A 144,179-nucleotide genomic window follows, 5' to 3' on the forward strand; every position below is an offset into this window, starting at 1 on the left:
TGCCCCACGCACTACACACACATCCCCACTCAGCAGCTGTGCGTGCTCCCAAGTGTGGTGGCCAAGGCGAGTCCAGTAAAAGGGGTGCTTTCAGAGAAACAGACCAGGATCCGCGGGCAAGGACGAAACCACAAATATGAGCTATAGTACCACCTTCTGAAAAAGGAAGGAGGTTTCCAGTGGCCAGCTGCTGAGTGTAAGAACCAGAGAAGACATAAAAGCCTCAGGGTGCTGCCACGGGAGGGAGCAAGAGGCGTGGAACAGGGGGACCCATCCAGAGTCAGAGAGAGCACCCCAGATGGAACAGTCTATACCCCGTCTGGAGGCAACTGGGAAAGATCTGAGGAGGTGCCTGCCGCCTCAAATGCGAAAGCAGCCGCACAAAACCGTAAGCAGCAGGAAGCATCAAGGCAGCGTGTCCTCATCAGCAGCCCAAGGCACGGAATCTTGCGGTCTAGCTGACAAAGGATCAAAATGAGCTCTTTTGAGGAAATCCCATGAGCTACAAGAAAACAGAAAGATAACGCAGTGGTAGCAGGAAAAAAAAAAATACAAACCAAAAGAGAAATGTAACTAAGAAATATAAATCATAAGAGAAGAACCAAACAGAAATTCTGGAGCTGAAGAATTCAGCGAAGGAAATACAAAGTGCCTTAGGGAGCACCTGCTCCAGGGTAGATCGGGTGGAAGACAGAAAAAGTTATCCAGAGGGCAGGAACTTTGAAATAGCCCAGTCAGAGGAGTACAAAGGAAAAAGAATAAAAAAGAGTGAAGAAAGCTTACATGATATAAGGGACCCAGTGAAATGTACAGATGGGATAATTGGGTTTCCAGAAGGAGAAGAGAGGGAGAAGGGGGCAGAAAGTGAATTTAAAGAAATAATAGCTGAGAAGCTCCTTATTACTCTTATCATACAGGTAACCCAGGTCTCTGCAACTTTTTTGAAAGTTAATTAATTAATTAATTAATTAATGTATTAGAGAGAGGGGGGGGGAACGCACACTAGTGGGGGAGGGGCAGAGAGAAGGACAGACAGAATCCCAGGCAGTCTCTGAGCCAAAAGCGTGGAGCCTAATGCGGGGCTTGAACTCATGAAGTTCGACCTGAGCCGAGATCAAGAGCTGGACACTTAACTGACTGAGCCACCCAGGTGCCCCTAGGGCTCTGTAACTTAACTCAGGTTAAGGGGAGAAAAGGGCAATCAACCATGATAAGACATGGAGGCAACTTAAATGCATATTAATTACTAAGTGAAAGAAGTCAATCTGAAAAGACGACATACTACATGATTCCTACCATATGACGCTCTGGAAAAGGCAAACTGTGGAGACAATAAGGAGATCAGTGCTTGCCGGGGTGTGGGGAGGAGCGGGAGGGATGACTCCCTGGCACACAGAGGACTTTTAGGGCAGTGAAAATACATGTGACATTTTAATGATTGACACACGTCATTATGGGTTTGTCCAAACCCATAGAATGTACAACACAAAGAGGGAAGCCTAATGTAAATCATGGCCTTTTGTTAATAACAACGCATCAGGGACGCCTGGGTGGCTCAGTCGGTTAAGCATCTGACTTCGGCTCAGGTCGTGACCTCATGGTTCACGAGTTTGAGCCCCGCATGGGGCTCTGTGCTGACAGCTCAGAGCCTGGAGCCTGCTTTGGAGTCTGGGTCTCCCTCTCTCTCTCTCCCCCTCCCCCACTTGTGTTCTGTCCCTCTTTCTCAAAAAATGAATAAACATTTAAAAAATTAAAAAAAAATAATAATGCATCGATATTTTCTGTAAACCTAATACCACGCAAACAATTAAAGCCTATTAATGAATAAAAGAGGAGAAGGCTGAGAAGTCATAGGAGAAGGCTGGGGCTATCATTCACATCTGGAAACGGGCCTGCAGGGCCCATCTACTCATGGAAGCCCAGTGGGTACAGCATCTACAACCTGTGAAACTTTCAGAGAGCCACAGAAGTGTTTTAATCTCTTTCAAACTCAGAAGAAAAACCTGCACATGTTAATGAATACACAATCATAAGTTCAGTCTTTATACCAATGCAGTCATAAATTACACTTTCAAAAACGTTTATGGAAGAAGGAGTTCATGAAGGCAAAAGTGGCTAGGGCCTCAAGCGTCAAAATGCCGCCCCTTCCGAATGGATGAGACCTAACACCTGGTGAAACTTGGGTGTGGGCTTGCTCCAAGGTGGGGTTGAGTTGGAAAGGACCTAGAGGGTAGATACAGAGCTGCTATGTTAAGAAGAGAGGAGGACTCGGGCAAGTTGTTCCAGACAGAGCCTGGGCAATCAGACTGCTGTTGGAAAAGAATTAAACAGCAAATTAAAAACTGCAAGGCAGGAGCTATACTGGGATGGGGGTGGGGGTAGCCAGAATCTCTTCTAATTTGAGTAAGAAGATGGGCTCAGAGGCATCGGGGACCAGGGACACAGGGAACAACTAGTCAGGGGGGCTGGATTCTTGTAGGCAGGGACCACGTGAGAGAGAAGAGTCTCGTTCTCAGGCTGTGGGGACCCCAGAGGGATAGACACCGTCCTGGCTGGGTAGAGACTGAACAGGCCTGGAAATCACTTCTGGTGTTTGTGTCTCACAAACAAGCAGTCAGAAAGGCTTTCCTGGCAGAAAGCCTGTGTGTGCTCTTTATCCCTTACTGATAAGAAGCTATGGCCTTGACTTAGCCCCAGTGATAAGCAATCCAACAACAGAATGTTTTCTTGAGTTACAACATTTTATAAAAATAATATACATCCCCATGGGTATCTTTGGGTGGATGTGTGTTCACATTTCTGGTGTGTATTTACATGGGCGTGGAAGGTTAAGAGTTTGTAAAAATCTTGAATTAAACAGTCCCCGTTCTTGTACCAAAGCTTTCAAAACTAGTAATGCTTGAGAGGAGTGCGTCTTACACAGAAGCCCTCACTGAAAGCAAAACCCCATCCTTGCCTTTGGTGTCTGCATTTCATCAGTTTCAAAATATCTTGGATTGAGAAATATTATCGCGCGTAGATTGACTTCTTTGCATTATGGCCTAATGCAGTAGTCCTACAGCTCCGGCGTAAGAATCACCTCGGTGCAGGGTTTGGGGGCGGTTTGTGAACAGGATAGACTCCCAAAGACCACTCCCCCCATCCCCAACCAATTCTGGTTTAGTAGATGCAGAAATCTGCATTGTAAACAGGTATCTGAGCTGGGTTGGGTGTCTGCTCATGGTAGACGGTACTATAAGAAACATCTACATGGTGCTTAGGGTATACTCTCTAGTTTAGAGAAGAGTTTCTCGACCTTGGAGCTATGGAATCCCCAGGGAGCTTTTTTACAAGGCCAGTGTCTTATCCTCGGACTCCGCAATTCCACTCCCATGTAAATACCCACCAGAAATGTGAATATACATTCACCAAAAAATCCGTAGGAGAATGTATAAAGGAACACTGCTTCATAATAGCCCCACGCTGGAAAGATCCCTAAGGCTTGCTCATCAATAGTTGACTAAAAATATTATAGTCTTTTCATACAGTGGAATGCTATACATTCCTACAGCAGTAGGAATTAAAAAAAAAACAAAACTACAACTGCGTTCAGGAACGCGGATGGGCCTTACAAGACTACTCCTCCGCGAAAGGAGCCAGACACGAAAGAATGCTCGATGTATGGTTCCATGAAAACTTTGAAATAAAGCTCAAAACCAGGCACAACTGCTCGGTGGTGTTAGCAGTCAGGAGACTGAGTTTTCTTAAGGGTCTGGGGAGTGACCAGGAAGGGGCATGAGGGGGCTCCTCTGTCTGGAGTGTTGGGTTTCTCCTTCCGGGTGTGGTTAGGAGGGAGAGCTCCCTGAAATTCATCAACCTATGCCTGGGTTCTGAGCCCTCGTCTGGGTGTATGTTACGCTTTAACAAAACATCAACTTGAGACTAAAAAAGAAAAAAAAAAGTCAGCATTTGGACCCTAGCCCAGTCCAAATAAATCCGAATCTCTTGTGTGAGTGTGAGTGGGGGTAGGCGGGAGGTCCCCGGCTAACACAGTCAACAGTTTCCCCGCGATGCTGATGTGCAGCTAAGGCTGGGAACCACTGCTCTAGAAAACGCCTAGTCTGCTCCATCACAGCTCTTTCCCTGATTGGTTATGTGACGTTGAGGTGATCAGCTGCCTCAGTTTGCCCCGGACTGACCTGAACAATTTATCTAACCGCTCTGAGCTTCCTCATCTCCAATGTAAGATTAATGATGTCTACTGAGAAAAGTTACTTTGGATGTTAAAATGGGTACATCGCAAGAAAGCACTTAGCATGACACCTGACGTCACCCTTTTCATCCCCCTTCCCCAGTGTGTTTCCTCTTCTGCCCTGTCTCACAGACTGATCCTTGGGCCTCACACTCCCTCAGGGGACCCTCTGCTCTTTGGACTGTCTTCCTCCTTGAGAACAAAGGGTGGCTTCATGTGTATCAAAACGGAGATTGCCAGCAGGACGTGGTGGTGAATGCACAGCACGGAGCTCCAGGTAGAGCACGGCTGCTAGAAGTTACGTGCTTCGTGTGTGTAACAGGACGCTTTCAGTCGGTTAAAAACACATGCACATTTGGGGCGCCTGGGTGGCTCAGTCCGCTGAACGTCCGACTTCGGCTCAGGTCATGTTTTTGCAGTTTGTGAGTTCGAGACCCGCGTCAGGCTCTGTGCTGACAGCTCAGGGCCTGGAGGCTGCTTGGGATTCTCGCTCTCTGCCCCTCCCCCACTTGTGCTCTGTCTCCCTCACTCTCAAAAATAAATAAACATTTAAAAAAAACACAGGCATGCTTAACACCAATCAACATTATGAAAGAATGTGCTGAACATGTTAGGATGATGGTCTGAGCATGAGAAGTGAAGGATAATACAGGATAAATACATAAATCCACACATCAGAGAGAAAGGGCTCCGTATGAAGTGATAATGGACATATGCCATCAGTCAGTTCATGCACCTGACCCCAAATAAATACATGAATGAATAAATATAGAAATTGATATTTAGACTTTTTTTTTTTTTTTTTTTTTTTAGAGAGAGAGAGTGTGTGCACATGCAAGCGGGGGTGGGAGGAGAGGGGCAGAGAGAGGGAGAGAGAGAATCTCAAGCAGGGTCCAAGCTTAGTGCAGAATTTGACTTGTGGCTTGATCTCATCACCCTAAGATCATGACCTGAGCCAAAATCAAAGAGTCGGATGCTCAACTGTCTGAGCCACCCAGGCACCCTGAGAAATGTCTATTTTTGAAGGAAACAAAGATAAAAGCTCAGGAATCCGATGTATATTCTTTCGCCCTCTACTTCAGGGACCTCATTCCTGAGGACCCTCTCTCATGAGAACATGGTTTTCTGGGCAGCAGAAGTGAAGCTTCAAAGCCTTCTCCTGTTCTGGTCGTCTTTCCCCCAAATGTTCTTTTCTCTTACACTCTAGATGACTCACTTTCCCTGAATTACAAGTTTGATATATTATCAGTTTGGAGACTCAGATTGCTGGCCAAAAGCCATTGTGAGTCATCAATCCACAACTTTCTCAGCGAAAATAGAATAATCAATGCATGCCTTCTGGAGCGAGGTGCATTGAAATCGGCAGAATAATCAGATTAGACAGTTCTGCCTCAGCATGTCTGGGCTTAATACTGAGATCGCTCCGATCTATAGTAAACACGTTTTCGTTGAGATGAAACTCACATAAACTTGACCATTTTAAAGCATACAGTTTAATGGCATTTGGTCCATTCACCATGTTATGCAACCATCACCTCCAGCTAGTTGCAGACACTTTCACTACCCCAACAGGAAGTCCCCAAACCGTCATTTTGCCTTTTCCTCAGACCCTGCTAACCTGCTCTGTCTCTGGGGATTTACTTCTGGATATTCCACACAAACGGAACTGTACATAATTTTCCTTTTGTGACTGGCTTATTTCACTTAGTACAACGTTTTCAATGTCTCTTGTACCATACATCAAAATGTTCTTCCTTTTCAAGGCTGAATAATATTCCATTGCACGCATACACCACCTTTTGTCTATTCATTCATCCCTTGATGAGCACTGAAGTTGTTTCTACCTCTCCGCTACTGGGAGCTTGGGTGCACGATGCTACGGTTTTCATGAAGTGTATGGGAGAATGTCTACAAAAGGCAACCCCCAAGTTTCCTGATGATGGTGATGCTACCTGCCTTCAAGTAGTGAAATGTCAGCTGGTGTGGGGAACCTGCAGAAGATCTTGCCCCGCTTTGTGACAGGGTGCAAGGGTGGCCAGTGGGCTTCCACGACCCATTTCAAATGAACTCATTTGGAGAAAAGTGGGTGACGGCTGATGGTCACAAAAAGATGCCCGGCTACGGATGGGATGACTGGCAGTTGGACAAGAGGCCGACGAGGGCTCTCTCCGAACCACGTGGGGCATGTTCATCTTGGCGACAGTAGGAAGTATTTCCTCGACAATAAGCTCAAACGTTAAGAAGAAATCAAGGGTGATCCCAAGGACTGTTGAGGACAGTTGAAAGAATTTTGTTGAAAAGTTCTAAGATTCTGTCTTCTCTCTCTCGCTGTTCTTTCGTCATCCTCCTACCAAAAGAGCAACCCCAACAACAACAAATCTCTATAATAAAATAACTGGAATAAAACATGGAAGCAAGAGTGAAAGGCTTGTCCATATACCAGGAATAGTCACTGGAAATGGGAACAAGACAGGATCCTCTTTCACCACTGCGACAAAAGATGAAAAGTACCTAGTGGTAAGCTTAACACACCCTGTGTCACAACTATATGAGGGAAACTGTTACGTGAGGACATAAAACAATACTTCAGTAAATAAAAAGGCATATTCTGTTTCTTGTTAGGAAGGCTAGATGTTAAAAACCCCAAATCTACTAAAATTATAACACAGTTGCATCTAAAATCTCAGTACATTCTTTTGAAACTTGACAAAAATGGTGTTAAAATGTAGCCACAAGAATGAACATGAGAGAATATGTCTAAAAGTATTCTAAGGGAGTGTGATTGGGCTTTTTGCATACTCTAAATGCTACCGCTGAAACAGAGTGGTTGAGGTACAAGAAGATAAAAGGATTAATGGGTAGAGAGTTCACAGTCATCCTGGTATATGTAGGAACTTAATGTATAAAGTGCTGGGTTTTGCCTGCCAAAATGGTAAAAAAAAAAAAAAATTTTAATATGAAATTTATTGTCAAATTGGTTTCCATACAACACCCAGTGCTCATTCCAACAGGTGCCCTCCTCAGTACCCCTCACCCACCCTTCCCTCCCTCCCACCCCCCATCAACCTTCAGTTTGTTTTTAAGAGTCTCTTATGGTTTGGCTCCCTCCCTCTCTAATTTTTTTTTTCCTTCCCTTCCCCCATGGTCTTCTGTTAAGTTTCTCAGGATCCACATAGGAGTGAAAACATGTGGTATCTGTCTTTCTCTGTAGGACTTATTTCACTTAGCATCACACTCTCCAGTTCCATCCACGTTGCTACAAAGGGCCATATTTCATTCTTTCTCATTGCCAAGTAGTACTCTGTTGTGTATATAAACCACAATTTCTTTATCCATTCATCAGTTGATGGACAATTAGTCTCTCTCTCTAATCTGGCTACTGTTGAAAGTGCTGCTATAAACATTGGGGTACAAGTGCCCCTAGGCATCAGCACCCCTGTCTCCCTTGGGTAAATTCCTAGCAGTGCTATTGCTGGGTCATAGGGTGGATCTACTTTTAATTTTTTGAGGAACCTCCACACTGTTTTCCAGAGTGGCTGCACCAGTTTGCATTCCCACCAACAGTGCAAGAGGGTTCCCGTTTCTCCACATCCTCTCCAGCATCTATAGTCTCCTGATTTGTTCATTTTAGCCACTCTGACTGGCATGAGGTGGTACCTGAGTGTGGTTTTGATTTGTATTTCCCTGATGAGGAGCGACATTGAGCATCTTTTCGTGTGCCTGTTGGCCATCTGGATGTCTTCTTTAGAGAAGTGTCTATTCATGTTTTCTGCCCATTTCTTCATGGATTATTTGTTTTTTGGGTGTGGAGTTTGGTGAGTTCTTTATAGATTTTAGATACTAGCTCTTTGTCTGATATGTCATTTGCAAATATCTTTTCCCATTCCGTTGGTTGCCTTTTAGTTTTGTTGATTGTTTCCTTTGCAGTGCAGAAGCTTTTTATCTTCATGAGGTCCCGATAGTTCATTTTTGCTTTTAATTCCCATTGCTTTTGGGGATGTGTCAAGTAAGAAATTGCTGCGGCTGAGGTCAGAGAGGTTTTTTCCTGCTTTCTCCTCTAGGGTTTTGATGGTTTCCTGTCTCACATTCAGGTCCTTTATCCATTTTGAGTTTACTTTTGTGAATGATGTAAGAAAGTGGTCTGGTTTCATCCTTCTGCATGTTGCTGTCCAGTTCTCCCAGCACCATTTGTTAAAGAGACTGTCTTTTTTCCACTGGATATTCTTTCCTGCTTTGTCAAAGATTAGTTGGCCATACGTTTGTGGGTCCACTTCTGGAGTCTCTATTCTATTCCATTGGTCTGTGTGTCTGTTTTTGTGCCAATACCATGCTGTCTTGGTGATTACAGCTTTGTAGTAGAGGCTAAAGTCTGGGATTGTGATGCCTCCTGCTTTGGTCTTCTTCTTCAAAATTGCTTTGGCTATTCTGGGTCTTTTGTGGTTCCATACAAATTTTAGGACTGCTTCTTCTAGCTTCAAGAAGAATGCTGATGCAATTTTGATTGGGATTGCATTGAATGTGTAGATAGCTTTGGGTAGTATTGACATTTTAACAATATTTATTCTTCTAATCCATGAGCACGGAATGTTTTTCCATTTCTTTATATCTTCTTCAATGTCCTTCATAAGCTTTCTATAGTTTTCAGCATACAGATCTTTTACATCTTTGGTTAGGTTTATTCCTAGGTATTTTATGATTCTTGGTGCAATTGCGAATGGGATCAGTTTCTTTATTTGTCTTTCTGTTGCTTCCTTATTAGTGTATAAGAATGCAACTGATTTCTGTACACTGATTTTGTATCCTGCGACTTTGCTGAATTCATGTATCAGTTCTAGCAGACTTTTGGTGGACTCTGTCGGGTTTTCCATGTATAATATCATGTCATCTGCAAAACGTGAAAGCTTGACTTCATCTTTGCCAATTTGGATGCCTTTGATTTCCTTTTGTTGTCTGATTGCTGATGCTAGCACTTCCAACACTATGTTAAACAACAGTGGTGAGAGTGGACATCCCTGTCATGTTCCTGATCTCAGGGGAAAGCTCTCAGTTTTTCCCCATTGAGGATGATGTTAGCTGTGGGCTTTTCATGAATGGCTTTTATGATGTTTAAGTATGTTCCTTCTATCCCGACTTTCTCGAGGGTTTTTATTAAGCAAGGATGCTGAATTTTGTCAAATGCTTTTTCTGCATCGATTGACAGGATCATATGGTTCTTATCTTTTCTTTTATTAATGTGATGTATCACATTGATTGATTTGCGAATGCTGAACCAGCCCTGCAGCCCAGGAATGAATCCCACTTGATCATGGTGAATAATTCTTTTTATATGCTGTTGAATTCGATTTGCTAGTATCTTATTGAGAATTTTTGCATCCATATTCATCAGGGATATTGGCCTGCAGTTCTCTTAAAAATTTTTTTTAATTTATTTATTTAAATTCGGGTTGGTTAATAATGGTGTAGTAATGGTTTCGAGAGTAGAACCCAGTGATTCATAACTTATGTACAATACCCAGTGCTCATCCCAACAAGTGCCCTCCTTAATGCCCATCACCCATTTAGCCCACTCTCCACTCACTTGCCCTCCAGCAACCCTCAGTTTGTTCTCTGGATTTCAGAATCTTTTATGGTTTGCCCCCTCTTTCTTTTTATCTTATTTTTCTTTCCCTTCCCCTCTGTTCATCTGTTTTGGTTTTTAAATTCCACAGATGAGTGAAATCATATGATATTTGTCTTTCTCTGCCTTATTTTGCTTAGCATAACACACTCTAGTTCCATCCATGTTGTTACAAATGGCAAGATTTCACTCTTTTTGAACACTAAGTAATAGTCCATTGTGTGTGTGTGTGTGTACACATATATACATATGTATATATATTATATCTTCTTTATCCAGTCATCAGTCGATGGACATTCGGGCTTTCCATCATTGTTCACAGTGCTGCTATAAACACTGTAGTGCATGTGCTCCTTTAAATCAACACTTTTGTATCCTTTGTATAAATACCTAGTAGTGCAATTGCTGGGCCCTAGAAGACCTGTTTGTAACCTTTGATCACTTGACCTTTACCCCTTTTTTTCTCAATTTTCTCCTCTGAAAATGAAACTAATAATTGTATCTGCCTTATAGCACTGTGACAATTGAATTGGGGAATGCCTATAGGCCATATAGCACAGTGTCTAATTATAAACAAAGAGACAAGTGCATGGCTCTGGAGAGATATAGCCTGTATCAAATCTCAGCACCACCATTTACCTCGAACAAACTGCTTACCATCTCTATGTGTCAGTTCCTCATTTGTGAAGGGGGGCAATAATAATAGCACTGACCTTATGAGGTTGTTTGAAGAGTAAATGAGAAAATGTGTTAATCTTTTTTTTAAAGTTTATTTATTTTGAGAGAGAGAGAGAGAGAGAGAGAAAGAGAGAGAGAGAATCCCAAGCAGGCTCCACACTGTCAGCGTAGAGCCCGACACAGGGCTCTATCCCAGGAACCGTGAGATCATGACCTGAGCCAAAATCAAGAGTCAGACACTTAACCAACTGAGCCACTCAGGCACCCCAAGAAATGTGTTAATCTATATAATAGTACGTAGCACAGGGCCTGTTAATAATAGTACTAATCAACCATAAAGAGAATGTGCTGGACTCAGGATCAACCCTCTCCTCATTTGATAATGAAGGCCTTTTTTGTTTGTTTTAAATTAGTTAATTTTTGTCTGGATCATTCTTCCTATGAGGTAAATTCTGAGCCAGATAGTCCTCAGCTGATCATGGAACTGGAACTTAATGTTTTTAAACAAAGTTAATTTTTGGTACTATAAAGGAAAAATAATGGCTGGGAACAATGGCTCCTGGCGGATGGTATCCGCTTCTGAAAATGTTCTGTTACTCTCCCAGCTCACACTTGCTTTTGCCTTCATTCCACTTTGACTTCCATTTATTTCAGGATTAAAATCCATTATGTTAGGATGTTTCGTCTGGAGGTATCATCTGGGCTTAGGAGTTTAGGGGAGATGTGAGATGTCAAGGTGGGGGGTGGTGCCTGTGTGGGTTGCCCTCTGTATGTTGGCTTCCCCTGAGACGTGGCTCATATGTCTGGTCCTTAGGTGTGACCAGCCCTGCAGTTACCCGAGATGTCCATATCCCCATCAGATCCCTAGGCACTCAACCCCTCTGTAATCTCCCCAGATTGGGCTGCCCTGAATATGATGTGGAGGTTGAAGAGGTACATTTCACAACCTTCACACTCCCAGCTCGGGGACATTTAGAGACTCTCCAGAAGCTTTCTGCCAGGCAGCTTTGCCCTCACGTGAACACAAGAAACTGGTCTGTTCTCTCAAGCACTGAGCTGGGACTCCTGGACACCCCGAGGCTGCCATTGAACCCACTCAGATGGACACCTGCCATCACCGTGACTCTACAGCTTAGGGACCTGGGAGCTTCCTTGACCGGGTGTCTTCTTCCCAACCTCACCCTGGGAAACAGGGCACAGTTCTCTGCTTTGAGACTTCCCGACTCAACTGGGTATCCCCAGACGTTGACAATAATAATCCCCCAAGCGTTGATAATAATCATCTCGAAATGTGGAAATATGGATGGATTTTATTTTCTTATATAATCTTTCCTGTGCTCTCTAACGATTTTTCTGATGGTTGTCAGAAGGGTTTTGTGTGGGCATGGGTAATTGATAATGGGGATGAAGGAGTGCACTTGTGATGAGCACTGAGTGATGTATGGAAGTGTTGGGTCACTATATTGTACACCCGAAACTAGTATTACGCTGCATGTTAACTAGCTGGAATTTAAATAAAAACTTAAAAAAAAAAAAGAATGAAATGCCATTGACTTGCTGACCCCCTGGTGTCTTACATCCCTGGATCATGTATCTGTACCAACTCTGCTATAAATGGCCTGTCCCCTGTCAGGGCGTAAGTCAAAAAGCAGGAAGAATGAGTATGATACGGCACTTCCTTTACCCAGTACTGATGTCTCACTCTTGGTTCCTCGAAGCTATGGTCCACCTTCTTTGGGAGACCCTTAGTGAAGGAAGCCGGTCAGAATACCCTTAGGGATCTGAAACAGGACTGTCAGGACCTATCTTATTCACTGGCCACAAGGATTACAGGTTAAAGCTACTCTCTGTCCCAATCTCCAGTTCCCGAGCAGGGAACTAGAGTGGGGTACTAGAAAACAGCAGCTGTGCAGGGCTGGGGGCTGGGGTGGGCTGCAGCATGGGGTCTTGCTCTTCATGACCTGAACTGCAGGTTTTCAGGAGGAGACAATGAAACAGAAAGGCACTGGCCCAGAAAGGAGGCTGAGTCCACGTGTAGCTGCTGAGATGACCAAGCGCCTAGGTCTTCTTACAGTTACGTCCAAGAGAATCATGATTTCTGGCAGCCCCAGCAAGCAATTGCCACATCATCTTTGTCCTCCTTCTGTGCCAAGGGTTCCCCTCCCAGGGGAGCTCTTACATACTGCAATTGCAGGGTTCAACCCTCTGGCTAATCAAAGCACACCTTTGGGTGCCATCTTGGAGAAATGCCCAAGCATGGCCATGCTGGAAGACAGCCAGCCCTCATTGAAGAAACAGAAGAATGCATTGTCTGGGGCTCCCCTCCAGCCTGCTTCGGAGAGGTGAGAGGAACACGAGTTCCTGGCTGTCTCACCTCATGTCCAGCTAGGGTGATGACAGTGTGCCATCCCTAGCGGCTGGCTTCTTGAGGCTGCTAGAATACAAGTTGGCCAATATCTTCCCCCAGGAAGCCACTCCTTTGGAAGTTAACCCTTGTCTGGTGATTTTGAAACTGAAGGTTGCCTCCAAGTGTATATGGGGTCTGGTTATATGAAGTTAATGTCCCTGATGATAATGGTGGCTTTGGGGATGCGTTAATGACAGATTTTAAATCAATCCAGCGGTTCCTAAAATATAAAAACTTACTTACCCCAGTAGACTGGTTTAGAGGTTTCATTTCAAATCGCAAAGTTCAGAGTTTGTACAAACTACACGTTCTGATTGTTGGACTCTGGAGCATTTCTGAGGGAAAAAAATGGCACACAGATGTGGATGTTGAACACAGGTTAGGATCTTGAACCGCATTTAACAGAGCTGAGTGTTCAGGTGCGCATTGCACTAAGCTTTTTGTGCTGCAGTTATAGCCTGGGAAGATCCTTCTCCCCACAGATGGTAAAAACAAAGTCCTCAACAGTAAAGGAACATTCTTGGATGCCTGGGAGGTAGGCTCCATCTTGTTCTACGTGTGCTGGGAGTGAAAACTTGCCTGTAGCTATCCACAAGGGTCTACACTGGTGTGAAGGAGCCTATGTACTTGATGCTGTTTAATTCCATCATCATTATCCTCTAATCTAGCTTTTTCAACTTCTTCCTGATCACCTCTGGCTTTGGGGTTCATCTGACAATATGTATATTTTCAAAGGCTAAGGACTGGATCATCAAAGGAGATAGGAATATAATGTACCTCAATATAGAGGATATACATGCTGTTCTGAAACCAGGGGGAAGGATCTGGAAGAGAGGGTTTGCCCTGGGGTTGCATGCCTTGGCTGAGTAACCTGGCGTTATGTTACCTGATTCCTCTAAGCCTCAGTTTCTGCCTCTTAAAACAAAAACAAAAACAAAAACAAAAACAAAAACAAAAACAAAAACAACTTTATAAAAATATATCTTTTAAGATCTGGTAATTTAAAGATTAAGATAGCCAACATCTGTTGAGTGCCAGGAACTTTAATCACAGAGCTTGTTTAATTATCTAACTTAATGGGGCAGGTACTATTATCATCCCCATTTATAAAAGAGGAAATTGAGACCTAGAGAGGTGGGTGACTTTTTCAGACCACGTTGCAAAAGTGTGGCAAAGCTGGGATCAGACCCAGGTCTATCTGTCTCCAGAGTCCAACCGTTTGAAGCCCTGCACATGGTGTTTGGCACACAGTGAATACACACGTTTGCACATCAGGGGACACAAGCGCTTGGTTTCTGAGATCAAGTAATCACCTGTTCCATGTAATTCTTATTCAAAATCGAATTAAGGAGTGAAAGTCTTTTTCTGGCATTTTTTCCCCCTGAAAACATTGTTTCTTTCTCAAATGCTAACAGAGAACAGAGGGAATGAACAAACTGCAAATGACTGGTGACAACACCACCAAGAGTTAACTGCGTCATTTTATCGTCTTGTGGTGTGGGGGCACACGTCCTTTTAAGTTTATATTGTGTTTTACTGCTTAAAACCGGATTAGGACTCACCTTTCTGAGGAGCTTAGAATTGACATGACTTAATTAAATGTAACTTTTCTGTGGGTGGTTTGTTCAAAAGTATCCGGAAGCACGGGCTTTCTTGCTACTTTGAACTTTAGCAGCTAATAGTAAGAACATTTAGAGAGAAAAATTGATTTGATAAGGAAAGCGTGATGAAGCAGAAAAGTGATCATTTCATAACGGCAAGGTTAGCAATCATGTAAATGTATTTGAAGGGAATTATCTTTGGCAAGTAAGTCATTAAATTTGCTGGCTAGGAATAGAAAGGATGGAGGAAATGGTCTGGATTTCTATGGGTGGGTTTTTGAGACTGTTATGAAAGCTCTCTAGGTTGTATATAAAGCATATCTACCAGCTGTGATAAAGATCTTCAGTATCACCACTGAATTTGCTTGACAGGATATGTCATTTGCAGTTAGGTGCTACGAGCCTAAATTCGCAATAGTAAAAGAGCAATGATTTATGTCATTAAGAACCATACTAAATAATAAATTACTGAAAATATATCTCACGAGCAAGACACTATCCATCGAAGTAAAATCAAATAAATACTCTCATGAAGCCATCAATTTGTCATGCCTTCTGCTATTTTGATTATGTAATTAAATACAAACCCACAGTCAATGTGACAAAATGTCACTGCTATACAAGCCATCAGCTGGGCAAGCCCACATACTAGAAAGATGGTTCAAACTACAAGTTGAAACATGCCGTTTTTTTTTTTTTTTTTCGGACTTACATATTCTTATTTGCCTTAATGACCACACAAGTCATTATCCAACTACCTAGTCTTAAATACTTGTTTGATGTATTTACTGAAATAAATTTATTAAGCCTGAATCTTGGAGATGAGATATTAATTTCTCTTTGCTAGTGACAAAATCGTAGCCATCAAAACATAAAAAGAAACTCAAATTCTGGTGCTTAACTGTAAAAAAAAAAAAGTCAACATATTTCTTCTGCTACCACAAACAACCTTCCATTAGGGAAATGTTTCAGGTTTGATGATTTATTGAGCAACATAGTGGTTTATGTGCATGGACTCAACTCAATGAATGTTTTATTCCCAGGAATGAAAACTGTGGCAAGACCTACAACAAAGCCTAAAATTTCAGCAGACTCAGACTTTGCATTAAATCTGATAAGAGGGCTCTATGATATATATTACCCAGGTAAAATACGACGTCTTCTACCCTTAGGAATTATTCTTTGTGAAATGTGGAGACCAGCACACCTCTAAGGTTGGTTCTGTGAGACTTTTTGCCCTAGTTCTTACGACGATATTCAATGTGGCAATTATGTCATTGTTCTCTGCAAGAAGTACCCCAGTTTCACAGTGCCATGCCCTTGGAATGGATTTCAGAATAACCACTAACTAAAAGATTTGGGGGCATGAAAAGATTTTGATGATCAAAGTCCATGATGAAACAGACAGCACTGAACACATAAGCGATAGATTTTTATGTGGATCCAAGACCAGTTCAATAGAAACCTAACTGACCACCCTGAACCACATGGGAGAAAAAAGTATAAAGGAGTCCACGTGGGTCCTATACCCCCTTACACCTGATCTATGACACACAGAAACTTTTATAGTATCTCATTGCTCAACTCAGGCATGTCGTGGACCTTGTGATCTCATCAATTCTAAACTCCTTTGCCCAGTTTGAAGACCTACATCATCTACCCTAGTGGCCCTCAGCCTTGGCTGTACCTTGAAATCACCGGGGGAGTTTGAAGAAATTCCAGGGCTGAGGCTACATCCCAGACCAATTTGGTAAGAAACTCTGGGAGTGGATCCTAAGATCGGTATATTGTAAAGTCCTCAGGGGATTCCAAATGGCTGTCAGATTTAAGAACCACCGCATGAAGTGTCCCTTGAGCACCTCAAGTTTGTCCCTGCCACAAAGCTCCTGCTTTCTTCCCTCCACCCCTGCTCTTGTTCTTTCTCTCTTTCCTCCAAGTCATTTTTCAAGTCCCAGTTTAAACTCCACCCGGAGTCCGCCCTGACTCTACGGCCCTTCCTTCTCTGACCTCCCTGATTCCCAGTGCTATGCTGTCAAGCGACTGGAGGCAGCCTCAGCATCTGGCAGACTGATGGGTCCCCAGAGGGGAACCCTAGCACTTTAATTGGACTGTGAGAGTCTTGGCAGAAAGAGGTACACGGTATACTTTTATATCCCGACAACTCCTGGACAGGTTCTGGATGCGTAATAAATGCATAATAAATACATGTTGAATCTGGACTGCTGTTAACATATAGGGTATCTTTGGGCAATTTCGGAAAAGTATCCTTCACAGGCTAAGAATCATGGGAAGATACCTTTCCTCAAGTTCAATGTAGTTTCTGTACCTGGGAACATGTCTTGGTAAGTGGCTAAGTGGTAAGTGGTAAGTGGCCAGATTGGGGCCCCATTCAATCACTTGGCCCTGTGCCCCTGCCAGGGCACAACCTGCATGACCCTCTCCAGTGGCCCTGATATTACTGCCAGCCAAACTGATGTCAGCGTGGGAGAGGGTGACTCCGGATGCAGACAAGAGGTGCTTCCCCACATGCTGCAGCCTCTTCCAGGGCCAACTCGTGTCACCCAGATGTAGGCAAGAGGAGGGGAGCAAGTATATCCAAGCTTTACCTTTTCCTCCTTGTTTCACTGGGGCTGGTAAAGGGCAGTAGGGCTGAAACCAATGAGCTTTGTGGCACACATGAGCTGGACAACTGGACTGAAATTTCCTTTTCATACTTCAGCTAACGTTGCCATGATGGCTCCTTTACCAGCTTCTCCTGCCCCGGAGAAGACGAAGACAAGCCAGGGCCCCTGCAGTCTCTCTAGGACTGATCCAAAGGTGTTCCTTTCTGTGATAGGCCATGGAGGAGCTGGTGGACCAGGGGCTGGTGAAAGCCATTGGCATTTCCAACTTCAACCACTTCCAGATTCAAAGGCTCTTGAACAAACCTGGACTGAAATATAAACCAGTGACTGGCCAGGTAAACTGTTTAGGGAAGGGTAAGAGTCCTGCCCTTTTCCTTCTCAAACATTTGGGGCAAGTTCAATGCTGTGTACTCAGTCTTTGGGGAGGGGCGAGACAGGTCTCAGGGTCTGGTTTAGGCAGTCCAGCAGTGGGAAGGGTTTGACCTCTGCTTGGCAGTCTTTTTTTACGTGGGGGGCTCCCTCTGTGCAGCTCAAAATGCAGGCCACCTTCCCTAGTGATGGCAGGTTGGGTGTCATCCTTACCTCATACAGGAGAAACAGATCCAGTACTGTCACTCCAAGCACATCACTGTCACATGGTGGTATTTGAAGCCATGTGTTGGGGTAAATGAGTTTCCTGGAAAGCAAGTTTCCATAGAATAGAGAGGTTAAACAATGCCTTCCTCCAATTTACTTTGTCAACCATAGGTTTCATTCTTCATTGAATGCTTATTAAAGGAAGTGGGAGTAACTTCACCTTAAATCTCTTATAAGCATCCAAGATGAATTTTTTACTCTTGCTAGGTGATCCTTCTAAATGATCTATTAATCTTTCGCCAATGCTTTCTGATTATTAGATCCCATTAAAGATATCAAAGATATTTGTCCTTGGGAAGATGGCTTGTGACATTTGATATTGCCAGGTGCCCAGTTTAATGACAATCTGAATCTCTTCTATGGTTTTTAAAGCCAAAACAACAAATCAGTTTTTCAAGAGCATTTCAGTGTCTCAAGCATCAGTTTGCATGGCATGATGTTCCAAATCCACCCTGCCCACCCCGGGTATCATAGAGCTGCCTTTCCCCATCTTACAACTGCTCGTTTTTGTTAGAGGGCAGCAAAGCAGCAGCTACTTAGAATGACAAGGAATGTCAAATGTCAAATGTGACCTGCCCCAGGATGAAACTACCTCTCCTCCTACCAGCACCATTTCCGATGGAGGCAATAGAGGGGTGGGCTCACGAGTGAGAGTCCACATCCCAGCTCCACCATTTATTTCTTAGCCTTGTCACCTTGGGTAGATTTCCTGCTTCCCAAGTTGGTTTCTTTATCCACAAATTTGGGATGATTGTACTAAGTGCAGCTAACATCTACTGAGTGTTCGCTCAGAAAGGGGTAGGCATCCTAAGCTCTTTGCATGTATTATTAACTCACCGAATGCTCACAGCATCCCCCAAACCATTCTCTTGTTCTCTACTCACACGGTTGTGAGAATAAGTGGGGGTGATACTGGGAGGGCACTCAGCTCCATGCTGGGCACCAAGCTTATTATTAGCTACCCATTAGGGTTTACTCTGGCGCCCCGATCCCTGCTTCCTGCCCTCCTTCCTAGCACACCATTTGGGGCAGTTGGATGGAAGGTCAAGGCAGGGCCCCTTCTTGTGTCCTTACAGCATCTTGTGGGGAGGGGTCTGAGGGAGCACAAAACCATAGGGCACACCACAGGAGAATGCCTTCTCAGCTAGTTAATGCTCACATACTCTCCTTTGGCCTCGTTTTCTCTGCAGGTTGTCTCATTTGGAGGATTACCCCTTCCAGAATCCAGAATCAGAATAAGAAAGCTGAATCTCCTGATAAGATGACCCCGCAGATTCTCTCTCTTCACTTTATTGAAGTGTAACTCTTTCTGCCAGAGTCTGGCTTTTGCCAAACTTGTCTGAAATCATACTGACACTGGCCTCATAGGCCAGGATCTAGGCGGTGTTGTATCGAGATTGGTATGCTCAACCAGGAGCAGATTATCACAGGGAGACCTGAATTAGATAAGCAAATTACAGGGTGTCCTCTTTTGCTACCCCCACTCATTTGATCTGACGATCATCACAGGGGAACTCTGCTAACACTGAGGATCCAAAGATAAAGAGAATAAAGAATGATAATAATAACCAAAATGGATGGAGAGATTGCTATGCGCCAGCACTATTCAAAGTGCTTTTTGTATCTGTTCTCATTGAATCTTGCAACAACCACACTTTTACAGAAAAGCAAATGCAAGGATGGAGAGCCCAAGGGACTTGCTCAAGGGCATCCATGTTGTGAGTTGCTGAACCAAGTGTCAAAGACAAAAAGACTGGGAGAGCTCACCATGATTGGTCATCCTCTCCCTCCCAAGCTTCTGGAACCTTCCCTCTTTGCCTTTCCTTCTTCTTTTCCTTCCTCATCTTCCTACTCTGCCTTTAACATGACCTCATGCCCAAGAGTCAACCCTGGTGATTAGCAGAGCCTGTAAGACCCACCCACTTGCCACCCTCCTTTGAAGAAGAGCCATGGCGAATCATCAGGAGTGGGGTTGGAAAGGGAGGTGAGTCTAAACAAGGAGAATGTTCCCTATTCCATTAACCTAGAACATTTCCCTTTTTTCTACAATAATTTCTTCTTTGAAGTATTCCAATTATGCAGAAATGCAAGAGACTAATATAATGAGCATCTGGCCACCTACTTTATACATTTAACAGATGCTGACTTTTTGCCATATTGGCTTCAAACCTTAAAAAAAATTATCAATGAAATAAGTGGTTACCAATACAGTTGAGGACTACTCTGTACCCTCCCCTCCCCATTCTCTGGACTCCCTTTCCAGGAAGAAGGTCTTGCCCATCCACAGGTTGGTGAGGCGCCTGCCCCCTTTTCTGCCACTCACTTGCCTGCTTGCTCCCAGCCATTACCCTCCTCTATTCTCAATGGGAGGGAGAAGAGAAGTCCACGGACTACATTTCCCAGGATTCCCAGCCACTTCCGCTGGGTTTGGTCAATGGGAGGTACAGTCAGGCGATTGGAGGGCAGGAGGAAGAGAGAAGCCAGGTGTTTCTCCCTCTCTCTCAGCCTTGAGTGGCATCTCCAAAAGCAGTTACATTTCCTGTGTGGTCCCAGCTCTTGCCAGACAGCCTCCACTTGAATTTCTCTCTCTCATCAGGGAACATGGCTTCTGGGATTAGAGGTATCACTTCCTCCTAGGTGCTCCATCTAGGACCATAGTTCTTCCCTGCTGCTGTTAACCCCTGAGTCACCTCACTGGCTCTTCTCCCTTCTTATATCCCAGCTCTTCCATCACCTGGGTAACCAAGTCTTTGAATTAAATATCCAATGTTCAACAGTCTTAGAGTGCATTCTGTTCTCCCAGCTGGACCCTGACTGATACACTTCCCATCCATATTTTTATATTTTTACTATTTATCTACACATCCATAAATAATCTATGGGAGTGTTTTGTGTGTGTGTGTGTGCTTTCAAAATGTTATAATTTTTTTCCTTCATGTGATTATGATTTCCTTGATTAAAAAGCTTAGATTATAAGATAAAAATATTTCTATTAATAAATTACATGACATTTTTGTTTCACTTAAATTTAACAAACCAGAGGTAAATAAATAAGCTAATAGAGAGAAAGGCTGTATTCTACAAAAAACAACTTCTTATTTATTGCTGATTTTATTTTATACATTTGCATCTCAAGGAACGAGAACTTTGCCAACCTTGGGGTCCCTAATATCACAGTTCTAACAGATACAATGAATCCATCCTAAAATTTGTTCACTGTTTTTGAATTGCTGGGAATAAAGCCACTCTAGGCATCAACTGAATCTGCATCCACCGTCATAGAGAGTCTAAGGTATACATTACAGGGGTGTGTTAAGTGAATGCTTTCTACTCCATGAGTGTGTAGGAAACTTGCTTTATCTTATGGAGAGAGAGAAGGGGAGTAGCTGGGGAGGAAGGGATCCAAGGCAGGATGTGGAAAAGAAGGGAGCTTATCATGGAAAGTTGTGGGCCCTCGTGTCCCTAGTACGTCTCTTCCACCCATTGTCCTGGATTGGTCTGGAAAACAGGGTACTAGCTAACCTGGAGATCCAGGAGTCACTGCTGCTGTCCTGCAGGTCCCAAGAAGTCTTGGGACTTGATTTGACCCCTCAGTATGTAAGTGAGATCTAGCAAATGCCCACCAGCAGATGTCAAACTACAGCTGGGACCTGGAGGGATTGGAATTGCTCAGCCAGATGCCATAATGCCCAACTGCCCAGGCCTGCTTTAGTCAATCATTAAACCTACAGTAATTGCATTTTATGTAATTAAATTTTTGGACCCTACCTATTGCATTATTGTGGGATTTCACTGTACATTATAGAGCAAAAGCAGTACCATAATTTTCAGTAAAATTTGAAAAGACTCTTTTAGTGAACATTGTTGGAAATAAATATTTTTTGGCTTTAATATTGAGTATGCATGACTATAAAAATGCAAAATTTGGACATAAAAACTATGCAAAAATAATGGGCAGTAAAGAATCTTGGAAAAAACCATTTACCATGAATGTGACAGAAAATGGATTCATGGTTTTCTTATGATTAAAAAGCTTTTTCAGATCGGTAAGAAAAATTTAACAGAAAGCAAAGTTGATACATGAAACCTGGCCAGTAAACCATGTGAAAAGTTGTTCACACTAGTACCCAAAAATGCAAATTAAAACAAGCTATTTTCACTATCAAATCAACAAAGTTTAAAATAAAAGGGAAATCTATCTAGAAAGATAGAAATGTAAATAGTTTTTTTTTTTCCTATGTAGTCACAAGCGAATTTTGTTCTTGTTATTTCACATAATTTTCAAGTTTTTTACAATGGGAAATTCATTTTTACAATCAGAGAAGTATTAAGCCTTTTAAAAAATAACAAATAAGGATCCAACTCAATTAAATATTTCATACACCTACACTGTTACATGAAATTATTTTCATTCAATTGGCCTTTCAACTTTAGAAAACAAATATTCTGAATGTACTACACAGTGGAATTTGATTACATTTTACTTTTAAATTCTACCCAGCTTGTTGCTCCTCATTTGTTGTCAGTAGGGTAAATGTTTTCCCAGAAATTTCAGGGAAGGGCTTAACCCTTCAACTTGATAGTGCTGCCTACAGGCACTTTCATTGTTTATTTTTTTAAAAAAAATTTTTAAATGTTTATTTATTTTTGAGACAGAGAGAGACAGAGCATGAACGGGGGAGGGGCAGAGAGAGAGGGAGACACAGAACCGGAAGCAGGCTCCAGGCTCTGAGCCATCAGCCCAGAGCCCGACGCAGGGCTCGAACTCACGGACCGCGAGATCGTGACCTGAGCTGAAGTCGGACGCTTAACCACCTGAGCCACCCAGGCGCCCCCACTTTCATTGTTTCAAAAAGGTCAGCCCTTGGGTAAGTTGGGGAGTATTGGTGGGGATCAAGAAGAGGAACTTGACCATCATTAAAATATAACAGAAGACAGGTAGTTTGGGGTTACCACTGTGTTTGTGCCCCAGGACCTTTGCCATTGCTATTCTCATTGCCTGGGATGTGCCACCCTCATATATGGGAGTGTTTCTCTGCCTGATATTCTTCTGGTCTTTGCTCACTAACCATCTTCTCAGGCCTCAGTGAGGACTTCCTTCACCGCCCTATTTAAAATTAATCCATCTCCTATGGTAATCTCTTTCCTTTCTTTGTTTTCTTTTCCACCATATGATATATATATAATTTATAGTTTGTTGGCTTGCTTGCTCTGTTTCTACCCAAAAGAATGTAAGCTCTATGAGAGCAGGACTTCTGGTCTGTTCTGTTTGTTGTTGTATTCTCTGTTCCTCAATCCTATATTTTGAATAAATGGACGAATGGATGGGTAGGTGGGTGGGTAGGCGGATGCAAGGTGTGCTTATTGTTTTTTTTTAAATTTTTTTTTCAACGTTTTTTATTTATTTTTGGGACAGAGAGAGACAGAGCATGAACGGGGGAGGGGCAGAGAGAGAGGGAGACACAGAATCGGAAACAGGCTCCAGGCTCCGAGCCATCAGCCCAGAGCCTGACGCGGGGCTCGAACTCACGGACCGCGAGATCGTGACCTGGCTGAAGTCGGACGCTTAACCGACTGCGCCATCCAGGCGCCCCGAGGTGTGCTTATTGTTATTTTACACATGAGAAAACTGGAACCAAGCCTCTTCATTCTTACACTTCCTGGCACCTACCCACATAATCTGAAATGATTCTACAAGTGACTCAACAACTAATTATATATATTTCTTATTTGAGAGAGAGAGAGAGTAAGGTGCATAAGTGGGGGACAGGGGCAGAGGGAGAGAGAGAGAATCGTAAGCAGGCTCCATGCTTAGTGCAGAGCCTGACACACGGCTCTATCCCATGACCGCAAGATCATGACCAAAGCCAAGATCAAGAGTTGGTTGCTCAACCGACTGAGCCACCCAGGCACCCCTACAACTAATTATAAACTTCAGGGACTATATGACATTCTTAAACGGGAATTGAATTGACCATTTTGGAGTCAGGGGTGATACATGGAGAATGTCAGTTAACTCATGATCAATTTTTTACTCCTGTCCTCACTTGGGTATAATTGTAAGGGCTAAAATAATCATTGAAAAACAATTCATATTCTCCTCCTTCAGTTCTGTTTGTTTGATTCCATACCAGAAACAAGTGAATTCCTTTTATTAGCAATTCCTTCCTAAATGCGATTTGAACAGGGCTTGGTGATAAGCCATAGTCCCAGGATCTTTTCTACCAGTGCACACCTTCAGAAGGCCAGGCCAGGGAGGCAGTGAGTGGAGGAGAATGGCCGTGGTCCTATTCTCCATGAGTCAAGTGATGCTAGCAGCTCAGGAAAGCAGCAGGGCCAATCACAGCCTATTTGTCAGCCTTCCAGGGGTCTTAAGCTGTCATAATTGGAAAAACTGTATTCCACTGCCTCAACCTTGGACGAATCCTGGAAATTAAGGAAAGATAGTGGCTGTCTCATGTTGATCGATAAGTGGAATTCATAACCCTTGCTATCTTCCTATGAACAGAAATATTCTGATTTTTCCAGTTTTGATTTCTTCCTTAGTGCCTGTTCTAATTTTCCCAGGGTGGCTGTAACAAATTACCACAAAGTTGGTGCCTTAAAACAGCATAAACTTATTCTCTCACAGTCCTGTAAGTCCAAAATCAAGGCCATACTCCTTTTGACAGCTCTAGGGGAGAATCCTTCCCTACCTTTTCTGGCTTCTGGTAGCTGCTAGCAATGCTTGAGGCTCCTTTGCTTATCAGAAAGGGGACAGGATTCCAATGTCAGCCTCTGCTTCTATAACCTTCTTATAAAGACACTAGTCATTGGATTTATGGCCCAATGTACTCCAGTATTACCTCATCTTAACTTATTATATCTGCAAAGACCTCATGGTCAGATAAGGCCACATTCTGAGACCCTGGGTGGACACAGACTTTTGAAGGACACTATTCAACTCAGTACACTGGCAACTCAGCGTCAGTTACCATGACCATAGTTGAAGGCCCAATACTTGTGAGAATGTATTTATGGACTTTCTTGAACAGGACTTCCCTTTAGCATTAGTTTGTTACCCAAATAGCTAAAAGAGCATCTGAACGCCATCCGAATCATATTTAGGCCCATTGTTTCCCAACAGCCTGTTTGCTTCTGTACGTATCCATTCTCTCCGCTTTCTGCCTGTATTACCTTACCCAAGGCGAAGCATTGTCAGCTGTGTTTGCAAATGTTGGCAGCTCCCCTGGCACCATGCCTTTGCATTTGCCAGTCTCTGTTCTCTGACATGAGAATTGCGCCTTAGGAAAACAGACACCTGTTGCCTCTGCAGAAGAGCCCAAATTGCCTGACATGACTGAAGAAGTTTCCGGATCTTTATCCACCTGGCCTACGGGTAGTTTCCTCTTCAGATCCAGGCCCAGCGGGGGCCAAGATAACACACTTAACGTGATCACAAATGAACTTAACCATTTCCTTGGGGTCACTAGCCATTATCTATCTTACGGTAGATGTAGAAGGCAGAATTAAGACAGCCTTCAATGACCCTCACTCTTGTATAATCTCCTTCCCTGGAGTGTGGAGCTTATGCATATGATAAGATAGTACCCAAACATTGATGTGATATTGTATGGTAAAGGGGATTTTACAGATGTAACTAAGGTCCCAAATCAGCTGACCTTATGACAGGGAGATCGCTGGGGTGGGCCTGACCTAATCATGTGAATCCTTACTTGTGTTACTTCTGCTTATTAGACAATCCGTTGCACTGAAAATGACAGAGAAGAAAGGAAATATAGGGCAAACCATCGTTCCTTTTCTTTTCAGTACATCCTCAATCATCTGTAAGCCAAATGTAGAACCAAATGTGGGAAAATGCATGCATATCCAGAAATGAAATAAAAACAATTGAGTTAGTTTTATGCAATCTTTCTACTATTGTGGTAAGAATGACATATATACATGTGTATGAGCTCCAAAATATAGCTGTAACATTGATGATTTTGCATATGAGTTAAATGCTCTCCTATTTGCATTTGAAACTGATATTGCAGAATATAAAGATAAATAGTAAAATTCATGCTAATAATTTTCAACTTAAAATTTTCTTTACTTAAAATGACATTAAATAGCAAATTAAAAAACACTATGGTGGAGAGCGACTACGAGCAAAAATTAAAAGCTTTATATTTTAGTACCTTTAATAGCATTTTTTTCCTCCCGGGGATAAGGGCTCTGCATTTTCATTCTCCATTTAGTTCTGCAAATTATGTAGTCAGCCATGGACTCAGATTTCTTGTTTTAAGCAGTTACAACTACAGAAAGACACAAAACTAGAATGAACTCTGTGGAATTGGATTAGGGTTGGTGTGAACTCATGAGTTTCCATATGGATGGGGTGGCATAGAAGTAGAGATGTAAAGATCCATATAGCTATAGATATGTATGTACTATTCTCCATTAAAAGAAACTAGGTTACTTGGAAAGCTAGATGACTCCAGGATTGAATCAGGGAACAGATTTTTCCACCGGGAAGTGAGGGAGTGCTCAGTGACTGATGGGCTTCTGCCTAAAGGCACAGAGACCAGCTCAATTAGAGCATAAAATTAATAATGACACTAATGGATTATGACCCATTGAATAAAAGAGGAATTCATGGAACCACTCTGAAATGAATAAATAAGGACAGAAGACTCTCCCTCACCGTATACTGTCAACTAATATGCAGGAGAAATAATGGAATCAGAGGACCATGATTTTAGCCACCATATTAATAATTAACCCATCCAAGAAACATCAATTGATACTTAAACTAATAAGTGGGTAAACATTTGATAAGGGATAAGATATTTGTCTAGTCTTAAAGTACCTCTTTACAAAATGCTTATTAATTGCTATTATGTACTGAGTGTGTCTCCCCAAATTCATATGTTGAAATTCTAACCCCCCAATGTGATGGTATTAGGAGGTGGGACCTTTGGGAGGTAATTAAATCATGAAGGTAGAAGCTTTATGAATAGGCCCTCATAAGAAGGGCCTCATAAGAAGTATATTAACATATACTTGAAAGCTCGAAACACACCCACTTATGATCTCACAGTTCTGTAAGTCAGTAGTGTGGGTGGCTTCAATGGGGTTCTCTGCTCTGAGTCCACCAAGATTGAAATCAAGCTGTCAGCCAGGCTAGACTCTTACCTGGAGTCCTCTGGGGAGGAATCTACCCTCTAAGCTGGTTCAGGTTGACAGGACTCCATTTACTTTTTTTCTTTGTTAATTTTTTAATGTTTACTTATTTTTGAGAGAGAGACAGACAGACAGAGCACGAGCAGGGGGAGGGGCAGGACTCTGTTTCTGGAAGCTGTAAGACCGAGGTCCCTATTTCCTTGTTGGCTGTCAGCTAGGGTCCAAGAAAAGCCCCCTGAACCTACAGGCTGATCTTGGGTCTTTGCCTTGGGTCTTCTTCATCTCCTTGAGGTAGACCTTCCTAGAGTTGAATCCCTGTGACACTTCAAATCTCTCTGACCTCTGCCTCTGTTAACAGCCAGTGAAAACTCTACTTTTAAAGTACTGATATGATTGTGTCCACTAGATAATCTCCCTTTTGCCATATCATGATCATAAGAGTAACACCACCGGCCAAAGTCATAGAGCCATCCTAAGTTTCTGCCTATTAGCCCACCTTAATCAAGGGCTCAATTTAATATTACCAGTAATATGACAAATCGAAATTGTATACCACTAGGATGCAATGAGAAGAACTCAGCATCACATCTGTGATATTCCTGCCAAAGTATAATTTAAATACAAACTTGAAAAACATCAAACAATCCCATCATAAGACACATTTGACGAAATTAGTGGTCTGTAATCTTCAAAATAGTCAAAGTCCTGAAAGTCAGAAAAAAATTGGGGGAACTGATTGAGATCAAGAAACACAAAAATACACAAGAAACAAATGTGATGTGTGATTCTGAACTGGATTCTTTTGCTATAAAGACGTTATTGGGACAACTGCTATACCTTGGATGGGATCTAAAATTAAATGCCATCAATGAATTACAGTTAATGTTCTCGTGTTGAGGGTTGCAATGTAATTATACGGGAAGCCCTTGTATGTAAGAATTGCACACTAAAGTATTCAAGGGTGATGGAGCATCATGTCAGCAAATCACTCAGAAAGAAAAGCTCTTCCTACTATTTCTGCAGTTATTATTTAAATCATTTCAAAAGAAAAAAAAAGGAAATCATTAGTCAAGAAAACAAGAAAAATAGGCTAGATTCCCAACAGAATTTAAAATAAATGATTTTAAAATAAATTCTTTTTTCTTTTTAAATTTTTTTAAATGTTTACTTATCTTTGAGAAAGAGAGAGAGAGAGAGAGACAGAGCACAAGTGGGGGGTGTGCAGAGAGAGAGAGGGAGACACAGAATCTAAAGCAGCTCTCTGAGCTATCAGCACGGAGCCTGATGCGGGGCTCAAACCCACAAAGTCTGAGATCAAGACCTGAGCTGAAATCAAGACGCCCAACCAACTGAGCCACCCAGGTGCCCCTTGTTTTGAGTATACAAGAAATTAAATGAAAACCAAAGAAAAGGATCTGTTCCCTTTAGGATGTCAGTTTGTAAAAATGGAGAATTTGCTAACTGGAAGAAAGTGGAATTGAATCAGAGTGAGTTAGAAAACTGGTCTGAGTAGTTGTCAGACTAATGATGTATCACAATGGAAAAGCTGAAGCTCAGAGGGACAGAAAAATAGAGTATTTGTTTCTCCAGTGTGTTGGGAAAGTAATTCACATTTTTTATAATACAATTGACTCCTGACCAAGCCAGGTTTGGACAGTGTGGGTCCACTTACACATGGGTTTTTTACAGTACGGCCTTGTAAATGTATTTTCTCTTCCTTATGGTTTTCCTAAGAACATTTTCTTTCCTCTAGCTTGCTTTGTTAGAATACGCTATATAATACACATAACGTGAAATATGTGTTAATTGACTGATTATGTTATCAGTAAGGCTTTCCATCAACAGTAGTTAAATTTTTGAAAAGTCAAAAGCTGTATGTGGATTTTCAGCTGCTCGGGGCAGAGGGTGGGGGGTCGATGCCCCTAACCCCTGCACAACTGTCTAGGGGTCAACTGTATACAGAAGTACAAGAGTTTTGTCAGGGTCCCAGACCACTCCTTGTGGTTACAGAAAGAATGGCCTTCCTTTATAAAGCAATAAGCAGGGTTTACGCTAGTTATGTTTAAAATAATTAATACTGATGGATTATTTTTACACATTTCTCCTAGAATTCAGCATTTAATAAATACATAGGGACTACTCTTTGGTTCGGTAAAAGAAAGAAAGAAAGAAAGAAAGAAAGAAAGAAAGAAAGAAAGAAAGAAAGAAGGAAGGAAAGAAGGAAAGAAAGAAGAAAGAGAAAGAAAGAAAGAAAGAAAGAAAGAAAGAAAGAAAGAAAGAAAGAAAGAAAGAAAGAAAGAGAAAAAGAACACTGGCTTTTTTTTTTTTTTTTTTTTTTTTTTTTTTTTTTTTTTTTTTTAGAGCTCTGTTGGTTTCTGCACTTTGCACGACCCGTATCCAAATACAATCTTATCTTTTGTTAAGCTGTTGGCTGACTTCCCCAGCACCATGACTCTGCATATACATCTTCCTCACTCTGTCTTTAGATTTAGGGCTTTGGCCTTCGTGGGCATAAGCCCTAGGATTGTCACTCTTTCTCCCACCAAGGCAAGGGCTGTGGAGTCTCGGAGCGGGTAGGCTTCTGAAGATCCAAAATACCCATAAGCTCTAGCTCATGCTTTCTAGTGACAACCTCTTTTCCTGCTGTTAGTTACTGTAATAAAGCAACATATACGTGACCCATACATACTCCAGTATAAATCAAATACCAAGTATTTTCTTAAAAGTCCCGAAATAGAAATAGGTTCGTAAAGTGGTGAATTGGAACCGACAACTCTTGCTAAAGTATTATCTCCATATCCACCAAAGTGAAGTTCCCTCTCTGCTGCCTGCCTCAGATTAGTCGCTCCAGAAAAGGCTCTTCCTGGACCCCACACTCTCCACTTCCTGGCAACAATATGAATTTAGTTCTAAGGCCCTAGAACTCCTGAATAAATTTCCTTAATTTTTGCTTGGGCTTTCAGAAGGGGGAAAAAATGATTTCGGGAAAATAAATCTCTCTACTCGTTTCTTCTTTGATTCCAGCACTTTAAGACTGCAGCTTCTATCTTTCAGCATTGCTTGATTTATTTCTAAGCCAAACGGGTAATATTCTAAAGTGGAAAATCCTGCTGTAATTGTGTTCTAATGGCTTATAACTCTATTCAGCTCCACCTGTAAGCTAGACGCCAAGAATCCGGACCAGGATTTTAAACACTTGCTTCCTCATAATGATCAGCCTTGCAACATCGTGCATTACGAATCTACGAGATGAGAGGCAGCACTCTCATCGCTACAAGCTCGGATAAAGATGCAGGTGTGTGTCCCTAGAGCCACATCCTGCTTCCTTGTAGGAGCTGAGTGAGAGCTGGCAGCAAAAGGGGCCTCGGTTTCCGTACAGTTGCGCACTCGGGGTTGCAGCAGAAATGACCGGGCTGATTTAGGAGATCACAGACTCTCAGAGCTGGTGGGATCTTAGAGGCACTGGAGGTCTTCCAGATCTTCAACACCACAGGCTGGCAAATCCCCAACCCCCTCAGGTGACCAACAATTCACTTTTCCCAATGAATAGTTAGAGAAATCTTGTTGTTTAGAGGGGTCTTTGTGATGCTAAGCTAAAACGGGCTTTCCCACATCTTCTACCTGTTGATCTTCATTCTGTACATGCTTTGACCACACAGGACAGGTTTTACCCTATTCGAAAATCTTCTGAATATTTGATGTAGCTGTTATATCCCTATGTTATACCCAATTGTTTGTGGTAAATACCGCCAATCAATTGATACAGTTTAAATGAATTAAATGCATCTTGAATAATTTAATTTGTTAACAAATTTATTATCCAATAAATTAATTTGTTAATATTAAAGCTCATGGCATTAATTAATATACTAATTCATTAATTCAATGAATACAGATTAAAATGGACGTGCCTTTAGGTTGATAGTGGTAGCTTTAAGAGAAGGAGGATCAGGCTGAACTTTAGAGGATTCCAGCCCGCAAATTAGTGAGCTCATTCTGAGGCCAAGGTCACATCTACAGCATTGTAGATTTCAAAATTCTTTCTTGTTTGTTCACTCAGGAGTGATCAGGGTGGGGGGGGGGGGTTGATGATCCATAATAATCTACTTCATAAAAAACTGATGAAGATGATGGAATTCTCATTTACATCACTGTTCTCAGAGATGTGCCCATCAAGCAGACTAGAACATGCGTGTATCTGCTGGCCACACATTATCTTTCCATTAGATAAAAAGCCTTTGAGCACTACTTGAATATCAGCAGTGATTATAATAAAAAAAGTTAAGCCCGAGGCACTTACTCTTTGTCTGAACTCACAGCTGAGCACACTGGCATATGCCTGCTGGCCAGAGAGCGGACTCTCTTTCCACAGTGCTGGAGGGAGAGTCTGACAAATTCTGGATGAATGATTCTTCTTTTAAAATATTCTTTATCTGCCACAAAAGTGCTGCATCAGCACATTTGTGTATATGGCAGCATGTCGTGGTTAGGAGTCTCGGCTCAAGTCAGTAAGTATTTATTAACTGAATGAGTGAACAAATGAATCAGAAATCATTGGATAGGACAAGCTCAGTGGAAATCTGCCAGAATAGAATATATTTTACGTAAGTTTGTTACTTCTTAGGGAATAGTTTGAAATCACTGTCTTTGCAGATGAGGTTTATAAAAGCTGCCGCCCAGGGCTTCTTCCTGTAAGTCAGGAAGCACTCCAGTCACTAACATTTGTAACTGGACTGGACTAAACACTTGTGCACCCCCAAAATTCATATGCTGAGACCCTAACCCCCAACATGATGGCATTTGGAGGTGGGGTTTAGGTTAGTTGACAGGGTGAGGGCCTCCTGATGGGATAAGGGGCCTAACAAGAAGAGAGAGAGATCTCTTTCTCTTTCTCTTTCTCTTTCTCTTTCTCTTTCTCTTTCTCTTTCTGTATACATGCCTGCCAAGGAAAGACCTTGAAAAGATGTAATGAGAAGGTGGCAGGTGCTCACCAGCAACCGAATTGGCTGGTGCCTCCATCTTGAACCTCCCAGGCTCCAGAATTGTGAGAAATAAATGTTAATTGTTGAAGCCTCCCAGGCTGCAGTGTTTTATTATAGCAGCCCGAGCTGATGCAGAGCATAAAGTATCTTTCAGAGAAGCAAATTGGTTCTGAGATGAGATGCAGGGTATTGCTTTATTACTTTGTATTGAAGAGGGTGGCATTCCTGACGTCTTCCCCCACAAACTCTAGGAAGGTCCCACGGAGGACTCTGTAGGTCCTGTGCTCAGTCTGCAGTGGACTGCAGGGGTTGCAGGGAAGGACTGGATGGATGGTCCCAGTCCTTAGATAAAGGAGGATGTGAGACTGGGGAGCTGAAATGTGGAAAGGGACTTCAGGGAGTGGAGCAGGATTAGAATTGTGTCTATGAGCGATGCCCCAAGGAGTTAACTAAGGACAAAAAGAAAGGTGAACAGCCTTGAGGTCACCACTGAGGTTACAAATTATGGATGCAGAGTTGAGTAATGTGTAGATCGTTTTAACTTCCTGTAGGAGAACCTGGCTACCCAGAAGGAGAGAGGCAAGAGAGTTGGCTACTTAGCAGTGGGGATCAGCAAGGCAGTTAAGAGCAAAAGATTCCAGGAGGCTTACTGGTATTGAGTCACTAACCCTGAAATAGAAAGTGCTTCAGAGAAGTTAGGCAGTGAGTGTTTCAAAGCAGAGGGAGACTGCCCACATGAATAGGTACGAAATGGTTACAGTCAATGAACCTGGGAGTGTCCCGCTACCCCTCTCCCCCGTTGCTTAGGTTCAGCCACTTCTCTGGTTTACCTTTATGTGGAGGCTCAAGATCTTCTTGTCCCCAGCCAACGTATCTCTCTGTGTTCTCTCCCATTTGTTTAATTCCATTTCTTCCTTGCCCCTTCAAACTTGAGGCTCCAGTGATTAATAACAATTATCTTGGGGCCCAAGCTGGGGGAGAGTTTAGTTAAGACTCTGCTGCCACCTAGTGGTCCTTGGTCGCTTTACATGCCTGTGGCATTGAGGCTAGGAAAGAGGCAAGTGAAAACCAAGAGAGCTGACTATATGGATATGAATATCCAACGGGTCTGGGGTTCACGCTGAGAATAAAGGGGAAAAAATTAATTGGTGTGATAATGACAGAAGAATAAGGACTTGTAGTCTAAGAGAATTTCAGAGTTTGAAATCTTGACCGTGAAGGAATATCAAGTGAGGATTGATTCCAAAGGCATGGCTATGGTTTTGTGTACCTGAAAATGTCCTGAAGAGAGAGGTTCAAGTTGAAGGTCAAAGAATCCAGGGCCAGGTTTTTTCAAGGGCCATTTACATTCTCCATTTAGAAATGAGTTCTCCTGTGTTAGAGTCCATGTTTCAATAATATTTTTCCTCTTCCACACTTCCTGACACATGGTTTATAAAAGGTTATTTGAATGGATTTGAAGTTTGACACATCATTAACGGTGATTATAGAGGATGGACTGGAGATTACAACCGTGAACTGGTTGGCCTATATTTTAAATATGATAGAGTTTCAAATATTTGGTCTTCTCAAGCCAAGCAGCTATTTTCTTTTTCTTTCTTTTTTAAGTTTATTTTATTTATTTTGAGAGAGAGAGTGAAAGCAGGGGAGAGGCAAAGAGAAAGGGAGAGACAGAACTCCAAGCAGGCTCCACACTGTCAGTGCAGAGCCCGACGCGGGGCTCGAACTCACTAAATGTGAGATCGTGACCTTAGTGGAGATCAAGAGTCAAACACTTAACAGATTGAACCACCCAGGCGCCCCCAAGCAGCTATTTCCAACCTTCCAGTGATTTCCCCTACGCATCTCTACTAGGCAGATGATGTCCACATACCTGCTACTTTCCAGCTTCACGTGTATCTTCCTAGGGCAGGAAAACATCCTGGATGTTGCTACTCCTTGCCTGAAGCGGACGCACCATATTCCGCAATTCCCCTCTTGCCTTCCCTGCCACTTACTCTCCACTGTGAACTTTCTATAAGATTTTCATCGAGGGATTCTTAATCTGGGGTTCATGGATCCCAGGCTTTGGGGAAGCCCCTGAAATCAAATGCAAAAATTTATTTTGTGCACACTTGTTTATTTTCTCTCATTAAAAAAATTTTAATTCTTAAAGGAATGTGTGGCTCATGAAAGAACAGCCCTTGCTTCAGGCAATTTGACTTCCTTTGATCTCAGGCAAGTTTCTGAACCACTGAACTCCATCACCTTTCCCTCCTTTCTGCGTTTGTAAAAGTTTTTCAAAGTTAACTCACTCAACTTTTCCATGCTTGTCCAAGGAAGTCTGGAAACCCTGCATATCTACCCACTGGGTTATCTATCTTTTGTGCATACTATCCTCAGTCAGCTGAGTCTTTGGCTGAGCCAGAGGGTTTCCCTTCTCCACTCCCCAATGGGCAGAGGATTTCTAGACATTTTTTCCATTCCTTACCGAGTGGATTCTACATTTCTTCCAACTGAGAGCTCAACCAAATCATATGCTTGACTCATTCTTGCTGACCTTCGGATTCTCCCTGGGGCCCATTAATTCTAGGGCTGAAGCTGGCAGTGGTTCCCCAAACATCCAGGGCCTGAAGGACCGACTGCTGTCCGGTCCTTTGAACACTTTGATGAATACTCTGGTTACCTCGTGATTCTTTTTTGAAGTTTATTTATTTATTTTGAGAGAGAGAGAGAGAGAGAACAGGGGAGGGGCACAGAGAGAATCCCAAGCAGGCTCTGTGCTGTCAGTGCAGAGCCCGGGGCTCAAATCATGAACTGTGAGGTCATGACCTGAGCCAAAATCAAGAGTCAGATGCTTAACCGACTGAGCCACCCAGGCAGCCCTGGTTACCTCTTGATTCTTAAGACAGCTTTATAGGCCAACTTATCTATCATGTAGCTTCCTTGTCAGTTGTGATAACAGACATTATTTTTTTGTAACTTCTTACTATGGAAAATTTCAAACATATACAAAATTAGAGAGAATAGTATACTGACTGTAATGTACAGTTTACTCAGCCTTCATCATTTTATGACCAATATTATTTCATCTGTACCCCCTTGCTTTCCACTCCTGCCCCTGATTATTTTGAAGCAAATCCCAACATCATGCCCTCTCATCTATAAATATATCAGTAGATATCTTTAAAAGATAAGAATCCTTAATACCACATCACATCTAAAAATTAGCAAAAACTTTCTGAAGTTCATTGAGCCTTAAATAATAGTGGTTGAAGGTGGCTCTTGTTCAGAAAGAAAACCTCAATTTCAGTCTTGAGCTAAAAACAAAGAATCACAATTAAATTTTACAACTACTAAGACACCAAGTCAGGATATTTTGCCTCTATTTCTTTTTCTTGTTTTTTTTTTTTTTTAGTTTAGTTATTTATTGAGAGATAGCAAGCTAGTGCAAATGGAGGGGCAGAGAGAGAGAGAGATGGAGAGAGAATCCCAAGCAGGCTCTGCACTGGCAGTGCAGAGCCCAACACGGGAGCTCAAACCCACAAACCACAAGCCACGAGCCACAAGATCATGACCTGTGCTGAAGTCAGACACTCAGTCGACTGAGCCACCCAGGCTCCCTGCTTCTATTTCTGACAAAAATTCATAGAATTGAAGATGCTTAAGTCCGTAAGAGTGAATAAAGTTCATTTTTTACACTATTGGTTCCACAACACAAAGATTCAAAAATTTTCTGCAAAGGATATACTGATGAATAATACAGTAAATAATCACAGGCGTTAACATCTTATTGTTTTACAAGCTTTGTAAATTTGTCCAATTAAGCCTTTTTCTGTTCCACGGAAGTTTTTACCACCAGCGGTTGTAATACCGTTTAGGGGATTCTACCTCGGTTTGTACTGCATTATAGAGCTTCTCAACTTGTCACTGTTCTTTACACACCATTTGTAGGAGCCAATTCTTCAGCCATTTCAAACTTGACATTGACACATCAAGTAAACAGCAATAACTGAGCATTATCTGGGACACCTGTCAACTCATCAAGATACAAGGAAAGATACTCAGCCATTAGCCTTGTTTTTTTATGTTTTGTTTGTTTCTTTGTTTTAACTAACTGTTGATGTTATTCCCAATGTCTTCAGCACTTGGACCAGCTGTTCTTACCAAAAGACTGGTTACCTTAAACAAGTTTCTTTTCTCTGGACACATTTTTTTCAGCTTCTGCAGTCAAACATGTTTTAATGAACTTACTAATGGTCAATGGCTTTTCTTGTTTGCTACCAAATGAGCCACTTGAAAACGTTAGCTGTGGCCTCATTTACATGTTTAATTTTTGCGAAGAAATTCTGCTATATTGAGATATTCCATTTTAAATTTCTTAATATTTCTGACTATCGCTTTTCTGTGAGTTGGAAATATTGTGATGGCCGCTTAATCTGGTAAGGTTGTTTTAGCACAATTATAGTGTCATTACATAATGAGTATAATCTAATAAAAAGGAAATCACACTGCAGTGATGAAAAAGTGCGGCATTTGAAGTCCCCTTTTCTTGCTTTGACATGAAGGATATGCATTGGTGAAATGAAATGAAATGAAATGAAATGAAATGAAATGAAATGAAATGAAATGAAATAAAATATCATGGTACAACAATATGCTTAGCACCCATAATACTGTGTTGATTGAGTTATGCTCCCCTGAGAATCAGTATGAAGTGAATAGAGTTCCACATATAGTCTCTGTTGCAACTTTTCAGCTCTACTGTTGAAGCTTGAATGTGGCTGCACATAAATGAATGAGTGTGGCTGTGTGGCAATAAAATGTCATTCACAGACGCTAATCTTTAATTTCAAGTATTTTTCACATGTCACAAAATACTATTCTCCTTCTGATTTTTTCCCCCCAACCATTTAAAAATGTAAAACCATTCTCAGTTTGCAGGCCATATAAAAATAGGCAGTGGACCAGATCTGACCCATAGGCCATAGCTTGTCAACCCGTGGTCTAGACCACCGTGTCTCTAAAAATTCCACAGATGTGTCAGTTTCTTGAATCATCTCCTATTATCTCTTACTTACACATTCAAAGTTCTAGCCCACTTTCTGATACCAGGCCCAACTGGCATGGTGTCATCAGGGTAATAGAACAGTGACCAGAATGTCCAGATAACCAAAGTCCATCCATCCACGATCTATATACTTTCAGCAAGGACCAGACTGTGAATTGAATGGGTTACCGTGAAGAGCATCACTCCTGTATCCTTTGAGTGGCTGAGGGTGACCTCAATTGCTGCAGGATTCTCTGTTGGCATCAACTTACTATTTTTGCCTAAGGATAGGGATCAGGGAGGATTTTTAGGAATTTCCACTTAGCCTTTCCTACGATGAAGACTTAACTCCACAGAGAACCAACATGAGAGTTCTTCCAGCTGCTAAGAATACCACAGCCCTCTGACTTGGGCTAGGATGACATCTATTACCTGGCCTCTAAACATCCCTCTCTAATAAGGATTTTGATGCTATTTTGGGTCCCTTGGTGTCCATGTCAGCCTATCCATGGCCCTCAAAATACCCGAATATTCACTTTCCCCTGTATATGATGAATCTGGTTAAAGTCTATAGACTCCTTTCGGGAAGGATTGTTAATAGCCACTGTAACTACTTGCTATGGTGCTTCAAAGTCCTTCCTCAAGGGGGCATGGCCCTTCAATCAATGGATTCTGAGACTGAAAACTGCCTAAACTCTTGAAACTAGACAGGAGACCATGATTTTCCACTGTGGTAACGACTGACTCAAGAGGAGGTTTTCTTGCATATATAAATCAAGCAATGCCTTCATTGCTTGCCCATATATCTCACTCCTAGGTGACCTGGCTTTGCCACAATTTCTAAGGGTCAAGTCCTCTTGGTTGTCACTGTTTCCCATTAGGATCATTGCATCTACCTGGCTTATTGTGGCAATTAACACAGCCAATTAATTCCACCAACCCCACCTTCACTCTGCCACTTTTGTGTTATCAGCTGGCTTCTGCTATTCCAGAATCCTATTATCCCCATTAAATCCAGGGAGACCACTTTCCCGGAAGATCTTCTGTCAGCTTTGGCCTGCAGAAACAAACAACACTGAGTTTGTCAAGGTGTTGGTGTCTCCCTTTTGAAGCATTTCTTTCTACTTTAGTGAAGAGTGTTCTCTGGGTTTTGCTGAGAACCACCGGCATCTGATAGTTCTCTGGTGTTGGCACAGTAAGTCAGTTCTAACATGCCCACCTTTCTGAGCCTTTCACCCCTTCCTCAGCCAAGGAACCTCCAGCATCTCTACCTCATTTATTATAATTATCATTTTTTCCAAGCCTTATTTAAGAGGCATTCTGGCAGTGTATTAGGAGTGGCTCCAGGTATGCTTACCAGGCAAGCTGGGGGAAGAGAAAGCAAAAAGAAAGGGAAGCAAAAGAATAGGCCACATATCTTTTTTCGCACTGGTAAGTCCTCAAACCAAAAATCAGTTCTGAGCTAAGGGAAGGGAAACACTCTGACCTGGATGACAGTTTGAAGTTTTTGACTGGATAATACCTTCTAATACTTGAAAAGCCAAGCTGTTTCAGTACTCAAGAGCAAATGGAAAGTGAATGGAGAGACTTTGGTTCTGCCCATGATATCACCAAGGGAGAGAGAGGGAAGGGAGAACCAGCAGAGTATTTCAAGGCAGAGGCAGAAGAAAAATAGAGCTGTTTCCTCATTGTACCCTATCAATCATAGATGGTTTAAATATCCAGTTGCACAAGTGTCGAAGTACAAAATGGTGTTGCTGCCTTTTAGTTTTCTGAGTTGTTTTTCCCATTTAGGAAATGGGTTACAATGAGCTATTATGCAACGTGAAACCACTAGACATTCCATTTTTATAAACAGAGGGAACAAAATGAATAAGCTGTCCATGTCATAATATGTAAACTGGTCTCAGAGACTGGCAAGTAGCAACATAGGTGCCATACAAAAGTTTTAGTTATGTACTATGGAGCTCAATGAAGGAGACATTTCATCTATGGGTCAGTGGTTGCAGGGTCAAAAAGGAGATGATATTTAAAAGGAATTTGAACTACTGAGTATGATTTTCAAAGGTGTAGAGAAAGAAGTCCTTCCAAGTGCAGGAAACAACAGGGAGAGGCCTGGCAGAGTGATACTAGGGACGAGAACTTCAATTTAGATGAAACAGAGAACCTATGTAGAGATGTAATAGGACAAAGATTGAAAAACACATTCCATTTGTATCTGGAGAGTCCTGGGTACCAGGGAGCGGGATTTATATTTCATAGGGAGGAATAGGAGTGATTGATTGTAATGCTAATGCTTTCCTTAGTATTTTTCAAATAATTTCTTGGACAGTATGTTCAAGTTGTTGTTTGAAAAATAACCCAAAGATAGAGTAAGTGGGAGTAAGGCTCTGCTAAGGAGCCAGTGGGCAGGGACTTGCTGATGCAGAGCAGTGACTGGGGGTGGCTATACCATACTGTTCCATAGCAGTGACCTAGAGAACAGGCAGAGCTCTAGAGTTCTTGTCCTGCCTACCAGCCAGCAGTAGCTGAGGTGGAAGGAGGCAGGTGCCATTTCTAGGTTTGACAGCTTTCAGTAAATCCCCCTTTCCACTGCCCTCCTCCAGTCTTGTCCTGGTCTGAGTACAGGAAGTGAGTGGTGAACACTGTGTTGGACCCTATGAGCAAAGGACCTTTTTCCTCTAAAGTTGATTGCCTAGTCTTCAAGGTGAATATTGGAGCCCAGTGTCAGCACACTGTATTTATATGAACAAGCTTATGCTTTCCCCTCGCTGGATCTTCAAAGGGAAGAGAGTTATTAGAACACTCCTAAGGTGCTAGACATGCATCAGTGGCTATCTCAGAGAGTTTGTGCGGGGACGTAGTGCAACAACACACGTAAAATGGTTATCATTTCCTGGCACAGAGTTGACACAATATTAAGTTCCCTTTCTGTCACTTTTCTATGTCAGGGAGCAGCACAGAGTAAGTCATCTCTTATCTCCTTGAACCCCTGCCCCCCACCCAGGTAACTGAAAACATATTACATCCTTCATCAATTATATTCCCCATTCCTGCAGACATTTTCCATAGGAGATGGTTTCAGAGTTGCCTCTTCCCAGCCACTTCTTCTGGACCTCTATGGATTGATGTTGTCTCTCAATGACACAATACCTGGAAGACCACTCAGTTCTCCAGGTAAGGGCTGACCAGCAAAGGAGGAACAAAAGGGTTCCCACACCTCGCCCTAGATACTAAAATTCTGTTTTTCCAGGTTAAGATTTCTTTAGGGTTTTATTTTATTTTGTTTTGTTAAGCAGCAACAACTTGCTGTTGACTCATATTTAGCTTCCAGCCAACAGAAACTGGAGTCTTTTCTTTTTCCCCATGTGGTGCCATTAAGCCATCTCAACCCCACCCAGGTCTTGGACAGTTGTTTGTTTTTATAGATCTGAATAAAGGACTTCTCATGTCTGTTAAATTCCATCTTGTTAGGTTCATTTTCTCTATTCTAGCTTCTAGCACATTAACTATCCTGTCCCAGCCCTATCCCATAAGAACCAGATACCAATCTTCTTTAAAATAGATTGAGTTTTAATGATATCCTTTACTGAAATTTATTAAAAATTTTAAAAGGAGCAGCAGCCCCCAAAAAAAGGCAGCCCAAAGCTCTGGGGCCTGCCACAAGAGGCCTCTTAACAGAGTGAAAGGAAATTCAGTAAGTGCCCCTCTTTGGGTATGGTCATTCAACTGGACATGAATTCACCTAATTGATCTAGAATCCAGTTCCCATTATTACACCCTTTCTAAAATAAATTATGAGGGGACTTGCCAAATGCCTTGCCCACGTAGACAATTTATGCTGTATTCACTCCATCTTCCAGTCTAGAAACTCTACCAAAAATGAAATGAATCTAGAGTGAAGTGGCTTCCTTTTTGTGAATACTACATTTATCACGACCTGGGGCATTGCCCTTCCATCCCTCTTCTCTACACAACAGTGGTATCCAAAACATACTCCCTTTTTCACAAAGGCAGCAATGTGAGTAAGACCATGAAGAGCATGAGTCTGGGCTTGGATCCTGGCGCCTCCAATAACTGGCTGTGTGAACTTGAGCAATTTGTCTCACCAATCTGTGCCTCAGGGTTTTCATCAGTAAAATGGGGATAAGAATAGAGGCCACATCATCAGGTTGGTAGGAGAATTGAATAACTCAATATTTGTTTAAAGCATGTAGAACTATGTCTGGCCCGTTCGTAAGGAATATAAAAATTCTTGTTAAATAACTAAGTGAAAAAAATAATAAACCCAGTGTGCTGGTATACAGGTGTCAGAATGAGGCCTAAAACATCAAATCATGGACACCCCTCTAGCGGCCGAGTATAAATAGCAACAAAACACACCACAACAAACATATAAACTGTAGTTTTCTTAAAAGGAAACCCACAAGCCTTGTAACTGACCAGAGGTAGACTCTCTGTTAACTTCTCAATACTTTAGAGTAAAAAAAAAATTATTAGGGGAATACATTACGTCTCCAGAACTTATGATTTCTTATTACTGTCTAGTAGTCGTATGTGTATTTTGTATTAATGAGCATATGCTTTCCTCTTCCAAATCATTTTAAATACTCTAATTGGTACTAAATAATTGAATAGCACAACACTTTCTATTACTTTTACTTTTACCAGAAAAAAAGTCTATATAAAATCGGGATATCTCTTAAGTTCCTGTGCATTTTATACTCTACTTCAGATTGAGGGGAAATTCACATAACATTAAATTCACCATGTTAAGGTGAACCATTCAGTGGCATTTAGTACATTCACAATTTTATACAACCCTCACCTACCTCCATGTAGTTCCAACACATTTTCATTACCCCAGAAGTTCTGTGACCATTAAACAGCTAATTAAACTCCCCATTCTCCTCTCTCTCAGCACTGCCCTGACAATGACCAACCTGTCTTGTTTCTATCGATCTGCTTATTCTGGACATTTCAAATAAATGGAATCATTCAGTATGTAGCCTTTTTTGTCCGACTTCTTTCACTTAACATAATGTTTGTGAGGTACATTCATGCTGTAGCATATATCAGCACTCCATTCCTTTTTATGGTTGAATAATATTCCATTATATATGTATACCACCTTTGTTTATCGATTCATCCACTGATGGATATTTGGATTATGTCCACCTTTTAACTATTGTGAATAGTGCTGCTATAAACATCCAGCACATGTATTTGTTTGAATATTGATTTTCCATTCTCTTGAGTGTATACCTAAAAGTGAAATTGCCAGTGCATATGGTAATTCTCAGTTCGATTTTTTGAGTACCCGCCAAACTGTTCTCCATAGTGGCTGCACCATTTTACGTTCCCACCAGTATTGTAAGGAGTTCCAATGTCTCTATACCCTCACGTGTTTTATTTTATTTTTTTAATTAATGTTTTTTTTTCATGAAATTTATTGTCAAATTGGTTTCCATACAACACCCAGTGCTCATCCCAAAAGGTGCCCTCCTCAATACCCATCACCCACCCGCCCCTCCCTCCCACCCCCCCCATCAACCCTCAGTTTGTTCTCAGTTTTTAACAGTCTCTTATGCTTTGGCTCTCTTCCACTCTAACCTCTTTTTTTTTTTTCCTTCCCCTCCCCCATGGTTTTCTGTTAAGTTTCTCAGGATCCACATGAGTGAAACCATATGGTATCTGTCTTTCTCTGTATGGCTTATCTCACTTAGCTTAACACTCTCCAGTTCCATCCATGTTGCTACAAAGGGCCATATTTCATTCTTTCTCATTGCCACGTAGTACTCCATTGTGTATATAAACCACAATTTCTTTATCCATTCATCAGTTGATGGACATTTAGGCTCTTTCCATAATTTGGCTATTGTTGAGAGCGCTGCTATAAACATTGGGGTACAAGTGCCCCTATGTATCAGCACTCCTGTATCCCTTGGGTAAATTCCTAGCAGTGCTATTTCTGGGTCATAGGGTAGATCTATTTTTAATTTTTTGAGGAACCTCCACACTGTTTTCCAGAGCGGTTGCACCAGTTTGCATTCCCACCAACAGTGCAAGTGGGTTCCCATTTCTCCACATCCTCTCCAGCATCTATAGTCTCCTGATTTGTTTATTTTGGCCACTCTGACTGGCATACCCTCACGTGTTTTAAAGTAGTCCCTCATCATCCTTTCTATTTCTGTAAAATCAGTAGTAATGTCTCCACTTTCATTTCTGATTTTAGTTATTTGTGTCTCCTCCTTTTCTTCTTTGCCATATATGCTAAAGGTTTTTCAGTTTTGTTGATCTTTTCAGAGAAACAACATGTGGTTTAATTGGTCCTCTTTATTGTTTTTATATCATCTATTTCATTTGTTTCTGCTCTAATCTTCATTCGTCCCTTCCTTTTGCTAGCTTTGGGTTAACTTTGCTTGTCTTTTTCCAAGGTACAAAGTTGGGTCATTGGTTTGAGATCTTTCTTCCTTCTTAATGTGTTCAGCTATAAACTTCCCTCTGAGCATTGCTGTCACCGCCTCCCATGGGTTTTAGTATGTTATGTCTTCACTTTCAAAGTATTTATTAATTTCCATTGCAATTTCTTTTTTTAAGTTTGTTTGTTTATTTATTTTGAGAGAGAGGAGAGAGACAGAGAGGCAGAGAGACAGAGACAGAGAGAGGAGAGAGACAGAGACAGGAGACAGCGAGAGCGGGAGAAAGAGAACCCCAAGCAGGCTCTACACTGTCAATGCAGAGCCTGACATGGGGCTTGAACTCATGAACCACGAGATCATGACCTCAGCTGAAACCAAGAGGTGGCCACTTAACTGAGCCACCCAGACACCCCTGTTGCAATTTCTTATTTGAGCCATTGGTTGTTTATGAGGGTGTTGTTTAATTTCCATATATTTGTGATTATATGTTACTTTAAATCACACTTCATAGTCAATGTTAAATTCTATATATTCTACCTTAAGGATCTTATTTGAATCCTTACTAAACCTCATTTTCTTGTATTTATCATACCATTTAGACAAATTGCTTTTGGACTCCGATTTCATCATTCAATATATTTGGCCTAGAAGACTTTTATCAAATAAATGATAAAAATGTAGAACAGGATTAGTTAAGATACACCTGTCTTCATAATTAGTACATAATTATACATAAGTTAACAGTAGCAGTTCACTTTATTCTTTTTTTACCTTTTGAAAAAGTAAAAGGTTAGGATTGAAGATCCCAGCCTACTTTCTTCAGACTATAAATCCTTAATATAATTTATATGCTACAAATATAATTTAATACGCTATAATCTTGCTGTGACGGTTCATTTTATGTATCAACTCAACTGGGCCACAGTGCCCAAATATTTGGTCAAACATTATTCTGGAGGTTTCTATGAAACTGTTTTTTGGATATGATTAACATTTAAATTGGTGGACTTTGAGTAAAGCATATTACCCTTCACAAAGTGGGTGGGCCTCATCCAATCAGTTGAAGGCCTTCTGGGAAAAGACTGACCTCCCCCTTGCAAGAAGGACTCAAACTGTACCACTTCCCTGAGTCTCCAGCCTGATGGTCTACTCCATCAGATATTTGATTTGCCAAGCCTCCACAATCGTGTAAGCCAACTCTTCAAAGGAAATCTCTCTTTATACACATACATGTTGTTGCTTCTGTTTCTTTGGAAGAGTGACTAATAAACTTGTTATGTAGTATTATTCTGAAACTAAATATTTCCCTTTTGCCCTCTGATTTATACTTTGTTTCCAGAGTAAAACCTATCCAGAACTTAATTTCTCATGTTGGATTCCATCATGCATTCATTGATTCATTCATTTGGCAAACATTTACTGAACATCTACAATGCACCAGGCACTGAACACAAGGCAGTGGACAAATAAGGAAATATATAGCATGTCAAATGGTGGTAAGTGTTATGGAAAGCAACAAAGGGCAGGATGCAGGGGTGTTTACGAGGATACAGGAGTGTCACCATACACCTTCTGTCTTCTTCTCTAGATCTGTTCCCGACCTTTCTCCACTCCATTATCTGTCATCAGAGGGTGATATGTATAGACTACACAATATACTCTTTTGTACTTCGGCATCCAGGTTGGTTTGGCTGGTTGGAGCGCTGGCAAAGGATTACAGAAAAAGAAAAGAGTTGATTTTGGATATTTCTTCTTCTGGCTCCTTTCCTATCACATTACCATGTTTCGGCTATATCTTTCTACTGAAGCTTTTGCGAGTGGGATGTCCATCTCACACACCTGTCTCTCTTAGGGTTCTAGTAAGCTGCCCTTGCCTGGTACGTTTCAACCTCGGGCACTTCTTTCCCCTAGGGGACATTTAGTGATGTGTGGAGATCATCTTCATTGTCCCGATGGGGGGAATGCTACTGGCATCTAGTGGGCAGAAGACAGGGACGCTGTTATACATCTTTAAAATGTGCAGAACAGCCCTCCCCCAACCACATAAAATTATCTAGCCCCAAATGTTGCTAGTGCTGAGGTTGAGAATCCCTGCCTTGCCCCCTTGGGCCTGGGAGTTGGTAAGTAATGGCTCCAAGCCGTTCCTGGCCCAGAGTTACTGTACCATCCTCGCTATTTCTCCAAAACCAAACCAACACCTGTGTAAACAGTTCCTTTTATTAAACTTTCCTCTAATTACACGTTTCCTTCTGGGACTGAAACTGATACAAGTTGTCAGTCAGATTCAGTGACTAACAGAAATAGGCCTGGAGAATCAAAAGAGAGGAATTTATTGGGAAGAATTGATTGCATGGGTATTGGAATACCTGGGAGGCCAAATAATTCACATTAAAGAAACCTGGAAATCAACAATGGCTGGAAGCCACTAGCATTCCTAGGCTGGAGGAACAAAGGGTTGGACAAGAGAATGATAGGAGAACATGTAGGCTCGTACCTAACAACGAAAGTCCCTTCTAAGTAAGATGACATTTCAGTAAGAACTTGAACGAATGAATAGGCAAACCATGTAGATATTTGGAATAAGAATTTTCTGGGTTGCAGGGAAAAGTGCAAAGGTCCTAGGAAGTAGCATGCTTAGTGTGTTAAGAGGAAAGTATTGCTAATGATCCCACAACAGAAAGAATGAGTGGGAAAGTGGTGGGAGGTAAGATCAGAGGTTAAGACAGGCAGCAGACAATATGGGACTTTATGTGCCATACTGTGGACTTGGGTTCTGGCTCTGAGATGAAGTCATTGACAAGTTTTGAGCAGAGGAGTAACATAACGTGATTATGGTTTAGAAGGATCCTTGTGACTGCTGTGAGGAGAATAGACTTTTTAAAAAAAATTTTTTATTATTATGTTTATTTTTTGAGAGAGAGAGAAACAGAGCATGAGTGGGGGAGGGGCAGAGAGAGAGGGAGACACAGATTCCGAAGCAGACTCCAGGCTCTGAGCTGTCAGCACAAAGCCCAACGCGGGGCTCAAACCCATGAGTGTGAGATCATGACCTGAGTTGAGGTCAGACGCTCAACTGACTGAGCCACCCAGGTGGCCCGGGAAAATAGACTTTAATGGAGCAAGAGATGAAGAGAGAGAAAGAGAGCAGTTGGGAAATTATCTCAATAATCTAGGGAAGGCAGCTTGAGTGAGGGCCCAAGGGGTAGATGAGAAGAGGTAGGTTTTTGCAGATATGTTGAAGGTAAACCCAACAGATTTGGTTGGGTGATACATAAGTGTGAAAGAGTAAAAAATGGCTTCAACTTGAGAAGTGCAGTTTGGAGAGAAAATCAGGAGCTCACTTGTGGACACGTTAAGTTTGAGATGGAGACTAGATATCCATTCAGAGCTGTGGGGGAGGGCCATTGGATATATGATTCTGGAATTTGGGGATGTTTAGATGAGAGATATAAATATGGGAGTCATTGGCATAGAAGGAGCATTTGTCTTAGTTTGGGTTCCCCTAGAAGCAGACCCTGACAAGAATTTGAGTGCAAGCAGTTTGTTTGGGAGGAAGGTCCAGGAATTACCAGCAGAGAAGTGAAAGCAAAAGAGGAAGGAAGTAAAAGGTACACTATGAAGTAAGTTATCCCTTTCAGCAACTTAACTCTATTCCCATTGTGGAATTCTAGGAAAGAGTGTAGAATAGGCCTCAAAGGCATCCTGAGAGATCAGAAAGCTAGGTTTATTACCCACCAAATTGCCATCCATCTTTGGTTGAGGGCTTGCTCTTGGGGACATTTACTCTCTAGGACTTCCAGGTTTCTCCATAGGAGAGTCCAGTACTGCCTGGGCCAATAAAAGCCCCCTTGATAGAACATCAGAAGTGAGGATCCAAGTAAGCAGTGCTCTGTGTGCACAGGTCTTGAAGAACATAGGTGGGGGTTCCAGTCATGAGATGGTCCAGCGTCACCCCCAGAGTGAGTGAGGTTAGAGAGAGAAGATGTCTGGTCACCAAAGCTCTATAAGCATTCCATCATTTAGAGATCAAGGTAATAAGAAGGAACCAGCAAAGGAGACTGAGGAGAGGCCAATGAAAAAGAGAGAATGGAGTCCTAGAAGCCAAGTTCAGAAAGTGCTCCTAAAGGTTGGAAGAGATTAGCTACCAAATGCTGCAGAAGGTTCAAGTAAGGTGAGGATTGATGATTGACCATTGGATTTAGCAATTTGGAGGTCACTGGTGACCTTGAGAAGATCCAAGGAGCAGTGGTTCAAGACAGGGAGTGAGTTCAACAGAAAAAAGAAATCAGAGACAGTCTGTAGAGACAACTTTTTCAAATAGTTTTGTTGTAGAGAAATTGTATGCTAGCTGGAAGGAGATGTGGGGGTCAAAAGAGGTGTGTGTGTGTGTGTGTGTGTGTGTGTGTGTGTGTGTGCGCGCGCGCACACACACACACACACATGTATGTTTAAGATGGGAAGTGTTGCAGCATGTTTGTGTGTTGATAAGAGTAATCCAGGCAAAAGGGAAAAACTGATAATGCAGGAAAGAGAGGAAAAGTCACAGAAGTGATATTCTTGGTACACAAGAGGGAAGGGGGTCTGTACACAGCTAGACAGAACTGCCTTAGGAGCACAGATATGTATCAGTAGTGACAGAGGGAAGGCAGAGGGTAGCTGTGGAGGTGGTGGAGTGTGTGGAAATGCTCTTCTGAATTGCAGTATTTTTCATAGAAGCAAGGAAGTCAGCTAACATTTGAGGGTGGAGGAGGAATTGTTGAAGGGTTGGGGAGAGAGAAGAGGTATGAAATAGTCGTTCAGGATTGGGAATAGTGGAGAGAAATAGAGAAGGATGGCCAAGAAGCAACTGGCCTTAGTGATCATGACTTTGAAGTGAGTGCAGTCAGCGTGGTTGAGTCTGTCTCCAACCATGTTCAGCTGCTTGGGTGTGGCCATGGGGTAAGACAACCAGGCTGACTGCTCTCACTTTAAATTAGACTTGACCAAAGGTTGGGTGTGCTTTGTTTACAATGCCCAGCATTTCATTTCGCTCCAGAAATGAGGTTTCTTGGGGAAATCATCCTAAATTCTCAGATTCTAGAGAATACGTTTATAAGCAAAGGGAGAAAAAAGAGATTTGTGGGAAGATCAAAGCAGAACTTGCTTTATTGAACACATTTTGAAAGTGTTGCTCTGCCAAAATCGATCTGGGACTCAGCAGGAAACAATAGGTCAACCCCTTTACCTTCGATAAATGTAGTGAGCTGGATTTCCTCTCTGAGTTTCTTGACTCTGGTGAACTCTATAGCCACTGATTAAGGAATTGGAACCCAACATGCCATTTAACTGTTAGAGTTCTAAATGATTTATTCCATTTTACAAGAGGCTGAGTGTACTACAACCACAGGGAATGTAAAAAGCAAGAAAGGTGTTTTTGAAGTTGCCCCACCTTCCTCTAGTAAAATTGTCTTACTACTTTTGCAGATAGAGCTCACATCTTTGATGAGCCTCTGGTCAAAGATTCCAGTAAGAAAACCCTTGAGACAGGGAGCTGTATACTTTGGACTTTCGTTTTACCCCGGCCAAAGAGAATTAACATACTGAGGCTTTGTGTCCCAGTAGCTAGTTTCTGAACAAGGTCAAACAGCCCATTTACGAGTGCTCAGAAGACATCCATAGCATTAAGCCACCAGATAAAGGCAATGAAAGGGCAGGCACAGTGGTTGAATATTGTGCCCCCAAAAGATATGCCCAAGTCCTAACTCCTGGAAACTGTGACTGTGACCTTGTTTGAAAACAGGATCTTTGCAGACATAATTAAGTTAGGGATCTTGGGATGAGATCATCCTGGATTTAGGGTGGGCCACAAATCTAACGCCTGGCATCCTTACAAGAGAGGGGATGAGACACATAGAGACGCATGGCGCCCATGAGAGGCAAGGAAGTGATGGGACGGGCACATAACAGTCACCCTCCGCTTCTCCCGAAGGAACCAGCCCTGCTCACCCCTTGATTTCAGACTTCTGGCCCTACTGAACAGAAAGAGGATAAATTTCTGTTGTTCAGGTTTGTGGCGACTTGTTATGGCAGCTGTACAAAACTGATGCAGGGAATGAACTCACATTTTAATAAAGTGAAAAGTGCATAGTCAGGAAAATGGTACTGAATGAAACGTTCTTGGGACTAGGGAAAGAGGCTGGGACCACTTGCGTTTCCTAAAACCTTGGGGTGTTTCCCTTAGTTTCCCTCTAGAAGAACATAGCTAGCTAGCTTCTCCTCCTGAAATCATGCCTCCTGACAGTCTGGAAAACATGCCCGTGAGTCCATCGCTTCATTTCCATGAAGGTGTTTGCAAGTATCTGGCTCCCCAACAAGTCCTACCCTCATGAGTTCATCAGCCTGATTCTGCAGTCCTGAAATTTCTGCTTGTAACAGGTCCGAGCTAAGAAGTCTGTACTTTAGAGAACAGCCTCCCAGACACCTGTCTCCCCCTGGATTCCTGTCTCATCTGGAGTGAAAAGAAGTAACAGCTAGCACCACACTTTGATGTGCTTTTTTTTTCATTCTGATCTCTACTTTAATGCTCACACTCCACTTAGGGAACTCTTGACTCTCCTTCAAGACTTGCCCAAATGCCTTCTGCTCTGTGATGGTCTCCCTGGAACCGTGGAATCAATTATGTTTTCTTCTACATTCCCACAGAACTAAAGGGCATAATTAAATTTTATTACAGCCTATTTTTACCTATCTATCTTACCTGAAACACTCCAGAGGAAGTGTTATTCATGTCTGAATCACCAGCAGTTGGTCTAGCTCAATAAATACTTTTTGTATAAATTAAGGAAAGCAGTATCTTAGAAAAGTCCACAATAACCAAATTCAAAGGTTCTCAAAAATATACAACTGCTGTTAATTAACTTCATTTATTTTGGATTTCAAGCCATTAGCACTTGGCAAAGAAACAAAGCAACATAGAAATTAGTATGTCCTGGGGCGCCTGGGTGGCTCAGTCGGTTGAGCGTCCGACTTCGGCTCAGGTCATGATCTCACTGTCTGTGAGTTCGAGGCCCGCGTCCGGCTCTGTGCTGACAGCTCAGAGCCTGGAGCCTGGTTCAGATTCTGTGTCTCCCTCTCTCTCTGACCCTCCCCCGTTCATGCTCTGTCTCTGTCTCAAAAATAAATAAACATTAAAAAAAAAAAAGAAAAGAAAAGAAAAAAAGAAATTAGTATGTCCTATATGAGTAAAGAGTTCAGGGCAGAAGTTTGGAGGTAAGTGTTGACTGCTTTGCCATTAGCAAGAGGGAAACTTCTTTCCCGGAGATAAAAAGGGCAATGTTACCCCCAGGATGGCAACATTCTTCAACACATGGGAGATAAGTTCTTCCTATTTTGGATGAAAGTTTAGCAAAAGCTTTCTAGAATTAACCACTGAAGAAGCACAATGAGCCACATTTCCTTCATCTGGTCACTGCAGAAAGCTGAAGTGTTCACAGCAGATGGTGTTCAGTGTGATGTTATCATACCACGGCTTATCCAAATGTCTCCTTTCATCATGTTTTGTTTGGAGTTATACCTGGAGTTTTATGTATTTGAAAATATTCAAAATGAATCCTCAGTTGTTGAAGAAACATGGATTATCCTCTAAGCTTATATGTGAACATGTTCTATAGAAAAGATGAAAACATCCAAGTGAACAGAGGCCCAGAGCATAAATTTAAGAGGAGGGTTTGAGTAGGTAAGTATGTATGTTCTCATGGGAACACACAGCTGCTGCCAACAAAAACCATGGGAAAAGGCCGCAGACTCTTTCTATGATTCAGGCTAAAATCAAATTTGTAAAGGAGTCAAAATACCCATGAATCATCTCCTCTTTCAACCACCATGATCATTACTATCTCCAAGTCAAAAGCGGGCCAAGAGTTACAATGAAAACCAGCCTGTTGTGACAACTGGAGATGTTTGTACTAAGTAATCTCCCTGCCAAGAAATTCTGGCAGCTTCTAACATCCCCCAAATACCCTTTAAGTTCCTTTGCTTATTAAGACCCCCATAATCTGGTACTATAATTGCTATCTCATCTAATTTGTGACCACTTCCCCATTTTGGTCAAGATGGTCTTTTCACTACCCGGTACACTTTCATGTTCATTCATGCCAAAACTTGACTCACTCTTTGTCCCCCAGTTCATGTTCCTTCTTCTTCAGCTATTCAAACCAATTTGTTCTTAAATTCCAGTCCCAGTACCATCTGATCAGTGGGGTCTGTCATGACTGCCAACCATATTTGCATTACCCTGCTCTTAATTCCCATACTGACACTTGAGAGCTAGAATCACAAGCTAATGTTTCTTTCTGTTTGTTTATTAGAGAGAGAGAGAGTGCAAGTCAGGGAGGGAGGGGGAGAGAGAGAGAGGGAGGGGGAGAGAGAGAGAGAGAGAGAGAGAGAGAGAGAGAGAGAGAGAGAGAATCCCAAACAGGCTCTGCACACAGTGAAGCCCCAATGTGGGGCTCGAACTCACAAACCATGAGATCATGACCTGCACCGAAGTTGTATGCTTAACCGACTGAGCCATCCAGGTGCCCCCCAAGCTAATGTTTCTTTTGAAATCAGTCTATCATCTATGGACACTCATTGGATTCACACACTGCTAGGAGCGTAATGGAGATTTCTGGTTGACCTTCTAGCTATTGTCTTTGCTGCTCACCATTGTAAACACTTCTTTCCTTCCCAAAGATGACCAAGATAAGTAAGGGCTCTTGTTCCTTTTTAATCCTATGCAAGGGAAACATCTCTCCCCCTTGTCAGGCAAAAAAGAATCAGTTCGTACTAAACTGGTGAAAGCTATTGGAATCTTGACTTTTAACCCCTTCCAAATTGCATAAACCTCAGCTAAACTACAAATCAGTTACTAGTTGAGAAAACCCTATGCAGATAAAGGAATACTGGTTTGGGGTACCACTTGGAATAAGTGGTCTGGATCCCAGATTTTGGATATCCAGACTGTGGAGTCACTAATAGGCATATTCCATAGTCAGGATTCATAATGAGAGTAATTCTTTTGGAATCTGAATCTTGCGGGGAAAAATAAATGAACAGGGCTAGATTCAGGTCTCAGAGTCTGGCAATCACAGTTTAGTCACGAACAGATAATGGAATCTCTGTAACATTTGCTTAACATCTAAAACCTCAAAATGCCTCCATTTCTAGGGCAATGTCATCTTTGTATCAAGAAACCATTTCTGGGCATGGAGACATTTAGCCTGGTATTTTATTTTATTTTATTTTATTTTATTTTATTTTATTTTAGCCTGGTATTTTAAAAAGTCACACTAGTTCATCTGTGCTGAATGAGAGGAAAACTGAAAGAAATTTTTTTTCACCTCTCTAACTGAACAAACTGTAGCTGCCCTTGAATGACCTTTCTGTAGCTTACTCACTGCATAAGTCACTGTCAAAAATGTTTACACCTTTCCTCTCCATGAAAGGGACATCCTTCTCCCACTCCTTTACTTTGGTTTGGCCATGTGACCTGCAGCTATGTAAGATTAAATGACTGTTATTCTACTGAGTTTGGGGGAAAGTTTGTTACACAGAGTTCTTGTGGCAACAGCTAACTGATGTACATACCATTACCTTCATAGGTAGGTAGTTTCCAAAGTTTCCAGATTTTCCGAAGTTCTGTTTCAGCTCCCAGAAAATGCCATTCGTGACCCTGAAAGATGCAAATATAATATTTTCCTATGGGCTTCTAGATCAAATGGCGTAGTTGCTTCAGACACATGCTTCTTTTTTTTTTTTTTTTTTTTTCAATTTCCGACATCGTGTTTCCTGCGGAATATTGCAAGTAGTCACAGGGAAATGTGATGTCTCTGTGTGCACAGGTTACTTGATTCCAGGCCCAGAGGGATCTGGTTGTGATCCCTAAATCTGTCACTGTGTCATGGACCGCTGAAAAGTTGAAGGTAGGAGAATACATCAGTCAGGGGCTCAACAAGAAACAGAGGGCACACTCAGTTTTGTTGTGTAGAGGCTTTTTATTTAAGGAACTATTTATAGAGATACCGGTAGGATTACAGGAACCCGCGGGGGAGGAACAAGAGACTAAGGACAGCGGAGATCATTTGCAATCCCCAGCCTGAACAGCAGGGGGAGACAACCCTATTACCAAGACCCTGGTTGAGAGCTAAAGTCAGAGAGGGACTGCCCCATGGTAGCTGCGGTTTGGTGATAAGGCCATAGACCTCAGGGAAGCAGAGTGTTTGGGAGGGAATAAATGCCCTGGCATCTCTCTCCATCCACATTCTGACCTCCTGCTGGTGCCTCCTACTTGCTAGAGGGTGACATAGCCCATAGAGGTCAGCTTCCCAGGGCAAAGAACACAGAAGAGGAAAACAGAACAGATCTGGGGAGAACCAAAGAATAATCAGAATACAGGATACCTCAGAGATATCGTGGACTCAATTCCAGACCACCACAATAAAGTGAATATTGCAATAAAGTGAGTCCAATGAAGTTTTTGGTTTCCTAGTACATACAAAAGTTATGTTTAAACTATAGTCTAGTAAGTGTGCAATAGCACGATGTACATACCTTAATTAAAAATTCTTTATTGCTAAAAAGTGCTAACCACCATCTGAGTTTTAAGTGAGTTGCCACCATCTTTTTGCTGGTGGAGGGGCTTGCCTCAATGGTGATGGTTGCTGAGTGATCAGGGTGGTGGTTGCTGGAGACTGGGGTGGCTGTGGCAATTTCTTAAAATAACACAACAATACATACACCGTATTGATTGATTTCCTTTTTTGCAAATGATTTCTCTGTAGCATGTGGTGCTGTTTGATAACATTTTACCTACAGTAGAACTTTCAAAATTGGAGTCAATCCTCTGAAACTCTGCCACTGCTTTATCAACTCAGTTTATGTCATATTCTAAATCCTTTCAACAAACTTTGCAGCATCTTCACCAGGAGTAAATTCCATCTCAAGAAACCATTTCCTTTGCTCAGCCATGAGAAGCAACTCCTCGTCTGCTAAAGTTTTCTCATGAGATTGCAGCAATTCAAATATAATAATAATGAAAACATTTGAAAAATATTGCAAAGAATTATCAAAATGTGAGGCAGAGACCCAAAATGAGCAAACATGGGGAAAATGGTGCCAATAAACTTGCTTGACTCAAGGTTGCCACAAACCTTCAATTTGTAAAAAATACAGTACCTGCGAAGCACAATAAAACAAAGTATGACTGTAGATGTTCATTAACGCTTGACCCAGTTCCCTCTGGAAAAAAAAAAAAAAAAAAAAAAAAAACATGGCAGGAAGGGAGGCCAAAAATGGTGTTATGATCAGGGAAAGTGCATGGTCTTTCATTGTTAATTGATTAGCAAAAAGATGGAGATTTAGATAACCTGTAATTGGACCAGTAGGTTGCTTTGCATTGCACCTATGTTGCCTTCAAGAATTTCTCTAAAAGCATCATGACATAAGCCAGTGGCACTAGAAGGCATCAGTGAAATTAACACTAAAGTATCTGGAAGATAATATTTTGAGGAGGGCAATGAAACTAAGGCTCAGACCTGAATTTATGGATTTGGAATTGTGATTTAAGAAGAGATATGTTAATGGATAATGAGGCAAAACCTATCTTGGTGCCAGAAGATTTCTAGCATCTGAACCACGAAACCCTAATGCTATTTCAATTTTGTGATATTCTTCAGATTCTTGACCTATAAAAATATTATGTGGAGATATTTACCAAACTTAACTCATGACACATCCATAAACCCAAACTTTCCAAAATATTTTAGGTGAGGGTGTGGAGGGCAAGGGATACTGAGGACTCCTGGGTCCATATACACGCATGCCTATACATACACCAGCATCAGCTGTCTTTCTTCAGCAAAATTACACTTCCTTTCCATTTTTGGAAACAAAAATATGCTCAAGTGAGTAAAACTAAAATATCAATATGTTGAGGGTACCTTTTATTACACACAGAAGTATCTTAATATGCTGGGAAACAGTATTACACATTATACCAATTTGCTTTGAGAAATCAATTAGCTGACTATTCATCTGAACTCAAATATGTGAGACACACTTCCATGGTTTTGAGATCATTCCTTAAACTGGATCTTTATCTCAGGAGAATTCTCGAACAGTAATATTTCAGGGATAATGCTAGGTAAACTCAGAGGAAATGAATTCTAGGTCCTTAGGAATGCTGGATGTGAACCATCTGAAGCATCAGAAGATTTACTACCAATATCTTCATCCTAATATTTTATTAGTGCGTTTGCTTGATTTAAAGCTAGCCTAGATCGGGTTTCTCCAGAACAGACCCTGACTAGGACCAAGGCTACAAGTTTATTTGGGAGGTGATCTCAGGAAACATTGGGCTGGGGAAGGGGCAGTGAGCCAGGAGATGAATCTATGAGTATGCTACAGCTGTGGGAAACTTGGGCTCATTCCAAATGTGTTCCTCTAGGAGGTGGTGTAGAGCATACCTGGTCATTGTTGCACTCCAGGGATGAAAAACCTGGAGGACTTAGCCACCGAACCCCCACCTGTCATTAGTTTGAGGCTGTTCCCATGGATGTTAATGTGCTGGCACTTCCTGCCCGCCTGGCACCCAGAATGCTCCTGTGGTCAAAGAAAGCTCTCAGCCTAAGGGGTGCAGGTATTGGCAATAGAAAGCTTATCGGCACGTATAGGAATGTTGGGTTACAAGGGGATAAAAATGGTGTGCCAAAAGTACCTACTCAGAGGCATAACCAATTATAAACACATGACTAAATCTTTCTCTCAGTGGGAGGAAACCAAAAGGCCAGCAACCGAGGGTGGCAAGATCTGGAAAGCATAGACTGTAATCCTTCTGATAGCAGTCCTACTCTCTTCCCACACAGGATCCTTGCAAGCTTCTCCTCAACCCCCAGTCAGTCACTGGAGGTCAGACTAAGGGAGGCCTGAGAACATTGTTTGCTTATCTCCTTGGAAGACATTGGGAACAGGTCAAGGAAGAAGCTATACAGAACACAGCAGGAGAATGCCATGCTTTTCTAATCAATGGTAACTTAGAGTCCATATTCCAAAGAAATAGTATTTCTCATGCTGTAAATTGTAATCATCCTATTTCTCTACAGGCTTGAAAGCCACAGGATTATCTCTTCAAAGGGAAATATTGAAGCTGAGGTGCTTACTGTTCTTCAATAAAATTTCCACATAGTACTTTCCTTTTAGGTTTTATGGTATCTTACGTCCCAGCCGTACAAGCTTCTTGTACCTCTTAACATCAAATTGAATGAGTAACTATGACTTGGGCTGTTGGTATTTCCTAAGTTGGGAATTGGAGGAGGGTTGAGGAAAGGGGAGTTTCCCCTGCCCTAAGCTTTCAGTGCGCTTTGAAAAGACAGTGGTTGGTGCTGAGTCTACAAAACTGGTTCTTATGTAGCTTTTAGGCTTATTTCCTCATCTCCTAACTTTATGGGAGGAAGGATTTCTTTCAATAAAGTAAGGACTAGATAAGGAGTAAGTAGTTAATCAGAAAAGCGTGGTAGCAAATGTTCTGGGCAAGGGAACCACGTGTGAAAAACATATTAAGCCAAAGGGTGCGCTCATGAAAACATGTTCAATATCTAGCCATTAGAGAAATGCAAATTAACACCAAATGGACGTACTACTTCACACCCACTAGAATGGCTAAAATTTAAGACTGACAAATACCAAGTGTTGATGGGGATGTAAAACAATTAGAACTCACACATACTGCTGGTGGGAGTGTAAAAGTGTGGTAAAGGGCGTGGTAGTTTCTTATAAAGTTAAACATATACTTACCTTATGATCCAGCAATTGTAGATCCAGGTCATTGCCCAAGATAAGTGAAACTATATGTTCACAAAAGGAGTTGTATAAAGAGTGTTCACAGCAGTTTAATTCACAGTAGCCAAGAACTGAAAACAACCCAAAGGTCCATCAACAAGACAATGAGTAAGCAAGCTGTGGTCTATTACCACTCAGAAATAGAAAGGATGAATTAGTAATGTTCTGATACCTGCAACACCATGACTGAATCTCACAAACCTGATGCTGAGAAAAGCAGCCAGACACAGAGGGTATATAATTAATGTTTCCACTTACATGAAGTTCTAGAACAGGCGAAACTCATCTAAAGTGAAAAAAAGAAGCAGTGGTGGCTTTTGGGGGACTTGGGGGATCAGCTGGGAAGGGCAGAGGACTTTTCTCACAAGATGGAATGCTGGTAAGATTGTAGGTACACGAGTGTAACTAGTTATTAAAACTGTTCAATTAAGATCTGTGCATTTCAATGTATGTAAATTTTACCTTAAAACCTCTAAAAATAATGATAATTAAATAGTCAGGCTGGGGAGTGGGTGGAATAGATAAAACAAGAGTGGTAGAATATTCACAGTTAAAGTTAAGTGGGGCTCATTATACTATTCTGTTTATGAAATCTTCCACACACACGTAAAAAAAAAAAAAAAACAATAAACAAGCATCATCAAAAGGCTTTAAGGGAACTGAAAATAGTTGAGAATGATTGAAGTGGAGAGTGTCTTTTCCACTCTTTCATCTCGTAGGAATCTTACCAGACAGTGCTGGACTGAAGATACCAAATCTCTTAGTCACATCTCACTTTACAGCACGGATGGTTACAATGACGAGCTAACATAAACAAGTAACTGTGGCAAAAATAGACATTTATATCTCGTGTATAAACATAACTTACCAAATATTGTTCCTTGAGGTACCTTGCAGCAATTGGAACAAGAACTTAAACATGAGCCATTTGGCTACCATGTAATATGGACATGTTTACTGGTACAGGCTCAGACCAGTATAATCCCCTTTCTTAACCTGGTAGAGCTCCTGAAGTTGCAGTAACTAAACTATACCACACCTAGTCAACAACTGATTTTTAAAAAGCCATAAATGTCTTATAAATCAAAAGTCATGTCTGAAAATATATAAGAAATACACTCAATAAATCATCACCTCTCATCACTTCCTGCTTTAAAACAGATTGATGCCAATGCTGTGAATGTTTCATACGAGTTTACATTAAAATTCCTTCATCTTAATGTAATGCAGTTGTGTGTGTGTGAGTGTTTGTGTGTGTGTGAGAGAGAGAGAGAGAGAGAGAGAGAGAGAGAGAGAGAGAGAGAGAAATCACAGGTCTATGTAGACTTGTTAGAGTGAATTACAGATTTCCTTTTTAGGAAAAACTTAAAGCTCCCTTTAATTTTGCAGATGAGGGAACTGAAACCAGGAGAAATGAGATCGCTGTCCAAGATAACAAGAGTAAGAACGTCACTCAGATCTTATTTCTTCAAGTTGAGATGGATCATTCTGCAATGTTCATAAATATGAAATCCTTTCCATTAGCTGAATCCACATTGACAAACTCAAGAGAACTTTATCTTGGCAGTTTACAGAACACTACACAAATTCAGAATTGTTCAAAATGTTTCCAGTGCATTAGCAGAAATACACTTTTGAGCCATGGAGATTACTATACTGGAACATGGTGACTCCTTCAAAAGACCTTGGAAAATACCGCCAATTTGCCATTTGCATATGCTTGCTGACCCAGCATTAGAGTAGATAATTGAACTACTCAAGATCTTTTCCTCTCTTTATTTCTTTTTGCTTGTCCACATTTTTACTTGGGTGATATCACACACTACACCTTTTTTAAGTAGTGTGTTATAGTCCCTTAGTGAGTTATGAGATCAACTTAATGGTACACAATTAGTATTTTTTAAAAAAAGAAATTAATTAGATTAGAAAATAGTGTACAATATACATACTTGCTTGTATGACCCAGCATTATAAGGGACTATAGTCCCTTAGTGAGTTATGAGATCAACTTAATGGTACACAATTAGCATTTTTTAAAAAAAGAAATTAATTAGATTAGAAAATAGTGTACAATATACATACTTGCTTGCTGACCCAGCATTAGAGTAGATAATTGAACTACTCAAGATCTTTTCCTCTCTTTATTTCTTTTTGCTTGTCCACATTTTACTTGGGTGATATCACACACTACACTTTTTTTAAGTAGTGTGTTATAGTCCCTTAGTGAGTTATGAGATCAACTTAATGGTACACAATTAGCATTTTTTAAAAAAAGAAATTAATTAGATTAGAAAATAGTGTACAATATACATACTTAGGGCAAGGATTATTTTGTGAAATTTTTGTTTCATATACCTATGTGTGGACACTGGGTGACAATATAAAACATTTATTATTATAGATCACAAGTAAAAGCACTCGAGAGCCATCGGCTCTCAAAACTTAAAATTCCCACAAGCAATGTTCGAGGGTCTCCTAAGGACTTTAATGCTATAACTCTTGATTACTCCTTTCTCAACTCATTTGTTTGTGTTGCCTACTATTTTAACTCTCACTCTTAGAACCACACGAATGAGACATTATTATCATCATCAGTAATATCATGCAATTTCTGAATTTACCTATATGTTTGTTAATTTCTTTGCACCTGTCAACTTTATCGTGGTAAAATTCACATCACATAAAATTCAGTTTTAACCACTGTAATGTGTATAATTCAGATGTACATTTAGAACATCACCTCTATCTGGTTCCAGAGCATTTTTATTATCCCAAAAGGAAAACTCTACAGCTGTTAAGCAGTCACTTCCCATTCCTCCCTCTCCTCAGACACTGGCAACCAGTAATCTGCTGTCTCTATGGATCTGCCTATTCTGAATATTTCAAACAGAGTCATACAGTATGTGACCTTCTGTGTCTGGCTTCTTTCACTCAGCATAATGTGGTTATTGTGAATAGTGCTGCTATGAACATTTGTGTACAAGTATCTGTTTTCAATTTGGGGGGGTGGTATATAACTAGAGGTGGGTTTGCTAGTTCATATGGTAATTCTATGTTTAACTTTTTGAGGAACCATCAAAGTTTTTTCCATGGCAGCTGCACCATCTAAAATTCCCGCAAGCAATGTACAAGGGTTCTAATTTCTCCATATCCTCCCCAACACTTGTTGTTTTCCATTTAAAAAACTATAGCCATTCTACTGAGCATGAAGTGGGTATCTCACTGCAGTCTTGATGTGAATTTCTCTAATGACTAATGATGTTGGACATCTTTTCGTGTGTTTGTTGGCCATTTGTGTATCTTCTTTGGAAAAATGTCTATTCAAGTGTTTGCCCCACTTTTCAACTGGGTTGTTTGTCTTTTTGTTGTTAAGTTATACAAGTTCTTTATAACTTCTGGATGCTAGACACATGATTTTTATGATTTACAAATAGCTTCCATTCTGTAGGTTCATTTTTTATAATGTCCTTTGATACACAAAATTTTTAATTTTGAAGTCCAATTTTTGTTGTTGTTGTTGTTTCTTGTGCTCTTGGTGCCCTAAGAAACCATTGCTAAATCCAAGATAATGGAGATTTACCCCTATGTTTTCTTCCAAGGGTATTGTGGTTTCAGGTCTTTGATCCAATTTGAGCTAATTTTTTGTAGACTTCATTCTTTTGCATGTGGGTATCCTGGAACTTGTTTTTAGAATCATCTTTCTTCTTTTTAAAGTACATTCTTTACAAATTCCTTTACAGAAGGTTTCTTGGTTGTAAATGCAATCTCTATTTATCTGAAAGTGTCTTTTATTGCCTTTGTCCTAGAAAAATAGTTTTGCTAAATCCACAAATCTAGGTTGACAGTTATTTTCTCTCCAGGACTTTGAAGATATTATTCCACTCTGTTCTGGTTTCCATTGTTGCTGCTCAGATATTGATATCTACTTATCCTCCTTTGTAAATTATCTACCTTTTTTCTCTGCCTGCTTTTAAGATCTTCTATTTGTCTTTGGTATTCTTTGGTTTTCCTAACATATATCTGGGTGTGGCTTTCTTTTTATTTCTCTATTTTGGACTCTTGTTTCCCGTTATCTCTGGATTCATGTCCTTTTGTCAGTTTTGGGAGAATATCAGCCTTTATGTTTTCAAATATTGCCTCTTCTCTATTTTCTCCTTCTGGAATTCCAATTAGATGTGTTATACATATTCATTATATCCTCCATGTAGCTTAATCTCTCTTCCATATTTACTGCCTTGTCTCTATGTATTATAGTCTGAGTATTTCCTTCAGATTTAACTCTCTTCAGCTGCATATATTCTGCTGTGTAATTCATCCACTAAGACATTAATTATAATAATTATATTTTATTTATAAATGTCCTAAGTGGTTTTTTTTCAAACATGCCTGTTATTTTCATTAGATTTATATTTTGACACTTTTTCAGTTTTTATTGCATCTTTAATTTCTGGAAACATTTGATCCACAATTATTTTATACTCTCTATCCGATCATTTCAATATCTTATTATATTTGATTTCTATGTTATGTTTTATTGTATTTAATTTTAACAAATCAGAAGTATTCACTGGGGATTTCTGTTTGTTTCTTCATGGATCGGTGGGGGTTGGGGGGAGAGGGAGGAGATTGACCTGGGACCACTCTAGCCTCCTTCAAAGACTCTTGGTTAAGGGAAGAGTTTCGCTCTCCACTTTGCAGAAAGCCCAAAGCTTTAAAGTTTCTATAGTTAAATAGTATCTTAAATTTACAGACAAATAACTTAGACTACAGTTTTAAGCAATTTATCCTAAAGTCACACAACTAGTATAATAAATCGTGGGAGTAAAGTCAAAGTCTCCTGACTCCAAGCCATGCTTATATATTACACCACATTCTACCATTGAATTGACTTGATACTAATTGTTCAAATATGTGGCATTGCATACCAAAAAGAAGGGGGGAAAATGCTCTCTTTGAACTAGTTGTTTTCTTCCCTTTCTTTTTACAGAACTGATGACTTCACTCATAACCTTGTTTACTGAAAGAAGCACATAGTTTTGATGAGTATAAATCCTCTATTGTGTATTTTTTTTAACTTTTTAAATTTTTTTAACTTTTTTTTTTTTTATTTATTTTTGAGACAGAGAGAGACAGAGCATGAACGGGGGAGGGGCAGAAAGAGAGGGAGACACAGAATCGGAAGCAGGCTCCAGGCTCTGAGCCATCAGCCGAGAGCCCAACGTGGGATGAGAACTCACAGACCGCGAGATTGTGACCTGAGCTGAAGTCGGACCCTTAACCGACTGAGCCACCCAGGCGCCCCCTCTATTGTGTATTTTTTTTTAAAAAAAAATTTTGCACCATAAGAACAAAAATCTTTTCTTTCCTCCTTCTTTTTCTTCCCCCCTTTGGTAATTGTTCAACTCCTAACTTCAGTAGATAAGGATGGATACTGCCCAAAAGTAAACAAGAAACACAGTTCTAGTTAAAGACCAGGAAAAAGCTGATTGGTGCATCAGAATCAAGATGTCTCAGAGATATACATAGAAAATGAGTGATGGATGAGGTTAAGGAAAGGTAGAGCTTGCATGCGTGTGAAATGGGGCAGGTCGAGATTTGAAATTCCCAGAGATATATAGGCTTAGCTGTTGCTGACTTTGGGGTAGGTTGTAAAGGGGTAAAGGCTCAATACACATTAACTTTGTCTACTTTTCTATCTCCCTTCAGGGTGAGGCCTAGTAGAACTGGACTGGAGGTTCTTTAGTGATTTAACAGAAGGTTACTAGATGGTCGAGCCTGGCTTGTAGCGCTTAAAGACTCCCATTTGGTAATCAGGTGCTGCGGCTGTTTTCCATAATGCCGGGAATCCAGGATAACATTTCCAGTCCAAATTTCCTTCCTCAATAGCAGAGGTGGACTATGGAGGCAGAGTGGGGAGGCAGAGTGTACAGGATAGATGTAGCTAGGCTGGGTGGGTCAGGGGACAGTGGAGGACAGGTGTATGTAAACATACAGGTGAGGAGGGATGGAGACGGAAGTCACATACAGTGACAACCTTGCACACCCAAGAATAGCACAAGTCTCTGCCTCACAGCTGGGATTAGTACCAGATTGGCTAGGAAGATACTACACATGTTTCACTGCTTAAATAGACTTCTCTGGTGTGTGTCACTTGTTTAAGATCTGATAGCTCTTTTTTTGCCTACTGGTGGGTAGAGCAGGAAATGATACAATAGGGGGTAGATACACATAGAGTGGATACGAGAGACTGGTCAGCAGGTTATGCAGTCAGAGAGAAATGATGGCCACTTGAATAACAAAAGGATTATTCGTACAGTCAAAAAAGATATTTGAACTGTATAAGAGAACACTACATAAAATTTTGCCCCAAACTGGAAAATCTAGATGCAATAGATGATTATATAGAAAATACAAATGACCACAAGCAACTAAAGAAGAGAGAGAAAAACTTAGGTAGACCAAGTAGCACCAGGGGTGGGAGGTGGGGTTGAAGGTGTAAAAAGCAGGTAAAATGTCTACCCTCTAAAAAGTCCCCAAGCTAGGATGATTTACAGAGAGCACTCTACCAAACATTCAGAGTCCAGGTATTATCTGTGACAGTCACATTATTCCAAAGTATCAGAAAAGAAGGAATTTTCCCAACTCATCTTATAAGGATAGAATAACCCAGGACAAAAATCCTTCCCAAGAATCATTCAAAACTGTAGACTAGTCTCTCAAAAAAAAATATGAATAAAATATATAACAATTGATTCTAATGGCATATTTATAAAATGCGCTGTGCCAAAATAGGTCTTATTTCAGAAATTCAAAGACAGCTAAATACTTGAATATCTATAAAGTGATCCATTAATGAATTTTATTAATAGAACACATGACTTAAAAAGCAAAAGATCAAGAGCCAGTAGCTACAGAAGAAGGCAGAGGCCGAAAAATCAGCCTACTTGGAGTGCAGTCAAAATGCAGCAAAGATGATTATTCTAAGCAAAGAAGAGGGACAAAGAGAAAATTTAAGCATAGGGGCTGAGTCTCTAAACTAGATATGGTTGGTGATGTCTCCTGTTGTTTATTTCCCCTTTGGGGCCATTCTACTACGGTAGGAAGATCCTTTCTGGCACAAATAATTCAAGCCATTTAGTATATATTTATATATATATACTTATATATATAATATAATATATATAAAATATAGTATAATATAGTATAATAGTAGATATTTAATATATATAATATTTAAGATATTTAATATATATCTTGACTTACGTGTGAAGTTGGCTGGCGACGAGGAGCTCTATCAGCCTACAGACGATACCTGTGAGCCATTAAGACCTGTGAGGAGATTTCAGTCCGTCAAAAGACATTTGGGGTAGATGCAGAGTAGGGGCTATGGCTGCAGACAGCCATGAGGAGGACCTCTGCTCTTGTCACTCACTTGGTGACCTGGGGTCATTTACTTCAATTCCCTGGGGCCCTATATTCTCATCTGTAAAATGGGGATAATATGACGTGTGTCACGGGGCTGTCGTGAGAACAAAAGGAGATCATGAAGAGGACGAAGCCCAGAGCCTGGCAGACGGCGAGGCCCGGGAGCCCTGCCCTGAAAGTGCTTACTATTGTGTTCTTTCAGAAAAGCCCCTTCACACGTGTGATCTCCTCTGAGCACCAGGCAGCACACCGACACTGCCCGTCCCCAGGGACCACCGCTCGTAAGTGGTGCAGCCTGAGACCTCAGATTATACTGCCCTGCTATGAATTTTGGTGGAGCAAACCAACCTTCTTGAAAGGCATATGCACAGTATCTGCTTTCCTCCTCACGTTAGTTGAGCAAGGAGTCCGCAGGATGCAAACCCAGAGCCCTTGAATATGAACTTGTACGTAAGGTATACTAAACTTCTGGCATTAGGAAGCAAGATAATTTGAGGTATGAATTTTCTTTTTCTTTCATATTTTAGAACACTTCATCACTTTTTCCAAGTACTATTCTACAGTTACAAATATTTCATTTTATCCTCACAATAACACAGGAAAGTTTGCAGGACAAAGTACATTTTTCCCGTTTAAATGGTATGGAAACTGAGGCTCGGAGAAGTGTAGTGATTCATCCAAAGCCAGACAGACAGTTGGTGTCAGAATTTGAACTACCACCAACTAGATCTTAAGACACCATTACGGGAATGCTTTTTTGTTTTTCTTTCCTTTCCTTCATCTTTCCCTGTCTCTTTCCATCCCTTCTTTGCTTCCTCTCTTCTTTTTTCTTCTTTCCCTAACTCCAACTTCCCCTCACTACATTATACAATACACACACACACACACACACACACACACACACACACACACACACACACGGTTGCCTATAGTCCATTTACCCACCTTTCTGTTTAAGAAATATACTACCACTATCTCTTAAGCTTACTGCATCCCACCCCCTACCTGTAATCCACTATCCTGGATTTTGTAGTTATCATTCCCTTTTCTTTCTAGTTTTACCATCTTATCATTTATGCATCCCTACAAATATACACATTGTTTTATTTTGCATGTTGATGGACTTCAAGTGAAGGGAATCATACTTCATGTTCATTTTTGTGCAATATTATGTGTCTGAGATTTATTCCTGCTGACGAGTGTAGTTGTAGCTCATTTCCACCGCTTTAGAGTATTCCATTTTATGAATATACCACATTTTACTCATCTTTTCTCCTACTGATGGGCATTTGGGTCATTTCAGTTTTGTGCTTTTCTGAACAAAGCTGCGCTAACTCCTGTCGCACATAGGCAAGAGTTTTTCCACTGGAATTACTGGTGCCTGGAATGTACCTACCTACAACTTTACTAGCTAATGCTAAATTGTTTTCCACACTGATGGTACCAATTCTCATAAGCATATGAATTCTAATTAGTCCAAATTCGCATCAACTTGAAATTGTCAGAAATTTTAGCCAGTTTCCCATCTTTCGCTCAGATCTTGGTTTCCAAACACGCCTCTAACACAACTGTTACACTCTAACTGTTTCTTCCTTGGGAAACAGTTGATTCCAGGGCCAGGGCACATCATACGTAAGATGAACCTGGGATATGTTGTAGTGCCAGAAAGTAAGAACACGGTCCAAAACAAAACAGAACTAGGGACCAGCCTGAATTAGCTCTTAAGTGCCAAAGCTGGAAAAATTTGAGCAGCAAAATAAATAATCACAATGTTCGATTCTAATCCATAAATATAATAGATACCCACGAGTCCATACAGATAAAAATAATTAATTAGGGGCACCTGGCTGGCTCAGTCAGGTAAGTGTCCGACTTCCGCTCAGGTCATGATCTCGCAGTTCGTGAGTTCGAGCCCCGCGTCAGGCTCCGTGCTGACAGCTCAGAGCCTGGAGCCTGCCTCACATACTATGTCTCCCTCTCTGTCTGCCTCTCCCCCACTCAAGCTCTGTATCTCTCTGTCTCTCAAAAATAAACATTAAAAACTTTTTAAAAATTAATTAAATAAGTAAGTGGGGGAGATGCGACAGCTTTTCCTTTGGTAGAATTTGAATAAATAAATGTAAAAGGAAAGAGGAAAATATAAAATTATCAGGAAATACCACAATAATAATGGCTGCGAACAAACTCCATCACCAGATGATAAAATTAGTGGGTCAAGTTTGTGGAGAAATAAAGTTTGCATCATTTCAAAATATCTGCCCCAAGATATTTATTAATCACAAAGGGGAATTCAGTAGTTTTAAGTGGAAAAACCTGGCAGAAGCCACCTTAACCAAGCGATGAAGGTTTATACCACCAATGATGAGACACATCAGTATCATGAACTCTGTGATATGATGCAGAGAGGAGAACACGGTATTTCGTGGTATTCTCACCTAACGTGCATAACCTCAGTTTAATCATGAGAAAATATCAGGTGAACTCAAACTGAGAGACATCTGACAAAATAATGTGTACTCTTCGAAAATACCAAGGTCGTGAAAGACAAGAAAAGCTGAGGAACAATTACACACTGCAAGGGACTCAGGACAGCTGCCAACTTCTTTGCACCCCCAGAGCCTCCCCCCTCCCTCCCTACTTAATACTTCCATCAAAACACCTCAATAATTACACTTGCACTTATATTTGTTGGGCCGTAATGAACAATTCATGAGTTGGTCTCTTTCCTTTTAGACCATACTCCTTAGGGACAAGGAAAATGTTTCACTTATATTTATATCTCTTGCTCCCAGCACGGTTCAAGGTAGGCACTAAATGTACTGTTAACTCACTTCGTTCAAAACCTAACACAATTTCTTAAACATGAGGAGACATTCAATGAATGATTGGTTACTTTTGGGTTTGATTTGCTGGTTGAGACCAGATCCTATGCATTTCTGAAGATGTTACTGGGTTGTTTTTTTTTCATTTTTTCTTTTCCTTTTTTGTTCTTCTTTCTTCTCCATTGTTAGAGAAGGTGGAGACTCCATAAAGCATAAGAAAATATGGGAGTTTAAGCAAAGAGGAATACATATTATATATTTATATATTATATACCTGAAAATATAAGGAGTTATATATATTTGCTGAATTTACCCTCTTCTGGAGATAAAAAATGTAACTTTTTTCACAATATTTTGTTAAAAGTTGGTCTGTTACTAATATTTTGCCTAATATGATTTGATTTGGAGCTGAGAACATAGGTTTTTTTTTTCCTATTGGTCTTAAAAATACTTTTCAACACAAGGGAAGTGTTAGCAAGATACAGATGCCTGGCCTTTACATACTTGCTTAAAGTTCCAAAGGTGAAGAAATGTAGGTCATGTGGCATTGCAGGTTCTCTGCTTCAGCTGTCACGGAGTAATCATAGATCACAACAATCTGAGTTTCAACACGTCATTCAGCACGTCAAGAATCATCAGCATTGGTGCCTTTGCCATTACTCACCTTATACACCATACCTAGTTTACAGAGCAACAGAGCAACCTTTTTTTTTTTTTTTTTTTTTTGCTAACTTTTCCATTCTGTGCTTAGCACACAGGTGATCTACCTAGTTCTCTTATCTGACATCCCCCTGAGAGATAATGTCAGAGACTAGGATACTCAACTGGCATAAAAAGACCAAGGCTCAGTTGTTGGTACTGGCTGATGGTCGCAAGACTGGTAACAAATTGCTTATTCTCATTACTCTGTACTTGAAAACTCACGATAAACGAAGCCAACCAAGCAACCTTCTACATGTATGTAGTAAAGATTCTGTGAAGATTCAAATGGGGAACATAAAGAGCTTAGTCTCACTCATGTTGGAGTCACAGACATGTAAGTAAAGTAGCTTACAAAATGGAACTTAGAAGGAGCTACAGAAATGACAGCCCTGAAAGCCACCAGAGAACATTCTGTTAAAAAATTCTGGGACCTCAGGTAGCTTCAAAAATGTTTATTACGCAAGGAAAAGATACTTTACATAATAAGGCTTGGTTTAGAAGTGTATGATAATTTCATTTGTAAATAGATTGTCTTTTGTTTGCTGTTGTGATTTTTTAATACTATTTTAGATTTCTTTAGTGTTTTCCTCTCTGTATTTTTTAAACCCCTAGGCTTCATTTTTTTCTCAACACGCTAGCATCTGTGTCCTGGCACTTGTTTTCACTAAGTAATCACATGTCTTACCCTACGTAGTGCAGCCCCTGAAACCTTATCTGCTAGGACCAGCCTTCTCCTGCCCTAAGAGGGCCTCCCAGTTGCCTACTGTATCAGTTTTTCTCTAGAAGAAAAGAGAATATTAACAAGGTTGATTTTATTCTATACATAAGAAATAATATTGGGCCCTTAATCTACCGTGGAGACTTTTTAAAGCTAAAATTTATTGACCTCCTTCCATATGTTAACTTATTTAAATAATACAACTTTATAAGGTAGGTACCTTTAAATAAGGCAAGGATGCTAAACAGGTTGTCCAAGTTCACATGGTTAGCACAGGACAGAATCAGGCAGACTGCTTCCAGAGCCCACACTCTTACACTTCTTCTGAACCTCCAAGTCATATTTTCTTCCTGTTGGATAATTATTAGTCCCCAGTAATATACCTGCATTAGAGATTCAGCCTGGGAATTAGGAAACTTGAAATATTGTTCTATACTTTGACTTGAGAGGAAACAGCATTCTAGGGAGGGAAAATGCATGCACAGTCTTAGTGGCTATGGAGAGGAAGAAGGAAGGCCAATATTAGGAATAATGGGAAACCATTGCAGTGTTTGAAGCTAGAGGGGCTGGGAGATTAGTTGTGATATGACTCCAAAGATACTCTACCAATATCACCTTGGCTGCCTAAAAGAGAGCAACAGTGGATTCAGAAAAATTTGGTTAGGAGTCTGCTGAGAAAATCCAGGCAGGAGGTGATGGTAGCTTGGGTTAGGGTATTGGTAGTGTGTGTGTGTGTGTGTGTGTGTGTGTGTGTGTGTGTGTGTGTGTGTGGTGGAAGGATGGAAAAAAGGGTATTTTAAAACATGTATCCTTGATTAAAACTGATTTTGATTAGATCATATAAAGAAACTTTAGCAACACATTCTAGAAACTACACCTCCAGATAACATGTTACTGGCTTCAAAGTATCATATTGGGATGTTAAACACCTATTTCAAAATGCTTCATGGCTCTAAATAATTCTGGAAAACCTTTTTTAGAATTTCCTTCAGAAACCATTTATAAGCCAAACCAGAAAAATAGGCTCATTGCTATATACGTGCTTCATATTTTACATATGTATTTTAAGTCACATTTCATATTATACATATACATATACACACACACATATGCACAGGTATACTTCATAAATCCCAAAAGCTAAGGGAACTATGTGTAATGTTGTTAAATTGCTGCAGGATTTATAAGAACTTCCTTTTATGACTCTGACCTTCCGATGTATACAGTAAGGACACTTCTATAAGAAAATAAGCAACAGGGGGAAAAAAGCTACATCATCTGATTGTTCATCAAAAATTGAAGATATGTTCTTTTGGCAAAGAGTGAGCCAACTCGGGAAACCCACAGACAGAAGGAATTCTTGGAAAGTCAGGAGGTGGTGGTTTGTTTTTTTTTTTTTTTTGTTTTTTTACAGAGTAGATATAAATATATATCCTAGAAGATTGACAACAAATTTCTCACAGGAAAAAAAAAAAAATGAAGTTCCACCCATCAGCTTTTAGGAGCAGTGGACAGCATGGTGGGAAGAGTCAAAATTTTAGAACCACGCCTAGGAGTCAAGCCCTAGCTACGCAGGTTTGGACAAATTCTCGGAGCCTTACTTTCCTCATCTATAAAATGGAGACACAAATGCCAGGAGTTTTGTAAGGTTCTATTAACGGACCCCTGTCCATTCCCTCCCCCAATTTTCTATCACCTAAACTCCTTTTTCCTCAGGAAACCCTGAGGCAAGCAGGGGTTAAAGGCCAACCCCTCTGGGAGCTTTCGGCTTAAATGGCTCTGCTCTCTCAGCCCTGCAATACCAGGGCACAGAGAAAAGAATTCTTGGCCACCTTACCAGCCCTGTCAAAAAAGAACTGGGACCAGCAGACAGTCCCTTTGGTTCAACAGACATTTCCAGAGCACCCTGTCACTGGGGGAAATAAGCAGTCCATTTAAATCTTTTCAAGACACTGAAACACCCACAATGTCCGGAAGGAGCAGACTGGTTGAATTGTGAGACATAATTCTTGAAGGCACATTCACATGATAGAATTATGTGCTGAAAAAGAATTTTAAATGACGGGGAGATGTTCATAATAAATTAAGTAAATGTTGCTGTAAAATAGTATATACATTAAGGATTCCAGGGTGTTTTTTTCTTATTAATAATTGACTTATAGGGAAAACCAGAAGGAAATAAAAATTGCCAATGATAAATTCTGAGTGGTTGGATTATGGGTATTTTAATTTTTTTTAATGTTTATTTTTGAGAGGGAGGGAGACGGAGCGCAAGCAGCGGGGGGCAGAGAAGAGAGGGAGACACAGAATCTGAAACAGGCTCCAGGCTCTAAGGAGCGCAAGCAGCGGGGGGCAGAGAAGAGAGGGAGACACAGAATCTGAAACAGGCTCCAGGCTCTAAGCTGTCAACACAAAGCCCACATGGGGCTCAAACTCATGAACCGTGAGATCATGACCTGAGCCAAAGTCGGATGCTTAACTGACAGGCGCCCCAGATGACAGGTATTTTAATTTTTTCTTTTCTAAACCTTATACAATAAATGTAATAGTTTTCAATATAGTGTTTCAATATGTAAATATGATACAGCATTTAGGAAACAACTCCACTGGGCAGAAATTGTGACTACCTTGTTCATCACCATAGAAAAATAAGCATTTTTTTAAAATTTTTTTAACATTTGTTTATTTTTGGGACAGAGACAGAACATGAGTGGGGGGAGGATCAGAGAGAGAGGGAGACACAGAATCTGAAACAGGCTCCAGGCTCTGAGCTGTCAGCACAGAGCCCGACGTGGGGCTCGAACTCACGGACCGCGAGATCATGACCTGAGCAGAAGTCGGACGCTTAACCGACTGAGCCACCCAGGTGCTCCGAAAAATAAGCATTTTAAAGAAATGTGCCCTTTTCCTCAATAGAGAGGTAAAAAATTTGGATGGGGCAAATTTTTTGGATGAGGCCCCTCCCTCCCTTGTCCTTGAGTTTTGGGTGTCCCTACACAGCCCAGAACTGAGAGTGGAAAATTAAAAAAAAAAAAAATCATCCTGGCTCTTTTCCTGCCCATAGATGCTCAGTGTTGAGACTTAGGATGGGGAAATTTCACATAGTTGAGACCTCCCAATACAGGGGCTCCTGGCCTTGTCCATGGGTCTGCACCCTCTCCACATTCCCTTCCTGACAGTCGCTTCTCCGGGTGGCCGTGAGATACTGGGAGACTCCCGTCCTATATCCTCTGCAGGAGGTCAGGTCTCTGCTTGGGAGCAGGAAAGGGAAGGAAGGCACAAGGCCCAAATTTTCTTAAGTTCTTAAAATACGAGTACTGCTAAGTAGTTAGAACACTTGACATTTATCATTAGCGTAATTGTTAAGAATAACTACCACTTACTGAATGCTTTCCAGGTGCCAGGTATACACTGTGTTCTTGCATTGAATTTTCACATTAGCCACATAGGTTTTATTCCTATTTCACAGATAAAGACACAGGCTGAGGTCAAGCAGCATGCCTAAGTTCCCAGTTCTATAAAATGGCTGATGCAAGGTGCTTCACAGATGGTGAAACTGTTTCAAAACGGCCTCTGTTATTTTTCACACTACTCTGCGAGAAGCGGATTCTACGTTTTCACTTGTGAATGAAGGGGCAGATGGCTTTAATGTCCTCTCTGTGGGTCTACGTGCCTGATCCATGAGAGCATTCCCAGCGTTTGGTTTCAGTTAAAGGAGTCCTATACTTCGCAGGGCGATGGTGGGAGCCAAACCTGACCCGACTATACTAGATTGTGCGTGACAGATTTTAATCTGACTCTGAAGAAGGTAGGGTGTGGTGGGAGACTAGATACCAGCAGCAAACAACCAGATCAGGATGTGACCTGACACTGTGAAGACAAGGAGACAGTCCTGTACATTGGATATAGGGTCAATTAATTCTGGACTTTGCTGGTGAGAAGCGGGGGGAGGAGGGAGCCAATGGCTCTGCAGGGAAGAAAAAGGCAGAATAGCCTAAGTCAATGGATGACGTTTTGATGCTTGGTGGACCAGCTCGACCCTACCTCAAAGGCTATATCAACAGCTGTGAAATTCTTTTGGCCAGGTATGTATGCTATCGTAAAAGTATTTTATTCAGGTTCTGAATAAGACAATCTGCTACTAACCCTTAAAGTACCACGTGTTAACATCGACTTTTCAATATACACACGTAACAGAGAGAAAAACAAAGAGACAACACGGCTATGATAATTTACGGCATTTTCTTTTTTTTAAACTTTTTAAAATGTTTTATTTATTTTTGAGAGAGAGGGAGAACACATGCGCACGAGTAGGGGAGGGGGCAGAGAGAGGGGGAGACACAGAATCTGAAGCAGGCTCCAGCCTCTGAGCTGTCAGCACAGAGCCCGATGCGGGGCTTGAACCCCTGAACTCTGAGATCATGACCTGAGTCACAGTCGGATGCTCAACCGACTGAGCCACCCAGGAGCCCCCAATTCACTGCATTTTCATTTGTTTGGATGGAAGTGGGACTACACCAAAGTTGCTGGAAACAAAGCAGTGACACTATTTCCATAGCTAATGGACAGTGACACATAGCACTGACACAGTCCATAGCAGTGACACAGTAAACAAAACTGTGACACTATTTCCATAGCTAAACTGCTTGCCTGTATCAGAATTAAATTTCTCCTGATTGGCCTTAATGGAAGTTAATTTTAACGTCAGTAACCTTGATTAAAAAAAAAAAAAAAGAAAACTATTGGGGCCCCCGGGTGGCTCAGTCGGTCAAGTGTCCGACTTCAGCTCAGGTCATGATCTTGCAGTCTGTGAATTTGAGCCCCGCGTTGCACTCTGTGCTGACATCTCAGAGCCTGGAACCTGCTCCAGATTCCGTGCATCCCTCTCTCTCTGCCCCTCCCCCACTCACGCCTCTGTCTCTCTCTCTATCTCAAAAGTCAATAAACATTAAAATAATAATTAAAAAAACCTATTGTTTATTTTGGGGGAAAGCAGCGGAAGAGGAAACATTTTCTCAGAATTATGAATCGGCAACCTTGGGTCCTTGCCACGGTTCTGTCCCCAGCTGCTGTAATAATTATGAACGTTAAACCTTTTAAAGTTCCGATTTCTCACTTGTACAAAGAGATTCTAAAATGCAAGTGATGTTTGGGATTGTTCATGTCCTAGGTGCCCAGCTAGCCCTCCATGGGTATCCACAACAGTGAAACCAAATCCAATGAGCAGGGGCCCTTAAGTCCTAAGTAAGGATCCCTAAATGTCAAATGCTGTAAGAGTCTGACACGTGAATGGTCGTCTTTAGACTCCAGAGTAGGGATGGGGGGCACGGAGTAGGGAGCTTCGATGCTACCCTGTAGCAGAAAGGCTTTTTCCTCACTTTGCCCCCATCTGGCATGGAGAAGAGGAAAAACAAGTGAGTACGAGTATAGGATTTAGAAGCTGCATTCCTGGACGCTGCCTCCTCCAGTTGCTCTGACCTGACTCTGGTCAATCTCGTGCAAGGTGAATTCTAACTATCGCTAGGTGGGACCTATCACCTGCTGGGACCCGTCAGGCCTTGGAGGTGTGCTCTCCCAGAAGGAAAGCTCTAGTCTTTGAGATTCCAGGAGGAACTGTTACATTCAAAGACAGGGAAATGCTATGCCGAGCTAACTACAAACACTTGGGTGGTAATGAGCTCAATACGCAGTGTGTCACAGAGTTTAAAATGTGGAAGGATGATCTTTTCAAAATGATGTTTAATTTAGGCTTATGTTGACGCCTGGTGGTCACAAACCTACTGAACTTGTTACGAGGATGAAATAGGAAAAAGCCAAAAGAGGACACTAAACAGCAGGTAGGGCAGCTTCTAGAAATCAAGAAGGACAATTTCCCAGGTGGTCAGGCAAACCTATCATTCCTTATCTTTCTCGTCCACCCAAAAGTTCTGACACTGGCTTCAAAGCTGCGTGGTAGTTCAAAGCTACTCAGATGCTTACACGGCCTCGTGCCGAGCTTTGGGTATTTTCATGGGTTTCTCCTGTTCAGTCACTGTGGCCTCCCAATCTATAATTCTCCTCCTCTTTCCATTCCATCCTTCCTTCAACTGTTCTAGAAGCTTTTTTCATGCATCCCTCTTATCACTTTTCTTCCCCAACCAAAATAGTGTCGGGGAATTGCCCAAAGGGAGTCCCTATGAACGTACTAAGAGAAAGGGGCATGAGTTACTGCTCATAAATCGGGCACTTTAAAGGCTTTTGCTTTAATCACGATGCAAGTCTGACAACCACTGAGGAAAGCAGGAGCTTTTCGCCTGCGAGGACTCCCACCTTCATCCCCAGGATGAAAATTTCCCATGAGCAAAAGAAGGTATCACCTCATCACTTCCAGGATTCCTCGGACACTTCTCTACGTTGGCAGATAGTTCATTTGTGACCCGAAACGCTTTCCAGCAGCACCTCAAGGGTTTAAACTGTACCCAAGCCCAAAGGTTTTCTATCGCCGCGGCGACGCTCCCGGCTTTGTTTTTTTCTACTTCCCCAGGCCCAGGCCCGCCCCCCGGCGTCGAAGTCAGGTCTTTACTGGTCTGGGAGTATGCTCGTCTCCGCAGAGAGCCAATCAAAGCCTCGCCTCCTACCCCAGGGCTTTGGGAAGCGGAAAAGACCCGGACCTGATCCCGGGAGTGGGGCGAGGCCTCAAATGAGTGACAGCTCGACCCTCCAATAGGCAGAGCGCTAGGACCTGCCCCTTCTGGCTCCTGAGCTAGAAAAGAGCGTCGATGCCGGCGGCGGTGATGAGTTGTAGGAGGAGCTGGCTGCTTGGCGGTTCTGAGGAGCGGTGGCTGCTGCTGCTGGTGGCCTCTTTGCAGGTGAGTGGTTTTGTTTTCGAATTTTGCTGTTGCGAACCTTAACGTTTTTCAGTGATGTGGTGTTTCAATCTGAGCGCAGGAAGGCCAATTCTTTACTCCCCGGATTCCGTCTTTGGAGAGAATCTGGAGCTCGCTCGTCCGCCCCTTGAGCTCCCACCCTCACTTACTCCCCAAGGTCCCTCTCAGCTGTTCCTTTCTCAGAATGTGCCCCTCTGGGAGTCAGATCTGTCAGCTGAAAGGAGGACTCCGCGTTGGTAGTGGTGTCTTGACGGCAAGAATAAACAGGAGTTGGAGGGAGTGATGAACTCCTCGCTCCTGGACGTTTGAGGCACAGTGTGGCAGAGCCCCTTCGCTAGTAGGGGTCCTGGAAGCAAGCTCGGGTGTTTTCAGAGCCATGCCACTGTATTTAGGACGATGGCAGACCTGGCCTTAAACGTCTAAGTAGAGAGAAAAAAACTGAATGGCAGGGAAGGAGAAAGAGGTGAATATCTGCGATGGTTTCATGTAGCTCTCAAATCGAGCTAAATCACAGGTTCTTAGAATCACTATAAATTAAAAAAAAAAAAAAAAAAGTAAGTTTATTTCTCCTCCTTCCAAAGGGATGGGGGCTGCATTACTCGAGAAGGGCAACAGAAATGCATGATGGAAGTAAAGTTCACAGTTACTCTGAAAAAGTAAAGTTAAAGGATAATTGGTTGTTTGCTAACTTATTATAACCCTCTTCCCCTACTGCCTCCCTTCCAAATTATGGAGGCTTTACAGCCCGTGAGTGGTACCAGAATGTTGACCGAATGTAGACTTTTCGAGAAAAGAATCAAAGGCCGTCTTTCACCAGTAGCTGCTACAGTTTTCTGTGATGAGAGCAGAACACATGTCAGTTTGTACTTTGTTCTAAACCTCTCTCCCCTGAGGACAGGGACTAGGTTTTATCCATCTTTGTATTCCTGTACCATCTCGACACACCACAGATGCCCCTCGAATGTGGTGGACTTTCTTTTAAGTTTTTATTTTTAATCCTAGTTAGTTAACATAGAGTGTTGTATTAGCTTCAGGTGTACAACGCAGTGATTCAACACTTCCATACATCACCCTGTGCTCATCACAAGTGCACTCCCTAATCCCCATGTTGGTGGACTTTAGAGAAGTGTAATTCAAACATATGGTGTAATGGAAGGAGCTCTGAGCTGGAAGTCAGGACACCTAGGTTTTAGTCATGAAGCTGTTGCTATTTGTGTAATCTTAAACAAATCATTTCAACCCTCTTAGTTTCTTGCATCTTTAAAAAGCGGATGGTGCAGTGGATTATTTCCGAGGGCCATGCCTGTGTTAAAAGCCGGTTTTAAACTACAGATGATTAGACATTTTCCACCACGAGTACATAAGCAAAAAAATCTCATAGCAGTAAATTCTGGGCCAATCTGTTAGCAAATAAAAGTTCCCATCTACAAAGGGTGGTACTTACTCTTTTGTGCCCCCGTTTAAACCAAACCAAATGGATCATTGTAGAAAATTTGGTCAGTGTACAGAATGACCATTGTACAGGGCGTAATGTGGCAGAAAATGTCATCCTTTATTCTGTCGCTCAGAGGTAACCACTGTTAGTGTTTGGGCAGATCTTCCAGTCTCTCTTCCTCTTTTGCCTTCTACAGTTGGTTGAAATTAAGTGGCACATTTCATTTCAAGTAATGACTGGTACATCTAAATTCAGCTGTGTCTTCATTTCTGTGGGCCTGGTGCTCAGAGAACAGAGGATACACGAATATTTGAACCAACAGGTCTCTTGAACATCCTTGGAATGAAGTCTGGTTGTGAGAGGATGTTTACGTGGAAAAATAAGATTACAAGTATTACTTAATGGTAATACTCTTGCACTGAAATTTGGCCACAAATACTGAAAAAAATGTACTTTATAAAACATAAACTTGACCAAGGCATTTGGATTGTAGAATACTGCTTAATATTTTGTATGTTTCTAGAGCTGTATCTTAACATCAACTCCCCACACCCCCAATACACACAACATTTGATTGTATTTCTCCTTTCACTACCTAATTTAACCTTTTCTCTTTACCCCCACCCTCACTTTACTATTTTTAATTATTTTTTAAAGTTATTATTTTTTTAATGTTTATTTTTTTTGAGAGAGAGAGAGCATGAGGTGGGTGGGGGGGGGGTAGTATAGAGAGAGGAGACACAGAATCTGAAGCAGGCTGTAGGCTCTGAGCTGTCAGCACAGAGCTCAAAGCGGGGCTCGAACTCACAGACTGCGAGATCGTGACCTGAGCCAAAGTCAGGCGTTTAACCGACTGAACCACTCAGGTGCCCCTCATTTCACTTTATTCCCAGCATTTACTTCTGCGCATACCTCAGCAAGGAGGATCGCTTTCAGGAGCCTGAGGTCTGTGCCAGGCTTGGTTAGTCAAAGTCTGCAGCATTCAACCCAGAATACTTTTCACTTCGGCAGGAGTGCTTCACTGTAATTTCATTTAGTCTCACTCATAGCCCTTGAGAACAGCAGTTATCCTTATCTTTATGGATAAGGAGCCTGAGGTCCAGAAAATTTGAATAACTTGGTCAATATCAGTAAGTAGCAGAGCTGGGACTAATGTCCAGGTTTCTTGACTTCAGACTTCTGGGATTTGGTGGAAATAGCTTGTGTTGACAAAAGCTACTATCCTGGGGGAATAAGTAACCAAAGTTAGGAAGGAGGTGTCATGAGTGGGTGTTTTGCTCATCAGTGATGCCATGCAGGCCGGAACAAGCAACGTGCCTCAGGCAAACACTCATCTCATTACAGATGTAGATGTCTTCCCTGTGAATAGGGCTCTACCTGCTGTGGTTTGCTTTGCATGTACCAAGTGATCAGTGGGGGCTGCTGGTAGATGTAAAGCTGGAGAGTGACAGGGTCGTAATGCCTGCAAAACACCTGGAAGTGATAGCATTTGCTCCTGGTAGAGAGGCGCCCTTAGATTACAAATACAAATAGAAAAGTTACTGTAAAGCTTTAGGGAAAGTAATAGATAGTGGAAAACAAGGTACTTTTAGGTACCTGTTTGAACTTTTAATATCGAGCTTGATCTGGGGGAAAGAACACTTTGTTAAGACTCCAAGAACTGAGCTCTGGATTTCATTTCCCTTAAGAACAGTTCCTTTTTAATTTATTAGAAACGTGGCTAACCCCTCTTTTTTTCTGTCCTCAAATACAGCCAGCCTATGTTCTGTAGAGTTAGATTCCTACAGAGTTAGGTTAAGAGTTGTTCAAAGCTGTGCAATGAGGTTTTGGACTAGGAAAAACATCAGGGTGGTTGAGGGTAGCATTTGAAGAGCTAATAATTAAGGGTAATCTTTTGATCAAAGCAACCCTGACTCTGTATCCCTTTTTTTTAAGTTTATGTATTTATTTTGAGAGAAAGAGCAAGAGAGAAGGAGTCAGGGAGGGGTGGAGAGAGAGGAAAGGAGAGAATCCCAAGCAGGCTCCGTACTGTCAGTACAGAGCCCTACGCGCAGGGCTCAAACTCACGAACTGTGAGATCATGACCTGAGCCAAAACCAGACACTTAACTGACTGAGCCACCCAGGTGCCCTTCTGTATCCATTATTTTTATGTTACCTCAGCATGATATCACTGATCACATTTCTTCCTCAGCTTTTGGAAGCAGAAAACAAACTAAGTTTTTAGACTGGTCTTTAGCCTGTAATTTTCCCCACCCATTCATGCGTTGTTATGCTAGAGTATTAGACATCATTACTTTTCAAACACCTGAGGAAGGGAGGCAGCAACGTCTCAGGAGCATTAGTTTGGAAGATGGAACGAGCGTCAGTTATTGGGGTTGGCGGGGGAGGTGAGTGAAATTATATGCTTTAATGAAAGGCAGGAGTAGGAGGCAGCAGCAAGATTGTTGTGCTACGTTTGTTGAAACTACCTAGAGGTCCTGGAAATATTGTAGTAGTAACCTCAGTAAATGCAGGACCATGTGTTTGCACCAGTCCCCTACCTGTCTGCTCTCTCCAGGCTTGCCTTGCTGAAAGGATGCTGATTCTAAAAAAAATAAATAAATAGGGGCTCAGCCGGTTAAGCATCTGACTTCAGCTCAGGTCATGATCTCACGGTCCGTGAGTTGGAGCCCCGCGTCGGGCTCTGTGCTGGCAGCTCAGAGCCTGGAGCCTGCTTCAGATCCTGTGTCTCCCCCTCTCTCTGTCTCTCTGTCTCTCTCTGTTTCTCCCTTAAAAAAAATAAACATTTGAAAATAAATAACATAACTTCAATTTTATGGTGGCATTTATGGAAAGAATATTTTTTTGGCTCTACAAGCGATTTAGGTGGAATTTCTATGCCTACACGTAGTGAAAAGTCTTTGAAAAGATGTCACCTGCATAGCGTGTTTCCTTTGAATCACCTGTCGATTTACTGCTGGGCCAATTGCTAAGCTTGTATTCCCGAGCAAGTGTACATTCACCTGAAGTGTGAGACACTGTGGCAATTTATGAAGACGATAGTCTAAGAAAAGTAAAGCATGTCAAAATGACCTATTTTTGAAGTTGCTTAATACCATGAATACGTCTTCTCTCTAACTTTACCTTGGACCCATTATGAATTACGTGAATTAAGCAAAAGTAAGCTCCTCAGACTGATTTAAATGAGTTCAGTATTGTCTTCTGTGAGGAATAAAAACAATTATGAATGGGATTTCATTCCTCAAGGTACTTGCAGTTCTGGCCAAGAATAAAATCAGGTGATTTAATAATTCTGAGATTATCCCATGACAGGATGCTTAAAGGTTCAAAATGCTGATATGATTAGTAGATCTGAATATGATATCCAGCTAGGCCAGGGATTGGCAAACTAAGGCCTTCTGGTCTACTCCCTGTTTTTGTACAGCCCACAAGCTCTGAATAGTTTCTACCTCATTTACTGGTTGAAATAAGTCAAACAATGACAATATTTCACATGTATGAAAATTATATAAAATTCTAATTTCAGTGTCCACACATAAAATTTTATTGGAATAAAGCTTCATTTATTCATTTATGAACTGTCTATGGCTGCTATCAGCTACAATGGCAGAGCTGAGTAACTGCAACAGAAGCCAGGTAGCCCACAGAGCCTAAAATGTTTACTGTTTGGCCTTTTACAAAAAAAGTTGCCAACACCTCAGCTAAGCTGTACTGTCTTTCACGTTCATCTCCTTCATCGCATCTCAACAGCCGTTATCCTGGTCCAGGTCTCCATTATCTACATTACCAGAATCATTGCAAAAGCCTCTCAAGTTTTCCTATCAGTGGTTTTTCCCATCTCATTCTGTGTTTGTAAGTGCTGCCTGATCCTCCTAAAATACACATACTTATTTTAGTGATGTCCCAATACTTATGGAAGAACCTATCTTCTTTGCACAAGACCTTTCTGGGGCCACTATTCAGTCTTATCTTTCTAGGCTAATCTCCTCCTACTTCCTTGTTAGACTCTATACTTAGGATAGAGATCATAAAATCTTCCAAATGGGACACTCAAGTGTGAAAGGGGCCCTATAATGATTACGTGGGGGAAACAGGCCTAAAGCAAGACTGTTCTAGGCAAAGCAGGAAATGTGGTCACACTATGTATACTCTATCCGGTTTGAATGGCTCACCATTCTCCATGTGCACCCGTTCCCTTGCTTCTACTCATTATTCCCTTAGGCTCGAGTTCCTTTTCCTTGTTTTATAAGTCTGAGTCTTGAACATCTTTCCAAATCCAGGTTCAATAGTGCCATGTCCATGAGCCTTACTCAGAAATAATCTTTCCTTTTTTTATCTCCCTTATGAATGGCTTTCTCATGGTGTGGATGACTTTCTGCCTTAGTGATACACACACACACACACATCCTTTTTCCCCATCAGTTCCTTGAAGACATAATCTGTGTTGGATCCTGTACTCCTCATAGTCCTAGCATAATGTCATGCTCAGGTGGTGGTTGCAACACATGTTTAAAGAATGAATTAATTGACCAGACTGGGGAGACTGATGAATATTTGGGGCTGTCAATTTGTAAGTCATCCATTTTAATGTGATTAAAGTAGTGAGAAAAGTTGGGTTTCCAAGGACTGAGGAGAGCCTTGGGTGTCAACGTGGCAGTGTAGCAGAGTGGTTCTAGGCGTAAAGATAGGCGTTGGGGTCCAGCCTGCCTGAGACTGATTGCCAGCTCTGCCATTTACAATCTGTGTCACTTTGGGCAAGTTGACCTTTCCTCCTAAGTTTCTGCATCTGTAAAATGGGAGTAGTCCTAGAATCTTCTGCATAGAATGGTGGTTGAGGATTCAAATAGTCCCAAATCACATGCTGAGCCCTCTATGAATATTAGCTGCTGTGATACCACATGCTGTCTTCATCATCATGGTACTATTAATGGTGGGTAGGAAAATACAGCGACTTGAGACAAGGATGTAACAATAGAAGAGCTGAGAGAAATGCAGCCCCGAAATCTTAGAATAATTGTACCCCCTTGATTGAAGTAGTCAGTTTCAGAGGGACCAAAGTGGTGTGAGTCCTGCGAGAAGATGGTTTCACTTAGTAAGAAATGACTAGTTAGCAGTTTTTTGAGAGACCAGTTCAGTCGAGTGGTCAAGGCACAGGTTAGGTGTCCGAGAACTAAATAAGTACTGGCCAGAAGGCAGGGAAACAGTGAATAGGAAGGGGTGAGAAGGGGAGACACAGAAGCATATAAAAGATCTATTTGTTTAGTAAGTTTTTTTCTTTCAGCTTTACCATACTTTAAAAAGGAAGAGGGACGCCTGGGTGGCTCAGTTGGTTAAGCGACCGACTTTGGCTCAGGTCATGATCTTGCAGTTTGTGGGGGTTCGAGCCCCGCGTCGGGCTCTGTGCTGAGAGCTCAGAGCCTGGGGCCTGCTTCAGATTCTGTGTCTCCCCCTGTCTCTAGTCCTCCCCTGCTCACGCTCTGTCTCTCAATAATAAATAAATGTTAAAAAAAACCAATAAAAATAAAAAGGAAGAAACCCTGGGATATGCTAATTCAGTGACCTGTGTGGCCCTTTTTGGAATGAAGTAAATCATTGACTAAAATTGGTGCTTAATTCAGGTGCTGGTAACCCTTGCCAAGGGATACATAAGGAACCTTCAGAACCAACTCCAGAGTGGTTAGCTTTACCAAACACAACACAAAAAACAAAGCTCGATTTAAAAAATAATAATTTTTCATTTGAGAGTGGGGAGTATATATTCGTAGTATGGCACCCCTCTAAATTGCCCACTTGACTTTGTACCTTGAGGTTTTTCTCGAGCAGTCATAAGCTGAGCCCTCCTTTATACTCACCTCGTTTGTATGCATTTTATGAAATGACTGCCTGGGTTTGGACGGACAAGTTGTGACTGGAGATGCTCCTGTGAAGTGAAGCCAAGTGGAGCCTAGATACTCAAAAAACCCAGACCCTGAAGTCTCTACTGGTGAGAAGAAGGAGCACAGGCATTGGAGGCAGAAGGCGTGGATTGTCGTTCCAGTTTGCCACTTAGTTGTTTGTTGGTTGGTTGCTTGTTGTTTTGTTTTTTTTTTCAAGTTTTTATTTGAATTCCAGTTACTTAACAGATGGTATAATATGGTCAGTTGGAGTCTCTTCTTTCTGGAGATTATGACCATTCATGAATATATTAAACTGTCAAGGACACAGAAGTGTAATGGATGATTGTTATCGGCTCTGGCTTTGCCACTAAATACACTGTGATTCTTGAATTAAGGCTTCCTAACCCCTCGGGCCTGCCAACTGAGTGGTTTTTACTTTGGCAGTTACCGCTAAAACGGTCAGGCCTTAGGCTCGTTAAGCACAATGTAATCACCCCTGTCAAACTGACTTCAAGTCAGTCAACACAGCTCCCTACTGAGTACCTTGTGTGTGTCGTATGTCAAGTGTCACGCTAGATTCCAGAGATAGGGCAAGTAGCACCTGCCGTGATAACAGTTCACAGTCTAATAGGGCACCCAGATGCTGGACAAGTAATCTGTCACAAGTGACCCATCACAGCTGTGTGCAGTGTTGTAGAGCAGGGTGCTTCACGAGTGTTTTCCAAGCAGGACTGTCCACTTCCCAATGGGTGAAAGGGAAGGGTAGAGAAGTCTGCCTAGAGCAGAGGTTCTCAAAGCATGGTCCTCAAACTGGCAGGATGTCAGCATCATGTGGGAACTTGTTAGAAATCCAGATTCTCAGGCCCGCCCAGATGTGGTCAGTCAGGCCTTGGAAGTGAGGCCCAGCACTCTGTTTTAACCACTTCTCTTGGTGATTCTCATGTACATTCGAGTTTGAGAATGATTGGCCTAGAGGAAATAACCTTTAAGCTCCAAAGCTGTTCTGATCCGTTTGGTAGCCACTGGTCACAGGTGGCTCTTGAGCCTTGGAAATGTGGCTGGTCCAAATTGAGACGTGCTGTAAGTATAAATACATATCAGGTTTCAAAGACCTACTATGAAAAAAAAGAATGTAAAATACCCCATTAATACTTTTATATAGATTGTATGGTGGAATAGTATTTTGATTCTATACGGTTAAATAAAATATATTATTTTTTTGAGTTTATTTATTTCAAGGAAGAAGAGACAGCATGAGTCGGGGAGGGGCAGAGAGAGAGGAGGAGAGAGAATCCCAAACAGGCTCTGCACTGTCAGCACAGAGCCTGATGAGGGGCTTGAACCCACAAAACTGTGAGATCATGACCTAAGCCAAAACCAAGAGTTGGGCGCTCAACCGACTGAGCCACTCGGGTGCCCCTCAATAAGGTATATTATTAAAATTAATTGCATTTATTTCTTTTCCCTTTTTAATATGAATTTTAAGAAATCTAAAATTATATATGTGGCTTGCAGCATATTGTGATTGACACAGCCGATCTAAAGGCTGACTAGAGGTTACCTCAAGCTGGGTGGGACCAAAGTGGCAGTGGAGGGGAGGGGATGCAGGGCGAGGGTTCTGGGTAGGGTACAGTGTGTGCAGGGGTCCTGAAGCAAGAAAGAACATGGCATGCTCAAGGAAATAAGAGAAAACCAAAGCCTTGCAAGTCATGTTCAGGATTTTGGACTTTATCCTAAGACCAACAGGAAGCGATTGAGGATTTTAAATAGGGTGCTCACTTTTCAGGAAGTTTGCAGTTAATAAATGAAGGCGAGAGAGCTACATCTGAATATATCAAGACTCTCAAAGTCAAAGCTTCTCCCCTCCCCAAAAGATGGTGGGCATGGAGGCATTTGGTCCGGATTGAAAGGGAGCAGGACCCTGCCTGTCACCTACCCGTGCCCCAGGACTTTAGGCCCAAACACCCCCCAGTCAAGGGAGAAGCAGACACCTGGAAGAGGTAGTTTTGCTTTCAGTTCATTTTCAGCATGGTTAAAGCTCAGAGCTGGCTGAAGCATTCCAGGAAGAGTCCAAAGTTGAGTGGAAGTTTGATTACAGAGCTGAGGCTCTTCAGGGCACTGGCCCAGGCTTTGGTGAAGAAGGGTCAGGGACAAGGAGCCCAGCACATGTGGGGGTTAGAGGGTGTTGGACAAAGCAGAGGAAAGCTGGGATTGGAGCCTGGAGGCTGGGGGACTGACCCTCTCCTGGGGTATGGTGGCCTCTTCATTCATCTGTGGCCTGGAGATTTCCCTGTAAGTCATGGTACATATGTTAGCAGACTCAAACTGGCCTCCAGACACATTTCATTTAGTTCATGTTTTTAAAATGTATTTAAATTAGTCACCAGTATTAATATCAGATTTCACATAAAACTGTGCATTTCTGGGGCACCTGGGTGGCTCAGTTGGTTGGGTGTTCGACTCTTGATTTTGGCTCAGGTCATGATCCCAGGGTTGTGGGATTGAACTCCGTGTCAGGCTCTGCGCTGAGTGTGGAGCCTGCTTAAGATTCTTCCCCCGCCGCCCCTCTCTCTCTCCCTCTCCCCCTCTCCCCCTCTGTCCCTCCCCTGCTCACAACCCCCCCCCCCCTTTCTCACTACAGTTGTTTTTAATGTGCATTTCTGGTGTTTTTGAAAATTGGAAGATCCAGGAACCCCGCAGAGACATGGAGCAGCCAAGTAGTAGCTACTCCTTTTATTTTTATATGAACTTTTAGGAGCTGAAATGACCATTTAAAAAAAATTTTTTAATGTTTATTTATTTTTGAGAGAGAGACAGACAGACAGACAGAGTGCTATAAGGGGAGGAGGAGAGAGGGGGGGGGGAGACACAGAATCCGAAACAGGCTCCAGGCTCCGAGCTGTCAGCACAGAGCCTGACGTGGGGCTTGAACTCATGAGCCGTGAGATCATGACCTGAGCCGAAGTCAGACACTTCACTGACTGAGCCACCCAGGCACCCCCTGAAATGACCATTTTTATGTTTTTTAAAGAAGACATTTATTTACCCTAAGGACAAAACTGAGTCCCTAGGTTCTCTCTGGTCTGACTCGAAGTATCGCAGTCTCTCCAGTGTTTGCTTTGAGGAGTCCCTTCTTCTGTGTATTCTGCAGAAAGGTTGTAAGAATGGGACCCTTAATTCAGTGAGACCAAGTTATACAAAAGCTCTGTCCATCTGCACAAGAGCCACGTCCATCAGAGAAGCACATATGCTCTCTACAGTTTTCCATGGTTCCCATCATGCCTGTGGCTCAGTGTGTGTGCTTGTGTGTTTGTTGGTAAACACTTGGTATACCAGCTCCCATGATGATTAAAATCTTAAACTTTAAACCTCAGCAGCTCCCCTGTAAATATTCAGTAGTTAATTAAATGGGAAGTCAGTTGATAGCAGCAAGGAGGAAAGAAGGAAGTGACTTTATTTACCCAAGATAGAGGCACTAATCTGTACTTTGTCCTATGTTCACCCCTGTACACCAGAGGGAGGGAGGGGTGTAGTCTTTGTGGCTGTGGTACTGTTTCTCTGCTCTCTCTCTCTCGCGCGCGCGCGCTCTCTCTCTCTCTCTCTCTCTCTCTCTCTATATATATATATTGGGGGTGGGGGGAACAGAGAAATTGTTTTATTTCTTAAACAGAGTAAGCAAATACAGCAGATTAAAATACTGCAAGCTTGGTGGTAAGTGCCTGAATGTTCATGATGTTATTGCCGTATATATTTTTTGTTCTCTTGGTATAGTTCATAATCAAAGGCAGTGGAGAAGTGCTTTTGCCTACAGAATTTGTCCATCCTACCCTTTTTTAAAATATATATTTTAGAGGGAGAGAGAGAGAGAGAGTATGAGCAGGAGAGAAGGGCAGAGGGAGAGAGAGAGCATGAACAGGGGAGAGGAGCAGAGGGGGAGAGAGAGAGAGGGAAGGAGAGAGAATCTTAAGCAGGCTCCACACTCAGCACAGAGCCCAATGTGGGGCTTGATGCAGGGCTCAATCCTGTGACCCTGGGATCGTGACCTGAGCCGAAATCAAGAGTCAGAGGCTCAACTGATTGAGCCTCCCAGGCACCCCATCATACCCTTATTCATTTAAAGGGAAAACAGCTTTATTAGCATAAGGAGGCCTCTTGCTTGACGCGACAAAGTGAGGGTTGGGGTGGAGGAACGCTTGATAGCCTCTCTTTTCTCCATTCCCTTCTCTACCAGCATCAAAAAACAAAACAATAAATGTTACAGGAGGGTGGGTCTAGTTTTTGATCTGACAGAAGTTTCTAGTACTTGGTGAATTGGGCTCTTTGAAGAAACAATATAAAAATGTCTTTCTTTTGCAAATTAAACACACACACATACACACACGCCCACACATTCATTATTTGGTCTCTCCCCGTGCCTTAGACGGGGTTTGTTCAAGTGAAGGATCCTGAAATTTGAGCTCATTAGCTTCGTGATTATTCTGCTTCTGGGCACCAGTGAACACACAGCAAAACACTGCCCAGATGTGTGTCATCCCATTCTCTGTTCTTCCGCCAACCTCATGCCCCTCTGGGCTGAGGGTAGAATCATCCCTCTTCCTCCAGAAATTCTCAGCTGTCTGATGTACCTTCGCCCGAGCCCAGTCTCTTCCAGATGCTTCCTGTTTCACATGCACTAAAGCTTCAAACCTGATGCTTGACCAGAAAGGGATGTCATAAACCTGACGACCCTGGTCTTTCAGCTACGTGCAGATTACCTCAATCTGCTTCTTCCCTCAGGGCCCCATCAGCTTACCTTCTCCTGCAGTGAGATGAAGCCTTGTTTTAAAGGGTTTTTTTCCCCTTCAGAATCTCTGGAAATTACTAAAGAAAGGAAGAAACTAGATACCTAGATTCCAGTTAACTTTGTCACTGACTGTTATGTAACTGTGGGTGAATCACGGATCAAGTGGGCCAGAAAATCTCCCATTTCATGGAAGTTGCAAGAACGGCAGGAGACCAGGCCCCGATGTTCCTATCATTTTTAGTCCCCAGTGTGGAAAACCCTGGGGTGGAAGCGGAGAGCCTGGGCCTGCAAGGCGGGCAGTGTTTGTCGGTATACATATGTCCACTGCAAGGAGGGTGAGGGCAGGCTGATGCAGCCGGAACAGCAGATTCTCCAGGGGACGGAGTGGGCCCAGCAGACCTTCGGGCCAGCAGCCTAACTTAGGGAATTCAGAAACACTGTAAGGTTGTCTGTCCCACTTCACCAGATTCTTCTCCCGCTGAGATGCGGCTGGTGTGTGTAGGGCAGCCTAAGATTTGGGCAGGAGGGGGCGGGGCCTCCTTATCAGCGTGCTTCCTGTCACTTCTTCAGACCTGCTCCTGCTAATCTCTTTCTACAGGCAGCATCTCTTCTACAGCTGCTTGCATTTGATAGCTTTTTTGCATCAGGATTTATGCCTGCCGAGCGAGCGTTGTTTGGGGGCAGGTGAGAGATTATTTAGGTGAGTACCGTATTCGGTGTTAATGTTGTTTTAAATCACTTTTGGTGTTGTTTGAATGTTGGACGGTAGATTTTCTTATATGTAGTGTCGCCTGTGGCATTGAAGAGCGAGTTGCCACCCATTAGTGATTTACATACCAAGCAGATGCAGTGGTTCATTGAATTAACATGTTTAACTTCTATAATAAGGTGACACTGGTAAATATTTCTTTTTCCACCAGGGGAAAAACAAAGTGAGAAGGATGCCTTCAACCTGGAGTCAGCTGCTAGGAGCTGGGAGTTCCCAGCTACTAGTCATACTTTCAGACATCTATAACTCATTCTAGTAAATCCTCTCTTCTGTAAGCACAGACTGCCTTTTTATCTGGTGGAAACGCAGCATGCCATTAGAATGACATGTCCTGTCATTTTACATCATATAATTAAGATATTGTCTAGCTGTCAGAAAATTCAAATCGATTAGGCTCCCTGTAATTAATCATCTGTAGAATGTGCCGTAGTGTATATGTTGTAAAGTTGTGCTTCCATTCAGGTAGTCGGTTGAATGAAGACCATAACATACTTTTTGTTTCTTCTCTTTCTAGATGTCTTGCTGTCATTGAACCCATTTGAAAGTGCTAGGCGAGCTCAGCCATCAGTATGTCCAAGTACAAACTGATTATGTTAAGACATGGAGAGGGCGCTTGGAATAAAGAGAATCGGTTTTGTAGCTGGGTGGATCAGAAACTTAACAGTGAAGGAATGGAGGAAGCTCGGAACTGTGGGAAGCAACTCAAAGCACTAAACTTTGAGTTTGATCTCGTATTCACGTCCATCCTTAATCGGTCCATCCACACAGCCTGGCTGATCCTGGAAGAGCTGGGGCAGGAATGGGTTCCGGTGGAAAGCTCGTGGCGTCTAAACGAACGTCACTATGGAGCTTTGATCGGTCTCAACAGGGAGCAGATGGCTTTGAATCACGGTGAAGAACAAGTGAGGCTCTGGAGGAGAAGTTACAATGTGACCCCACCACCCATTGACGAATCTCACCCTTACTACCATGAAATCTACAGTGACCGGAGGTATAAAGTGTGCGATGTACCTGTCGATCAGCTGCCACGATCTGAAAGCTTAAAGGATGTTCTGGAGAGACTCCTACCCTTTTGGAATGAAAGGATTGCTCCTGAAGTCTTAAGTGGCAAAACCATTCTGATATCTGCTCATGGAAATAGCAGTAGGGCTCTCCTGAAACATCTGGAAGGTACCCTCTTTATGCTACTTACTTATTAGAGGTTGCTAAATGTTATGCTTGGACCTTAATCTAGAAAGGACAGGGTTTCTGAGCACAATTTACATAATGGACTTTCTTGCCCTATTCCCTTTTGTCATTTCAGTCTTTTTTTTTAACTACATGAAATTTATTGTCAAATTCGTTTCCATACTCATTTCAGTCTTTTAAGAATCATTTTGTTCTATTAAATCAAAAACCCTGTGCCTTTCACATTCATACTATATAAAGCAATGATTCTAAAACTTTAGCAAGCATCAGATTTCCCTGGAGGGAGACTTTGGTCTACTCCAGATTGCTGGCCCCATCCTTGAAGTTTCTGAATTTGTAGGCCTGGGGGTATGGTTGGAGAATTTGCACTTCTAAGGTGTTTTCAGGTGATGCGGTTACTGCTGCTTGGCGGTTTTCCACTTTGAGAACTATTGATCTAAAGGATAATAAGGTTTTTGCTGTAGCAAGGTAAAAGCAGGCTAGGGAGGGAATTAATTTCTATAGAGATGGTATGCAAAGTCAATTTATTTATTTGAGTCGTTCCAGATAAACAAAATTACCTAGACTTCAGTTTTGCCCATGCTCTTCCAACTCTAAACAATTATTCCTGCGTTGCAGATCTGTGTTTCTTGAACAATTCCTTTGTTCCAGCTCTTTCTTTCCAGACCAGGCCTATTCATTGATTGGGAGAAAGTTAGGGGAAGGTAAATAAAAGGATTGCCTGTTGGAGATCATCAGTCGGCTCAATTTTATTTTAACTACTTCATGTTGTGTTCTAAACATATTCTGAAATGTACAATATTGTTATCTTCCTCTTAACTGATGTAAACTAGGAACCCCTGAGGACTCGGGCTCACCACTTTGGGGCATCAGTGTTTGCACTGTGACACTTACAGGGGGTTCTTCCTTCCCCTTTCTCCCTTCACTAAGCAATCCCAGGCATTTGTGCTTTTTTTTTTTTTTTCAATATATGAAATTTATTGTCAAATTGGTTTCCATACAACACCCAGTGCTCATCCCAAAAGGTGCCCTCCTCAATACCCATCACCCACCCATTTGTGCTTTTTGAGTGATCTGCTCCCTCGTCCTTTGTCCTGACAGCACCAGCAGTAGTTAGCCCCTGATATTAGAATGCATTTCTCTAACATTCCTTGCCCATTCTGCTTTACTTTTCTCCATGAGGCTGTGAAAAATGAAGAGGTTGACACTGTATGTGAAATAAGTGAAAATAGGTTATTGGTAGCCAAACAAAGTGATCTTTATGAGATTTTATTGTAAACTTTTTAGCATGTGCTTTTGCCCCTGATTTTTATAACATGGCCAAAAGCCAAATCATTACTCGAATACTTGCATCCATTAGTTGTGCAGAGATCTAAACTCTACAGACTTTATTGGCTATTAAAAATGTTATTGGCTAGACATGGCGCTCACCCTGTTTGTGTATATATCTTATTTACTCAACTACATAAAGGCTTCTATTCTTTTTCTTTCAGAATAGTCAGGTATTTGATTAAGTGATAAATAACTTCATCATTGTTGGACTACAGTACTTTATTGTTTGAAGAAGAGTTGAGCCTTCTCTTAGGACAACAACAAACTGAAATTCAGAATTTCAAAGTTTCTGCCCAAAGGTGTATTCTGTTCCACCACTCCAATTCCCTTGTTCCAGAGACGAGACTTCGATCTCTCTGTGGCCAAGCTCCCTTCCCTAAAGAAGATGCCATCATCTGCTTCAGGAACCTCTTTTCTCCCCTGTCTTAACTAGGAAACCCTCCCTTTAAAAATGATTTCTTGCTATTTAATACCATTTATTCTTCAACTGTCTTTAGGTTTAGATGTCTTTAAGATTATTCTGCATCCCCAGCCACAGCCCATTCTAGATACTCCCTTCTATTAGTGCATCGAGGATTTCCCTGTTTGTTACTGTTCTTTTTTGAAGGGAATAGGAAGGTTTAGCCAATGGTGAAGAAGACTGTCAGCCTGGTCAGAGTAGAGGGAGAATTACCTGTGGGCGGCAAGGTTACCCATAGAAAGCTTACTTTCTGTATTTGAGGGAGGTTTTGAAACCATTAATAATTTACCGAAAAACAATCATTTGGTATAGCTGCTGTGGAAAACAATCCGTCAGCTTCTCTATAGATTAGACCTGCGGTTACCATACGATCCCACCAATTCTATTGCTAGGTATTTGCCTGTATTCATTTCCTAGCGCTACTGTAACGAAGTACCAATAACTGCAAGGCTTAAAACAACAGATACTAATTTTCCTCACAGTTCCCGGGGCTGCAAGTCCTAAATTAAAGTGTTGCCGGGGTCATATTCTCTCTATCCTTTCTTGCGTCTTCTAGCTTCTTGGGCTTGTTGGCAATCTTTGGCATTCCCTGGTTTGTAGGTGCATCCGTGCAGACCTGTCTTCACTAGGTGTTTTCCCTGTGTGTCTCTGTTTCTTGTCCAAATTTCCCCTTTTCGTAAGAATACACATAGTATTAGAGTAGGATGAAAGATATCATTTTAACTTGATTACCTCTATAAAGACCCTGTTTCCAAATAAGGTCACATTCTGAGGTTAGGACTTCAACGTATCTTTTTTGGAGGCATAATAGTTCAACTCATAGCAATACTTAAGAGAGATGAAAACCTATGTCCAAATGAAAACATGTACACAAACCTTCATAGTAGTAGTATTCATAAGAGCCAAAACACAGGGAGGCATCCCAAATGCGTGTCACCTAGTGACTAGATACATTAAATTTGGTATCCATACAATATAATATGATTCAGCAATGAAAAAGAATGAAATACTCTTATGTGCTACAGTGTGGATGAACTTTAAAATCATCATTACCTGAAAGAAGGGAGTCACAAAGGAATATTTATTGTGCAATTCTACTTAAATGAAATGTCCAGAATGGCCACATCTTTACAGACAGAAAATAGATTATGTGTTTCCTGGGCCTGGGGTAGAGGTGGAGGGGTGTGGAATGAACAGCGACTGCCATTAGGTACAGAGTTTCTTGTTGGGGTGGTGAAACGTGCTAAAGTTGATTGTGATGATGGTCGCACGAGTCTGAATATACTAAAAGCTGTGGGATAAATGGATAAATTGTATGTGAATTACCAAGTTAAAGCTGCAAAAATAGTTTAATCAATGGGATTGAAAGATTAAAGGATGTGGCATTGGCCTAGAGAAAAATATTGGAGGGCAAATATGGGAAGCAGTGTCAAAGTAGACATGTATGGATGTGGAGTAAAGAATAAGGAAAAATAAAATGAACTACAGCTTTGGTCACTAGAGCAGAAATGGATTTATAGGGGTTGCTGAGAAATTAGTAGGCATTAGTCCTCAGGCTTTATTTAAGCTTTCTTCTGGAGGTCTTTTTTTTTTTTTTTTAAGTTGGATGTATAGTGCTAAATGACTTTTCAGAGCTTAACACAACTGAAGCAACCTTAAATTATAATTCCTATCCCTCTCCCTATCTATAGGCCTTATACAAAATGTTGTTATTTGGAAGATAATTGATTTAAAACAGCAGTTTTCATGCTGGAAGAGGCAAATGGTATGAGATTGAGAAGAAAGTAGAAAAGGCATAAAGTTGGCTGGTGTCTGCAGCAGAGGACAGGGGAGGTGGCAATGAGGGAGACAGGAAGTGGAAATGGGAGGGTTGGTGACCATGGCAGATGGCAGACATTCAGGGGGAAAAAATGGCAGAAAATCCAGAATATGCCATGAGGCACAAGCCATAGAGTGGGGAAACAAAAGCAGTGGATGTGAAGATTGGGATCTGTCCATAGGAAGACAGAAGGCTGGTATGTAAGCTTGGCTCACCCACCCCGGGCAGAACAACTTGGTTCCTTTTGGCCTATGGTACCCCCTGGTGGTGCCCTTGTTAAGACTCATGGAGCTCTTTGGTGTCGCTGTGCCTCCCTTTAGAATGACCTCCACGCCTAACATGGAAGAAATTACTTTAGATTTTAGAATCACTCCATAAATTAGTTCTCATGTCTTATTTTAGGAGTTCCCTAAATACCAATCTCCACTAATAGATTTCTCTTACTATATATTGAAAAATAAGATCCATGTATTTGCTGTCACAGCTCTAAGAATTAAGCATAAATGACTTTGCCAAGATCCGAAGAAACAGTGTATGTTATTTCTTCCACATAATTTCTGTTAATGAGATTTTAGCTTTTTAAAAATTTGTTCTGGATGTATATGTTTACCAGAACAGGAATACCAACATTAGTCTTATCTCACACATCTGCCTTTCAGGAACTCAAGTTATAGGGCTTTATGTGGTATTTGATAAATTCTCAGCCTAAAAGAAAATATTCCTTTGAATTTGGAGGCTAACTTAAAAAACAATTTTTTTTTGAGATTTATTCATTTTTGAGAGACAGAGACAGAGTGTGAGTGGAGGAGGGGGAGAGAGAGAGGGAGACACAGAATCCAAAGCACGCTCCAGGCCCTGAGCTGTCAGCACAGAGCCCGATGTGGGGCTCGAACTCATGGACCGCAAGATCATGACCTGAGCCGAAGTCAGATGCTTAACCGACTGAGCCACCCAGGGGCCCCTGGATGCTAACTTTTTAAGATTCCAGAAATTAAGTGAATCTTACTTACTTTAGGGGGAAATACAGGTATTTATCATATAAGAAGGACCACTGGCCAATTTATTTGTGTGTGTGTATGTTCATTGTGTTAAAAAATATCATAAAATTTACCATTTTAATTGCCAGTTTATTCTTACTGTAAAGTTATGTGACTGTATCACCCCCATTTTCTGGTTAATACCTGTAGTTCCAGTGCAATTATTAATAGCATCTCCTTTCACTTTCATAAGTGCCCTGCTTGAATGATAAATTATGTGGTCACCTTACCATAAAGGTGTTAGCCTTTACTAGTATTAAGAATGAATCCCTGAAATAGGTGTGACCAGATTCCATATTTCCTGTAAACACAAAAGTTGCTAAACAAAAGTAAAAATGTTTGTGGTTGTAGGTTCATCTGATTCCTAGTCATGCTTTCTAGATATGTTTATATAAAATTCTCTCCTATTAACAGGATCTTTCAAGGAACTGGGCAATTTTTCCCTGTATTATCCTTAAACTGCCTGACAAACTTAAAGCATGTTACCTTCTGCTGGGGAGGAGTATGGTAGCTGATAGAATCAACGACAGCATACTCTCATATCACAAAAATACTTTATTGTTTAAAGACTATAACTTTGGGGTAGGAAGGATGATGACCCGGTAAAAAAAACTAATTAGAATATTAGTCTACCCTGAAATCTCCAAGTGCCTTATGATCTCTCTACTTAAAAGTATACTAGTGTTACATATCTACTCTACCTTGTATACATCTCAACAATGGAGAGTGTTGGTTCTTAAGACGTTATTTTGTTTGTCAACTATTTGGTGCTATGACTTTATCCTATAGGCAGTCCAGTCCTGACTGACACTTCTTCCATTTGTGAAAAAGACAGGTGCTGTTGAGGGAAAATGAAAGCCAGACAGACCTCAGATGACTTAGCCATGATCATGATAATTAGTTGGAGTCGTGAACTCCACCCAAACCCAGTTCACTGAGTCTCCACACATGATTACCACCTGGGCTTTTTTGTTTTAAATGTTTTCTGAAAAGTAGCCCTTCCCTTGATCTATTTTTTGTTTGGAATACTATGTTTTAAGAAGCTGAGTCAAGAGTATCCTTGGCAGGTTAACCATTAAAAGTTAATTTGATGCAGCTAACTGAGTCTCAAATTATTATTGCTGTTACCCTAATATTGTGGTTTGTGAATGGTGTTCCCTAGTACAGATGTACAAGGTGACCTTTTTTTTTTTTTTTTTTTTTTTTTTTTTTTGAGCGCATGCTAAGTGCAGCTCTAGGCATTTACATACCTATCCTGTTTAATATAGGAACTAGAGCCAGGCTGTGAACTCACTGGAAAACTGAGGTTCAGCCCCGTGTTTTACACTGCTGTTTAGTGTATGTGGGTCATACTTTTTATTTCATTTGACCAATCATTGATCACTCAGCTGTTTTGCTTAAAGAAACTGCTCGAATGAAAAGGAATAAACTACTGATACCCTCAACATCGTGGCTGAACCTCAACGGCATTATGCTAAGTGAAAGACCTGGGCTCGAAAAGCTGAGTATTATAGATTCCTGTTGAAGTCTTAGCCTTCAGTAGTTCAGAATGTGACCGTATTTAGAGAGTCTTTAAAGAAGTAATTCAAGTAAAATTGGGCCATTAGGGTGGCCCTAATCCAACGTGATTGGCGTCCTCATAAGAGATCAGGACACAGACACACGCAGAGAGAAGACCATGTGAAGGTACAGGGAGATGACAACCATGTACAAGCCAAGGAAAGTGACCTCAGACTTTGATATCCCCAGAACAGTGAGAAAAGAACTTTGAGTTTTGTTTTGTTTGTTTGAGTTTTGGATTTTTTTGTTTTTTGTTTTTTTAGCAAAAAACGAGCAAACTATGCACTGTATGACTCCCATTTATATGCCTGTCAGGAAAAGGCAACCCTATCGGGTCAGAAAACAGATCAGTGGAAGAAAAGGTAGGATGCAGGGGGGTATAAGGAAATTTTGGGGGGTTCATAGAGCTATTCTGTACACTAAAACCGGTAAATTTTACTGCATGTGAATTATACTTCGGTGTAAAAAGTCTAGCTTTTATCCAGTGAAATGACCATTTCCCTAATGGGGACCATGGCTTTTGTTGCCTAAGATAAAGACTCGATTAGTTTGTCAACTAGTAGAATTAATTAAATGAAGGTTGCTACATACGCCTAATTGTGCCTTTGAAAACTAACCCGGAGGGCCCCGGTATGCTCTCTCGAGACTGGGACCAAGTAGTGCTGACTTTCCGCAGCGCCCAAACCATGGACATCACAGGGAATCGCTGGTACAGCCGGTCTTCGTGAGTTATCTAGAAGCTGTTGGACCAAGAAGCTTTGTCCTTCGAGGTTGTGAGCTTGTCTAGGAAAGGTTTTTCTGCCCCAGAACTATTTCTGCTCACTTGACACTGAATTCTCTAGTCTTCCTTGGGTCTTCTATCTGTCCTTTTTTTCTTCTCACAACCACCTAGGCAAGGAGTAGGTCAATGCAAGAGCATGAAAAGAACAGCAAGGCAAGTGTGACTGATTCGGAACTAGGCAGCACTCTTGTACAAGAATCGCAAACACAGGAACCCATGTCAGGGCCTAGGATACGCTTCTTGCCTGATCAGGACAGCCTCTGCCGTGTCGATTACTTATTTAACATCTCTGCTTTTAAATTGTAGGTAATTGGGAGATTGCATTACTTTTAACTGGGAAGTAGTCCTTGACACTTTCAGAAGAAGGACTGCAGACAGACCTATGAGATACTATATAGTAAGAAAATTCCTACCTAAGGAACTGCTTTACCTGTTTCTAGCAGCGTAGAGGATTGCCTGTGCTGTGCTAATAAGTCCAGGCAAAAGCAGGGCCCTGCGCTGACTGGTTCAGACACACTTGTCACAGAGCACCACTGCGAAAGCTCCTAACACAGGCTTAGTATCTAAAAGCATCTTGTCCTGTAGCGCTCCAGACAGGCGTTTGTTTCTTTCTCTGTGGTTGGCATAGTCACTTCCTGTTTGTTTGCTGCTGGCCCACACTGAAGGAAAATCCAGGGACTGAACTGAAGCGTTGGATGTAGTCTGCGTCTTGCCAGCGGAAGTGGATTGTTTAGTCTGGGTTCAAGCACAGGACTAGGCAGTTTCAAGTTTGGAATCAGAGTGGCATGCAGGAGACTCATGAACGACAGGCTTGGTCCCTGAAGAATTGGGTGCAGCTGCACACATAGCAAGGCAAGGAAGCCTTGAGGCAAAATTAGAGAGCCGGGGAGGGCAGGTCAGCCCGGGCCAGCTGTGGCGGTGGGGCTGACGAGTGCTTCACCTTTGGCATTTTAGCGTGATATTTTCGGAAGCTGCAAATTCAGACCTCTCTCCTGTAAAGCAAATGCTTGTCTGGTGGTATGGTCAGGCTTTCTCTTATTCAAAGTTTAATTGATGTAGGAAAACTTCTACTTTTAAAAGTTGCAGGCTATCTTAACTTTAAAATTCAATGTGGATTCTTCTCTTTGCCTTATTCCAAATTAGAGGCTGTTATCCTATCATCGTGTTGCAATATTCAAATAACCCCTTTGCACTTGCTCCCCAGCATAAGTTGTAAATAGTAGCATCCAAACTTTAAAGATTTCTAATTAAAGATAGATAGATCATCTATGAAATTGAGAACATCTTGTGTCAGCTCTCATTTTTGCAACAGAATACAGGCCTCTCACCACAGACCGCCCATCAGCAGGGTTTGAATTGTGACCTTCTTGACTGGGAAAGGTAAGTGGGGCGTGGGTGCACCTCACGGCCAAACGAATTGGTCGAAGTGGTTTTCCTCTTTTCCTAGTTTCCAAAAGTATACACTATAGATTTGGGGTTTGTTTTCATCCTGTGACAAATCTGTCTCCCTGGCTGTCTTTTCTCCTGTTGCCCGAGATGAGCAAACCTTTGGAGGAAATCAAAGAAAATATATAGACAAATTTAATTTGAATTGTTTATTAGCACTAAATACCTTGTATTCAAGCCTAAGTGCCTTCTCTCTCTCTCTCTCTCTCTCTCTCTCTCTCTCTCTCTCTCTCTTTGGTAAGGTTATAAAGGAAACACAGTCTTTAATCAAGGTTTCAAGAGTAAAAGAATAGATTTAATTGGAAAGCCCAGAGAGTTCAGGTTTATTCATTTCAGCTGTGTGCTGAGGGCCTGTCAAATCAGGTGCTGTTCTTGGCACAGGATATAGCTCCTAGAATTGGACATGCAAAATCCTGGCTTTTGAGGAGCTATGTCCCCATTTTGATCTCTTTCTGAAATTCGGCCGATACTGGAACTCTTGAAAAGTCTTCAGAGTGCTTTCATGTATGGACTTTATAGGTTAGAGTTTGTAGCTAATGTTCTGTTCCTTATCGCTTGTGTTTGTATATAAGAAGTAGATTCATACAATATATACAGTTGTAAAAGTGGATCATACAGCTAAACAGTTTCTGGATCCTGGCAGCCAATGCATATAATAGAAGGTTCTTTACAGTTGAACAAATATTACTGAGTTGTCGCAGGGGGTAAGGCACTGGTCTGAGAGCATGTGTGACACAGGGATGGATGAGACATGGTCCCTCTTCTCAAGTCGTTTATAATCCTGGTTGGCGAAGCGAGCATTTGCACAGCCACCTCTAATAGAAGGCCAAGTGTGAATGCTGTAAGTGCATCTTAATATACTTAATTAATGTATATACATATTAACATAAGTATTAATATACTTAATAATGTACAGTGATCTCGGGGCACCTGGGTGGCTCAGTAGGTTAAGCGTCCAACTTCAGCTTCAGGTCATGATCTCACAGTTCGTGGGTTCGAGCCCTGCCTCGGGCTCTGTGCTGACAGCTCAGGGCCTGGAGGCTGCTTCTGATTCTGTGTCTCCCTCTTTGCCCCTCCTCCGCTCCCATTCTGTTTCTCTCTCAAAAATAAATAAACATTTAAAAAATAAATAAAATAATGTACAGTGATCTCAATAACTGGCTGTGGCTCCTGTTCCTGCTATAATGACTTGGTGGAGAGGGTTCATAGGTGCAGATTTGACTTTCTGGAGCTATTCCTATATGCAGAAAATGAAGTTGTTTGAATTTCTTCCCATACTGGCATTGAGTTACCCCCTTTGACTTACCATAAACTTTCATTATTTCTTACTCGAAATAGCCCAACCATGTGGATTGACCACAGTTAACTCCTAGATGCTCCTACGTGAAGATTCAAGAATTAAAGACAATGGTTGGGGGCTGAAGGAGGGGTGGCAGTGGAGGGAGCGGTGACGGAGAAGGGCAGTTGCAGGGTGAGAACTCTGATATTTCCCTTCAAACGTTCTTGGAGCCAAAAAAACAATAACAAAAATCAAAGCCAGTTATCAGACAGGGGATGTGCTGTTTGTTCACTCATTTTAACTTTCATATGATGTTCCAGTTAGTGAATTTATAACACAGTATTGCATAATACAGTATTGATTCAGTTTGGCTTAATTCGGTGCAGATGCATTATTCTAGCCTTAGGAGTTCTGCTGGCTTAACTTTCTCAGGATGAAGAATGGCTTATGCCAAAATCGAGTAATGAGTAATAGCTTCACTGTGGTTTTTCCTAATTTGCTATTTTAAAATTTCAGTCTGTTAAGTCTCATTGACTGATTATTAACCAGTCTAAGCATTTTAAATATTTGTAAGTAATTAGTCTGCTGTGTGAATGATTTGAGTAGTCATTAAAGTGGAATGTCAACTTGGTGTTTATTGGAAATGTCTCTATTTTTGTTGAGCTCTCCTTCCTTTGTATGTGAAATATGATAGTTCTCGTGGCCTTTGTTTAGTTGGCTCTTTGATTTGGTCCCACACAAAAGTGGGATGTTATCTGAGCCATAGACATGAGCTCGAGTGTGGTGCTGTTGAAGAGAGGACCTGTCAAGATCTGGTTAGATCTGGGACCTTGGCCAAACAGGAGACTCCCATGTGCTCTCCAGCCCGTTGCCAAAGACCTAGAACTCATTTCTAAACTCCCAGACGACAACCCCTAAACCTGGCGCATCATGATCCCTGTTTGTTAACTGTTTCAAGGGGATCAGATGAATCTGTTCATGTCCTTACCAGCCCTGAAGACGGAGGAACACGACGTGCTACTGTTTAGTTAGTACCCAGCCCTTCAAAAGGGCAGAACATGATTGCAGACATTCTCTTCTCTCCTTATACTGCGCTGGGAGTAGCCGTGAACAAGTCAGATGACCAGAGCTGAAATCCTGGGATTTGGGAATAAGAAAACCAGGTGCAATGTGATTGCCTTATCAGTCTTGTGATTTGAGAAATTTAATTTAACTTCTCTGGATCTGTTTAGTATTTTTTAACAGCTTTCTTGAGATATAATTTACATAATGTACAGTTCAGTGGCTTTTAGTATGTGTACAGAATTGCCCATCTATCACCACAGTCAATTTTGGAACATTTTCATTAGTCCCAAAAGTAACCCTATACTTAACTGTCACTTCCCAATTTCCTCATTCTCTCTAGCCCTAGGCAATCACTAATCTATTTTTCTCACACTAGATTTTCCTATATAAATGGAATCCTACAACATGCCGTCCTTTATGTCTGGCTTCTTTCATTAGCATAATGTTTTCAAGGGTCATCAATGTTTAGCATGTATTAAGCACTTATTTCTTTTTTTATTGCTAAATGATGTTCCACTGTATGGGTATACCGCAATTACTATAGTTAATTTATCCATTCATCAATTAATGGACATTTAGGATGTATCCACTTTTTGGCTATTATGCTACTATGATGGTTCATGTACAAGATTTAGATAGGAAACATGAAGGAACAACAGGTTGCCCTGAAGGGTATCTATCCTAAAATTTAATATGATGCGAATCTCTGTCTAAGCTTTTTTTTTTTTTTTTTTAATTTCTGAGAAGTTTTTATACTTCCAGGAACTATAGCTAGAATGCCTTACAGTATCTGGAGTGGTTCCAGACATGCCACTAATATGGGACTCAATAAATGTGCAGTGAAACAACCGAACAGAATTACCTCCTGTGTTGTCTTTAATGCTTTGTCCCTTCCTCTCCCAATCTACAGGTATCTCCGACGAAGACATTATCAACATCACTCTTCCCACTGGAGTGCCCATTCTCCTGGAACTGGATGAGAACCTGCATGCTGTTGGGCCTCACCAGTTCCTGGGCGACCAAGAGGCTATCCAAGCCGCCATTAAGAAAGTAGAGGATCAAGGAAAAGTGAAAAAGCGAGTTGAAAAATGAAAGCTTTCCCATTTACTTGCTAGGAATAGCTGCAAAGGAAGTGGCATGCAGTATTTTTTGGGTGCTGATCTCCCTCTCTTTTTTTTCCCCTGATTTTTCCAGAACTAGTCAATGGGATAGAGTTTATAAGGTAACTCGGTAAATATTATTGCCCAGATGAAAGATTTAGGATGCCTGAGTGCTTTGTCATAAGTCTGATGAGAACTCTCTTGCTAGTCCTGTTTGAATTAGTCATTCATGGGGCTAATTGGTAACCAGTGGGGCTTAATCAAGGTCCTGAGTGTCTAAGATGAGAGAGTAACAAGTAGAGGTGAAGTTTAAGGTATTCACCATTTAATAAATCATTATTGAGTCACTATTGACAGACACTACTTATTCCAATAGGTGGTTCACTTTTATATTTACTGAGACTTTCTGGGATGATAGTAAGGTATATTAGATAATACGCTCTACTTAAGTATTTATTACTAGTCTTCTCCTCTAGGAAAAGGGATGCTTTGCTAGTTAAAACCAGAGGACCATTTAATGGGGGAAATCACCGGTGGATTCCTCCAAGAAAGCCAACAACAAACAGTAAGGCACTTTGCCTTGTCTCTAGACCAGAGACATCCTTTCTTTGACAGTTGGTACGATTCCCCTTTGGCTGCTGGGATTAGCAACGTGTCGACAGCCATAGCTGTTGATGTTCTCCTTTTGTTTTGTTGAACTTTAATCATTGGTTACTTAAAATTGCTTAAAACTAAAGGTCTGTGACCTAAAATGAATCTCCTCAAAGCATCTCCATGTGACTGATAAACATTAGGTAAAGGCCTCCGAACTAGTCTTTGGCTCAAATCTTCTGTAACTCTCAAAGTGTTGCACCTATTTCATTGCATGGACACTCCTAATTCCCTATAAATTGAACATCAGGGTCAGGGGGAAGGTAAAATATAATGCATGTAATTTTATTCCCATGAGCAGGAAAAATATGGTACATTGGGGCTGGCCATACACATTTATTGTTCATCAACAGAGAGCAAAAGATTATAGTATGTGACATACAGCAGCTAGGGTAGGCCACAGACAGAAATGGTTGCTGATCAGTCTCAATGATACTGTTTTCCAGATCATATTTTTAGATGTCATGGGTATATAAGTCACGGTTTCTTTAAACTCTTGCCTTATTTTAAGGCAAGGGACGTATATTTCAGTGACAGAGTTATGGAAAAAAATCTGTAGCTGTTTATCAGTTTTTCATGATTTTCTATTTGTGGGTTAGTCTATTTGTATCCATTTTAGAGTAAATGGCAATGGAAGAAACTAATTCTAAAACCCTTGCCACTGCTTGGTCTCCATTTGGTCCTTCCTTTGAGACTTTTTAGAACAAAGATGTCTGGGAAGAAGAGATGACCCTGGTGTGCTCCCAGCTGGCCACATCTGGGATGTGTCGGGACATGGCACGTGGATGCTTTACATTTCTGACGAACCAGTAGTGTCTGCTGTAGCCCTTCATTTTAGTCCACTTACTTAACCAAATAATATTCTTTGGAATTCAGAGATCAGATCTTTCTAGAATTCCAAGCCTATGGCCAGGCTATACCTCAGACCATTCTTTAACAGCTTCATCTCTGGATTTTCTGAATTTCCTAACCCAAGTGGTGACCGTATCTTAATGCAGCTGAAGATCCTAGAGTTGGATTCTTCCCTTGTCCTTCGCTTGTCCTCGTTCACTTCCAGGGAGCACCCCGGGCAGAATGATGTGGTTCTGCACACAAAGCGACACTCGCAACCAGTCACTTGGGAATCTGGCAGATCTCCTAAGATAGGGATAATTTTTGCTGATACTTTCTGATGTAATTTGGTGTATTGTTTTTGAGATCTTGGCTGAAATAAATGAGACATTTATGAAAACCTCATGTTAAATTATTTTTTTTGTAAAGATTCTATTTTTAAAACTCTACACCCAACGTGGCGCTCAAACACAATCCCGACCGAGATCAAGCGTCGCATGCCATACTGACTGAGCCAGCCGGGCACCCCATTTTTTTTAAAGACATGTAAAATTATTTTTAACAATTCCAGCACTTCGTCCTTAGACCACCTAATGTAGCTGTTTTCTTCACATGGCTCACATCCAGAATTTTTGATGTAGGAATCTTGAAGGCCAACCTGCATCCTGATCTTGGCAACTTTCTGTTCTCTATGAAGCTGGGACCAAACAAAGGGGGATTTTTTTTCTTTGAAAGTAAAGGCAGATAGGGGCGCCTGGGTGGCGCAGTCGGTTAAGCGTCCGACTTCAGCCAGGTCACGATCTCGCGGTCTGTGAGTTCGAGCCCCGCGTCAGGCTCTGGGCTGATGGCTCAGAGCCTGGAGCCTGTTTCCGATTCTGTGTCTCCCTCTCTCTCTGTCCCTCCCCCGTTCATGCTCTGTCTCTCTCTGTTCCAAAAATAAATAAATAAACGTTGAAAAAAAAAAAAATTTGAAAGTAAAGGCAGATAGCCTGTCTAGAAATGTGGCTGTTAGAGAGGGCAGCCCGGCCTGCTGCCAGGATGGACTTGCCCTGAAGCCAGCTAGACCCGTCTCCTCTGCCCAGGTTGGAATGACTGACTGCCCCCCGGGGTGCAGCAAGTGTGGTAAGATAAGGGCCACAGCAGGATGCTTCTCCCAGGTTTTAAGTTATAAATTTTCCACAAGTGCTGTATCCCAGTACACCGAGAATCTTTTTTTCTAAGAGAGCACAAGTTCTGCTTCAGAAAACGGAGGTTTTCACATCCTCTAATGCTAATTTGAGCACTGACAACAAAGCGTCCTTGGATGAAAATGCATTACGTCATGTATTTTTCTTTGATAAGATGTGCAGGAAAGATTTCTAAATGAGACCTGTTTATCTCTCAAGCTCATCCAGATTTTTTTGCCTGCGATTTGTAGATTATTTCCCATCTTGGAGCTTGATCACCTTGATGGAAATGCTGTTACCACATGTGCACAATAGGGTGGTGGTTCTTTGTCTTCCAGTCTGGGAAGCGTCCCCAGGCCCTGTAGCTTTTAGAGGGGATTTTTTTTTTGGGGGGGGGGGTGGTCAGCGTGTGAGCCTGTTGAAACCAGTCCCGGGTGGGCAGCACTTGGCCGATTTGGTGGCCAAATACAGAAACCCTCCTGGTCATGTTGCTGCCCGCAGAAAAGAGAGAAGACTCAGGTAATTCCCTGCTCCTTCTCTCATGTCGCTGTAGTTCTTTATTTCCCTAGCCCCTTCCTGCTTTTGACCGAATCGGTTAGGGGAAGCACTTTTACTACACAGAGGTTTCATCATCCCTGGTGTCATTTTTCATTCACTTTCTTGCTTTTATAAGCAAGAGTGACTTTTCAAAGTTCAGCTTCCCTATTACCTGGAAAGCCTTTCTTTTCCTTTTAATGTATTTATTTAAATTCTAATTAGTTAACATACAGTGTGATAATGATTTCAGGAGTAGAACCCAGGGCTCAACCCAAAAAGTGCCCTCCTTAATGCCCATCACCCGTTTAGCACATCCCCCTACCCACCTCACCTCCAGCAACCCTCAGTTTGTTCTGTGTATTTAAGAGTCTCTTGTGGTTTGCCTCCCTCTGTCTTCATTTTATTTTTCCTTCCCTTCCCCTATGTTCATCTGCTGAGTGTCTCAAATTCTACATATGAGTGAAATCACACGATGTTTGTCGTTCTTCTTTCACTTAGCATAATACACTCTAGTTCCATCAACTGATGAATGGATAAAGAAAGGGTGTTCGTGTGTGTGTGTGTGTGTGTGTGTGTCCATACATAATGGAATATTACTCAGTAATCAAAAAGAATGAAATCTTGCCATTTACAACAATGTGGATGGAATTGGAATGCCTTTCATATGTTCTTTTTCCCTCAGAAAGATACCAAAATTGCCTCAAGGTTGCAGTTCCTTATTATGTTTCCTGTTTTTCTGTTTTGCATAATTGGATTTTGCAAGTTTTTGGCTGACTTTTATAACAGCACTTGTTGTATTAAATCGTGCCTTGCCTCACAGCAGGTCTGGCTTTGGTGGATGCCATGTTATGCTGTGGCCTGAGGGTTTTCACATTGGACTGTGAAGGAAATTTAAGCCACCGATTCCAAGAGGAATATGAAACATCCAAAATGTAAGAATATTGTAATCATTCAGTCTCCCTCTTATGACAAAGTCATTTGGCCGAATGATGGGCAGAATGAAAGTCATTCTTTTTCCGCAATTGGTTTAAATGTTTTACTTATTGGAGGATAATCTGGCTGTGTAGCCTAGCCTTTAAGACATTGGGACCTTAAGTTGCCCAAAACTGTAAGTTCCTTTGACAGTTTTCTAGAGATAAGCTAGAGTGTCCCCATCACTGCCTCTTTACACATAAAACAGCCACATATCTCTTACTTGCTTTTTATTTAGGTCAAGGGCATATTTAAGTTAAAGGCTGGCCATTTAAGCTTCCACTTACTCTGATTTGACAGGAATACGTTTTTTAAAATCTTTTTATTGCAGGGATGCCTGGGTGGCTCAGTTGGTTGAATGACCACACCGGACCCTGCGCTGAGTATAGAGCCTACTTAAGATTCTCTCTCTCTCTCCCTCTGCCCCTCTCCTCATTCACACCCTCTCTCCCTCTCTCTAAAATGAAATAAACAAAAACAAAAACAAAAAAATATTTTTATTCTAGAAAGCTTTAGAGTATAAAAGCAGAGAGTATAAAAAGTACAAAGAAGGGCGCCTGGGTGGCTCAGTCGGTTAAGCGTCCGACTTTGGCTCAGGTCATGATCTCACGGTTCGTGGGTTCAAGCCCCACATCGGGCTCTGTGCTGACAGCTCAGAGCCCGGAGCCTCCTGCAGATTGTGTCTCCTTCTCTCTCTGTCCCTCCCCGCTTGCACTCTGTCTGTCTCTCTCAAAAATAAATAAACATCAAAACAAATTGTTTAAAAAAATAAATAGTACCAAGAACACTCATGCCCATCTGCCACTCAACTGCCACCTCATTAGCTTATGACCACTGTTATGTAGATCTTCCCTCTCTCTTCCCCCACCGCACTGGATCATTCTGAAATAAACGCCAAACATCAAACAGGATAGATTTCGAAAAGAAAACATCTTGAATAGTCTTTGAGCAGTTAAAATCGAAGCCATCAATCATCTGTTCTGAACTTTGTCTTTTGTTGGTACTAAAGAGAAACCAAACGGCAGCCATTGCTAAATCGTCAAATTTGAGTCGGGGCTTGTATACAGTCTGTACTGTCTCTGTTTGCTGTCTAGAGACCTGTTAATCTGTTACGTGTGACTTCTGCTGAAGGATGCAGGATGATTTGGTGACTGATGTTAAGGATGAAAATGTTCCTGAGACCCTTTTTAATAATTCTGAAACAATCTCATAAGTTTAAAAAATGAGCAAATCTGTTGATGTTCTTGTAAATCAGGGTGCTTACTACGGAAGAAGGGAGATAAAACATGGAGGCAGATAAAGAGGAATGCTATTTTATTGGTTTTGAACTGGAGATATTTATATGACCGTGTGTGTGTGTGTGTGTGTGTGTGTGTGTGTGTGTGTGTGTGTGTGTGTTTTCCTTTCCGGAACACCCTCCCCTCCCCACCTCTCACCCCCAACTCTGTCCCTGTCCTCTGAAAGGACCTAGAAGCAATAACCTAGTAATAATAAGCACGTCTACCCTCCTGAGTTTGCCTTCTAATTACTATTCCACAGAACCAGGGTGTTTGCAGAAATGGTCAGTTCCAGGTTTGGGACAGACAAAGTACAAAATGAGCTTCGAACATCTTAAATCAGAAAAGAAGAAATAGCCCGAAGACTACTGGGACACAAAAATTGGCTCCAAGGGCCACATTTGGGACAATCTGAAGTTAAAGGCAAGAGTAATGACAGTGGATTATAGAACATTTGTCTTAGTATACTCTAGCTGCTATAACAATACCACAGACCAGGTGGCTTCAACAACAAACATTTATCACAGTCTTGGAGACTGGGACGTCGAAGATCAAGGAACTGGCAGATTTGGTGCCTGATGGGGGCCCTCGTGGTTTTCAGACAGATGTCTTCTTGCTCTCCTCACATGGTGGAGAGAGGAAAGGAGGGCGAGGACACTGGTCTCATCACAAGGGATCTATCCTCATGACCTCATGTAAATCTAAGCACTTACCAAAGGCCCCACCTCCAAATACCATCACACTGTGGACTAGGGCTTCAACATTTGAACTTCAATTGGATATTTTTAAGTTAAAAGTCATAAAGGACATTTGGGGTCTGTAGCATTTAAGGGCAAAGTGTCGTGTCTGTAACCCACATTCAAATGATTAGGCCAACACAATTGTCCCTCTATATTTAGAGAGAGAACGCAAACATAGTAAATGTTATAATTGAAGGAAAGAATGTATAATACTATACTATGGTACTATTCTTCTAGCTTTTCTGTAGGTCTGAAATTTTTCAAAATGAAACCAGGAAAAATAAAGTGACAGGAGGAAAAAAATACTGACAGAGCAGCAACTGAAACAACCTCTGTGTAGTGGCTGGATAAAGGCTACTGCTTTCTGTGCTTTTTTACTCGAAATCTCAGTCCTTTAGGTAAGTCGCACACTCATTTTATTTCGATTATGTTTGGCACTACAGTTAGGCGTTAGACCAACAATCAGCTTTTCTGTTGATACAGCAAATCAGGAACAGGATTATGGTTGCCATTACCTTGTAGCCGAACAAATAGTAAATGGAATTTCTTTCTCCTGTTGCAAAGCCTTCTTTGTAAATCTCCTTTACTGCCTTAGGGTGGCATCCCTTCTTCCTGTCACCAGTCTGGCTCCTAAACTGTATGTAATCTTTGGGCCTACATTCCCTTGAATTTGAGCTCTGTGCAGCAGCCACCTTGGAAGTGTCCCATGGGTCACTCAGTGACATAGCCCAATTGAAAACGTGATTCTGAAGCAGCCTGGGTTTCTACTGTTCCTCTATGCATCCTTCTACTAAGACTGCTGAGGGTCAATGAATGGTTCCCATTGCCCCAAACTAAAGGTAAATGGGTTGTGTTGGTACCAAAGATATGCCTCTTATTTATGTTGTGATTGGCCACGTCAGCCTTAAGTTTATTCTCACTTAAAAAAAAAACAAGGTTCATGAAAAAGATCCTGTTTTCATGAAGGAAGCTCTACCCATCAAGACAGCTTTATCACTCAACCTGTTCATTTCATTCTCTGCAAAGCCAAGTTTTTAAAAACTTCAGCATAGCCCAGAATGTGACATAAACATGTCTCCAAAGAGCCAGCACCTGGTTTCCAGTCTGCAGAAGATAGATGCTGACTAGACAGTAACTGGAGGAACCATTGGCCAAAACGTCAAATGGTCATTTTCTCACTTTCTCGATAAGGCACCTGCAGCACCTGAAGGAGTTATTTTGCTGCAGAGAGTTTACTCAAGAATTTTTCATGAATTCACTCTAGCCACACAGCTATTGGAAAGGGAACGTTCGCCAACTGTACAGCCTTGCATCCACTTGAAGAGGAAACTTCATTTGACATAATGTTGACCTCGGTGGGGAATCAGAGGTAGAGTTTTTATTAGTGAAATTAGTTACATAAATTTCCCTTTTAGTGAGAAGAGTCTTTGGAGTAATTGAAACTGGACCTTGGAGCAGAGAGGGCAAAGTCCATGCATCCATTGGCCACTTGCATTGAGGCCACTTCATCCATTCTGGCACTTGTCCTATAGAATATCCATTAGAATTCTCCAGGCAGTCATTAGCCATAGGTTAGCTAGTCGGCATTTTAATTGTCTGAAGCACATTAGGATTCTGAATGGCATTGTAGGGAATGTTACTTGTTTCGTAGCTTGAATTCCAGGTCCTCTCTCAGAAGGCTTGGTATCTTATAATCTTTATTTTCTAATCCTTATTTAATGTTTATTTCTGCACCCAGACACTGGGGGTCAGTATTCATTCATAAATGCCTCTAGATTTGACTGCAAACCTAGTTCCATTTATAAAAGGTCACGCCCAAAGAGGCCTGGAATCGATTGTGGGATTTCTTTTTCCAATAATGTAACTGGAGAGCTTGGCCTATGTAAACATAAAATGTAAGTATAAACATTATGGATCCCCATGGGATTGTAACCTGGGAAAGAGGCAGACCTAAATAAATATAAATTTATAATTTCAATCTAAAATATAAACTAATACTGAGTCCTTGCTGGTTTCTGGAGATTGGTAACACCGGTCCTACCAATGCCCTCTGATGCTTAGCCAGCATCCTGGCTGCCATCCTTGGCTTTCCTTCTGACCAGTTACAGAGTCCTGGTAATTCTCTTTCCTCGTTCCTTTCAAATTCATCTCCCCTCTATCCCCACTACTCAGGCCTTGGGTCACATCCTCAGCTTTTCTCTCTTTAAACGTTTCAAAAACTGATCTCCCTGCTCCTAATTTTTACTCTTCTCCAGTCCTCTCCAAAAACCCGTCAGGTGACTATTCAAAAGCTCTGCCACACAGAGCTTGATGCAGACTTTCAGGGACACCTGCACTTTTTAAAGGCTCTGCCTTTGCCCTCATTCATTGTCTCTCTTCTATCACCCACCCACCTTACCTTCTTTCATTGCCTGCATAGTATCGGCTCATCCCTCAGGATGCTTCGGCTCCCTTAGAGTCCCTGACTTACCTATGCTGGACCTCATGTGTCCCCTTGTCCCTTCTCTTCCCTGGCAAGAGAACTGAATGAATCCTAAATCCTCCACCTCATGAAGTTGGTGCCAGACAAAGTCATGCAAACTTATTCTCCAAAATTCCAAAAATGTATTCCCCTTGAGTCCTGAACTATCCATTTTTATAGATTCTTTAGATTATTTCTTGTCTAGCAGATATTTGATCCTAATCTGTACAGCCCTCTGTGGCTGTCTTCCCACTATATCCACAAGAGCAAAAGTAGAAACCCTGCTGCTGGCAGACAGAAAGCCAAGGGAGGCCAAGTGGCCTCACAGCTCAAAGCATTTCTCCATTGGCAGCAGTCATAATAGTGTGGGAACGGGTTAACGATCTGTGTTCTTGCTTTTTATTCAAATTATAGAGCTAAGTGTAGCAGTATAAATAGTTTGAAAATAAGTAGAGAAGATTCCTTAGTCCTACCATCCTGAGAACTATTTCATTTATTTCTTTCCGTATGCATTTTTCATATAGCCTTAATTTACATTCCATTGTGCTTTTTTAATCATAAACATTCCTCCATGGTTCATAGGCTTCAAGCAATCTTATTATATGGATAAATATTGTTCCATCATTTGGATAGAACTTAAATGTCCCACAGGGAAAAGAATTAGGTGCTTTCAACATTCTGCTATAATAAATAATTCTGTTTATATAACTTCCCTACAGGCCCATCTTGAATATGCGTGAGGTTTGATACAAGAGCATAATGGCGGCCCACATGCTACTTGTCTATTTTAAAATACCAATCAAGCTAGCAAACTTACATAAAATATTTTGTATGTTTTATATAACTTGATAAATATACCTTCAAAACAAAAATAAAAAAATAAAAATATGTAAAACCATTTTACATGATTGAAAGCCACCAAACATCAAGAATGGTTATGGAGGGGCACCTGGGTGGCTCAGTCAGTTGAGCATCCCGACTCTTGATTTTGGCTCAGGTCATGATCCCAGGGTCATGGGATTGAGCCCCACATCAGGTTCCATGCTGAGCTTGGAGCCTGCTTAAGATTTTCTCTCCCTCTCCCCTTCTCCCCAATTTGCTCTCTCTCCCTTTCTCTAAAATAAAAATAAATCAATAAATAAAAGAATGGTTATGGAAGTCTTCTCTGAAAAGATTTCATATATACTATACCTTGAATGATGCAGTGTGTATATCTGTGTGTGTGTGTGTGTGTGTGTGTGTGTGTGTGGTGTGTGTGTGTGTGCATGTACACATATGCATGTGTCAGTGCTAAAGCAGAAAAGGTTTTCAAAAAATAATAGCTGAGGTCAGGGTAGCTTTGCACAGTAATGAGTAGTGAAGTCTCATGGGATGGGATTAGAGAAGTAGACAAAAGTCACCTTGGGCCATGGTGAGAGGTATGGGAGATAGAGAAAGTTTTCTAAGCAAAAGAGTGGTCAATGGCCCAAGCTATTCTTGCCATAAAGAGCTTCAGCCAGGGGCATCTGGATGGCTCAGTTGGTTAAGCCTCTGACTCTTGATTTCAGCTTAGGTCATGATCCCACCAAGAGATGGAGCCCTGCAACAAGTTCTGCCCCGAGCATGGAACTGTTTGGGATTCTCTCTCCTTTTCTCTCTCCCCCTCCCCTGCTCATGCTCTCTCTCTCTTTCTCTCAAAATAAATAAACATTAAAAAAAAAAAAAAAGAGCTTCACTCATTTGAGCATATAGTCTCCCCAAGGCAGCATTTACATTCCACTCTTGTGAAATATGATCCCCTCGAGAACTGTAAATCCTATCACATTTAAAGAGAGATTAAGGCTTCCAAATATATAATTGTTGAGGAACTGAAGGGAGAAATGGACAGCAATACCACAACAGTAGGAGAATTTAATACCTCCTCTTAAGTTATGATAGAACAACTAGACAGATCAACAAGGAAAAACAGAAGATTTGAACAGCACAATTAAACCAGTTGGATCTAACAGACATATACAAAACACCGCACCCCAAAACAGCAGAATATGCATTCTTCTCAGGTGCACATAGAATATTCTTCAAGAAAGACCACATGTTAAGCCACAAAACAAGCCTTAACAAAGTTAAGAATATCGAAATCATATAAAGATCTCCTTTGACCACATGAAATGAAACTAGAAATCAATAGCAGAAAGAAAACAGGAAAATCATCTAAAATATGGAAATAAATAATTCACTTTAAACAATTAGTGATTCAAAGAAGAAATCACAAGGGGATTTAGTAGAAATGAAATCTGGAGATAAAATGAAAAAACAACATACCAAAACAGGTGGAATATAGTAAAACGCAATACTAAGAAGAAAGTTTATAATGGCAAACGCTTACATTAAAAAGAGGAAGGATCTCAAATCAACATCCTAATTTTGCATCTCAAGGAACTACAAAAGGAAGAAAAATTTAAACCAAGAGTTAGCAGAAAGAAGGAGATAATAAATATTGGAGCACAGATACATGGACTAGAGAATAGAAGCAATAAAAAAATTAACAAAACCAAGATTTTTTTTAATATCAACAAAATTGACAAGTCCTTACCTAGACAAAGAGAAAAAGAGTTGAGACTCAAAAAACAAAATTAATGAAAGAAGGGACATTATAACTGATGTCACAGAAATCAAAAAGATTCTAACAGACCACCATGAACAATTATATGCCAACAAATTGGATAACCTGGAAGAAATGGATACATTCCTAGAAACATACAACCTACCAACACTGAATCACAAGAAATTAAAAGATCAGAATAGACTTATAACTAGTAAGGAAATTGAAGCAGTAATCAAAAGCCTCCCAACAAAAGAAAGTCTAGGACCAGAGGCTTCACTGGAGAATTCTGCCAAACATTTAAATAAGAATTAATACCAATCCTTCGTAAGCTTTTCCAAAGAATTGAAGATGAGGGAATATTTTCAAACTCATTCTATGAGGCCAGCATTACTCTGATGCCAAAAAACAAAACAAAACAAAACAAAAAAAAACAAAAAAAGCCCCAACAAATTGGAAAGGAAAAAGTAAAATTATATCTTTTTCACAGATGACATAATTTTGTATGTCAAAAACCCTAAAGATTTCACAAAAAAACTTAAATCATTTTAACAAAGTTACAGGATAGAAAATCAGCAAACAAAACTCAGTTGTGGTTCTGTGTACTAACAATGAACAATCTGAAAAGACAAGAAAACAAGCTCATTTAGTGTAACATCAAAAAGAATAAAATACTTAGGAATAAATTTAACCAATGAGATGAAAATCCTGTACACTGAATACTCCAAAACATTGCTAAAAGAAATGAAGAAGATACAAATAGATGGAAAGACATTCTGTGCTCATGGATTAGAAGACTTAATATTGTTAAAATGTTCATACTACCCAAAGTTATCTACAGATTCAGTGCAATCCTTATCAAAATCCCAATGGCATTCTTTTCAGGGATAGAATAAAATATCCTAGAAATGAATCTCAAGAGACTCTGAATAGCCAAAGCAATCTTGAAAAAGAAGAGTGAAGTTGGAGGCCTCACACTGCTTGATTTCAAAACATACTACAAACCAACAGTAATCAAGACTGTGTAGGAGTGGCATAAAAACATGTAGAGACCAATGGAACAGAATAGAGAGTCCATAAATAAACCTTTGCATAATATGGTCAAATGATTTTTGATAAAGATGCCAAGACTACACAATAAGGAAGGGACAGTCTCTTCAAATGGTACTGGGAAAACTGGATATCCATGTACAAATGAATTAAGTTGGATCTTACCTTACACCACATAAAAATTAGCTCAAAATGGGTTAAAAACCTAACCATAAAACCAAAACTATAAAACTCTTAAAAGAAAACATAGGGGGAAAGATTTAGGACATTGGACTTGGCAATGATTTCTTTGGTATGATACTAAAGGCACAGGCAACAAAAGCAAAAATAGGCATATGGAGCTATATCGAATGTGAAAACTTCTGTGCATCAAAGGAAACACTCAACAGAGTGAAAAGGCAACCTACAGAATGGGAGAAAATATTTGCAAATCATAGATATAAGAGGTTATATGCAGAATATGCAAGGAACTTCTACAACTCAACAACAAAAAACAACCCAATTTAAAAATGGGCAAAGGTCTTGAATAAACAATTCTCCAAAGATAATATACAAATGCCCAACACATATATGAAAAGATACTCAACATCACGAGTTATAAGAGAAATGCAAATCAAAGCAATCAAAACTACCTATCCATTAGAATGGCCACTATCAAAAGAACAGAAAATAACAAGTGTTGGCAAGGATGCACAGAAATTGGAACTCTTAGGCACTGTTGGTGGGGATGTAAAATGGTGCAGCCATTATGAAAAACTACAAGTTCCTCAAAAAATTAAAAATAGCATTACCATATGATCCAGAAATCCCACTTCTAGATATATATCTCAAAGAATTCAAACCAGGATATTGAAGAGATATTTACACACCTGTCCACTGCAACATTATTCAAAATAGCCAAGAGATGGAAGCAAACCAAATGTCCATTGACAAATGAATGGATAAAGAAAATGTGAAATATACATACAATGGAATATTATGTAGCCTTAAAAAAGAAGAAAGTTCTGTCACATGCTGCAACATAGATGAACCTCAAGGACATTATGCTAAGAGAAATAAGCCAGTCACAAAAAGACAAATATTGGTGATTCCATCATATGAAGTATCTAAAGTAGTCAAAATCATACAAGCAAGAAATAGAAAAGTCATTGCCAAAGGCAAGGGGGAATTAGTATTTAATGCTTATAGAGTTCCAGTTTTGCAAGTTGAAAAAGTTTTAGGGGGGCGCCTGGGTGGCTCAGTCGGTTAAGCGTCCGACTTCAGCTCAGGTCACGATCTCGCGGTCCGTGAGTTCGAGCCCCGCGTCGGGCTCTGGGCTGATGGCTCAGAGCCTGGAGCCTGCTTCCGATTCTGTGTCTCCCTCTCTCTCTGCCCCTCCCCCGTTCATGCTCTGTCTCTCTCTGTCTCAAAAATAAATAAAACGTTAAAAAAATTTTTTTTTTTAAAAAGAAAAAGTTTTAGGGATCTGCACACCAATGTGAATACTGTACACTTAAAAATGGTTACATTGGTAAATTTAATGTCATATTTTTTATCGCAATATAAGAAAGCTTAAGAGGAAGACTTCTATACTTCCAAATGTACCACTTCTGGAAATGATGTCATGACAAGCATCACAATGAAATGAAAATGATGATGACTATTTTTATGACTGTCAAAGTCATGCAAAAGTAGCAAAAGTAACATATTTAAAATCTCAATTTTAAATTTTATCACACAAGTATTCCCAAAGATGATTCTCCAATGCAAATTGAGCCTGGTCATAGATCTTCTTAAGATCTTACAGAGAGGAGCGTGAGAAAAGCTGAGTAACGGGCCCATAGTCACAAAGCTGGTATGTAGCTGCAGCAGGATTCAAATCCAGAACTCTCTATAGCCCATGCTCTTGGTCACTATTCCATATGGTTTGTAGTTTGAAAGAAATTTTAAATTGAGGTGTCCATCTAAAAGTGGCCAAAGAATAAGATCATCCAATGAAGCCACAATGAGCAAATTTTATTTTCATTCTCTTACAAAATACTACGGTGCCGCATAAGTACAACAGAACACTGAGTGGAGCTAGAGAGCTTTGATTTTTTTACACAAAATTTAAGTGTTTGCTTTTCTCAGCGAGAGAAATAGAGTTTTCTTTCCTTCTTTCCTCAGACCATCTGCTCTGATATTTGAGGACTCCAGATCTTGTGTATCAAAGCCTAACTGGATTATTTGAATACGTACACAGAAATAGGTAAACTAAACATTATATTTGCCCAAAAATAAAGCAAAAATTGTGCCTTCTTCAGTATGGGATATTTAAAGCCACAGCCCTCCAACCTCAGAAAACTATATTGTGTCAGGATCCTCAATCAGAAACAGTAGAAACCACTCTAGCTAGTCTAAACAAAACAGGAATTTGTTAAAGGATATCAAGTGCCTCACAGACTTTTGGGCAAGGCCAGAGAGCTAAATTTGGAAGGCCACCCAGCTGAGAGTAACACCCCCAAAGCACAGTGTGGGATGGCTCTAGCAAGGTCTCCAATCACCCTGCTATTGGGCACAGACGCTGTAGTTCCCAGCGATGTTGTTGGGCACTGAGTGCTAGAACATCTGCTGCTGTTTACCCCAATTGGCAATAGTCTTATAGATTGTAAAAATGGCCATAAATTCTTCTTATCTCCTGTATCCATCCATCCATGCTCCTTTACCATGAAACGTTGAATGACCCCCCCACCTGGTTCCGGGCTCAGCCATTGGGATACTGGGAAAGTGAAACAAGCAGACACTTGAGAAGCCTGGGCACTATGGAGCTTGTCTTCATTCAGAACCCTGAAGCTGTCACGTGAAGAAACCCAAGCTGACCTCCAGGATGACGAGATATACATGGCACAGTCACTTCTGTTACCCAAACCTTCAGCTTGACAACCACTGGACACGTGATTGGAGGTCAGCCTAGGTCTCCCATCTATTAGGCAACTTGCCAGTTCACCACGACATGTGAGTGAGCCCAGCAATGATCAACGAAGCTGACACAGACCACACAGTCTGGCCAACCCACAAAATCACACACTAAATAAATGGCCGCTATTATAAGTCACTGTGTTTGGAGTATCAGCAGCGGAAAGGTACCTGATACTAGTTTTCTAAATTCTTTCACATACCTTTTCTCACAACTTACCCTGCTCCCAATTTTGTAAGGCAGGAGGAGCAGGTATATTATCCACATGTTTCAAGGAGGAGGAAATTGAGCCCCACAGAAGCTTAATGACTTGCCAAACGTCAAACCACTAATAAATAAAAAAGGTGGATTTAGAATGGAGGTTACCTTGACCCCCTAGTCAAAATATATACGTCACCCATATTGTTTAATTTGGGGCAAAGAAATAGCGCAGTATGACTTCAGCTTAGCCAATGGTTCTGGTAACATCATCTCCTCTGATTATCATCTAAACTCCTAAAATTCAAAAATCTCTTCCATCATTTAGAGGCAACTATCAAGTAGCCAGACTTGGCTGCAGTTTCAGGTGATCGCAGGGAATAAACAGGCAAATATGTCCTGTGAAGAGCGTACTTTGGAAGAAGTCAATATTTCTTAATCTCTGTGCATCTCTGTTATGGTCTCCCACTTGCTGATAAACTCTTACAGGCACCAGTGTCGGCAAAAGGACTCAGCATATTACAGGCAAAGATCTTAGGATGGAGTTTTGTGTCAGTACTAATATGAAGGCAAGCTCTTGGTTCTATGAAGGAGCTTAACTCAAGTTTGTCATTAGCTATGGTTCCAGGAGGAATGTGCATAGCGTTATGAAGTGGGAATAATAAAATACTGTTGGTGCTCATTAGCAGGGTTCACAAAAGCTTTCATGAGGGAGGTTGCATCGGAGCTGAGCTCTAGGGATTGCCAACAGAAGGATGGGAGGAAGGGTGGGGGGAAATGAATCTGGCAGGAGGCTGGCTAGAAGGGATCTGAGAAAATGGGAAGATCCAAATAGACTAAGGTAGATTTGAAGCAGGAATGACCTGAATAGCCTTAATTACAGTACAGAAGTGATTCATAAAGGCACCAATTCTAGGATTTGCTAGCGATAAGAAATCAATGAAATAGGTGCTAGCTTATAGTCTAAAGAAGAAAGAAAGGGGCTGGTTTAGGGAAACAGATCATGAGTTTCATTTTGAATATGTCAGTCTTGAGGTACCAATCGATTGTCTTTATGGGCATGTCTGTGACCAGTTGAAAACATAGCCCCAGACCACAAAAGAGAAGTCGACAGGCTCAGCTCAGCTCAGCTGTGATTCCTACCTTGTAGAGTTTTGTGAGAATAAGTAGGATAATATATCTGCATGTCTAGCAGAGCGCTTGGCCACTGAAGAAAGTTTAAATTACCATTCAGTTCCTAGAGTAAACAGTTTCCTTTACTCCACGCTTTTCTTCTCCCTTGGAAATGGAGAAGCCTGACTTTGAATGTTTCCTGGGACCCGCCGAGACTACCTGGAAGACCTTTACCAAGCACCCATTACCAAGAATGGTTTGTGAACCCCATTCTAGAGAAAACAGTATGGTGGTTTTAAAACAATTAAAAACAGGATTGCAATATGATTCTGCAATTCTGCTGAGCACGCGCACAAAATAATTGAAAGTGTGTTCCTGTAAAGGTATTTGCACACCATGTTCTTAGTAGCGTTATTCAAAACACCTAAACCATGGAAACACCCAAATGTCCATTGACACTTGAATGGATAAACCAAATGTCTTATATACATACATTACAATATTATTCAGCTTTAAAAAGGAAGGAAATTTTGACACATGCTACAACATGGATAAACTTTGAAGCTACTCTGCTAAGTGAAATAAGTTACTCACAAAAAGACAAATACTATATGTTTCCACTTAGAATTTGGAGTGGTCAAAATCATTGAGACAGATGATGGAATAGTGTTTGCCAGGAGCGGGAGGGCAGGGAGGGGGAATGGGGAGTTAATGTTTAATGGGTACAGAGTTTCAGTTTTGCGAGATAAAAAAGAGTTCTGGAGATGGATGGTGGGAGTGGCTGCACAACACCGCGATCGGTACACTTTAAAATGGTTAAAATAATAAATTTGTGTTATATGTATCTTACCACTATAGATATATACATTATATATATGTATATAAATACATACATATACATATATATACATATATATGTGTGTGTGTGTATATATATACATATATATATACATATGTATATATTTTTTTTTTTTTGAAAAAGAAATCACATCACCTGGAGAGCTTGGTAAGATACAGATTCCTGGGCTTCGCCACCAGAGGCACTGGTTCAATAAGCTCTGAAGTGGGGTCTAAAATTTGAAATTTCTACCAAGCTCTCAGGTGATGCTTAAGCTGAGCAGCCCCAGACCGCACTTTAAAGAGCACTGCCCTAGGGGAAAGCAGATGAACAACAGGAAAGGAATTGGGGTCACTAAATGATCTTATGTAACAGGGAAGACAGAAATAAACTTTCTTCCTTTCTTTTTTCTCTCTAATGTTTATTTTTGAGAGAGCGCAAGCCTGGGGAGGGGCAGAGGGAGAGGAAGATAGAAGACCCCAAGAGGCCTCTGCGCTGACAGCCGTGAGCCGACCAGCGGGGCTTGAACTCGAGAACGGTGAGATCAGGACCCGAGCGGAAGTCGCACGCTCAACCAACTGAGCCCCCCAGGCCCTCCCGGAAATGAACTTTCTTGAGCCAGTGTCAGTATAGCGCATGCCTCCTTGTGGTCCATTAGCTCCCATCCTAATTCAGTTGGTACTCAATAATTGCCTGTTGGATGACTGAGTAAGTGGACTCTTGTGTTGAGAGGGAAAACAACAACAACAAAGCCTGGGCTGCTTGGTTCTTCTGGGTCTTTTGCTACTTGTGAGAGGCAGACTGATCCTGACTCCTGAACGAGACTAAGATGGAGACTGGGGCGTGGCCAAGGGCTTCAGGGCTTCTGGGCAGTGAGAAGTTCCTACTGCTCCCCAGCGCCAGGCGTTCAGCTCAGGCTCCAGGAGCTGCTGTGGCTGCTGCCTGCCTGTGTGCAGGTCGGGCCGCTCCCATTCCCCTGGGCCTCCAGCTACCAGCCATTCAGGCCCAGAGAGAGTTAAAGCACCCGTTACTTCGCAGGGCATGATGCTGAGAGAGCTTGATTCCAAGTCCATGAGACGAAGAGACTAATAATGGGCAGCGTCAGACCAGGGAGGCGCTGCTGTGGGGGGAAAGAATGCTGGGCTCGACCACTTCCTTCTCTTTATTCTGCAGAGCAGTTAAATGCTGGCCTTGCCCGAATGTCACGCTGAGACCTGGACCTCAGGAACTCCAAAACACACACCCTTTCCAGAAATTTGTAATTTCATCATTTCTTGACCAAATGACTCCAACCGCAGAAAGGCACAGATTTTTCCATTGGGATTTCTTCTGCTGCTCCCTTTTGGTGGGCATACTCTTTCCGTCTTGCTTTTGAAACCCCTATTCATTATATGAAGTATAGGTTTTTCAAAACTCATTTTAAAGTAAGCTTGTTATTAAATATACATATCTTGTCTCTGTCTTTCTTGCTCCACTTTATGGGTTTGAGAATGGAGACACAGAACAGCCTATGGCTTAGAGAAGCTAAATTCGCTTTTCATTTGGACCATGCACCATAATCTGGGCTTTGAAGTCGAACGATCTAGGATTACAGGCCCTCTTCCCTGCCCTCGGTATGGCCAGACCCTGATGCAAAAAGCCAGGAACCTCATTCCCCAAGTAAAAGCAATCCAAGACTTCCAGTTTCTGGTTGCAATCGAAGGCTAGTAAATTTGGAGAACAGAATGGAACTGTTTCTTGTACAGGCAAACAATTTGTAATCGTTAAGAAGTATGAACCTAATGAAAAGCAATTAGTCCAACGGCAAGCCTCGCCATAAATTTTATCCCCGAGAACACATGATACAGGCATGATTCTTGATTTCAGATAAAGTAGAAAATGTGGAGCTATTATTAAATCCAAAGCAAAACGACATGAAAAAATGCCAGGAGATAGAAGGAATGTAAGCGGGAGCCCTGGGGCAGAGGGAGGGAAGAGCTTGCGAAGGCGGATGCGTGGGGAAGGCGAGGGGTGAGGGGCACTGTGCTGTGGAGCTGTGCCAAGTTGAGTCAGTCTCCAAGCTGGCGATGAGGGGCCAGCGACAGAGCCAGCTCCCTTCCCCCCCACCCCAGCCCAAGGAGTTCTGAGCCTGGATCTCTGCAGCTCTGTCTGAACAACTCAGCCCTCCCCACCCCGCTGCCCCTTCCACAGAGAGTCACATGGTGCCCTCCCCTTATGGAGCAAGAAATAAAGAATGACTCCTCATTTTCCTGGAACACTCCAGACCACAGGGGAGTTGGCAGAGGCAGGGGAAAGTTAAGATGTTTGGTGGAACGGGGGCAGGGGGAGAGGGCACTAAAGCTACCTATGTATCTCTCCCTCCCAGATGGAATGCCGGCCAAATGCATGTGATGGCTTTTGAGGTGGCCTGTGGTTGAAGAATCAACCAGGATGAGCATAGAGCCAAAATGCCAGGTAGGGATCTCTGCCTTTGAAAGATTAAAATAGAATTTGCTCTTAGGCCACCTTAAGGGTACCTTGAATGAATACCTAATATGATCACAAGATCTTCCTAACCACAAGAAAAAGTGTCTTCCCCTGTTTCCATCCCAGATGCCTGAAATTCCTCCGATACAAGACAAAAAAAAAAAAAAAATCTTTATGAAATCATTCGAGATAACATTCTCGAAGCAAATACCACAGAGGAACAGAGCATACCGAAGACACTCATTTATGATAAAAGGCAGTAAATTAGGCAGTAAATTGAACAATAGGTGACATTTTGGGCAGCAGATTTCCCTGTTTTGATAGAAAGAAGGGGTGCTAAAGAAGAGGAGGGGCTCATGTGGAAGAAAGACCTGGAAAGCAAAGTTACTGACTAGCTGACTGTACTAAAGGTTGGCCTTGTTTATCTTCAGTTGGGGTGGAGGAGAGACAACAGTGCACTTTCAAGCTGGGCATGAAGATATCTTTGTCTCATGGGGCTGTTGACAATAGATAATCTCATGCACACTTTATGGAGATTTGGCACTTGCTTTCTTAAAGCTTCCTAAAAAGCATTATTTGAGCATTCCACAGCATCATTATTTGAGATCTACATGTCCGAGAGACAGGTGGCGGCCCAGCACGGTGAGATGCTAAGGGCCTGGTATTAGAAGCCCCAGATTTGTGATCTGCCCCGGGCTCTTGCCACCCACTAACTAAATGACCTGTGGCCAGTCATTTCAGTGCTGATGCTCGATTTTCTCAGCGCCGTTGGTCAGGCTTTCCTTCTTTCCGAATTGGGATGCTTTATTTGAAAGCAGGGCTGTCCGTGTGGGAGTAGAGAAGGCCCCAGAACCCTGCCCACCCAGCTCCCTGCTTCCTCCCCCCCAGCCTGTGAGGCACTTCATCAGATACCCCGGACAGTTTGAATTGCACTGCCTGAGACGGTGGCTAACGTCTCCAGGAGTTTATTAAAGAGGAACTTCTGCTGGAGAAGTGTCACAGACACGCTCTGGAAGTGTAGCAAACCTGTTCATTCCCTGAGCCTTTTGTGCTCAGGGGCTGTGCACGGGTGTCAGAAGAAGCTGCTTGTTCGTGGGCGGTGGGATTCTCCCAAAAGGTAGATCATCTCTTTGTTAGCTGCGTGGGATGCCAGAATATATGGAGGGCGTAGGAATTTTTATTAATAATTCTTTTGTTGAGAAAAGCTCTGCCCATGACATCTTCTCTTAACAATTATTTACTCTGCCCGCCAGTTCAACTCCTTCTTGCTAGCCTAGGCTTCCTCTTGTCCCTTTTCATCTCTGTCATCCTGTTGGAGCCTGATGATAAATGTTCTACCATGTGTCAAGATGGCTTTCATGGTTAGAATGACTACTTCCTGTCTTACCTGATGAAGTTATCATCCACCTGCCCACCACTCCCACCAGATACAGAGAAAACAGATAGGAGATCTGTGCTCTTGTCCTAAAAATTATTAAGCCCGGGAAGAAATAAGAAGTGACTTAAAAAATGAGAAGTGAGGGAACTGGCTCTTTAAGTCTCCATGAAAATCAAAGGCATGTCCAAAGCCACATCACACACAGGACAGAAGCCCTGCAGATTCTTAAAAATTGGAGTGCGGGGAGAGAAAATTGTATTTGGAAAAAAACTACTCTGGCAAAGAGATGGTAAGGAGATCCGAGCAGGGAAAACTCAAAACAGGGAGACCGATGGTTGTATGATTCCAGACTCTGGGTGTGGTGGATGGATCTGTGCTGGGAATGACAGCTCGCCTCTAGGAGAGCAGCACCAGGCAGTGGGGAGACCTCGGTCTGGGATGGGAGACTGGGAGACCCAGGGGCTGTCAACTTGTCAGTGAGAGGCTTTGAGAATGAGGGGTGGGTCCCCATAATCTACGAGGACCTCCCTGACCCATACGGCCTATGGCTGTCTCCTTCCTCAGCCTCTGTGATCCAGAAAGGCCACAGTCACTAGGCATGTTTCCCTGTATTCCCTGCCTGTATTCTAGCTTGTCCCTAGAGCCTTCTAGACACCCTCCTCGTTGATGGGTAAAAGTCAATAGAGCAGTCCCCGATGGCTGAAAGTCCTGTCTAGAAACATTATATAATAGTAACTAGGACCTGTGTGGAAGCAAGCCTTGCTTAGTTGCTTAATATATTAGTGTATGAAGCACACACTATTATTCCAATTTTATAGGTAAGGAAATCAAGGAACAGAGCAGTTAAGTACGTTGCTCAAGGTCACACAGCTACAAGCTGGGCTTTAAACCTAGGCAGTTTGGCTCTGGAGCCCATGTGTTAAACAACCACTTTCACCGCCTCTCCATTATAAAACATACAGTAATAGCAGTGATACGATAACATACGTGCGAACTGCTCGACCATTCTGAACAAGGAGAGTTTTGAGCCCTCAGGAGAGAGCCAGTGCAGCAAGGAGTGGGGGCATGGCGGGGGGCGGGGGTCAGGGTATCTCAGGGTGTGCTAAGGGGCTTTGGAGGATGTCACAGCTACTGTATACATCCATTGCTGCCACTGTACCCACTTCTTTCTGAAAATTAACAGCAACAAAGGAACACGATCATTTGCAACTTTAAAAAGGAGCTAGCAGCTATAGGAATCTGGAAGTAATATCCCCTTAACTCAGAGGACTGATGCATTGGTTTAAAAGGGGTTGACTTTAAAGCTGGTATGTGAGTTTACTGGGGCCATTGGCAGGGATGCTAACAATTTATGGAACGCATTTTTGGAAAGGATTAGGGGAAAAAACATGTTGTGTCTTACAAACCCAGAGTTAGGAATACAGCTCTAAGGGGTGAGCATTAAATATCAAGCTTTCAGTATGCATAGTTTCTAAGGGAATAGGTTTGCCTTCTTTCTTCTCCTTCTTTTCTTTTTCAGATCTTACCCAAAGGATCAGATTCAGGCCATACCGGATGTGCCCAAATCATTTCCATCTGACGCCCAGGACAGCCTGGGAGGCCTGGTCTTAGGGAGCAACTCCCAGCTAGTGCTATTCATGCAGGGACCCAAATAGAACCACGTCAGTTGTGTCTGTCCAGCCTGGGCCCAGGCTCTGTTTACATCGTCTCGCTAGTTCTCTTCTGTCAGCTGAGTTTTAGAAATGTGTTGCTGTTTGCATTCTGGCCGTGGACTAAAGTAGGGAGTGGGGGCGGGGGGGGGGGGAAGCCTTCATTCCTGGTTTACCTGCCTCCCAACTTCTCCCTCCCCACCATATAAACGACATGCTTCTTATAAAGCAGAGTTTATTTACAAAGGTGGGTAAACTGAGGCACCAAGTGGTAAACTGATGTGCCCCCGGCTCTGCTTCATAATTGTTTAACAAAGAAAGGGACATCTCCCTGTCCAGAACAAAACCTTTGGAAGCTAAGAGAGTGTTAAATCAAAAGGAAAACACCAGACTTTGTAAAGAATCCCTTTGTTGCTGTTTCTGGGAATTCTGCTTGGAGCCCACCTGCCTGGCCCCCAGATCTTCACTGCTCCCCAAGACACAGAGAGCCTTTTAGTTCTGTGTTCACCTCTGCATTGTGCAGGCATAATCAGACAAAATACACCTGGCAGAAAGGATTTCCAGCTGCTGCTGAAGGCAGCAGTGTTTGCGTGGAGGATGGAGGTCGAACATGCTAGCATTTAACAGGGAGGCGGTGTCTAACGTGAAGTGAGACAGGAAGATGTGACTGACGGCCCAAGGCACTGGGCCAGGTCTGCTCAGGACCTCTGCTTCTGCTGGCTTGTTCCAGCACAGACAGTGGTCCTACCTCAGGAAGGCCCCTTACACATCCTTGCGTTCAGCCCTCTGTTATTTTTCAAAAAGACTATTTTTTTAGGGCAGTTTTAGGTTCATAACAAAACTGGGAGGAAGGTACAGAGATTTCCCATACACACCCTGTCCCCACGCACATGCCCCCCCGTTATTTATGTCGCTCGCCAGAGACATACATTTGTTACCAAGGAGGGACCAACATTGACACATCCTGATCACCCAGAGTCCGAGGCCTAAATTAGCCTTAGGTTTCACTCTTGGTATGGCGCACTCTGTCGATTGGAACAATGTATAAAGACATGTATCCGTCAGTATAATATCATATGGAGTATTTTCACTGCCCTAAAAATCCTCTGCGCTCTGCCTGATCATCCCTCCTCTCCCCCTCCACCCCAGCCCCTGGCAACCACTGATCCTATTACTATCTCCACAGTTTTGCCTTTTCCAAAACGTCATAATGGTGGAATCATATCACGTAGCCTTTTGAAGTTGGCTTCTTTCGCTTAGTATGATGTTCCACCATGTCTTTTCTTGGCTTGATAGCTCATTTCTTTTTCGTGCTGAATAATATTCCATAGTCTGGATGTACCACAGTTTATTTATCCGTTCACATACTGAAGGATATCTCGGTTGCTACCCAGTCTTGGCAATTATAAGTACAGCTACTATTAAACATGTGCACAGGGTTTTGTGTGGACGTGTTTGCAACTCCTTTAGGTAAATACCAAGAAGATTGCTTGCCGGCCCATGGAGTAGGAGTATATTGAGTTTTATGAGAAACCACCAAACTGTCTTTCAAAGTGGCTGTCCCATTTTGCATTCCCACCGACAACGAATGGGACTTCCTGGTGCCCCACATTCTCACAAGCGTCTGGTGGCGTGAGTGTTCTGGATTTTGGCCAATCTAATAGGTGTGCAGTGGTATCTCATTTGCATTTCCCCGATGCATATGGTGTGGAGCATCTTTCCATATGCTTATTGTCCATCTGTATATCTCCTTTGGTGAGGTGTCTGTTAAGGTCTTTGGCCCATTTTTGAACTGGGTTGTTTGTTTTCTTGTTTCTGGTTTTTGAGAGTTCTTTGTATATTTTGGATAACAGTCCTTTATCAGATGTGTCTTTTGCAAATATTCCTACCCCCTGCCCCTGTCTGTGGCTTGTCTTCTAATTCTCTTGACAGTGTCCTTCCCAGAGTGGTAGTTTTTAATTTTGATGAAATCCAGCATATCGTTTATTTCTTTTATGGACTGTGACTTTGATGTTGTGTCTAAAAATGCATCACCATTCCCAAGGTCATCTGGGTTTTCTCCTCTGTTATCTTCTAGGAGTTTTATAGCTTTGCCTTTTACCTGTACTTATATGATCCATTTTGAGTGTAATGAATTTTTGTGAAGGGTGTAAGGTCTGTGTTTAGATTCTTTTTTCTTTCTTTCTTTCTTTCTTTCTTTCTTTCTTTCTTTCTTTCTTTCTTTCTTTCTTTCTTTTTTGCATGTGGATGTGTAGTTGTTCCAGGACAATTTGCCAAAGAGACTATCTTTGCTCCATTGTATTTCCTTTGCTCCTCTGTCAAAGATCAGTTGACTATATTCGTGGGGGTCTATTTCTAGACTCTATATTTGTTCCATTGGTCTATTTGTTTATCCTTTGGCCATTACCACACTTTGGTGGTGACTACTGCAGCTTTACAATAGTCTAGACGGTAGGTAGCTTTGGTCCTCCAACTTTGTTCATCTCCTTCAATATTGTGTTGGCTATTCTGGGTCTTTTACCTCACTATACAAACTTTAAAATCATTAATCATCCTTGCCTTGTACCTGACCTTAGTGGGAAAGCGTCAAGTTTTTCACCATTGTGTGTGATGTTAGTCGTAGGATTTTTGTAGCTGGTATTTATCAAGTTGAGAAAGTTCCTAGTTTATTGACAGTTTTTATCAGGAATGGGTGTTGAATTTTGTCAAATATATTTTCTATTGCCAAGTATATTTTGGGAATTTTTTTCTGCACTTATTGATGTGATCACATGATTTTTCTTTTGGAGTCTGTTGAGGTGATAAGGTATTTTTAATATAAAATTTTAATACTATGAAAAATGTTATTTTAAAGATTAAAATATTTGAATCATCTCATTTGAGATGATTCTTTGTTTTAATTAACAACATTCTTTGTTTTAATTTGAGAGACTTTATACAGAGATGTCTGTTTTTCATGCTATACAGAACAATGTGCTCAGTACTGGTCACATTTAATTTTCTAAAAATAAAAGAAGTCATCTCAAAAAAAAGTTTTGAGCATCACTTATGTGCAAAAGTGATGCCCAAAAATGTTTTGTGCTTGACATCAAGTAGCAAATCCTTATGGTAGTATTTAAACTTCCCGCTTTAATATCATTTTAGAAGTTTTAGAGGAGTTGCAGAATTAGTCCAGAGAGATGCTGTGTATACTCTATCCTGCTTTCTTCGATGATAACGTCATACACACCCAGAGTATGTTATTGAAACCATAGTATGTTATGGGTGAGAAAAAATGGAAGCTTGGGAAGGCCGACTTGCCCAAAGATACATAGTGAGTGAGGTAATTTGGTGTCCCCCCAGCAAGCACATTCCACTGGGGCAGGCCAAGGGCAGATGACCATATCAAGGTCCTGTTTGAATCCAGCGTCTGCCACTTATGAGCTGAATGACTTCAGACAAATTCCTTAAACTCTATAAGCATCAGCTTTCTTATCTGTGCAACTGAGATAATACTCGTACCTAACTTAAGGGATTTTTCTAGGGACTGGGTAAAGGCATATGCAAAATGCTTGGGACAATGTCTGACTTATAATAAGAATCCACTTTCATTGAAGGCCTCTCTGTCCCTGGTACTGTTCTAGTGCTTTCCATGCTAAATTATTTGTTCCTTATAACAACTCTAGAACACCTCACCATCATTATCTTACAAATGAAGAAACTGAGGCACAAAGAGGTCACAGGCCTAAGAATTGGGACTCCAAATTAGGCAATGTGGGCTGAGATGTCTTGCTTTCAACCTCCTATGGCCAGGACTTAAGGAGCAATTGCTGTTCCAGCACATTGCCGCCCACCTGGGCTCTCTGGCTTGCTGTGCTGGCTTCTCTGAGCCATTCACTGGTGCCACCTGTGTGTGAACTTGAGGACAGGCACAGAAGCATTCCCAATGCACTTATCATTTGGCCATCAGAAACCTAGTGGTTAATGAGCTACTGGACTGACTTCACTAAGTTCATGGGCTTCAAAGCAGCTCAGCAATCATGCAATCCAAGGATCCCTAGAGTCCCATTACCAGAAACTCCTTCATTACCTCCTTCCTTTTCTCCACCTCTTGGGCTCCCTTTGTCTCAAAAGATTTTGCCATCAAAATCTTATATTTGTTAATTAGTTTACCTAGTTTTCATTTTTAAGAAATGAATCAAAGATATGTGCAATTACCAAACAGATACTGAGCAGCAAAGGATAACCGATGTCATCATACCAGGCTAATAAAATTCTGTCCCAAAGAAAACAAAATTTGACAATTTAGTGAGCCTGTGCAAGCTTAGCAGACAGGGGTAGGACTTCAATGAGATTTTTAAAAATACTGAAAATAGTTTGAGGGCTCCTAAGGGTTTAAGAATACCAGGGACTTAATCCAGTCCCAAAAACTCCTAAAGATTTCAGAAAATCCCCTATAAAACGTAAGTACACCTTGTTATGTGTGCTTTACATTGGCCTCAGTCCCTTTTTCAATACCTTAATCCCATTCTACCTTAAATTTTGATATTTACATGGGAATCTCTAAAATTTAAGGGTATCCAATTGCATTAAAATATTTCTAAGCACATATGGTACCCAGGTGCATAATAAATGTAGAAATAATTATTTCTAAAACAGTGGCATATAATTTTTTTCCCTGGTCATTCAATTTCTGTCTACCTACCCACACATTTTCAGCCATTTCCCTTTTCCCAGACAGCCTTTAGCCCCATCGCCATACTCTTCTCTTTGCTATTAAGTTGTAGTCCAATAAGCTCTTAAATAAACATGTACTGTATTAGTCAGGGTTGTCCAGAACAACAGAGCCAATAGCGTGTGTACATATATACAGAAACAGAAACAGAGAGAAATAGATTTAAGAAACGAGTTTAGGGGTACATTGGTTAAGCCTCTGACTCTTGATTTCAGCTCAGGTCATGATCTCACAGTTCATGGGATCGAGCTCCACGTTGGACTCTGGGCTGACAGCATGGAGCCTGCTTGGAATTCTCTTTCTCCCTCTCTCTCTGCTCCTTCCCAGCTCTCTCCTCTTTCTCTCTCAAAATAAGTAAACAGGAAAGAAGGAAGGAAGGAAGGAAGGAAGGAAGGAAGGAAGGAAGGAAGGAAAATGAGTTTACATGATTGTGGGGGTGGGCAAGTCCAAAATTTGCAGGACAGCCCGGGAGGCTGGAGGTTCCAAGAGCCAATGTTGCAGCATAAGTGTGAGGGCATTCTGGAGGCAGAATTCCTTTCTCTTCCAGGGACTTTAGTCTTTTCTCTTAAGACCCTCAACTGACTGTATGAGGCCCACCCTCATGTGGAAAAAAAAAAAACTAAAATAAAAACAAGCCAGACACAAAGTATCCCTTCTTCTCCCAAGGTATTAGAAGTGGTGGCTCCTTCATCATGAACTAAAGTTGCTTCCTTCACATCAACGTCAAGTAGGAAGCAATGACATCAAATGAATGGTCGACTACCACAATGAAGGTTTTCAGTCCTGGACAGGGAAATTGACATTTGGGTAAAAATAACAAATATGGCAAATTTTGAAAAAAAATTTTTTTTCAGAAAATAATTGAAACATTAGAAAAGCAGAAGAATAGAGATACCCTATCCCAAAAGGTAAGCTTCATAAATAAACAGGGAGAGAAACGTACAGGATCAGAGAGCTGGGAGGACATGAGCAATTATCCAGCCTACAGATGAGGATCCTGGCTCAGAGAGGCTATTTTTTCCCTAAGGTCACCCAGCTAACAGGTAAATTGAAGAGAAAAACTTATTCTCTTGACAAGTGCTTGTTCCTCTACATAATGTTGCCTTTTATTATTATTTTTTAAAGATTTTATTTTTATGTACTCTCTACACCCAGCGTGGGGCTTGATCCTATAATTCTGAGATCAAGAGTTGCACCCTCTACCGACTAGCCAGCCAGGCACCCCCGTAATGTTGCCATTTAGATTTCTGGACACTGTTTATCCATTTTGGAAGCTTAATCAACAACATAATGGAATTTTCCAGAATCCTTACAGCAAAAAAAAAAATGAGCCAACTTTATTCAATTTTTTTTTCTTGTTTTGGTGGAATGTACAACCAATTTACCACCAGACCTCATTGCACAGTCTGAATGGAGTAGGGAATGAAAGAGATTTCATGCTCAATCTCTCAGGAAAGGAGGAAAGTACTGTGACACATACACATGGGTGTGGCTGAATTACTTGGGGGTTTATGTGTGTTAGTGGGATTTGGGGCAAGAAAAGTGATAAAGGAGTAATTAAAGGGAATGGATGCCTTCTGGAGACAAGAGCTCTGAGGTCAGGCATACTGCCCTGGACTCTGATCTACTTCTCGTCTTGTAAGGTAAATACTATCAGTTGGTTACTTTCATGAGAAAGAAAAGTTTTCTAGCTAAAAGAGGAACATAATTAGTTTGTTGAACTAAATGACTCTTGCTATAGACTGAGATGTTTGTGTCCCCACCAACTTCATATGTTAAATCCTAATCTTCAGTGTGATGGTGTTGGGAGGTAGGACCTTTGGAAGGTGATTAGGTCACGAGGGTGGAGCCTTCAAGAATGGGATCAGTGCCCTTATAAAAGAGGCCTCAGAGACCTTCTTACCCCTTCTGTCATGGGAGGACACAGCAAAAAGACAGCCATCTATGAACAGGAAGTGGGCTCTCACCCGATACTGAATTTGCTGGCACCTTGATCATGGACTTTCCAGCCTCCAGAACTGTGAGGAATAAATTTCTGTTGTTTCCTAGCCACCTCGTCTCTGGCATTTTGTAATTGCAGCCTGAACGGACCAAGACAACTCTTTGGGAAAGCATGTCGCAACAGGTCGACAGAGAACTGCTACACAGGAGATATGAAAACAGCTGGGGTATGCAGAAAGCTTGTGTATTTACAGTGCATTCTACTTCCAACCCTGCCTCCCTTTGCAATTTGAGCACTCAAATTTTATGCATTTTTTATAAAGTGTTGAAACAGAATTTTACCTGGACATGAGCATAATGAAAGCACAGAAGTAGGAACGTGCTTTCCTTTGGAGCAAATGAGTTAAGGGGTTCCATACGGACTAAGCTTTTGTCACTGACCTTCCTAACTCTTCCCTCACCCATTTCTTTACTGAATCAATATTAGCATTTCAAATTGCATTGGGGTAGTACAATAGCTTGAGAGAGGTTAAGGCACAAACTCTCTTTTTGGTTTTCCTTTTGAATAATTACACTGAAATTCACTGTGTGTTGGAGCCAGTGGCAGGGTTTGGGCCACTGAATTAAACCACGCTCGCTGGCCCATCCAGACATCAAAGCATTTAGCCCACATTCTCACCACGGAATTAGACACCAGAGATCCAAAGTTCTGAGACTGGCTTAGAACAGCCCTGTGCCTCAGCACAGCTTCCAGAACATTCCAGGAGGATGGGTGTTTCACTTTCACAAGGCTGAATGTTATGCCATCCACCCAGGAAGATGAAATGTCTGACCACAGTCTCTCCTATGTGGCAATTCGTGCCCATCTGCTCTCACATAGTCATTGCTGAACATCATGGTGGAGACTCTTTGGCAGCTTTATGAAACCAGGATGGAAAAATATGGAAGATGGGAAATATGGACATTAGAGAAGAGATGGAATTGACTACTGTTGGTGCTGAAGGCATTGTTTGTCACCCGTAGGGACAGGGGTGGGGCAGGTACTTTCAAGAAATTGAACACTTTTTGTTTTATCGAGGAAACCCTGAAGTGCCTCAGACAACCCAAGCAAGAAGCAAAATGACCGATACTTTGCCTGCGGCCCGATATCTGTGTGAGCCAGGAGGAGCTGCCTCCCAAGAGTCAGCGAGATAGACTGTCTTCTTGTCTCATCACCGTGAGATGACAGGGTCACAGGGTCACTCAGAACTATTGTTGAATCCTTGAGCCCCCTAACTCTCAGGTGGCTTCCTGGATAGGAAGAGAGAGGGATGAGCTCTGCAGACAGGCAGGCTTATCACGCATCTGGGGGTCCCCAGCTGACTCTGGCCCTGTGCACAGCCACTCACCAATATTTACTAGATACCCGGCATTGGCAAAATGCTGTTCCAGAACCTGAGGAGTCACAAGGGCTGTAAAGGGTCTCCCCATTCATAAGGGTGAAGGTATGAATCAACACAAAACCAGTCAATAGAAATGCCAAGTGACAAAGACATTTACCATCAACCTCGACTGCACAGAGATCTGCACAAATACCCCTACCAGCCCATCAGCGGGACACACATCGAATCTTGGCACTGGGAAGTAGTCTCGGAAACATCTTGAGCAATTCTCTCCCCAATTTACAGGTGAAGGAATGGTGCCCGGAGAAGGGAAGGTCTATGCTCCGCACCCAATACAGTTAGGAGGAGACAGACCTCGAAGTGGAACCACGCTGCTGATGCCGCTGGGGCTCCCTGTCCCGCCCACGCTGCCCGCCTCTTCTTGAGAGTAACAGAAAAGAATGAAGGGACAGAAGCCAAATAACCAACAATTTGGGTTTTAATCCCCTTGCCCGTGTAATCGGTGTTCCAAAATTGCCAAGGCAGAAGGTGGCAGGGCCCACAAACTGACAGATGAACAAAACCCCAAGAACGGCAGGAGGATAGCCTCGCCCCCAGACTCTGTGTGGATCTTTCTCAACATAGCTCTACCAACCTGTCTTGCACTCTTAGTACAGTTTCTTATTAAGTCTACGTATTGTAGAACACGCTGGTTTCAGGCACAGGTGCTGGAACCAGACTGCGTGGGTTCACATCCCACTGTTGCCCCTGCTGGCTCTATGACCTTGGGCAAGACCGTTAAACTGTTCGTTACTTTCCTTACCTGGGAAGTAAGGACGTAGAAAATAGGTGCTGCTTAGCCCTCATATGCTTGTGCTTCTATTTATTTAAAAACCTAAGAAATGGCAAATGAGGGGCCCCTGGGTGGCTCAGTCGGTTAAGCGTCCTGCTATTGATTTCAGCTCAGGTCATGATCTCATGGTTGGTGATTTTGAGCCCCACCCCTTGTCGGGCTTTTCTCTGACAGTGCAGAGCCTGCTTAGGGTCTTCTCTCTCTCTCTCTCTCTCTCTGCCCCTCGCCCAGGTGTGCATGTGCTCTCTCTCTCTCAAAAATAATAAATAAATAAACTTTAAAAAAAAAGAAATGGCAAACATGCCAATTGGAGGAGGGGATGGTCGTGGGGTGGGGGAAGAGGCATTGGTGGGAGACAGATGGCTCAAAGAGCCTTTTCACTCAGCTGAAAATCAGCTTTTCTTCTTTCTCTTTGCCTTGCCATTGGGGTGCCCTGGCTGCAGAGGAAGAAACTTTGAGCTGTTGTTACTGAAGAAGACTGTGGTCGGGAATTTGGCCAGGAAGCCGAGGTTACATCTGACAGCAGTGAGGCAGTGATTGGCTAAGGGTTTGATGAACACTGGACGTTTGGCCCCTCGCTGGGAGTAGAGGGCATTGGTGCGGTGTAAGACCTAGCATGTATCGTCTGGGGTGGACAAGGTGATCACCACGGTTACCCCAGTCACCAGTCTGGAAGTCATCCCCAGGGGAATTGGAGCTAATGAACCAGAATCGCTGGGAGTGGGGCCCAGGAGTCTACAGTTTAACCAGCTCTTCAGGCGAGTTTTAACTTAGGTTTTAGAACCGCGGGTGTGGTCCACCCCCTTGCTTAAAGCGAGGATCAGTGATTTCTTTTTGCTATGCTTCCTTCCTTCTTTCCCTGTTCAATGCAGGGAAGCAGTTGGGTGCCCGCATTGCTTCCTCTGTTAGGTCACTGTGCTCAGGGAGCTAGCGAGGAAGCGTGAGGAAGAATGTGGGTGAGAAAGAGCCAGACAGTTCTCAAAGCTTCAGGAAAAGTAGATTTGACTCCCTTTCGCCTACTGCCCCCAGAATGCAGAAACCCTGGGGGACGCGTGGCCTCAGGTGTTACCAGGAAGAGGGGAAAGTCTTCCTGAGAAAGGAGACCCTTACTCTTCACAGGTGCCTTGGATGGGCTTGTTCCAGAAGCAGCTGCCCCTTCACCCCACCCACCTCCCCTGCAGCCTCGGCAGAGCCCTAACCTCTCGCAAAAGCAGTTTCCCTGAGGTCAAGGACTGAGAACAAACTGCACATAAAAATATCAGTCTTCTTGACAGCTGACTCACTCCAGGTCACCCCAGGGAGCAGGCAAACCACTGTATAAGGCAGGAACAGCTCGATTTGGGCCATGTATAAATTAGGAAATGTGAAGTACTGAATGGAAAAATAATAGGTAGTTTTGTTTGCCGAGCCGACAGACAAATTTGGCATTCTGTGTGCTTGGACTTTTAAATATTTACAACCAAGAACCTACCAGAGTAGTGTTTCTGCAGAGACCTTTTTGATGCAGTGTTGCAGACTTCAAGGAGCCATTTGACTTTTTCTGCAAACCCATTCAGCAGCATTTTGTAAATAACAGGTACATTTCCTGGGTCACCTCAGTAAATAATGTCTGGTGTTTCTTTGAATGTGGCCAGGGATCTAAGGGCCTTGGGATATACCTGAACTGCAGGGGTAACTACCTAGCAAAGAGGTGCCTGGGTGGCTCAGTCAGTTGAGCGTCCGACTTGGGCTCAGGTCATGATCTCATGGTTTATGGGTTCAGGCCCTGCATCAAGCTCTGTGCTGACACCTTGGAGCCTGGAGCTTGCTTCCCATTCTGTGCCTCCCTCTCTCTTTGCCCCTCCCCCACTCAACGCTCTGTCTCTTTCTCTTTCAAAAATAAACATTAAAAAAATTAAAGAGAAAAGAGATCCTACTGCTAATAAGCAGGCAGAGGTGCTGAACCTATGGCAATTTAACACTGAGGACCCATAGAACCTCCTCCCCAGTGCATTTCAATAGAGGCGGACCCTGGAGACCCATTCCAGAAATGAGTCTTACTACACTGCAGTATATGATCAGTGCCATGGGGACATGTTCAAGTAATTATGAAAGTAATGTCATGCTTTTATTTGTTGAGGAGTGCTTTGCCAAGCATCAGATTTCTTATCTGTGAATCTGGGCAGATAACACCCATTCAGAGAGTTGTAGTGAGTACTGAATGATATAACACGTGTGTGTCGCACACCCAATATTTTTTCTTGAACATGGAAACCTCATAAAATGGGAGAGCTATTTTTTTTTTATTGTGTTTGGGGGAGTAGAAACAAGTGAGTTAGTTGAAGCGTGCACATCACTTTCTATGACCCAACACAGAGACCCATCAGTGACCTTTGGGAACTGAAGTGTTGTAAAGTCCAATATGGACTTGGCCAGTCTTTAAACCAACCAATCAATAAAAAAGAGTGATTTTTAGGATGGTTGCAAGAGATTAGATGGGCATGTAGTCGGGAAGTAGATGTTGTGAGGTGGAAAGAACACTTTATGTGAAGCCAGAAGTTCTCCTTTCTTATTGGCCAGCTGTACGTTCTTGGCAAGTAATTTACAGTTCAGGGCCCTGGTTTCTTCATGCCGTGGAAGAAATGTAAAGTACCGAGGATGTTGGGAGGATGAATGGGATAATGTATAAATAGCATGATACGTGGTATAATTACTTAGTATTGTCATGTAAAGGGATATCCACAGTCTATGGAAGTGAGGATTTCCAAAGGTTTCCAAAAATGTTTGGATTCACAGAAATCAGTTGGAATAAGTTTTTGTCTTCCCAAAGTAGACAGTTCTCATTTGCCGCATTAGTCCTGGACTGTTAGTTAAAAATCTAGTCACACTATTATAATTGGAGGGATTAATAAAACGGGTTACAATCTGACAAAGACTTTCACAATCCTGGCTTTTTCTTTGCCATTTGCAAAGCACAGGAATGTTATTGAACCTAAAATGAGAGGGAGGTAGAGATCTAAATGGAAAGTACCATGATGGGCATCTGAAGTTCCTTTTGGATTAGGCTCTGATTAAAGAATGGAAAATACCTTTGCAATGAAAATTCTTGTCATTAGGCCAAACACCTTTCTTGGATTAGGTTCCTCTTGGGAGAGCTGAAGCTCCCTCCTGCGCAAAGCACCTTATCTCTTTAGGGGCTGACACCTTATCTGTAACCAATAATCTCAATATGGATCTGAGCCCAATATTTGTAGGATTTAGTCTTTTAAAAATAGATTCGCAAACGATTAAATTGCCCAGAAAGAGTTAAATATCTAAACGTCTTCATAGTTGCCCTGGTTTTTAATCATAAAAGTATACGATTTTGTACATCTCTATAAAGTAGGTTTATGTGTAGAAAATTTAGAAAATGCAAGAGAGCCTAAAAGATAAAATAAAAAATCACCAATAATCATCCTTCATTGTCAGCTTATCTTTTTAGTCTTTCTTCTATATATCTACATGCATATATTCACCTACATTTATATATCACATAAGGATAACATGTGTGATAAACACTCTGCATGAGCTCATATTTACAAAATGCTAGGAAGTGGCTTTTCGATTTAGTTTATCATGAACGTTTGCCCATGTCATTTAACATTCTCCTACTGGATGATTATAAGTGGTTGGAGAATAGCCCATTGCAGTGGGGCTGGGTATGGTCTGGCCACAGGGTTCAGCGAGCCCTTCGTGGGTCCGGTGAGGACATCCCATGGAGACACCAGCTGGCATCCTCTGCTCTGCCCACAATCATGCTCCCTGTGCTTTCCATGGGGTTCAGCAGAATAGGCAGCACCGGCCTCTAATTCCTGAGGACCTTGACAATCTGGAAATGCCCCTGGGAGGGTCGGAAGAGGAAAGGCTGCCTTTGGTTGTGGCCATCTTGCATATTAAGAGAGGCAGCCTAGCCAGGAGTTAATGCCATATGCTCTGGTGTCAGGCCGACTGGACTTGAATCCCTGCCTCACAATGCACCAGCCATAGGACCTTGGGTAAGGTGTCTAGCCTCTGTGGATAAGAGGATTGTTGTGAGAACTAAGTAAGCATTTACGCAAAGCTTGGCACAGTGTGTGTCAAACGGTAAGCGCTCAGTAGATGTTAGCCATTCTCATTATTGCCCCAGTGTTCCATGAAGGTGGGGAACATTTGATGGGAGAACAAGGTGGGATAAGATACAGAGAAGGATCACAAGAAGAAAGAATCTAGGGAGGATCTTGGCGATGGTGGTAGAAAGTGGTATTTGATGGTAAATTTTATGTGTCGAGTAGGTTAGGCCAAAGTAATCAGATACTTGGTCATCTAAACACCAGTCTAGATGGCACTGTGAAGGTATTTTTCAGACGTGATTAGCGTTTGAATCAGTAGACTTTGAGTGGTGGGGTGGGCCTCATCCAATCGGTTGAAGGCCTTAAGAGAAAAAAGACTGACCTCCCCTGAGGAAGGGGGAATTCTGCCTCCAGACAGGAGCTTCAACATTGATTCTTTCCTGGGTCCCCAGTTTGCCTTGCAGATTTTGGACTTACCAGCCCCTAATCACATGACCCAATTCCTAAAAATCTCACTCTCTCAAAAGGGGGGGGGGATATATATATATATATATATATATATATATACATACACATACATATATGTATGTGTATATATATATATATGTATGTATATGTATGTATGTGTATATACATGCATACACACTTATGTATATATGTGTATATATATTATTGGTTTATTGATAATATATACATGCACATGCACACACATATGTATGCATATGTGTGTGCGTATCCTATTGGTTCTCTGAGGAACCTTAATTAATACAAGCTATTATATAAAGTATACAAAACATAGAGAAAGGTAAAATGGAGGTGGGTGTTCAGGTAAAGTCAGTGAAGGAGGGCAGAGAGAGAGGATTGTCAGACACATTCAGAGCAGGAACCATGGGCTCTTTATCTTTGTATCCTTAACACAGCTCTGGGGTATTACCAGATTCAAAAGGAGAAAGAAGGGAGGGAGGGAGGAAGGAAAGAAAGAGGAAGGGAGGAGAGAAAGGAGGGTAGGCAGGAAAAAAAGAGGGAAAATGCAATCTGCAAGGAAGTCTCAAGGCAAGACTGCTCTAATTTCCCTTTCTCTTTTTAATCCTTGACCCATTGCCCAAAGCATTCCTTTCCCGCAGGCTTTAAAATCAAGCAACAAGCACAAATCTCTCACCATTTTCCCCCAAACCTTTTGCTACATCAAACACCTCTTTCATCTCTGTCACTTGGAGGTCTAGCCAGCAATACCTTCTTTTTAGAATACTGAGTCTGCGATCTGTCTTGGTACAACCGTAACGCTCTTTGGAAGTTCTACTTAATGTCTGCCCAGGACCTACACCCAATTGTCAGTTTCCGTTCTAATCCAAACTTACCTGACCTAGGTCTTACTCATTCTCACCTGGAAAACAACAATAGTAGACAATCCTCATTTTGGCCGACAATGTGATTGGCATCCCAACACCCAGTTCCCCCGGGACTGTGGAGAGGACTGTGAATGATATACTGTACACGTGCCTGAGAGCAGAGGCCTCCAGGGGATGTGATATTTCCCTGACCGTATTTTGTGGAACAAGAGTTTTGGGAGATATTTGCAGGTCCTCTAGGAAGAATTGTTTCTTTTAATAGAATGAGTGTGGGGAACATGACTTATTTTATCCTCCCTTCGAAATTCTCAAGCAACATTAGCATCGTAAAGGCTTGATATCCTGCAGGAAAGAAACCCCCTGAATTTAGTGTAACTTAATCATAACCCCAGGTGGAATTTTTTTCCACCTACGGAATGATGGTCCACAGAACACTAGTTTGGGAAACACGCACCCAAGCTAATAAAGTGAAGAAAGGAAGTGGGAACAGAGAGATTTCAGATGAGTCCAAAGAGCAGAGAGAAGTGTGTTGAACCGGAGAGGGCTGCTTTGGCAGAAGTTCCAGCCCAGTTACATGGTACCACACAACCCTGGAGATGTGTGGATAGTCAACGTCTTCCTTCCTCTCTCGGCCGACTTTCCCTCCTCTGGCAGGGCCTTTCCAGCCCCTCCTCTTCCAGTCTCTGTCCACTTCTCACTCAGAGAAGATTCTCCAGAGATCTCACTCCGTCCTAGCTGCCCCTTTTCTCAGGCCATCTCCTCTTTGCATCTCCACATGCTGGTACCAGCTGTGGTCCCATGCTTGCCTAGTGAGGGGAGGGGGCTGCATTTTTCTGATTGTCTGGCTCAGTTCCATCCTTGCATTGTCACAGGTTATATGCCTTGCTGCAAAGATTCCGTAAGTATAGAACTCTAGCTTTGTTCCCGAATATATATACTTCAGCTATTTAAAAAAGAAACTATGATAATAAACACATACTCTAATTTGACATGCACCAGATTTTAACATATTAGAGACCACCACTACAGTGACTTGAACTGCTGGGTGAGCTTGGTTTAGTTTAGAACTGGAAATAGCATTTCTCTTGACATCTCTGTGTGTATATTTGAATGTCTTATAGATGTGCCTTTGAACAGAGTCCGTGGCTCTGCCCTGATCTGTTCCTGAATTCAGGCCTGTGCATGTCCCGTAGGGTAAATTATTGCAAGTGTATACCCCCCCCCATTTACAAGGGGGGGATCACGCTCCATTAAACGCTGGGCAAAGCGTGGGTGCATATGCTCAGCACGTGCTCTCCCCATGGGGTAGAAATCAGTTGTGCGTTACGATGGTACCATGTTGTGGTAATTTTCGTGAATTAGGCTTTCTGTGCTTCTGACCTTCACATTAATACATGTTATACACATGTATATGTGTGTGAGAGATAATTTATGTTTATATTTACATTTATCTCCTCCCTTCATGGGATGAAATAATATATAAGCACCATACGTATAATAAGAAAAGAATCAAGATGATAAAGACAAGGCTGACCAGATGAGCCACCTGCCCAGAAAACAAAGGCCATGTGTGGAAAACTCTCTCGTAAAGTCTTGCAGGCAAGAAGAATGGTAATAATTATTTGTCACTGGGGTTCACCTTTTATGGTGCTAAAAGTTACTGGACGTACTTCATGCGGTAAAAATTTGCAAAATAGTTCTTTGACTCCTGCCAAGCTACAATGGCATCTTGAAACAGAATATAGTGAGAATAAAAATAAGGCTATTGACATCTTACCTCTTACAGTCTTGAGATTACTGTTCCTAGAAAACTGAATATGAACTAAAATTAAATCTGACAATGAAAATTCATAGGCGGCATCATTCAAAGAAGATGTGCTCTATGAGAGAGAATGGAATGTTCCACCAGGGAAAACATTGTTAAATGTTCTGTTATTAACAATGCAACTGGCTACTATAAAAATTCAACCACACACACTCCAAAATTTCAACCACTACCATTGTCTGACAAGTGTATGTAGTGTGGAATACAAGAATTATCACCCAGTGTGCTTGACGGAGTGATTCAGAGGCTGAGATTTTATGAAATCTTTATAGATCTGGTGAACGAGAATCTGTTCGCTTTTGTATTAGAAGTTCATGTAGACAAATATGAAAAAGATTTATTACTTTCTAAAATTTTTGACATGTGCACAGCAGAAGAAATTTTTAGGTGTTTAGATCAGTTTTTAACACACCATCAAATAAATTGGCAAAAATATAAGCTGGTTGTAGGAGCAGTATTAAAACAATGGCAGGGGAAAGAGTCAGAAGGAATAGTTCATCTCAAAACCATGACCAAAGTTAATTTACGTGTTCACGGTACCCTGAGTGGATGTGCACTAGCTACTGATAAATGCACCAACTATTGAATAGCCCCATGCAAATTGTCGATTTTATTCGTAAATACTGTTTACATTGTGAACTTTCATGTTTTATATGAACCAGATTAATAATAAGTTCTAGAACTTACTTTTTTGTACCAAAGACCCATGCCAAAAATCGCTGGTGTTTATTTGTGATTATTGTTGTTGGTTAAGAAACTCTGTTACCATGCTCTCTCTCAAATATGACAAGGTTAGACCACTATAGTTTTTAAAAATATGTACGTATAATAAATTCTATTTTTAAAAGCAACTTTAGGTTCACGGAAAAACTGAGCAGGACTACAGAGTTCCTATATACTCTTTCCTCCACCCTTCAACAATGTCCCCTAATATTAACACGTTGCTTTAGTGCGGTGCACGTGTTAGAACTGATCAACGGACATCAATACACTACTAGTAAGTAAGGTCCATGGTCTATGTCAGGGGTCACTCTTTGTGTTGTACCTTCTGTGGGTTTTTTTTTTTTTTAATTTTTTTTAACGTTTTTAAATTTTTTTTTATTTTTGAGACAGAGAGAGACAGAGCATGAACGGGGGAGGGGCAGAGAGAGAGGGAGACACAGAATCCGAAACAGGCTCCAGGCTCTGAGCTGTCAGCACAGAGCCCGACGCAGGGCTCGAACTCACGGACCGTGAGATCATGACCTGAGCCGAAGTCGGACGCTCAACCGACCAAGCCATCCAGGCACCCCTGTGGGTTTTGACAAACATATAATGTTATGTATCTACCATTACGGTGTCAAACAGAATAGTGCCACCGCCGTAAGGTCACGGTGGTTTTAATAAGCTGAAAGAGAGCCCAATGGGGAAATGAGAGTAATGTCGTTAACCCCGCTCAAATCTGCAGACAAAGCACTAGCAACTAAAATGAAACTCTTTTCATTTCCGCTCAACACATCTCATTCAACACACGTCACGCAATACCAACTAAATGTACCTGTCTTGGTCCAAGAATGAAGAAAGAGGAAGTGGATGGAAAGCGGTGAAGCAAAAGGAAAGGTCTGACTGGGAGCATCAGACAGCCCTGGAACCCAGCTTCTAACTTGGCCACTCGCTGACTGGGGGATTCTCCTGCCTCAGCTGGCTCGGTTTCTTGGTCCGCAAGGCAAGCGGTTTGATGCCCTGATTGCAAAGGCCCTTCCAGCTCCAAGGGAAAGAGGGCACAGATAATTACAACCAGGGATAGTATGTGTTTAGTGGATTGAAAAACATTTTCTTTGAGCCTCAGGATTTCTTCTGCTGATTGCCTTTGGAGAATTCGAGAATTTTTTTTAAAAGACTAAAAAAAAAACAGAGAGAGATTTCTATTTGGGATTCTACCAATTTAGTCATTAAATGGCCTGTTTGGGCGACAGCTAAAACAAAAAGAAAATAAGAACTCAGATTATTTCTAGATAAGAATCTATACGTGTAATTCTCTTCATCTACTCTTTAGTACATGCACGAAGTTAATACAGGAACGTTTTTCTTGGAATAAGAAAAAAAACCCTTGATACTAACTGTATGAATTCTCAGAGAAGGGGGACATTTTATTTGGTGCCAATTTATCTTTCTTCTTATTTACACAGAACCATACTAGAGTTGGTTAGTGGTAAGAAGTAGAAAAGTGGGAGAGTAGTTTTGCTTATAAGTGCCTGTGGCTTTATTATGAAATCCTGGGTTCAAGACTGGATACATTGTTAAAAGTCTTCCACTTAGGGAAGAACACTATATCCAAAGGATTAGTGTGAATATTCACCATTAAAAATAGTTAACACTTATTTTAAGCCTGACACTATTCTAAGCACCTTACATGGATTATAACATTTTATCCACTCATCAGTCTTATGAAGTAAACACTGTTACTATCTCCATTTTTCTGAAGCAGAAATAAAGCACAAAGAAGTTAAATAATTTGCCCAAGGTGACTTTATGGTTATGTTGAGATTTGTACCTTAGGTGGGCTGACTCCTGAGCCTGAGTTCATAAGTCCTATACTATACTGCTATAAATTATATATTTATATATTATGGGAAAGGAAGGATAATTTAATATAACAATATATTTAAAATAAGAGCTAAGTGGCCAAATACAGTCTGTAACACTTGTCTTGTACTTAAGAAGGTATAAATCTTAAATCATAGTAAATTGCTATTCGAATTTATGTCGCAATTAGACTAATCTTATCCCTTAATATCGATTCTGTTACAATGCAGATGGACCTAACAGACTTGAACTTGCATTCAGATTTCAAGCATTCTGATCATTTGTTGCCAGGATTATGCTAATGCTTGACAAACAATATGGTCTTGTTGGGAGACAATTCTCCAGGTCTCTTGCATTTGTGGATGTCCTGCAAGAGGAGGCACAGGGTTTCTTCTAGACTATCTTTTCAAGGATGTTCATATAGTAAATAGCCTTGGAAGATACTGTATCTTCTCCTGGAGCAAAGAGCAGGCATGCTCTACTTACCACTGTACAATGTCCAGGTGCCCTAAGCTCAGGGCTCTCCTCCTCTAACAACTGATTGTGGGTGCAGGTGTCACCTGGCCCTCTTCATGTTGCTGTGCGGGGACTGTGGTTCAGGAAACTGGTACAAGAAAAATGCCAAAACATTTTGACGACTAATATTGCTGTGAATAACGAAGTCCTTTGTCTCTGACCCAGGAGTCTTATGTCTTCTGCCAGCATTCATGCACCTGCAGCATGTTAACTTGCTAGTTTGCAGGAAGGGTAAAACCTCAGACCTTTCATCGTTCTTGACACCTGTAGCTAGATTTTTTTATGTTATGAAAACATCATCACCATTACATAAATCAATAACACTTACCAAATGAATCTTTAAGTTGAACAAATGAATCACCTTTTAGTGAGAACCTATCAGGGGTTTTCACCCATGCTAGCCTCACAACAGCTCTTAAAGTATAGACTGTTAT

At 41.7% G+C, this 144,179-nt stretch overlaps 1 protein-coding gene and 2 long non-coding RNA genes across 6 annotated transcripts; 1 reads left to right on the forward strand and 2 right to left on the reverse strand.

Annotated features, from left to right (window-relative positions):
- Positions 1–13,185: 13,185 nt before the first annotated feature.
- Positions 13,186–33,988, reverse strand: LOC122234879. Its single transcript, XR_006212847.1, has 4 exons — positions 33,815–33,988; positions 25,975–26,091; positions 17,741–17,834; positions 13,186–13,268 (listed from the first exon to the last, which is right to left on the reverse strand). It is a non-coding gene; the product is annotated as an uncharacterized LOC122234879 (long non-coding RNA).
- Positions 33,989–44,788: 10,800 nt separating this feature from the next.
- LOC102952768 lies at positions 44,789–75,405 on the reverse strand. Of its 2 annotated transcripts, XR_006212846.1 has the most exons (5): positions 75,270–75,405; positions 64,510–64,575; positions 57,202–57,317; positions 53,005–53,083; positions 44,789–45,095 (listed from the first exon to the last, which is right to left on the reverse strand). It is a non-coding gene; the product is annotated as an uncharacterized LOC102952768 (long non-coding RNA). The 2 variants fall into 2 exon arrangements; XR_001509604.2 differs by lacking the exon at positions 57,202–57,317.
- Positions 75,406–75,641: 236 nt separating this feature from the next.
- Positions 75,642–107,562, forward strand: BPGM (bisphosphoglycerate mutase). Of its 3 annotated transcripts, XR_006212849.1 has the most exons (5): positions 75,642–75,761; positions 89,159–89,814; positions 101,522–102,276; positions 105,717–105,828; positions 107,408–107,562. XR_006212849.1 is itself a non-coding variant. In XM_042972873.1 (4 exons), exons 3-4 carry the CDS (start codon positions 89,214–89,216, stop codon positions 101,701–101,703), a joined length of 783 nt encoding a protein of 260 aa, XP_042828807.1. In that variant the 5' UTR covers positions 75,642–75,761; positions 88,474–88,575; positions 89,159–89,213; the 3' UTR covers positions 101,704–103,875. The 3 variants fall into 3 exon arrangements, 2 of the variants coding, with proteins under 2 accessions (XP_042828807.1, XP_007076334.1); XM_042972873.1 differs by lacking the exons at positions 105,717–105,828; positions 107,408–107,562 and adding an exon at positions 88,474–88,575 and having other exon boundaries at positions 101,522–103,875; XM_007076272.3 differs by lacking the exons at positions 105,717–105,828; positions 107,408–107,562 and having other exon boundaries at positions 101,522–103,875.
- The last annotated feature ends 36,617 nt before the right edge of the window (positions 107,563–144,179 follow it).

Source organism: Panthera tigris, chromosome A2 (assembly GCF_018350195.1).
Source record: "Panthera tigris isolate Pti1 chromosome A2, P.tigris_Pti1_mat1.1, whole genome shotgun sequence".
Taxonomy (NCBI): domain Eukaryota; kingdom Metazoa; phylum Chordata; class Mammalia; order Carnivora; family Felidae; genus Panthera; species Panthera tigris.

What these genes read in the sequence shown, in the direction of transcription:
- BPGM (XM_042972873.1), top strand. Translation starts at nt 89,214, where the DNA reads ATGTCCAAGTACAAACTGATTATGTTAAGACATGGAGAGGGCGCTTGG. An exon ending in TCTCCTGAAACATCTGGAAG is followed by an intron (nt 89,815 to 101,521) that starts GTACCCTCTTTA and finishes CCCAATCTACAG; the next exon opens with GTATCTCCGACGAAGACATT.